This window comes from Melopsittacus undulatus, chromosome 1 (assembly GCF_012275295.1).
Source record: "Melopsittacus undulatus isolate bMelUnd1 chromosome 1, bMelUnd1.mat.Z, whole genome shotgun sequence".
NCBI lineage: Eukaryota > Metazoa > Chordata > Aves > Psittaciformes > Psittaculidae > Melopsittacus > Melopsittacus undulatus.
In genome coordinates, this window is record NC_047527.1 from 39,636,925 (window position 1) to 39,758,820 (window position 121,896).

Consider the following 121,896-nt stretch of genomic DNA (forward strand, 5'->3'; position numbering starts at 1 on the left):
AAATTGTATGTACTTTTTTTTTCTTAGAGAAAATGTGATAAGTATCAATTAGAACTTGTGTTTCCATGGCACTGTCTGCAATGGCCAAAATGACATATGACCAGTAGAAAGAGTGTCCCTCTACAGCGACAGAGTCCATATTTATTTATATCTGATGGAAAATGAGCCATGGAAATGGCTGTCCCAGGTCCTTCATGAAACTTTGACAGGAATCTCTGTCACAAGATGCACTGCATATATTTCTGTTAAGTGCACACAGCTCTATCACTAAAATGCCTTGCAACTTACATGTTAAGTATGTTTAGGTTTCTGCTGAACTGTCAAGACATAGAAGATGAAGGAAGATGAACTCTTATGAAAGGCAGAAGATACAAATAAGGGCACTACCTTCATTTAGTTTTATTTCTTTATTAATATTTGTCTTTGCACTTTCCTATCAGCATTACAATCACTTTCATTTGTGTTCATTCATGTGTTGGTTAAGTCTGCCTAAGAGCTCTTGTCATGGATAAAGGAAGCTGTAAGCTTTACAAAAATTTTGGCATCTGGTAGAGGGAGTGGAGACTGGAATTCAGTGGTTAAGGAGTTTGGGGATAAGCACAGAGGATAACTTAGGGGTTGGTCTGTGGTTTTGTGGGGTTTGGGCCTCAGTCATAAAAACTACAACAAGAGAAAAATGTCAAGTATTCACCATTTGCATGTGAATGCATGAATGCAAATGACCTAAAACAGTGTTGCCAACTTCAAATGGAAGAACCAAGTGCGTTTGAAGGAAAGGGTGCATTTACTTTCTCAACCCTATTTACATGTTTCTTAATGGAGCAGGTATCAAAATTGCACCAGGACCAGCTTATAGAATGGGAACTAGGCTCTGAGCAATTTTCTGCTCAGCTTTGCAGTTCACTATACCTCACTCACTAGCGTGGCATCAGAGAGTCATTCCAAAATACATTAAGGAGCATGACTACTTCTTGATTGTTGCATGCTGTTTGTTCTTCCATCTTCTTCCCAAGGGAACATGATAGGGCAGTGAAGTGTCATTTTTTGATAGAGTTGGTTTGATTATAAAGATTTATGTTGCCTCAGTGTTTTTGATAGAGAAGATCAAATAAATGCATCCCACACTTTGAATGAAAGGTCAAGTTTGTAACTGTCCTTATATCCCAGGAAATGAAGTTCACAGTCTCAAAGTGGTCTCCGAGAACATTCTGTCTCCTGAACAGACTTTTAAGACAGCATTTACCCCTACTGAGGTGGAGATAGAGAGCAAAGGGAATGGTCTGCAGGAACAGATGAGTACAGCTGTCAACACTAAGCTCTGAATGCTTTTTGGCCATCATGGAAAACCCTGCTGTGACAAGAAGGACCAAATCTTGCTTTTGACTTTTTTGTGGGAAGAGATTGTAGACTGCTGAGGACAGGTCTGATGATACACTCAAAATAAACAGCATGGCTGAGGGCTTTTATTCTAGGTGAATTGTTCTAAGTGCTGAAAAGCCTGGTGACCAAATACAACAGACTCTTGTAGACCAGCCAGGAAGCAAGTGAAGCATGAACAACTGAGTAACGTGTCACTGTCTGCCAGCATGGGATGGGGTCTTCTAGCCAATCAAAGCTCATAGAAAGCATTACTCATGGGTAATGCTATGTCCAAACTTAGCACAATCAAGGAATGCAAAAGGACTTCTAAATTATAGATTCAGTTGATCAATTACAGATGTGAATCAACTAGCTCCAAAGTAGACTGCATTTTGTGCTCCTCAGAAAGCCTTTCCTCACATCATGATACTTTGCATGGGTTCTGTTTCACACAGCTGTTTTTCATCCTTGGACTAACTTTGTCCAAGTACAGAGCCAACAAGATAGAAACAGCAGCACAGTTGTATGGAGTAAGACAGAACAGTGTATCATCTACCTCTTCCTAGTACTTGAGTTTATGCCACCTGATTAGTTTAGCTTGATGATAAAAAAGATCCCAGAAAGATTGTTCTTGAACTCCACATGTTAACAGTCCAGTAGTATCTAGCAAGTACTCATCACTGCAAACCTGCAAGAGAGGACTCCAAGCAACTTAGTACATTCTCCAGCATCCTTCCCTTTCAGAGGAAACAACTTGTTTTCACAGCTGACCATCTCAAGTGTTGTGGGAGGATATGGGAGAATGTGAACATACTATTAAGGAGTCATTTCTATTTATGTAAGTGACATTTAGCCACACAAGCTAAACTTCTCTGTAGGTCAATGGCCAGGCCTGAGATCAAGTAACCCTATTTCTTCTATAGAGTAAGTTCTTGTCTGTTGGAACCCAGAGGGTGCTGACATATCATCCACACCTGAGCTCTGCAATATCAGCCATTTCATTTTCTTAAGTTACTTGATCATAATGAAGACTGAAGATATAGTGACAGGAACAGTTAAATATAATAAGCCTGTCAGGATTTTTTGCCAATTCTTTTTCATTCTTTATTTTCTTATTCACAGCATGGAACAAACTACTGTTTGGTCAAAACACAGATTCTGTAGCCTTGCTTTATATTTTGCACATCTTCATTGCAATGGAATAGCAAAAAATAATTATCTGTTTAGTAGTGGGTAGTTGCCTCTGCATAACTACTCAGGATTTTTTTCATGGGAAAATACAACTTGCATCAGTAAGAAATTACATATTCTAGAAATACTTTTTCTGCACTGCTTCAGGTGTTCAGCTCCATACATGTCATTCAATATACCTAGCTAAACAGAGGCAATACCTGTTTCTTGCAGATGCCTGACACCAGCAATACAGAATAAGAACAGAATTTCATACACTTCAGAAAAGTTACTGGATTGCCTCACAGATTTATTGTTCTTCTTTGAAGAATCAAGAAGCCTACAGACAACAGAGAAAACGTCTCCAAGAAGACATCTGACAAGGTTAAAAAAATGCACTGACAAGGGCTAGCAGGAAAAGCCCTTGAGTCATTACCATTGTACAAAAAAAAAATAGGAGACACAGGAGTAAATGCCAACTGTCACAGACTACATGGAGCATCTCTAGGAACTGTGTTGAGATCCAAAGTGTTCACCATACCCAAAATGGCCACAAAAAGAGGTGTGACTGAGAAAGAGATGCAGTGTGCTGCTGATGAAGCTATAAGGCATTATAAGGGCTGAAAATGAACTACAGAAGAGCCTCAGGAGATTGAATGACTAAGTATTAAAATATTTCATAGAGGAAATTACATTTATGTAAACAAATGTAAAATAGTAAGTGAAAATACAATCCTAACTTTGCATACAAATCTAACGATGGCCCCAAATTAGCCTTTACTAGTAGGGAGTAAGATTTTAAAGATGTAATAGGGCAAACATCAAATATCTGTGTTGAATAACAATAAAAAAATAAAGGAAATGCTATGAATTATTAGGAAATAAATACCGAACATGACAAAAATGTCGTTATGCCACTGAGTAAAATCAATTGTGTTCATTATGAATACCAAGAGCATGACTGAAAGCGCATAACAGAAATTAAAAAGGTAGAGAAAAACCTGGCATGGATAATTCTGAACCAGAAAGTGGTATTCCTATGAAGAAGAGGTAGAATAAATAAGGATTAATAAACCCAGTGTGGAGAGAGATGGAAATATCAAGGGTAGTATGAAGAAAGTGAATAAAGAATCTGTTCTAAAACATCTGGGAGACATCAAGTGACACTCGCAACAAAATGCACTGTAGATGCAAATATGTATATCATTACAGCTTCTTATTCATCAGAAGGACAGCTGCAAGCTCTTAAATAATCTTAGACACCAGATGAGCAGTCCTTATGGTACCTGAACCTACTAGCAATACTTTGATGTTTACCACTGACTGAATATTTTTTATGTCTAATGAGACACCTGAGAAACCACACAGTGTTTCTTGATTCTTTGTAGACACATGCTTTGGACTCTTTTGTGTTGCAAAAATCATGTGAATGATAAATAGGATGTCATGTTGCTTAGGTCTGCAAACTTAAATTCTCTTCCCCCAAAAAATGGAGTGCCCTCAGGGAACAACCCCTGGCCTGGACTGTTCTCAAAACCATGGCCATGCATTGTCTGGGAGAGTGCTGACTAGTAAAGGACAAGCCCCACTAATAATGCCACAGTATAGATGACATTTGAAGAGTTGTCAGGCTCTGACGGTGTTTCCTTATCCAGTACAGATGCAGACACTGATAGATGAAAAAGAAAATCAAGGATATGATGCATCTTTGCACAGTCCTGGGGGAGCCAGGGAAGGCTGTGATGACTGATCACTTCCTTCTTGTGATTCATGGGCCACTTGAACTATTTCAAAAACCCACATTGCAGAGGTGTTTTCTATTCTTGTTTACGCAGCATGTATCTGCAAGTAACCTGGGACAACAACTGCAGGGGCTCTGTAGATATCTCTGCTTTAAATTAGCACCATATAGACATCTATCAACAGCCAAAGAATGATAGCAGTGATTCTTTATAACCACTGTACAGTCCAGCGCTGTATGAATGATGTCACTGTGTTTGGAGTAATTCCTAAATCACATGAAAAATACTCATGGGCTGTAGTAAGTGCAGCTGAACTTTGCCAGCTTTCATTTTAAGCAGGAGAATCATCTTTGTTTTTCACAGGACTTATCACAGAATCATAGATACATTGACTGCCAGGTTGGATGAAGACTTGGGTGATAAGGTTTAGTGTGAGGTGTCCCTGCCCATGGCAGGGGGGGTAGAAATAGATGATCTTAAGGTCCTTTCCAACCCTAACTATTCTATGATTCTATGACTGGAAGGTATCTCTGGAGGTTTCTAACCCTACTTCCCACTCAAAGCCAAGGCTTTGTCAATCTGAGCCTTGAAAATTGGAATGAGATTCTTTTATCTCCCTGGACTTACTCTCCTGTGCTGCACTATTAGTCTAATAAAGAAGTTTTTCTTCATGTCCATCTTGAACACCCCAGGATATTGGATATTGGGTATTTTCTTAATATCCGATCTAAACCTCTCCTGGCACCACTGAAGGCCATTTTGTCTTGTCCTATGACTTGCTACCTGGGAGAAGAGACCAACACCCACCTCCTTGCTCCATCCTCCTTTAAGATAGTTGTAGAGAGTGATAGAGTCCCCCCCCCCCAGGCCTCCTTTTCTCAAGGCTAAATCACCCCTGTTCCCTCAGCCACTCCCCATGAGACTTTTTCTCTGGACCTTTCAGAAGCTTCTCTGGACCCACTTCAGCACCTCTCCTTCCTTGTCCATCCAATACAGGCTTATAAACAGAAACTGAACAGCACACAAATGCACACTAATAAATTTGGAAAATAAGTTAACAGAAGATGAGAGAAACAGGACTAGCAAAGCTCTACCAAAAACTTGATGCAACCATACATTTTATATCTGATGGTCTTCCACAGTGTCATCAAAATCAGAATCGAGAAATTTTCATGGGAAGATACGATCAGTCACACACTATTTTAGGCCACATACATACATACCCAGAATGTATGGCAAGAGAAAGTAACATCATATATATTTAACAGTATTATTTCTACTCTAATATTCCAGTGAGTATTTTATGATGGCTAATCCAAAGATGCACACCTATTATAACTGAATAAGAATTTAGTTTGCATAGAATTCTTGTTTTAACAACAAAAATATTTCAATCCCAAAATTCATATTTTAAATGCATAACCTGTTTTTGAAGAAATTTCAGTGCTTTGTGTGTAAAAGTTGGCCTAATACCAGTTTATGAAATAATATTCATTATGACATGAGGAATAGTGGTGATTGTAATTAAGTAAAAGTTTATTTGAGTAAGTACATTCAGGAAAGTTCACATAAGGGAAAGGCTTTTGATTCCATCAACTTTTTACTTTTTTGTAAAACTAACTGTATAGCAGAGCCAACATATTACAGTGAGATCAAAATCTATTAGACAAAAGATTTTTTTTCCCCAAAATATTTTAGATTTGACATGCAAATACGACTTTTCAGTGCTGAAAACTACCTCTCAGCTGGAACATTAATAATTTTTATATCCATTGAATCAAATTGAAACACTGAAAGTAGAATAAAGCTGCCATGACTATAATTGTTCTTATAATAGTAAATTAAAATATTTTAGATGGTAGAGACCTTCCTGCATCAATGTCTGCATTACTTTCATTCAATACTACTTGGAGTTTCAAGGTATAGCTCCTAAGTTTCTTCAGATTTTCCATCAAATATATTCATACCATCATTCTAAACAAAGAAATGTGTGAAGTGGGGTATTCTCCAAGCATTGTACAAATTGCCAGTCTCTTGATAATGTATCTGATAGCTCTTCACTACCAGTACAATCTGTTCTTACCTGATTCAGAATGACAAAAGCCTCTCATTGAGCTTGTGAGTATATTTGGTTATACTGTATGAGGCTGTGACTACATAATCATGTTGATAGTTTCAGTACATACCAAGTAGTACATGTGTTGAAAGCTAGAATTGCTCTTGCAAACCAGTCGAAAACCAGCATATAGCTTTCAGCAGGGAAAAAAGTAAGACTTAAATCTACAATCCATTCACTAGGAACTGGAAACTTTTCTGAGGAAAAAAAAAATTGTACACAGAAAATAAGCAACATACTGAAGCCAGAAAAAAATTGAATACATCCCTATAATTCAGAAGCCAAGTTTACCGACTATAAATCAGCAATGAAATGCCTGGAAAACCACATAGCAGTCTTTCAGCCTTGACAGTGCTTTCCCCCCTTCTGATGCTTCAGCATCAGCAAGCATGGGGCACTGCACAGATGCTTTGAGTAAAAAATGGTATCATTTTATTCACACAGTATGTAGTTCACTCAGATTTCTCCCCATCATTGTAGCCATGTCTGTATCATGCCTGTGTTGTTCTTTTTTAATAGTTCTTGAGCTCTATATTCTCCACTTCTGTTTAGCTACAAAACAGCCAGAAGCAGAAATCATGACAACTGAGGCCAAAACTGTCCAAGTTTTTGCTGGATAACCCAGCAGTCTCTTGCCCTGCCCTACTGGATGGAAAGCTCTTCTAGTTAACTGAGTTTTCCAGAATCTGACTGAGCTGTGCATATAGGCTAAAACATTGTACTCCCTCCAATGACACTACCTGGGACAATTGCAGGAGTAGGCCTTGGCCACCCCTCTGACACACCAAAGCCCATCTCTCATGCATTTACAGCAAAGCACCACATTTTTCCTATACCATGATCTCCCAGGACATGCAAAGCTCTTGTCCTGCCAAGAAGCTGCACTAGAGTTCATAGGGTAGGACTGGGGCCACAGCACTGCTCTTGCCACCAGTGGGGATCATCAGCAGGACCTTGTGTGGAGCTTATCACAATATCCGTAACACATTAGTGTCTGAATTAACCTAATGCCACCTTCCACACTGAAATGAAGGAGAGTCTTCCTCTGCCAAATCCTTCATGTTTTGCTCCTGATCCTTTTAAAATCTTCTGTACTTTCTAGTTCATGACCATCGACCCCGTTATCCCAGCATCAGAGTAACCAGGTGATGATGTGCTCCCCTGGTTGACAGGTAAAATCTTTTCACATATTCCATAGCTCAGTTGAGATCCAAGGTTGAGAAGTCACCTCTTCTTCTTCTTCATCATGTGATGATGTCTCCTGATCAAATGCTGGACCAGGTGGTGAGTACATTGTTTCTTCATCTTGCTTCACCCTTCTTGCCTCTTTTTTGCTTTTTCTCTTGTGTACAGGGGCAACAGATATTGGAACAAATTGGTCTTCTGGTTTAGCTGCAGTGATTATCACTGTGGTTTGAGTAGCGACTGTACTTGTTGCTGGGGGTGATGTAGCTGCTCTGCTTGGAGCTGGGGTAGCTGCACTGTCCATTGCAGCCAAAGTCTGGGTAGCAACTGTACTTGTCGCTGGGGATGGTGTAGCTGCTGTGCTTGGAGCTGGAGTAGCTGTGCTGACTCCTGCATTGCCCTCAGATCCAGAGACATTTTTTTCCTTTTGAAAGTACTGGCTAGTGTTGAACAAGGCCCTGTAGGCATAGGCCAAGCCCCAGCACATTGCCATGGTTTGTCCCTCTCTGGTATGGGCAGAATGACAACATACCTCATTTAAGTGTTTTACTAATTTTTCCGGATTTTGCACTTATGTGGTGAAATTCCAAAGTACTGGAGGGGCCCACTGACCTAGATACTTGCCCACACTGTCCCACACACACTGCCACTAATGGCTATCCAGCATCGGGGAAAACCTCTTGGCCCTATATCATTGTTTAACCCCAGACAAGACCCAAACCTGATTCTGCTTAACTCTTGAAATCCAATTAAGTGGTTGTGGGCAAAACACACTCTGTATGCATGCCAACATGGTGATCCCCATCACAATCAGAAAACAGGTCTCAACAGTATTAAAAGGCCATTAGAAAACTTCAAAACTCTCAAATGATGCTGTAAACTGTCTGGGGGGGCTGGGCACTAGGAGGGTAAAAGAATGTCTCCTTCACAGGTTGACCACCTGCAGAGAAAAAAGATGGGTAATTGCTAAGCACTTTTATTATATACCTCCCAAAGTAGAAAGGTGGTGACCACACTGGGAACATAAGCCAGATCAGTTTAATGATCAATGCTTATATTGTATTGCAAGTCACTGTCATAAAGTACACTGAGACAAGAACCTTAGCCAAAGCCCCACACTTGAAAAACACTAACACAGAAAATACCGTCTCTAAGTAAGGTACGATATACTGAAACTGTGAGATCAAGAGAAACAACTTTGAGAGCCAATAAATCAGCATTGTGACAAGTAACTATTAATCTAAAACAATGAATGCTTATCACAAATATGATTAGACACACTCCAGTCAGATCTGTTCTTATCTCAACCCCTTGTGCCCCACGTGGGGTGCCAAAAAGAACTGTTGTGGTTTAAACCCAGCCACACTGCTCGTTCGCTCACTCCCCCCTTTCCTCCCCCAACTCCCGGAGAGTTGGGGAGAAGAATCAAAAGAATGTAGCTCCCATAGGTTGAGATAAGAACAGTTTAATAACTAGGGTATAACACAATCACTACTGCTACTACCGATAATAATAATGATAAAAGAAATAACAAGTGAAGAGAATACGACACCTCACCACCCGCTGACTGATAACTCACCCCACCCCACCTGACCAAGCAGCGACTGATATCTCGTCCAGCACCCCCCCAGAGTACTAGCCCTTCTGGGTAACTCGCAGTTACCTCCTGGGCATGATGTGCTGTGGTATGGAATACCTCTTTGGCTAGCTTGGGTCAGGTGTCCTGTCTCTACTTCCTCCCGGCCTCCCCTCCTCCCTGGCAGAGCATGAGACTCACAAAGTCCTTGATCAGAGTAAACATGACTTAGCAACAACTAAAAACATCAATGTTATCAGCTCTGTTTCCAGGCTGAAAGTCAAAACACAGTGCTGCACCAGCTACTAAGAAGGAGAAAAACTGACTGCTACTGCTGAACCCAGGACAGGAGGACTGACAGCTGCAATAAAAATTAAGCCCCATTGTAAGTTCAGTTTTTCTGAAGCTTCTTACAGGGAAAAAACAAAAATATAATCTCAGTTTCCAGAACATAAATTTTCTATCTTTTTTTTTCTAGGTTTGTGGATTTGGGTTTTTTGTTTGTTTGGGATTTTTTGGGAGGGGTAGTTTTTTCTCTTTTTATTTTTAAGAGCGAGATAATTCTCTTACTTTGCTTTGGACTCTTGCCATCTGACTCTACTCAATGTGTTCTGCTAATTCAACAATACCCAGTAGGTGGCCTCAGTGTATAATGTATTTCTTTACTCTTTTTTTAGTATTTCTGCCTGGCTTTTTTCATTGCAACAATTTTATTTTAGCTGGAATCTCCTGGGATTTATCAATTTTTTAATGTTTCAGCAAAATGTGCATTTTTTAATACCTTTTTTAAAATATTACTCTTTTTCTGTTCATGAAAAAAAAAGAAATTACATTCTAGAGTGCAGCTAACAATTTGGAAAAAGAGCATTCAAAATTCATACAGTTCTGCTCTGGTTTAGAGATACCACCCATATACTTCTGGATTCTCTCTTTACCTGCCATTTTAAACTCCTCAGGGCCTAGAGAAACAGTGTTTTAGAGAATGTGATATTATCCAGGTCCACACAAACATACTCAAATGGGCTGATAAACACAGCAGGTTGTTAATCTTCAGCTCTGAATCTTCCAAAGAGCTATTGCTGAGTCTTGTGGTCTCCCACATCTCCATCTTCAGAATTCACCTAACTTTTGAGATACGGTCAGCACCCTCTATGAACAAGAGTGTTTCCTACATTTGTCAACCTGTGGGAATGCACTTTCAGATAAAAACTCAAAGTGACAGCAAAAGTGTGAAAAGCATTCTTAACTGATTGAAGATATTAATCATCCTATTTCTTGTTGTCAGAAATGCTTTTTAGTTTCTGGGTAAGCAATACTACCTGCAGCTAGGATCATTGATACAATGGTCTGGCAGCTTTTTATACTTTCAAAGACCAGAATAAATTAAATGCAAGTATTCAAGACATTCAAAGTCAGGTATCTGCCCATTATCACAAAATAGAAAATTCTGAGCTCTGCCAGTTAGTGCAGTCACTGCTATGACATTCTGTCTTGATTAGCCTCTGTATTCACTGCACCTTGTCAAACATCATACGATAAATCCTGTAACACAAGATCAGTTGTCATTTTCACTGTGACCTTCTACACTGAAAGAAGTGCCTGTGTATTTGTGAAACGTATTTGCCAATGAAGTATATCTACCTACCATGGATCTCCTCAAACTTCCTGACCCTATTTTTTTAGATAATTGATATGTAATAGTCTTTGGCAATTGCCAGTAAGCTAGTAAGACAGACAGTCTTATAGCTTCCCTACCATAATGAGGCCTGAAACCAATTTGGCTGGGATCAAGGAAATATGAAGCCTCCAAATATTTCTGGAATTGCCTCACTCACTATAAACTTTTTCAAAAAGGCAGATTGAAACGTCCTATAATAGATGTGACTGTTTGAATCAAGAAGCAGATATTTTTAGATTTGTATTAATAAGGGCTTCCTAAGGAGAAGTTTGTGCCTAGTGCTATCATACCCTAACACCATTCTCAGCTAAACTTGGGAATCTTCACTGCCAACAATGTGGCCCCAGTCCTGTCTTCACTTACGATTTCATTTACATGGGACACTAAAAAAAATCTCTAGACAAGACAAATTAACTAGTTGATGTACATAAGTGAGGCTTTATTGCATTTTCATTCAGAAGAAAGGCAGTTTTATTTTACAATAGGCTAAGATATGGTGACCTAAATTACAATGACTGAGAGCATCAACATAGAGGTTTAGTGCAATTTAGCATATGTGCATCAGCTTATTTCAAGACTCCTGAGTGCCCCAGTGCAGGCAAGTCCTAAGAAAACAACGTTAGCCGAAATGAAAACTTGGGTTTGCATTTGTCCCCTCCATAGCCTGCTTTGCTACCATGGAGACAGACAGCTCTGTCAGAATCCAGTAATCTCATCTTCAAAGAAACAAAAACATTCTTGGTGAAAGAGCCTGCAAAGCTATATTGGCCCCTAATGTGATCTTGTGCCCTTCATTGAAAACCCACTTCATCACAAATAGAAACAGAACTATTCTGTGCCACCCTTGTTTTCCTCTCATCCCTTTCTCTAAATGGTAATCAGAGCTTCTAAATTATAAACTATTCCAGGGGCAGCACAATTAGTCGTTCCTGAACAACGCCCTGCATCTCCTCAGCAGCACCGTCATAACACTCTGTTTCCTCTCTTGCATCCCTTCTGCTCTGCAGTACAACTCTTCCAACTCTTCTCCACCAAGGCAGGACCCAGAAATACCTTCAGTTCACCCTTGCTCAGGATACTTAGTTCACACCCTTGTTGTCTCCTCTCCATAGCTCTTGCCAGTTTGGCTGGGGACTGACAGCACCCTCTCCAGATAGCACTGGAGGACTGGCCAAGCGCTGGCTGCCTCTCAGAGCAGGCAGTGACTCAATTCTTCCTGCATTCTGCATTTCCCTCAGTTCAACTCTCTTCTTTTCTACAACTCTTCACAAAAAAAAGTATGGAAATGTAACTTCTATGTCCTTCTGCCAAATATTCCTGATTGGATTACCAGCAGGGCAGCCAGAAGGCATCCTGGTTACACAGAATCACAGAATCCCAAGGGTTGGAAGGGACCTCGAAAGATCATCTAGTCCAAACCCCCTGCAAGAGCAGGCAAGTATGTCTTCTTGTGGCCAGAAATCAGGCTTCTGAGATGTGAGTGCTGGGGTCTCAACCCATGCTAAAACACAACTCTCCCTGTGCTTCCCATGAAGAGACTTCACCTCACTTGTTGTTTCTTTGCCTGTGTAACACAAACATGAAAACACTTATCAAAACTAATGTTCAGAAAGGTGTTGGAAGTTTAAGACACTGGTTGTATATTCAGAGACTGCTGTTCTTTATCACTGAAGAAAGAAGAGAGTAAATCTTCTAACTCAGGAATATACTGAAATGAAGAAATAAAAACTGTATTCAAGTACTTGGGTATATTTGTATTTTGGGGATATATACTGAATACCGAACATAATTTAGAAGGAATACCAACTATTTTTAAAGAGAGAAAAAGTGACACATGGAAGTTATTTTCTTCTTAGCTTCAGAGACATTGAAGGCAATGTAAATTTAACCCTCAGACTGGGAAGGACAAAACTGCAATACATTCCACTTTCATGAGATTCAAGTAAGTCTCCTTGTCACCACAGATGAGTATACAAAGCTCTAACAAGCAATCTCAGATCTCAGCTATGTTCCTTCCAGAAGCTGCTGCCAGAAAATCTCTTATTTCTTGCATCCCTGGAGCATTTTATACCTATATGTTTATACATGATTTGGACAGCAATCATGATCACAAGCTCTTTGTTAACATACCTGTGCTGTGCATAAATTACTGAGCAGTCACTGGTCTGGGCTCATTTTCCACCCAACGCACTGATTTATCCCCATCAATGTAATGATTTAGCTACTGCAATGCATTCTGTTTCTGTCAGATCTTGCTACAAATTCACTAGGCTGAACTCAAGAAGAGTCTCACCCTTTCATTCTCAAAGAAAAATAATCACACTAATCCCCTCACTACAAAGAGGCATCTCCACATGGAGCATATCAGGTACATCACTCAACCAAGAACTACTGAATTGCAAACTAAACTGGTGTCTATGGTGCATTCAGCAACAGAAAACATAAGAGGGAAAGCGCCAGCTTCTTATACACAACTTTGCCACTGGCAACAGTTACATAGCAATTAAAGAGGGTGAGCTGGGAAAGTTGCCCTGGGCAAGGACAAGATATCTGGGGGTAAGGTGAGCAGGGAAGTGGAAAGGAGAGGGATGTCCCCAGTATGCTGTCAGGATCTGGCAGAGTTAGACTGAATTTTTTGTTTTTCCCTCACTAGCCCTAACATATTTTAGCTATTTCAAAGTATGACCACCATCCATGTTCTACTATAGAGAAGGGATTAGACTAGAATCACACTGCATTCAGTGTCACTCAAACTTCTGCAGTCAGGCAATAGTGAGTTAAGTTACTCACCGAAGACACCTAAGCTCTGCTTTCTTTGAGCAACTGTAATTTAATTCACATAAATATATTTTGCATGCAAAAAGTATTGATATTTTTCTACAATTGAGTCTCTGACACTGAATCTATCTCACTGTGAAATCTAAGCACATGTTTGCATGAGACATATTAAACCAAAGCCTCCCACACAGTTGTGCACTCAAATTTTAGTCTGGTACCCAGAATTAACCCTGTTAAATTTTACAACCATTTCTTTTATTCTCAGCCACATAACTATTACACAAGGTTGTCCTTTCACCGATGGACACCCACAACCCCCTCTTCCCTCCTGCGTCAGCAGCCCTGACAAGACCATGGGAGTCCACCACTTAAACATGGTATAAAACTTTGGCGTTGGCCATTCTGTATCCCTTAGAGAATCTCTCATGATTTCTTTCGATTATATAATTGGGGTGGATCATCTCATCCCTCAATAACAACTCTCTCAAGCTCCTCCGGCTAATCCCCTAAACCCTTATTTCAGCATCATCTAAAGATGGGGACACAGACGGATACCAGCAGACAACTCCTTACTGCCCATTCCAGGTGGCAAAGTTAAGGCTGCATTAGCATGTACCTTGATTCTTCACTCTGGTTTTCATAGATGAGAAAGTTACAGAACCACCGATCCTGAAAGAGCATGAGAGACATTACTGAGTAATTCTGACAATGTGTTAACAGATTCTTCTACAGTAGAACTGGAAGGATTACTGAGCTTATGGCCAAGCTTTTCAAATCACAAGTTCACCCACTTCCCTCTCACTCTTCCACATGGAATCCTCTCTCCCCTTGTGTGACTACTTCATTCAAAAAAATTAGGACAGTTTATCTCTCATGAGCCTTTAATGCACTGTTGGCCCTGTTTTATTGTTTTAAGAACTTATGCATGGTGTTCTTGTTTGCTGTAAACTTAGTCATAAGCTTAACAAGCTTGGTTTTTGCCTATGCAAACTATTCCGTAGAGTACAAAATGTGTACATTTTTTTCCATATAAAGAACTATGTTTGCATTTGAAACTGATGTGGAATACAGGAAAAATTTTGCATCCTGCAAATACTGTAGCCACTTTCAGTTCTGACCTTCAGTTCGTGTTTCTGTATTGTAGAACTGACAATATAAAACCTGAAGAGACCTAGAGAAATTGGGTAAGTTTTAATGGATACCTTTAACATTCAGCTTGTGAAATTGTAATGTGCTTGTGCTCAGGACTTGTAAAAGGGTGTCTAATTTTCACATGAAACACCTAGTACTGTGCTCTTGTCTTTATAGGAGAAAGCCCTCGAAAGCTGCATTTGCACAATCAGTAAGCAAAGAACAAGACTGTACTAAAAAGACATAAGTTCAAATATTACAGTAATGTGGAGTGTAGGACATGTTTGGCTATGTGGATAACAAACAAGGAAAATAAATGTAAAAGAAAAGGAACATATTTAAATTGAAAATTAACATCTTATTACAAGCACCAACAGAAAGATAACCCCATAAGGGAAGAAAATCTTACCTTTCTAGCACAAGTAAGTCTCAGAGAAGGTGTGCAACACCAGTAGATGCAAACACAAATTTAGGACTAGAGGAAGACTGGCTTGGAAAAGAGCTCTTCTTTTCTCTTGGAACCCTTATGATTCTATGTTTCTGTGATTCCCCTTTTAACAACAGTATAAAGTTATTCTACAGGTGTATCTGGACAAGGTGATTGGATATGTTTTATTACTAAGCTACACCGATCTGCATGAAGTAGATATACATACTCATACTGCTGATACATAGTTATCTTAGCCTGTATGAGGCAACAAATACTGCTTCAAATCTAAGGTGCCGTTTTGACTTCTGCTCATAGCGACAGGGAGCCCAGAGGAAAGCTGGAAAGGAACTTTTTACAAGCAGATGTAGTGACAGAACATGGGGAAATGGCTTTAAACATAAAAAAAAGGTAGATTAGATACAGAATCATAGAATGGTTAGGGTTGGAAAGTATCTTAAGATCATCTCATTCCAACCCCCCTGCCAGGAGCAGGGACACCTCACCCTAGACCATGTTGTCAAAGGCTCTGTCCAACTTGGACAGGAAGAAGAATATAAGGAAGAAGTTCTTTACTATGAGGGTGGTGAGGCACTGGCACAGGTTGCCCAGAGAAGTTGTGGCTGCTCCATTCCTGGCAGTGTTCAAGGCCAGGTTGGATGGGGCTATGAGCAACCTGGTCTAGTGGAAGGTGTCCCTGCTCATGGCAGGGAGGCTCATGGCAGGCTCATGGCAGGGAGGCTCATGGCAGGGGGTTGGAACTGGATGATCTGTAAGGTCCCTTCCAACCCAAACCATTCTGTGTTTCTATGATACTTTACTCCCGAGCCTTCTCACCTCTGATGGTTTACATTCATACCCACTTCTGTCAGGCCTTGAGAGACGGTCTCCAGCAACTGGAACTGTAGTGAGGTTAGGGAAGACTGAAAACAACATTATGACAATCTTGCCTGATGTATTTTGCATGTGCTTAATTGCACAAATATGAAAGCACATGACTTCCTTATTACATTTGTCCCATTTTCCTTGGTAATAAATCAAATTAAGGTGTCACTAATTAGGCAGTAAATACGTTGGTGTGTACTTCTCACTGTGGTTGCTGCAAGTCCTAAACAAGTGAAGGAATGCATTATTACATCTATGCAGGAGATGGAAGAACACACAAGATGAAGTTCACAGGCTACACTGATAAAGAAGGAACAGGAGAAACCAAATGAAAGTGGAAATTCGATGTAGGGACTTTCTACAGAGGGACACCAGAGATAAAATGCTGAGAACAGACAGACAGTAATGGCTCTGCTGGAAGGACTCATTAGTCTGGGCATTACATCTGAAAACCAGACAACACTGTCTCAGCTGTTCAGGACAGACAACTGCTCGCTCAACTACTCAAGGAGACACATGTCCTTCACTTAAGATTTCACACTCGTAGGAGGTTTAGCCATAATATTAAAATTACACAGAGAGTAAATTCCTCTACTCTAGTACAAATACATCTTTAAAATTAGATTCTTTTGTGAATCGCATTAACCCATCAAATCTGAAATCTGCGTACTGCACTGACCTTCGTACATTCAGTGGTCCACCGGTGTAGATATTTTACAGGCAGTTAATGTGACCAGTATGTAAGTCCAAATATATAGAGATGAGATGAAAACTACACTTTCCAGCGTAATTTTTTGTTCTCTAACTTTCAACATTAGAGAAGAACAAAATAATAAGAATACAAAAGATACAAATAAGGGTAAGAAAATATAGGATAGGATGTGATGTATCAATTGGAGGGACCTACACTGACCATGTAGTCTAACTGCTTGACCTCTTCAGGGCTGATGAAAAGTTTAAACATGTTATTAAGGGCACTGTCAAAATGCCTGTTAAATGCTGACGGGGTTGGGCCACCTCTGTAGGAAGCCTGTTCCAGTGTTTGACCACCTTCTCAGTCACGAAACACCAAAATGTTGTTCTCTTGCATGTTTTTTGTGGTTTTCCGTGGCTCCACTCAGTGTATCCTGTTACAAGATAGGCATGTGATATTTCCAGCAACACCTAATGACTATCACCTCTTCAGTCACTATATCCAAACTACAGCACTCAGAATTAAATTTTTATTCTGTTTTATTATAGGGCCATGAGGAAATAATGTTCTAGGAAATAATTTGCTAGGGAACATGATAAATGCTTCAGAGGAAAAGTTAAAAAGACAAGCTAGTTTCAATATGTTTATAGTTCAGTTTTCCTCTTGGCAAAGCAAGTTTGCCAGACATGAAGGAGGTTTACAGGGAAGTACATGAAATAAACCCCAGTGGGTTTTCTTTCCTATCATACCTGAACAATGGAATGTAGTATAAATATTTGGCAAGTGAAGAAACATCTTCATTTCTTTGTTTCTCTAAAACAGAGAAAGAAAGAATAAACCAACAAACAAATCCAGTAAGCCCGCGGGTGAATTGTTCTTGAGCACTTTGCCTCCCACCCGAATTTCATTCATGCTTGTTACACATGATTTAAACCTTAAACATTACAGATGTGGAAAACGAGATACAAGCCCCGGCAACATGGAGCAGCAGGTCTGTTTGTAACACAGCCTGTACCTTTGAGCCCTCCTGGCACCATGGAACCTGCTCACACAGAAGTGCCCAGGTGCTTTCCCCACTCATGGAGATGTCATCACAGGGCACACCTATGCCCTATCCTCAGAGAAAACATTTTGTGACCCACATTGCTAGGTTGGATGCCTGTCACGTTATCATCTGGTGTCATTACTCAATCGTCATCCTTGGTGCATTGACGTTCACCCGCCCTCGGGTACGTGAGGGAGCTTTGCACCTGGCCCCGACAGCGGCCGTCAATGCACAACCAGCAGGTGCCATTTTGTGGCACACGGGGCCCGACCACCTCACACAGCCTCCGCCCACCCGAGGGGGCTGCGGGCGGGCGGCAGCGAAGGCCGCCATCCTCATGCCCATAACCATGCCCATGCCTGTGCCTAAACCGCCTGTCCGCAGGCTCCGGCCGCTCCTCGCCATCGCAGCACTACGTTTCCCAGCAGCCCCGGGGGGGGAACGGCGCCGTGGCGGCCGCGGGGGCTGCTGGGAGAGCCGTTAGCGAGGGCCGTCAGGGGAGTGTGGGTCGGTTCGCCTTCGCTGGGGCCGCTCGGCACCTGCGGCGGTCGGTAGTGCGCTGTGCTGCAGGATGCGGCGGTCGCTCCGTCCCGTTCCTCAGTCCCCCTGTGGTTTTCCGGAGCATAAACGGCTCGAGGCACCATGGAAGGAAGAGGGAAGGAAAGGGGAGGGGGTTGGTGTAGGTACAAATCTAAATGGGGAAAGTCCAACAGCCGAAAAAAGCAAGACCGCTTATTGAGCCCCCATTGCTGCTGGGGGCGGGGGCGGTAGTGGTAGTGCCAGTCAGGACGGAGGAGGTGTTCAGCTGGCTCCAGGTGGTTACGTGGGGGGAAGCAGTCTCTTCCTTTTGAGGGCTGCGGCATTTGAGAGCTTGGTTTTTAAAAATCATTTGTTTAATTTATGATGTCTGTAATCACTTCACAGACGTCCTGGAGGGTAACAGCTGCTAGAGGACCGCAGTGCCTATGGGCTGTGACTGCGTTTATGGACCACTGTTCCTCGTACAAAGTTGAGAGTGGGGGAGGCAGGCACCATGGCTGTGTACCGCTCCACAGCGACCCTTGCCCAGTTCTTCCGTAACCTGAGATGAGCAGATACATCATGCATCTTTTAGTTTCTCTTGGCTCTTTGGTCGCTCTAGGAAAGACCAAGAACATAAAGTTGGTAGCTGGGCCATCTCTTTGACAATAGCTTCCCAGCCACTGTTTTCTCACCCAATGCTATGCAACACATGAAAAGGCAGCCAATCAAATCACCATTAGCTAGCAAAACAGACCTGTACCCACAAGTATTTGGGAGTATAAATAAGCAGATACGGACTATATGGAAGTAAGAGCTGAATCTGCAAAGCTTAGTTTTGGTTTTGATTCTGCTAACTGAAAACCTGTGGGACAACAGTGCAGAAGCTGGCCTTTGCTCAGGAAGTTAGTACAAAGACTGTTGGTTTTTTTTCTTTTTAATCAACAGACCACTCAAACTTCTTGAAGAACTAGAGGTCTTTGTTGAACATGATGGGAAGATCTTTCCCAACTTCCTTACCGATCTTCCCTTCTTAATGTATTTTTCCAACTCCTCCTGGACATGTTTCCTTTCTTCACAAACTTCAAAAAGATGTTTTTATCATACCACTTTGAGTTGCTGTGGTATCACATGCATCAGCCCTTTGACACGTAACAACATGATGCTCAGTTTCAGGCCTCAGAAGCCTGATATAGGCATTAAAATCAGACCTGAAGGGTGACAACAGTGACTTTTAAGAATATGAATCTAATATATAATATGTGAAGATACACAGTTTATTGTAGGAGAACAGGTATTAACAAATGCAAATCAAATACATATGGGCAGATTGATGTAACAAAGTCATCAAATTGTAAATATAGTAATTAATGTACATGAAAATGTAGTACAACTTACATAAAGGTTGAGAAATATGTCTAAAAGAGCTGGACATGATTTTTTTCCTTTTATATCTGAAATGTCATTTTCCTTATACTCTAACTTTCTAACCCACAGAGCAAATAGCCTTATTAGTACTCAGGACCTCAAAGTCCTGAATACAAATCATCTCCCTGGTTTGGATCAGAATTTTACATCATTGGCTTGCACTGTGTGTAGTATTGTGTGTACCATGCCACATAAGCATGTATCGAGCCATATCTAGAACCACCTGGTAGAAATCAGGCCTGTACACACTTCTTTTGGGGAGTGGTTTAGCTTATTTCTGTATTAGAACACACTCTCCCACCCACTGCTGTCATATATACTCAATTAATTAAAATGCTGATTCTTCTTTCTGTTAGCTGACTATCAGCCTTGCTGCCTCATTTCCCAAACATCACTATGGACCTCGGATCTCTTTTGCTAGTTTTGCTCCCCTGCTGTGTCTCTAATTTTTCATGCCAGAAACCCTGCAATGCTCTTTCCTTAGGAAGAAGTTTTTCCAAGTCCTAAATGGCAGGAAGCTGCCTCACTGTTTACTATTCAGTGAGGATTATGAATTACCTTTTTTATTTTTCCCACCTTCTCCCTTTAAATCCATCCTGACAGCCTGTAGACATCTGTGTTGTGAATGATGTTTTAGCCCAAACTCCCCAAGTAACCACTCACGAATGTATTTTCTTCACAGAGAAAGGAGATAAATCTTATGGGCCACTTCCTCCTGCAGTACAGGCAGGTTCTCTTACAAGTAAAACTACTATGAGAAATATATACCATGGGCACATAGGACAGCATGCAAAAAACAGTGAGCAAAAAGACTAGCAGCAGTCTTTGCAGCTGACTGTGGTAGGGTACTCACTGTGTTCCTTGTGCATCAAAGTTAAAGCTTGTGCATTTGCACATAAAATCCCAGTGAGGGATCAGAACACCCAGTGCTGCCAGACAAGGCCCTGATTTATAACACCACTTAGATACATGATTAATACGTGAGCATATGCTTTGACACTTCTGTATCACACTAGAATTACTTGCACCTTTTCTTTCATTTGTCTCGATGTTCTGAGTAAAGTGGCTCAGCTCTGGAAACAGATGAAAGCTCAGACACTGCTGACTGCCTACCTGAGGGAGCACTCAGCTGCCCCTCCCAGCTACTTCATGCCAAAGCATATTTGGGATCAACAGACTGAACACTGAACAGACCATTCCAATTCCATTCCTACTGCAGTTCCATACTCTGTGACTTCAGAAAGGTGATGTTGCTGCTGCCATCTACTTCTGTACTGCTGCGCGAGGGTAGGTATCAGTAAGGCCAGATACCTGTGCTATACCCATGTGCCCAGCATGACTCAAAGCTCTGCAGCTCTGATAGAGAAATTATAAGCAGGCATCTGACATATCCTCCTGGGAGGTGGAAAATGGGTGTTTAGGTCCTTCACCTCGTAACCCTGCTGTAACATAAACTGGCACATGTTTTTGTTACTGAAGGGCATACACCCCTTTTACCATTAGCAAACACCAGTTAGTCACAGGAGGTGATGTACTCACATACACAAGGAACAATTGGACTTTGGCATTAGAGGACTAACATTAACAGGCGTTCCTATCTGAGGAAAGAAGATGGTTTCAGACACACCCCTGTCTATAATGCTACGTGCTGCCAAGGTTAGTGACTTCTGCCCATGCAGAAGCTCTGATTAAGTTAGCCTCACCTTGCAGGCTTTCACTCTTCTTCCCACACAGTCCTCTGTACTGTGTAGGCATACGGTAAATCTGATCACAGAGCTGGCACAGATGAAAAAACAAACCCCAATTACTTCCTTGCAGGGTTTTACTTATCAGTTCTGATGAGAGTCACCACACTGCAAGTGAAATGCTTAGGGAATGAAAGACAAAGTGTCATGACCTTACACTGACCATCACACTGTAAACACAGCTAAACAGGCTGTGAACTGTGGGGTCTGGAGAATTCAATGACTAACTCATGATGATACTTAGCGCTGCCGGGTTCCTCTTCTGTTGAGGATTTGTCCCTTAATTTGATTTGCAAGCAATAGAAGCACGCTGTTCAGTACACCACCAATTGTACTTGCTGTGTTGGTAGTAAATACCTTGGACAGATGTTAGCACAGCACATCTCACCCCCTCACCCTCACTGAACAGGACTTGACACTCTTTCCCTATGCAGTGAATAGGGCACCAGTGGGTAGTAGTTTGTTACTTGTAGAATTCCTGTTTTCAATCTGCTGACAGGGGGAACTAAAATTCAATCAACTCCTGTTAGAGGGTAAATATGAATCAAACAAAATGTGTATGATAAATGAAAGTTCAGAATGCAACTCAAGTTTTCTGTGTTCAGGATGCTGATCTGGAATCATTTGACTGGAATCTCCTTTGCCCCAGCTGTTTTTCTTCTGCTAGAATAAGGAGAAAAAGTGGATTTTGGACAATTTTGGCTAAGTGGTGTTTGCCCTACATCCTTCATAAGGCAACATGGAAGACATCTGATTTGTATTAGCAAAGCAGTAGTTTTCAAACTAAGACCCACTTCTCCCTGGGCAGTTGCAATGTGACTAAGACAAATTTGTGTAGGCTGCAACTGAAATGAGGTACCTGCAATTGCTAAAGCAGCTGACATTGCCACTGGAAACTTCTTGGAATTCTACAGGTTTCACAGTAGATGCCTAGAATAAAACAGTATATAGGCACCAGTGGTATCACCTGTGCTTCCTTTTGTACTTCTTGCCAGTTAAAAGCAAGCAGAAAGATCAGACTATTTACAAGCTTGTTACACTATTTCCCTTTGACAGCTAGGTTATGTGGGGGATAAATAATGCTTTACTATAAAAATATTTATCACATTTTGAGTGCTCCAATAATAAAGAAAAAAATTAGCTTTAAGAGAATATGGCTCCAACAGCACCAGAGTTGTGGTGTTGTTTATTATTCTAAAGTGAGGATGAGTATCCTAGTCACCATGCATTTGCATTATCCAGCTTAGAGCAACCATTGCTCTCTATTTGCTTTATCTTCATTTGTTATGACACATTCATAATCATGCCAAAATGGTACTGAAGTCAGGTCAATGTAACAAAGAATCTGTCACAGATCTGCATGAAGCATAAATAGCACTTCACTCTGCTACTGGTTGCATTGTTCTACTAGAGGTGCCAATATCTACCCAACAACAAATGTCAAAGGCCTTCTGGAAATTAAAGTAGACCAAAATACAGTACAGCCCTAGGTAAAAAAAACAGCCACAGACTAGCAGCACACTTGGGCAGCACAAGTACTGCAGTCAAGCAAAAGTGAGAGCACTTGTGCTTATGACTGAACGACCTTGGCTTCCTTTGAAAATATCCAGCTTGATTTTACTCGAAGTGCACAAACAACACCAGTCCCAATTCTGCACTCCTGGGATTTTGCCAGCACTCACAAATTGGTCCAAAATAATCTGTGGCAAAATGAAGACATCCTCAGCTCATATGAATTAGGGTAGTTCCATTTCTGGACTCAAATCAAGAGTAACGATTCCACCTGCGTCTTCTCTGACCCAGGACTGTGGAAGACACTAATGTGCCTCTTTAAAAAGGGGTTTCTTTGCCTTAAGGCTAATTTTAGCTTTTCATCATACAGAGCAGTAAACTGAAGATATTTGGCGAGTTTCATTTTGTCAAGTTTTATTCTGTGAGCTTATTACTTGCAGCAAACCTTTGTACAAACTGGAGAAAGGAGCCAGTTCTCCTACCTTCCAAGCTTCAACTCTGATCATAAAGTCTGCTTCAGTGTTAAATGTTATTAAATTCCAAGTATTACTACAAAGCACATTCTGTTTATTATACCTTTTTGCAAATTACATGAATGGCTTGTTGGTTTGTTTTGGTATTTGTTTTTCACACTTCCTTGTTTTAAGTGAGTCACTGTAAACAATACAATCCACAAAAAGAAAGCAGCAACCAACCCCATATTTCATCAGTGTCACTGGGTATCATTAGGCTCTTGAATTTACTGCTTTACTACAGTAACATACTAACTCCCACTAAATTATTCTAATCCAGCAGTTAATTTTTCTTCTCTGAAGAGCTCTTGAGGGTGCAGCAGTCTTTAGTCAAGCGCCTAGACTCTGACCCAAAACTGTGTACCTGAAAGAAAAAAACTTTTGACCTCTTTCAACAATATGCAGGGGAAGCAAGAAAAGTATTTATTTAAAGAGCACTGCACCTTTCAAGCCCCTGCTCTTCTTGACCGTAGGGAGCCATTTGTTCCAAGACAAGCAAGCAAGTAAAGCAACCTGCTCCTTTGCCAGTATGTATCTCTCAGGATGCTCTCTATCCTTTCTCCTTGGAAGTGTGTGCACACAAAAGTCCTGAAATTTCTTTGGAATTACTGGATCAAGCGTCAGATATCTGAAGGTGCCTAAGGAAGCTTACATTCTGAATTGCTGTTTCATATGCATTCATTTATTATGCAGTATACTAAATCTGGTGTTTCATAAGCGTTTGCTTAATCCATCAGATGACAGTAACACTCAAAAAGCTGTGTTCCCACACTTCTACAGAAGTATACCAGCCACACAAACATGCCAGTCTTCAAAGGAGGCATATTAATCCATGACAAGAAAACACATGCAGTCATATTTTTCTGGTGGAGTGTTTTGAGCTTGCTGAAGGTTGAAGAACATGCTCCATTCTTAGCAGTGTTCAAGGCCAGGTTGGACAGAGCCTTGGCTGACATGAAAACCATGTGAGGCATCACTGCCTATGGCAGTGAGGTTGTAACTAGATGATCTGAAGGTTTGTTCCAACCCTACCCATTCTCTGATTCTATTTGCTGATCACTATCAGAGTGGTGCAATGGCAACAATATCGCACCAACTGAGACTCCCTGATTCCCATCCATAAGCTGATCCATAGACTGGAGAGTCAAGGAGTGATCAGCAGGACCCGCTCCCCTTTAATAGCCCCATATGGTCGGCGTAAGTCTAACAAGACTTTTTACAGACCAGCCAGTCTCACCTCTGTGCCTGGCAAAATCTTGGAGCAGATTCTCCTGGAAGGCATGCTGGGGCGCATGAAAAACAACAAGGTGCTTGGTGACAGCCAGCATGGCTTCACTAAGGGGAAATCCTGCCTGATCAATTTGGTGGCCTTCTATGATGGGGCTACGGAACTGATGGACAGGGGTAGAGCAGTTGATGTCATCTACCTGGAGTTGTGCAAAGCGTTCGACACTGTCCCACACGACATCCTTGTCTCTAAATTGGAGAGACATCAATTTGATAGGTGGACCATTCGGTGGATAAAGAACTGGTTGGATGGGCACACACAAAGAGTTGTGGTCAATGGTTCAATGTCCAGCTGGAGACCAGTAACGAGTGGTGTCCCTCAGGGATCAGTGTTGGGACCAGTCTTGTTTAATGTATTTGTTGCAGACATGGACAATGGAATTGAGTGTGCCCTCAGCAAGTTTGCCGATGACACCAAGCTGTGTGGTTCTGTTGATACGTTGGAGGGAAGGAATGCCATCCAGACGGACCTTGACATGCTTGTGAGGTGGGCTGATGCCAACCTCATGAAGTTTAACCATGCCAAGTGCAAGGTCCTACACCTGGGTCGGAGCAATCCCAGGCACAGCTACAGGTTGGGCAGAGAAGAGATTCAGAGCAGCCCCGTGGAGAAGGACTTGGGGGTGTTGGTCGATGAGAAAATGAACATCAGCTGGCTTCAGTGTGCGCTTACAGCCCAGAAAGCCAACTGTATCCTGGGCTGCATCAAAAGAAGCGTGACCAGCAGGTTGAAGGAGGTGATCCTGCCCCTCTGCTCTGCTCTCATGAGACCTCACTTGGAGTATTGTGTGCAGTTCTGTTGTCCTCAACATAAAAAGGACATGGAACTGTTGGAACAAGTCCAGAGGATGGCCACAAGGATGATCAGGGGACTGGAGCACCTCCCATATGAAGACAGGCTGAGAAAGTTGGGGCTGTTGAGCCTGGAGAAGAGAAGGCTGCGTGGAGACCTCATAGCAGCCTTCCAGGATCTGAAGGGGGCCTACAAGGATGCTGGTGAGGGACTATTCATCAGGGACTGTAGTGACAGGACAAGGGGTAACGGGTTGAAACTTAAACAGCAGAGGTTTAGATTGGATATAAGGAAGAAATTCTTTACTGTTAGGGTGGTGAGGCACTGGAATGGGTTGCTCAGGGAGGTTGTGAATGCTCCATCCCTGGCGGTGTTCAAGACCAGGTTGGATGAAGCCTTGGGTGATATGGTTTAGTGTGAGGTGTCCCTGCCCATAGCAGTGGGGTTGGAACTTAGATGATCTTAAGGTCCTTTCCAACCCTAACTATTCTATGATTCTATTAAGACAGTGGAGACTAACAGTGGACTGTCATGGCCTGAATGAAGTCACACCACCATCGAGTGCTGCCGTACCAGACATGCTAGAACTTCAGTATGAACTGGAGTCAAAGGCAGCCAAGTGGTATGCCACGACTGATATCACCAATGCATTTTTTCTTCATTCCTTTGGCAGCAGAGTGCAGGCCAGAGTTTGCTTTTACTTGGAGAGGCAACCAGTACACTTGGAACCGACTGCCCCAGGGGTGAAAACACCACCCTACCATTTACCATTGACTGATCCAGACTGCACTGGAACAGTCGCAAACTCCAGAACACCTGGAATACACTGATGCTAGCATGGTTTGAGGCAGTACTGCTGCAGCTGAACTCAAGACTCTTGACTACACTTGTACTCTTTACTATAGCTAGAACACATTTCACAAGCCCAAGTCTCCTTCACACCCTGGAAAGGGTACCGCCCTCGAACACACACCCCACTGAAGCCCTTTCCATGCAGCATGGATGTACATGGCTGGGTAATCTCATCATACCTAAAGCGTACCCTCGGGTGCAGATCTTGCACAGAACAAGCACGCAAAGCATAGCAGCTTGTTTACACGGGCTTCCCTAAATCCTATACTTCCCAAAGCTTAGTGCTGCCAAACGGGTCCCTCCAGATTTCCTCCGAGGCCGCCGCGTGCCCTATCCTTACTCACTGGCACCCTTCCAGCCGCCACACACGTCTTTCTGATCCCCTCCCCGCACGGTAAGGGCCGTTCCTGCACCAGCCCCGCAATACGCATCTAGACCAGCCACACGAAACCCGCCTGCCCCCAGCGATCACCTCTCCAGCAGAGACTCTTCCTCTTCAAAACCAAAAGCACGTTATAAATGGTGCTATCTTTAAAACGAAAGTGGAGAGAGCTGCCACAGAAACCCCGCCCAACAAGCTGCTCCGTCCTTGAGCCCTTCGCCCTTCCCCCGGCCTTAGCCTCAGCTTGGAGCCAAGGGGGCCGAGCGCCCCGATCGCCATCCCAGACAGCAGTTCCCCTTCCCGATGCCGGCCAGAGCAACGGCAGCAGACCTGCAGCTCCGAGCCCGGCTTCCCGGCCCCGGGAGCACATCGCCCTTCCTCTCCGCCCCGCCCCCGGGCTTCCGGTCAGCCCCACACCGGGGCGGGCAGGCGGCATAAAGGGTGCCCCGTTCCCCCCCACCCGGAACTGTGGTGGTGTCTGTGTCGTGCTGCTGCAGCCGCTCACCCGCGGCACCGCTCAGGTGGGGTGTCCTCTCTGTCCTTCAGCTCCGCAGGCAGAGGTACCCGCGGCGGTGCTGGGGAGGTGGGGAGCGGGGGTCCTGGGCGTGAGGGAAGGTGGGGAGCGGGTTACCGCTGCCCGTGCGGTTTGGGGCTTGGTGGGGTCAGTGCGGTTAACAGAGGAGAGTAGGGCTGCCAGAGGCTTGTGGGTGGTGGGAAGGGTATCATGGCACAGGAGCAGTATGGTTCTGGGGAGACCCAACACTGCAGATGCAATGAGTAAATTCATGCTTGCCAAACTCCACTCAGATGATTGCGTGAGCGGCCTTTAATCCTTTTGGGTAGCAGAAGTGTTCTGTGGTTCAGGTACCAGCCTTAATGCTGCCCTTGTGTTTCCTGAGCACTTGAGAGTCTGCAAGAGCCTCTTGGCTGTAAGCATTTGCACACCTACCAGCAAGTCTGTGCTGGCAAAGTTATTTGTGCTTGAAAAGAAATCTGGTATTGTAAATTCCCTGGTGCTTCACTACAATATAAAAGCTCTCTGTACTTATGTCTGTTTGGGTGTAACATATTAAAAAACAATACATGGTATCAGAAGGGATCTGAGATCTTACTTGTGCTGACAGTACCCTTGGTTAATTCACCTGTAAACAGATCCCTGCTTGCTCTAGTTGAGGAGCCAAAATCAGCCTTGGCTAATGTAATTGTCTATAGATACGCTTGGTCACAGTAGCTGTGTAATTAGCAGTGCTAATGCAGTAAGAATAGAGGGCTCTTGGCCCAGTCAAAGCTGGGCTGGCAAGGGATGTGTCAGTGGGAATTAAGCATCTCATTGAAGGAAGAGGAGTTGGTGTATGCCTAAACCAACTCTATTTCTCTAAAAAAAAGTTGGTACTTCCCTAAGGTTTAATCAGCCTTTGCCCTTTGCAAGCCTAATTCATTATTATTTTGCTTAATAAATTACTAACCCAAGTTCTAAATTGGGTTTAGGTCAAATTGCGTATTACACTTTGAAAGTAATTGCTTCCCTTAGTTTTCCATAAGGATTAACTACAACATTCTTATCTATTCCAGAGATACCAGTCTCCTTTCAGAGTGTGTTGAGTCAGTGTAATCAAGTTAAATTCTGCAACTACTTATTTATTGCCTCTGTTTTAGGTCCAGCGAAGAATTCTGTTTCCAAAAACTTGCAGGTTTCTTGATGCACATGAAATTTAGTAACACTTGTCCCATACAACCCTGGTTTTGTTTATATCTGTAGCAGCTCTATGTGAGCTTCTCCAGGAAATGTCAGTGTTGGCTCTAGAAAAATATTCCTGTGCTGATTAGATATTTCTTCCATTTCTTACTGGTGTTAATGCCTCTATACACATTTTGTCCCTTTTAAAAAGGGAACAAAGAATAAAAAAGCCTTACTCTGTGGCTTCTCTTCAGAAAGAATTTATTTCCCTGCCCACTAAGGTTTTGATGAAAGCTTTTCTGTTACTGAACTATTTTTGTGATGTCCTCATGTTTCTGACAGCAAACTCTCTGAAATAACTTGCTGTGTTCCAGCAGAGGCCTGTCTCTTTTCAGGTCTTGCCTTGCTTCCCATGTATAAAGCTCATGATAATACCTGTATGTCCACATGCTGAATTTCATGACCTTTGCTCGGAGTAGCAGAGATCTAAGTAACATATCTCTTTGGTATTTCTCAAACATCATTACCTATACACATAGATAGTGTTAACTAAGAGGTGTGTTCAAACTGGGAATGCAGTGCTGAAGGTTGAAGTGTAAGTCCCAGTGTGCTCTACCTTTAGCTGAGAAGGAAGATATTAATCCATAGTTAAACTGCAGTTAGTCAACAGTTAAAACGTACTTTAACCATAGCATTCACATACTGGGAAATAAATAGCATTCTTTTGAGGACTTAAATTCCTGCTTTGTGTAAGCATTACCGTGATGAATACAGATTGCGTGTGAAGTTAATGCATACCTGAGATAGAATGATTCAAGCCCATGACATTTGCTTAATGCAGGGAGGTGAAGAGAAGAAACTCAATAGCTTTGCGGTGTGTCTCTAAACAAAACACTGTTCAGTTTTAAAAGTAAGCTCTCCTCAATAATAGTAGTTGTTGTTGTAAGCAAATAGTGACAGCCAAGTGTGGTTTGGAGATTTTTAAGCATACTGTATTCTGAAGCTTCCTATGCTGGCAGTTTGTCAGCCGGGTTGAGACTGTGACTTGGTCTGCATATGATTTCTAAATTGCAAGGAGTGCCTACAAAGCAAAAATGTCATAGTCCTCAAAGGAGGATTTTTCCTGACCTCAAGGACTAGCCTGTGAGCTCTAAAGTTATTTGATAAAGCCATAAGGTTTGATTTGTAATTGCCATGAATTTCTGGTTAAGATGTTCAGGGTGCAGCTATCACTTTTTTGAGTCCACATTCTAACGGAGCAGAGATGGAAATGCATGACATGAGGAGTAGGGAATTGCTGAAGCAGATGAGGACGGGTGTCTCCTGCCTCTGCTAAATGTTATATCAATTGTGTGCTGTGTTCCGGAGGGCAGTTGAAGCAACCTGGAGATGATACAGGAAGGATAAATGTGTCTGATGTGCAGATGTAAACCTACATAGCTTTTTGAAGCAACACTCAGAAGCAGGCTACAGAAAATATGTAGAATGGATCTGAAAATGCATTTTGAAATACAGATGTTTGCATTTTTTTCTTGTTATGGCTTAACCTGTCTGAAAAACATTTTATTTTACCAGGTATCTGAAGACATCTTCTCAAGATGAACTTCTTCCTGGAAACATTCAGAGTCATTGGACTACTTGTCTATTACTTGCTGGAGTCACTAGTGTTCTCAATTGTGCCTAAACGGAAGAAGAGTGTTAGTGGTGAAATAGTATTAATAACAGGAGCAGGAAGTGGCATTGGGAGACTCTTATCCTTAAAGTTTGCCAGCCTTGGAGCCACAGTGGTTCTCTGGGACATTAATCAAGAGGGCCTTAAGGAGACAAGTAAACTGATCAAAGAAAATGGAGTCGTGAGAGTACACTGCTATGTCTGTGATTGTAGCAACAGGCAGGATGTCTACAGGGTAGCTGATCAGGTAAAGTATCATATTTGTGGCTTTGACGCTATTGTAAGATGAGTGCAGGCACATATGTATGGTAAGTTTTAGTGTTTCAAAGCAAGAGATTAAAGTAGATTGATTCAGAATGTACTTTACGTGCTACCTTTTTCAATAATACTGTTTTTTAGAGTTGACTTGTGTATCTCTGCACCTTTAAAAATAAAAAGAGCTGGTTCTCTTTTTCAGTAGCTCATTTCAACTGAGCAGCTTCTTATTAATTCGATTACTGAGCAAGATCTTACTGGTGAAGTGCAGAAAATCAGTTTATTGAAGCTAAAGCAGTTTTTCAAGTGCTGGCAGGCTTTTACCAAAAGTAGACCCTAAAGACCATACATTGTAAGAAGGATTAACTGCTTTGGCAGTTTTCAAATAGTTCCATGGCTGTGAACAGATGTTTGCAGACTCACTTTATCAGAATTAATAAATGTTTCCCAAAGTTGTACATATTTCATACTTTCTTTTCTGAAGAGCTTTGTAAATATAGCACATGGTTAGATATTTTGGGCAGACAAGTAGAACTGCCAGAAGCTAAAACTGCTTAACTGTTTCCATTATAACAACCTGTCTTCATTTGCTGAAGATGTTGCTAAACTTAACTGCTGGACTGGGAAGCTTCCACAGTGAGTGTTTGCCTGAGGATGAATTCTTAAAAAAACAGTAAAGATACAGCTGTCTTCAGCAACATCAGTGATGTTCCTCTTTTGCTGCTGCTTAAGAAGCTTTAGCCTTCTGCATTTTTATATCTGCCGAAATGACTAGAACAAACTTCCAGATAAGAGGAGCTTGTGCATGACATAAAGCGTGTTTGAGGATGGTGCTGTTGGTTTGTAATCCTGGTAGTGCTGTTCACTCTTGGGCCCCTGTGCAGCTTTGTTATACCACCTGAGTTGCACAGCTGTTGTCCCTGTGGAGCAGTTGCACATGTCTACCACAGCCCTGCAACTCTGCTTCCTACTCAGCTGGGAGCATTGGAGGAGGAGGGAGTATTCCAGTGTGAAGGACACTGGAATGAAGAAGGTGGAAACTAACCTTCAGTTTTCAGGACTCAAGAGCTAGCCCTTCTGTCCCATGGAGAAAAGCATTAGCAGAGCCATTCTAGCCAAAGAGAAGAGGGTATAGCAAAGTATGTGACACAGATTAGGGATGATAAAACCAGAGGCAGACAGGAGCCTAGCACAAGAAGTGGTAAGAGGGTCTCTTACCACTGCATGATTCCTCACTTACAATCTTCTGTCAGCAGTTCATTAACAGCTAATCTGCTAATAATCCTCCTGCTGAGGCACGTAGAAGAAAAGACCCTATTATGATTTCAGAAATATCATGCCCTACTGACAACTGATGTAGACTCATACTGACAACTTTCCTCTTAGTTGACAAGACTCTAGTATTAGTGCTTGGTGCCACTGTTCACTTAATGCAGTGCTTTGGATCATAGTGTTCAGTGTTGGGCTTTGCAAGACGAGGCAGCATGGTTCCAGGTTTAGTCCCCCCCTGTGATTCAGCTTCATGCAATGACTTGGAGTTTTGCAAGACTATAGTGAACTAACTTCATGCACACAGGGCAGGATAAGGTTAAAAATTTGTGCCTAGTAAAACAATCTCAAAGTCAACACAAAATGTGTATGTACCTTAAATACCTGCTTCTGGTACTTCATCAGCCACACAGAGACCTGGAAAGAGCCACTCCACTAGGAAGAAAACCAAAAAAGCTCTGCACGTGGTGGTGTCCTTGTTCTTTTCCTGTACCACCAGGATGAACAACAGCTTTTGTCTGTCAAGAAACTTAATTATAATCTCTTTGTTCCAGAAGTACCCATCCCCAAAAGGAATGTGGCCTTCTCTGATCTACTCCTCCCTCCCTTGGCTTCAGCTGAACTTTTAAGAATCTAGAGCTTTGGAAGAGGGAGTAACTCTATGGGTGTTTTGATCCTGCTGCTTTTGAAGAACCAGAAGTCTTTTCCTCATTATTTTGCAAAATGACATCTGGGTTCACATTTACATCCAGGATCTCCTGCATATTATCTCTTTTGCTTATCCATTGTCTTTTATTGCTGCTTAGTCAAGAAGACAACTTGCAGCCAGTTTTTCTCTTTTCTCAGAATGCTTTCCTTTGCAGAGGATCAACAGTAGAAGCGTGCTTCCTGGTGGTATTTTGCGCTGCCTAGTGCTTTCTTCCACCTCTTGTAGGCAGTTTGGAGAGGTTTGTGGTTCTTAGAAAGCTGTTTTGGGATGGTCTTTGGGAATTGTAATTGCTCACTACTAAACTTCAATATAAAAGCATAAATATAAATGCAGAAACAGGAAATAGTGTTTGTACCTGAAAAAGATGTTTAATAAGATCAGCTGGAACATGCTTTCCTGCACTGCACAAATGGGGAGGTTTAGAGCTTTGGCAAGCTCACCTCTCCCAGCAGTTAGGGGAAGGACTCAATAAGGTATCCTAGACTTTGCCTAAAAGCAGAGTGGGGAAGCCTGGGCTGAGTGTCTTGACAGTCATCAAAAGACTCGACTGTGCAAGCTGGCTTCAGCCTTCAAGTTGTATGGCAGCACTTTTTCTGTGCTCAAGTTGCTCTGTGGAAAACAAAAGAGGATTTGAATATAATCAAGGAACCTTACAAGTGGAGGTTTAGATATTGGAGCCCTCATGTGTACTCATCCTGGTTAATTTGCATGAGGATCTATGTACTGTGCTTCACTGCGTGACATAAAAATAGCCTTATGAACAGGATTGCCCATGGGTTTTAAGATGGTTTACTGTAGCACAATACTTGTTGTGTTAAACACTTTGCAGTAGGAACTTGTTTGGAGCAGTCACAGGACGAACCAGAGCTGCTGGAAGCAGAAGCCTATATGGAGCTATTGGGCTTCATACCTCCAAACTAAGTCCAGTGGTAAGCTGAGCTCTAGAAATACATTGGGTGGGAACATCCAAGAACCTGAGGTGTGTGGATCTGTAACAAGCATAAGAAGTTCAAGTTGATACATGGTATATTTCCATTTGTTATGTTTTCATAAGTAAAACTTAGAAGGCATGTTTTGTATTTATTGCATTATTTCTTGAGGCTTTTTTTTTTTAGGTTAAAAAAGAAGTTGGCGATGTTAGCATTGTAGTCAACAATGCTGGTGTTGTAACTGGGAAGAGATTTATTGATTCTCCAGATTCACTTGTGGAAAAAACTATGGAAGTGAACATAATGGCACACTTCTGGGTAATACCTGTACTTTGCATATACATGCTAAGGCATTGGTTAAACATGTTTTCAGTGTTAATTTTGCCTTTTGGAATTGAGAGAAATATGCAAGGATATAGAGATCCTTGTAACTTCATTCAGAAATTATATGAGAAATTACTTTCTATGGAAATCTGTAAAATAAGAGTGGAAGAGCAGGTCCTTTGGGAACTTCTGGGGTAGGTAGATAGAAGCAAAATTGCTTCATATTTAGAAATGCTCTTAAGATTGAAGTTTACCATTTGTTGAATTCTGAAGCTGGTCATAATCTCAAAATTAATAGTTATAATCTCAAAAATAATTGATATGAAGGAGGCTCAGCCTTAAAGTTGCTGTTCTCTACTAACAGAACCATTCAGTTCTGCTTGTGTTCTAGTTGCTTTGTAGTTATAATAGTTTCAGTAAGAAATACCCCATATTCAGACAATGCTCTTAAGTGGGACTTTTGTCCAAAATGAGTAACTTAATGTGCTTTTTCTTCCAGGGAAGGCAGGCCATCTATATAGTGTTCCTATCCTAAATAATTGCAAAGGAAATATTAGAACGTGCTTCAGTTTCTCTATAAATAAATATAATCACAAAGATTAAATGAATTTAATAGAAGGAAAAAGTGAAATTCAGAGTTTTGCCTTTTACAAAATTCACAGTGAAGACTTAATTCTCATTTGAAGCATTGCAGTACTGAGCTTTAGGCTGAAAGAAACTTAACAACCGGCTGAAGCTGTATGTTTAGCTTTCAGCAAGTTACAATCTGTCTGTGGTGTTGAGGAGAAAGTGGTACTGGTTGGCCTGGAAAGTCACAGTTTAGTAGCTGAAGGTTAGAGTTCAAACAACAAACTCCTTCACCTGTATTTAAACTGTAGGGAGAATTTCTTTATAAACAACACCTTCAGAATATTATAGCACATATCTTACTTAGTAACGTGTTTCATTGTAACTCTGACTTCTGTTGCAGACTTACAAAGCCTTCCTCCCAGCAATGATAGCCTCTAACCATGGACACTTGGTTAGTATTGCAAGTTCAGCAGGACTGACTGGAGTCAATCTTCTTTCAGGTGCTGTATTAAAGCTATAATTCACCTAGACAATTAGTTTGATTTAAACTCTGCAATCAGTACTCACAAAAAATAAATGCTGATTTTGAGTTTCTGTGTCTTTGCGTACAGATCAAGTAAGTGGTTTCAAGCTAGCTGACCTTAAGTAGACCATTCCTTTCAAAAGAGTTTTCACAGTGCTGTGAAATAGAGTTTTCTGCCAAGGCAGCTAGAGGATCTTGGAGCCATATAGAGCTTTAAAAACCAAGAACTTCAGTGGTACTAAAATTAACCTGCAGGTATTTGGTAGGGAAGAGTCCATTTCGTGGTTTGGTTTTGGCAAGCATGTTCCCAAGCTAAGCAAAACCCTGTATGGGCTTCCCTGATTCAGAGAACTACTGAAATCCAGGTGTGGTGCAGAGGTGTGATACCTCATTTTGCATTCTCTGTCTCAGCCATTCATTCAAGACAGCCCACATAATGATGGAAAGAAAGTGTTGAGATTAGGGCAAACTCAGAAGGCATTTTGAAAAATGTATGCAAAGGGGGAGGAAAATGAAATAAGGTGACATAGCAGTAAAACAAATGTAGCTTCAAGGCATTGATAATGAAGACAAATGGAGTTTCAAGTTGAAACCACGTTAGAGTCTTGAAAGCTTGAGTTTGATGCAAGAAGCTAGTGCATGAATTCAAAGATAAGGGCTGGCATGAAAAGATCATTTAATTTGCTATTGTTCAGTAGAGAGTGGAAACGTGATTTGCTGGGATGTGATGAGTAACCCTTTGTCTGCCAGTCTAGAAACAACTGTTAACTTAGGAAGGGGAAAGTAAAGGAGTGAGTCACATCAAAGGCAAATTTCATTTGTAACTTAAACCTGAAAACAGTTGCTACTCTGTTGTGAAGTATTTTATTATTGGACAGTAATTTTCTGCAGGTACTGTGTATATACAATTTCTGTAGTAAAGTGCTGTTGTTGATACTGTTTAAAAAACAAAACCAATCTGTGGTGGTGTAGTTTACTTGCTAGAACATAGTTTTGTCCCGGTTCTCTTGTCATGTTATAGCTCCTGTGTGTGCATTCAGTGGCAGGACTCACTGAACCTTTTTAGTAAAGTTTAATTAGTAGATAAAGACGTTTAACTGCAATGTTTTGTTTATTTTACAGATTACTGCGCAAGTAAATTTGCAGCTGTTGGTTTTGCAGAGTCAGTTAATCTAGAGATGAGAAGACTGGGAAAGACTGGCGTTAAAACCACAATTGTGTGCCCTTACTTCATAAACACAGGGATGTTTGATGGCTGTAGCACTAAGTGAGTAAACTTGTGTGAGGTTTTTAATGCAACTTGCATGTTTAGTATGTTGCATATTCCTACTTCCTTATGAAATTCATGATCTAGGCTTTTCTCTGCTTGTGTTATTTTTAGGGCCTCAGGTGGGTGTTAACAGTGCTTATCCAGTGAGTGGGCAACCCAAATGGCAAAGCCCTTAGTACTTTGATATTCATGTAAGCTGAAATGTGAAACTTGGTTGGTGTCCTTTCCTCTGCAAAGCCAAATGCTCCAGCTGTCCTCTCTGTTTTCTAAACCCCCATTCACCTCCTGAAATCAGTGGCATAGCTTTGCTAGACTGTTTGTATAATGACAGAATTTGAGGAGCTGAATAAAAGCCTGTTGTGTCTTAATATGAGGATTGCTTGTGTTACGAGAGATCATACAAGGGGAAAATAACAGTGGCCACTCACTCTCTAACATAATGAAGGTTCTATTGTTCATAGGATTTGTGGTATTTATTTCTTCTTTTAGTTGACTAGCAGGAAAATCGAGACTTTTTGAGTCAAAAATTTGCTGTTTGAATCCAAAGCAATTTGTTACAGTAAGAAATGCTTTCTCTTCCAGGTGGCCACATGTGCTTCCCAATCTGGAGCCCGAGTATGTGGCTGAGAAGATAATCACTGCTGTTCGGCGGGACCAAGAAATACTGCTGCTACCACGTGTTCTTTATTTCTTTTTTGCTTTGAAAAAGTAAGTTATGCCTCTCCCTCTTTTCTGGCAAGGGATGTTTCAGCTATGTGCTCGACTAAAAGTGGCAACCAGGCTTCCACGTGGGCAGAACGTAATGAAAATTCACACCAGTGTTTCTGGAGTTCTCTTTTTTTTTTTCTCCTTATCTCTAGGGGTTCAGCCTACCCTTGGACCACAGAACAGTGACAGGAATGTCTGACTTTGACCTGCTAACTCCATTTGCTGTAGTTTTACTGTGGGCTGTAGAGACCAGGCCTTGTTCTCAGTGACTGCATATCTGGTGTCCTGCTCTAGCATTAGGGCACTTCAGACTGGTGCAAGCCAGACTGCGAAATTGATCTGCCTAATAACTCAGGCTGCCAAGGGAGTGTAAGGGGTATTTTGAGAGGACCAGCGGTAGTGTATTCTAGAGAGTATACTGTCTTTGCTAGTATTTGCCAGGTAAAACTAATTCTGTGATAAAAATGCACAACTCTACTAATGTCTGTTCTGGTTTGTTTATTTGTTAATGTTCTTTCTTCTCTGCAACCTCCCTGCCTTACAGCATCCTACCAGTGAAAGCTTCTGTTCTCCTTATGGAGTATTTTGGAACCCTCCATATCATGGATAGCTTCAAAGGTCGAGCAAAGAAGGAGTGAAAAAGCACAAAATTTGGAGACCAGCAACTCTGAAGTGGACCTTGCTAAAGGTGGTGGTGGGAAAGAACCGTTTCTCTAGCAGCTGTGCACTGAAGGAGCCTCACCTCTCATTAGTAACAGGTTTTTTTTAAGAAGTGCTTTTTAGTTAGCTCTTTATCAATAGCTTTCACTCAAACTATTTGTTTTTAATCTGGTGAGCTGTTTTCTTTACACCTTATTGTGGAAATACATTAATTGAAATTAGTCCTTTCAGTTATGTCTGTTGTAATGCCTTAAACATGATCCTGCATCACAGACTAATACCTGGCCCTTCTGCAGGAGAAGGGACTGAGAAACCACATGTATTTGGCAGGGAGCCAGGAAAGCCTCTCGTGAACCTGACTTCTCAGTCATTCACTGAACCACGAGGAGGGGCAGTACTGCTGGTGCCATTACCATTCTCTCGTAAGCTGAGGAATTTAAGAGCTTCCTGAAACAACAGATTTGAATTTATACAAATGGAAGCTTTGTGAAAAGAAAATATGTGCTGTCTTTGTGCAGAATCAGTGACATATATCAATTTTTGGAGGTGGTGATCTTGGGACTCACAGAGGGATTGCTGTGAAGTCCTAACAAGAAGATGGTACATGAAGTGGCAGAGCATCTCAGTTGTGACAGCATCATGTCTGACAGCATGAAGTACAATGCAGCTCCTACAAAGGAATTCTTGGTTTCATGACCATTGTTTGAAACTTTAAATAGTCTCTAAATGACTGGGTTCCAAATTTGACTGGAGTTACTGCATTGGTTTGACAGTTGCTGATTCAAAGACCATACAGAACATGGTATTTTGCTGCCTGTTGTGTTTCTTCTCCATGTGAGTTCCTGTTCCTGTGGTAGCAAAAAATCTTACTATCCTGTAATGCTTCAAAGCACAGAGAATGTAATTTTTCTTGTCACTAACTTGATCCTCTGAGCAAAACTGGGAAGGAAAACAACAACAACAACAAAAGTAGCAGCTGAGAATACAGGCTCTATTATTATTTACTTTATGAATTTGGAAATCGTACCCCAGAGCAATAGGCAGCTGCTTGGAAACTAGTCTTCATGGTGATCTGATCTCATCTGGGGAAGGAACCAAGCAGATTCCTCTTTTCTGTTAACTTTCCTGGGGCAGTTGATGCTCTGAAGACACCTGTGTGGACTGTGTGCCTCAGTAAGCAGCTGTCCAAAACCATAAGCCTTCTAAAATAAAGTCTTTTAACAAAATAGTTTATCTGACTTTTTCTTTCTTGTGACAATCCAGTCCGGATTCACAGCTATCAGATATTCTAGTGGAATGCAGAACTACTGTATCTCTGGTGAGACTGACGAGGATCACTGAAGCTTCAAAAGGTGGGGGAGCATTACAGGCAGTGGCTTTTGTCCACTTGCGGTATAACACCCTTTCTCTGTAGGCCTAGGTATCTCCATCTTAACAGATCTTTTTTTCTGCTTGCCAAAGCCAGGCTCACAGTCTGATGTTATGAAGATAGCATATACCTGAGGAAAATAGCTTTGTCACTTGCCCTCAGCAATATTCACACTAGGAATAAGAATGTTCTCATGCTTGGGACACAGATGTATGACAAAGGCTGTGTCCCAAGGTGCCTTGCAGTGTTGTGTCTGCTGGGTACTTATTGCTTTATCAAAACAAACCTTGGTTATTGGTACAGCTCTCTTGAGAGACATCACCCTTATTGAAGGTGGTGGATAACTACATCTACTTAAGGAAACGTGGTTCTGCAGGACTTGTAGTGGGATAGTCTCCTAACCCCCCTGCCCAGGAGGAAAGAACTGCAGAAAAGACTTGGGAGAAGCAAAGCCATAAGACAAGGTCTGGCATATTCTGGACTCTTCGTTATTTTTGTGTCTTGAGGTCCAGTGGCAGCATTCCTGGCTGTGGCACAGGAAGAAGAATTAACAGAGCCAGAACACAAGCAGCAGCTACAGCACTGTCAGCAGATGCCTTCAATAGCAAAAAGAAGTTTGGTCTGTTAGCACCATAAACTTTATGCCATGAAGGTGCCATGATTTAGGCTGTGAAACCTAGGTGATGGCACAGTCCACCTGGGACGGAATCTGCAACACCTGTATTAAGTACCTCACTGTAAAAGCAGTTGGCTTGGGGATTAATGCAGAAAGAGATGTGGTAGCAGAGGAATCTGTTAGGCATTGCAGTCCTCGATGATTATTGTCCAGAAGTGGGAATTCTTGGTGGAGAGCTAACATGGTGGGTCTTTTCTGTATTCATTCCAGAAAATACACTTAACTCACTGGTCTGTCTGCATATTTCTGCCATGATAATGGTTGACCCTGAAGCATGCTCATACAATGCACCATACACAGTTCATGAAATTCCAAAACCCATCCAAGTTATTGCAAAATAGCATACCTGAGTTTTGGGAAGCTTCTAACAACTTAGGAGAGAGCTGTCAGTTCCAAGTCATCACATCTGTAAGGGGTGTGTATCCAGAAGGGAAAAAAAAAATCTCTGCTAGAGAGAAGTGCTTGTTTGAAGTGTTTCCTTCAGGAAGTACATCATTTCCACACTCTGCTATTGAGTCAGGCAGTAACAGAGAATGGGAGTAAATTTACAAGGTATCCAGGTCAATCGTCTGTGTTACAACTCCTGACAACAAATGAACACCAGTTAGTTTCACAAAAAATTAAATACTTGCAGCAGGTAGAGCTGGCCTGTAGAAATTGCACCCACCTCAAGCAACAGGCAGAAATCTGTTTTCAACCTTGCTTCAGAGCTGAGCGCTTGAAAGACAGCTGTAAAGCTTCCTCAACTCTTTGTTCTTTCTTTGCATTGCTGATGAAATGCCTGACTGCCTTCACTCTTGCTTTTAGATACGGGTAAGTTTCTCTGCAATAATATTTGTATTAACATTTTAAAGACTATGGTTGGTCCTTAGCATTCAGATAATTAAGAAAACAAAGTGTCTTTGATTTTAGTTTGTATGGGATTATAACTCTTCCCATATAAAGTCAATCAGATTTTCAGATTCCCTTCAAAGGGGAGAGAGCACTTAAAACAGTCATTTCACAATCAAGGAATAAGTCCTGTCATCTGCTTCTTTCTAGATTTGGGGAAGGACAGCTACATTTGATGGGCGAGAGCTACAGTTTCCAAAGTGGAAAACCGCATTAGAGAAGAAGGCTGGAGGATGCATGAAAAAGTAGTGAGGAAGTTTAATTCAGCAGTTCAAATGCAAGTCCCCTAAATATGTGGAGGGATCCAAGAAAAGAGGAAAGGGTGGTATTGCTGATATTGTTCATGAGTAATTAGTTGATACATGGTCTCTGTATGGGAAGTACCAGAAGACATCCTTTTGGACCTCAGGATTCTTGAAAGCTGGACCTATTTCTACTGCTTTAGAGCACTTCCTGAGCTGAAAAAGGGACAGGTTAGTGTTGTGTCTTGGAGTCTCAAACAAGCTAGAGAGGACCAAGTTTTGTAAAGAGGACTAGCAAAGGGTTAGCACTTTAGAAAAGTGGAATGTAGGAAAGGAAAAGAGAGTGTGTCTATACAAGGACTGTGAGAATAAAGACCTTAGGCCCACTGTAGTAGAGGATCTGGTTCAAGACCATCTTAAGAACCTGAATGTGCACAAGTCCATGGGACCTGATGAAATCCATCTGTGGGTCCTGAAGGAGCTGGCGAATGAAGTTGCTAAGCAACTGTCCATCATATTTGAAAAATCATGGCAGTCAGGTGAAGTTCCCAATGACCGGAAAAAGGGAAATATAACCCCCATTTTCAAGAAGGGGAAAATGGATGACCCGAGGAATTACAGACCAGTCAGTCTCACCTCTGTGCCTGGCAAAATCTTGGAGCAGATTCTCCTGGAAGGCATGCTGAGGCGCATGAAAAACAACAAGGTGCTTGGTGACAGCCAGCATGGCTTCACTAAGGGGAAATCCTGCCTGACCAATTTGGTGGCCTTTTATGATGGGGCTGTGGAACTGATGGACAGGGGTAGAGCAGCTGATGTCAACTACCTGTACTTGTGCAAAGCATTTGACACTGTCCCACACAACATCCTTGTCTCTAAATTGGAAAGACGTCAATTTGATAGGTGGACCACTTGGTGGATAAGGAACTGGCTGGATGGTCGCACTCAAGGAGTTGTGGTCAACGGCTAAATATCCGGCTGGAGACCAGTAACGAGTGGTGTCCCTCAGGGATCAGTGTTGGGACCACTCTTGTTTAATATATTTGTTGGTGACATGGACAGTGGGATTGAGTGCACCCTCAGCAAGTTTGCCAATGACACCAAGCTGTGTGGTTCTGTTGATACGCTAGAGGGAAGGAATGCCATCCAGACGGACCTTGACACACTTGTGAGGTGGGCTGATGCCAACCTCATGAAGTTTAACCATGCCAAGTGCAAGGTCCTACACCTGGGTCGGAGCAATCCCAGGCATAGCTACAGGTTGGGCAGAGAAGAGATTCAGAGCAGCCCTGCAGAGAAGGACTTGGGGGTGTTGGTCGATGAGAAAATGAACATGAGCCAGCTTCAGTGTGCACTCACAGCCCAGAAAGCCAACCATATCCTGGGCTGCATCAAAAGGAGCGTGACCAGCAGGACAAAGGAGGTGATCCTGCCCCTCTACTCTGCTCTCATGAGACCTCACTTGGAGTATTGTGTGCAGTTCTGGTGTCCTCAACATAAAAAGGACATGGAACTGTTAGAACAAGTCCAGAGGAGGGCCACGAGGATGATCATGGGACTGGAGCACCTCCTGTATGAAGACAGGCTGAGAAAGTTGGGGGTGTTCAGGCTGGAGAAGAGAAGGCTGCATGGAGACCTCATAGCAGCCTTCCAGGATCTGAAGGGGGCCTACAAGGATGCTGGTGATGGACTCTTCATCAGGGACTGTAGTGATAGGACAAGGGGTAGTGGGTTGAAACTTAAACAGCAGAGGTTTAGATTGGAAATAAGGAAGAAATTCTTTACTGTGAGGGTGGTGAGGTACTGGAATGGGTTGCCCAGGGAAGTTGTGAATGCTCCATCCCTGGCAGTATTCAAGGCCAGGTTGGACAGAACCTTGGGTGATATGGTTTAGTGTGAGGTATCCCTGCCCATGGTAGGGGGTTGGAACTGGATGATCTTAAGGTCCTTTCCAACCCTAACTATTCTATGATTCTATATATCCAAACATACATACACATATATACTTCAATTATAGTTATGTGAAGTATAATATTTTTGTTTGGAATCTGCCTGTAACATTTACATTCCTACATGTAAACAGTTAGAGCTTCTGTGGTGATTAATGAAAGTCTCCATTTGTTAAAGCTTCATGCTGATGTATCCCATGAAATCTGTTTTAGAAGGCACACTTTGCCACAAGACTGATCTCCAGATTTCATACATTTTCACACCAAGAGATCTATGAATTTTTAAACTCTAAACCAAATGTAAGGTAAATGAAGAATGACTTGATGTGAGGAAGGGACTCAGAAGAAGCTATAGCTAAAATAGATTCTTGCAGAGACTATTTGAGGTTAGAGAATGCTAAAAGGCTGTGTTTGTTCCTAGTGGAGAACTAACAACCCTTCTTATTCTTTCCCTGTTGTGTAAGCAAGGAAGAAGCTTTGACTTTGTTGGGATGCATTGACAATATCTGTTAATCAGGGGCAGAAACTTTCATCAACCAAATATTCATGGCACTGCATCAATAATGACTTACTAGCACTTCAAGATTTCTGGAAATTCCTTGGCTCTCATCCTATTACCACTCCCAAGCTGGATTATAAGGAGACTTAGATGGAAAATATTAAAAACCTTTGTATTTTGTCTGTAGAGAAAGGACTGCTATAAACTGATGGATGTTATCTTAGAGCTTTTAAAAGACTACCAAGATGGATTGATTGAGAACTGAATAAGAAATAAGAAATATAATAAAAGGAATAAGTTCCTTCTAAACAAAAACAATGGGGAAAAATAGCACCTGTAAACTTACATACACATACATTATGCTTAAATTTATTTTACAGTTAATAGAATGGTAAATAGTTGACTTTACTAGTCCGAGAATTCCAGCACTAAAATGGCTGATAGTTTGAAAATGAATTGAGGAAGATCAATTCATTGGTCTTTGGGATTTGGTCTTTGTCTTTGCCTAAAAAAGGCAAATCACAGACAATACAATGATGACAATACTTGTTTGGCTCTAAGAAAGATTAGTGTCTGCTGTCATGCAACTAAGCACACAGCAGTGGCTTTCCATGGAGGTTGGAATGGTATTAAGAGTACACAGTATTAATGTCATTTAGAGATGTATGTGTACCCTTGCATTTGTTTTTTTGTAAATATTTGGATATCTGCATTCTGCAAGTGGAGATGTTCTGGAACCTCAAATATCATTAAGTCAAATTTCTGCTATTCCAGACAATGGGATATTGTTTAATATGAAAGATGTGGGATGTTAATGGAAAAATATGTGAAGGAATGCCTTTGAGTAAACTTTGTATCTGTTTCTCAAACAACATGCTTATCATAAGACTAATTTGAAGGCTTTTTGAGAGACAGTAAGCATGATTATATGAGCAAACCTGGTATGCTGGTTCTTCCCAATGTTCACAACAAAGACTTGGAGATGATCTTCTCACAGTGGCTGCTTGCTTATCAGTAGGAGTGGCTGGTGTTACTGTCACTGAGAACAGGCAGCTGCCTTACACACTACTTTGACTATTGAAGAAGGTACTGACATTGAAAGAAATAGCCAAAAAGACCCATTGAGCACATTAGTTAGAAATTATTGTGGTAACTAGCTTGATTTGTAACTCACAAACAGCCGCTCCTTGTAAGGACATTTAGACTCACCTGACAGTGACAGGAAGTTCTCCATGTATTTCTCCCTAGCAGCTGGTTGTACATGTGCAGTACCATATAGATGTAGAGCCTGGCAAATTTTCCATGTTGTTTTTAGTTTTAGTTCTTTCTCCACTATTATCAGTCCAGAAAACAGTCATCTGAAACAGCAAGATTTCAGAATACTCTTCTAGATCATATTTCGTTTCAGGAACAATCTGTCTGGTTGGAAATACTCTATTACTTTCCATGCCACCAACTGGAAAACAGTGAAATGTCCCTGATCAGTATTTCTTCAGTTATACTGTACATGAGCTATTCACTGATTGGTTTTCTATTGAAGAAAGCTTTACAGCCCTATCATGAACACACAGTTGCACAAGGAAGCTTTTATTAAAGAAGATCTCAACAGGGATTGTTGAAGTCACGCTAAAATCTGTGCAACCACCTCTAATTGCAGCAAATCTAGATGTGCAAGCAGGAAAATTCTCCCAGATAGACAGAAGAAGACAATTTTCTTGCTAGTCTGCCTTGACAGCTCACTGTTGCTTGAGGAAATTGAGCCAAGCTATCACTTTTAGCACTGCAGCAGGTGATTCACCAGCAGCTGAGTCATCCCTGTCCAAGGTTAGCACATCCAAAACTCAGGGAGGAGGGGCAGCTGGGAAAAGGAAGCACAACAAATCTTCCTCCACTAATTCATGCCATCTGGGAGTGACAGCCCATAGGCCTGCAGCTTTATTTGCAAAATATTGTTTACAATTTTTATTACAAAGTCCATAGGGAAAAAGACTTAATTTTATTTAACAGCTCATCATCATTACACAAACTGTTGTTCTGGATTCAGCTTCAGAAAACAGGAAGCAGTACTCATAAGATTGGTTTGTCAGGCTGGTTTTTGCAGACATTTGTTGTTAAAGGAACAATTAGATGGGAAAATTGGAACTGAACTCACTGTCATGCAACTGGAGTCTTTTGGTGTTAGAGGTCTCTCTGGTGAGCCACAGAGGATATGAGCTGTCGCAGAGTCTTGACTCACCACTTTGGTTGGTGGCAGCCCAAGCTTACACGGGAGGTCTCTTGGCCTAAATGTTCAAAACTGAACAGAAGGGCAGCAGTCACAAATGGTTATCTGTGAGCAGATGCCATGTGGTGGCTGTAGCTCACATGTCCCAGTCCTTGCACAATCACTTTGCTTAAGTGTGAAACTGCAGACCAGTCATTAACCCTATAAAAGCTGTTCCTGCTGGGTTAGCAGATTTGATCAGCTCAGTGAAAGATCCAGCAGGTGTGAGACCTGGCAGAAGGTTGAAGATGAGACTGTTCTAGGCAAAGGGATGGGGTAAAGGCAGCAGGGTCTATGCCATCTGACAGTGGTGAGCTCTTAAGATAGCTACAGTTTAACCAACCTTACAACATTCTGTTTACTGATTTCACATACTACTTAAAAAAAAGAAAAAAGCAGTAATATTTGGTTGTTTTCTGTCTCCTGCAACCAACAATTAAAGACCAAACTTTGGAAGATAAAAGTACACAGTGGATTATTCATTAACCCATAGTGAAGGAAAAGCAAATTCACAGACTGTGTAATGCTTTAGAACACTTGGCTACATTCAAAATATGTCTCAAAAATCACTTTGATCTGTAGTTTCCATGGAGAAGAATCATCCATCGTACTTCCACTCTGACCATGCAGCATGGGTTCAGAACAGTTTCTGCTATCAAGGGTGGGGGTGAATAGAGTGGACATGCTTGTCTTCTCAATGGAAAGGTAAACTTTGGCTTCACCTCAGGACAAGAAAACTGGGTTAGAATTAGGCTCCAGGTTCCCAGATTAGCTCAGTTTCTGTAAAGGAAGCAGGAGTGAAAGCAAAATATTCCGGTATCTTGCCTCTCTTTTTCCTCAAACTTCTCCAGACAGAAGGAGTCAGGAATTTAGCATGTGGTGCAAGTTCTTGAGAACTTACAGTAAAAACATTACAAATGTGATATGAACAGTTAAAGGTCAGGATTTAAGATGTAACAAGTGGCTAGGCATTTCTAGACTATTGAGTATGGCCTCAGACATACCCAGAGGGCCAACAATCACAGGGAAGAAACACTGTCTAAAATCACACCTTTCCATTCTGATAGCTTAATCTAAAACTCACAGTGCTTGAGCCGGTTATATATTTATTTATTTTTAAGGAAGATTTTACACTGGCAATAAAGTCCCTCTTCTAGAGGATTTTTTTTCTTTTAGATAAAAACACAGTTGCATTATTAAATACTAAAACCAATTTGCAAATACTCTCAAATATTCTTTTTTTCCATTCTGTTTCCCCTTGCTTGAATTATCCTCACAAATGATACCTACCTTAATAATATCCAAATAGTTTAAATAGGTCTCAAAGAAAGGGGGAGAATGTAGGCTTCTAGTTTTGAGAGCTAAAATTTTATTTCTTCTCCAGAGGGAAAACAGGCACATGACCATACACTTGCAGTGAACACTGACATGTAAATGCTTTCATAGATGTGTGCTCTTTTCCCCTCTGGTGGTGTTGTGGGGCTTTTTGTTTGATTTTTAGGGGAATGAGGCCTAGGAGTTTGAACAATGAAACCACTGGCATAAGCCTACCTGGAAAAATACCAGTCTTCATAATAGGATTAGAGATGGCCTCTCCAGAGGAGCCATTATAGTTGCTGATCCTTGCATCATTTTTTTTAGCACTGCTGGCAGAATGTGGTCTGTATGAGGAATATGACAGTTGTTTTCTGCTTTTGGTTAATAAAATTGAAGGTATCCTTGACAGCAGGGCAAAAATCAGGGCAGACATAAGAAGCAATGAGCTACTGCCAGATGTCTTTTTTTATTTTATCTCAAGACTTAGGTTTTGCAGGACCTGAGGAAGAAGGCTCTGAGGATGGGATCTGGCTTCTTGGGAACAGAAAAAAAAATACTTTGGCTTCCTACTACTGTCTTCACTGAATACCCTTTAACTCTGTGATTTGCCAGAGACTGTGGGCTCTTTATTTCAATGTCTATAACATGAAGCTAATCTTCACACATGCTGCTTGCTACACCCCCAGATAAGTTGTTAGGAGCAGATGACACACTTGCTAGTAAGCAGGATGTCACACCTGGGTCTCTTTCAAACAGCTTTGATTCTGTTCAGGGGAAAGGGAACATTTCACAAGGTTATCCTCATTTACAGCAACTTGTGACATTCTGAGGTTCATTTGAAAGAAGAATGTCTAAACTCCTTGATGCAAACAATGTGTTTTCTTACTTGCAACTAGTATTTGAGAGTTTAAGAGTTTCCCATCCATCTCACAGAAGTAATCTTATTCCTCCCAGTCACCCAGAAGGGTTCAACACTGAAGCTCAGTCTTTACAGTCTGCTAACAGCTTCTCTCACATCCATCAATGAAATTAATGAGCATCCACATGTGTGCAAATTGCCAGCTCAGATCTTCAGGAGAGGTTGTGTGGAGATGCTGCTCCATGAATCAAGGCTAGTTTATGGATGCAATGACTGAAATATCTTCATTGGGTTATATTAGTGGATAACACTGTTAGAAGAAATACAAGAGAAATTAAACTCTAGTGAGGTTATTGAAGGAAAACTACTTGGTGGTGTTTCATTTATTTTGAAGTGTCCAGATTTTTTTAAGAAATTGCTTTTAGGAGTCTTTTCCTGTTGTCAGAGTTGCCAAACTTTAAAAATAATCAAATTGAAACAAAATATGCTTCTAATTTTAAGAGAGCCAAATCAAACCTCCTTTTAAACTAAAACCATGTGATTAGGAAGGAAACAAATATTGTTTCAGCTTCAGAAACCAGGAAATGATGGCTCAGTCTAAGGAATATGTGTATTAAGAAACATAAAATTAACTTGGCAAGCAAATACCCAAATGCTACTGTTTCAAAATAAAACTATTTTCTATCTCACTTTGCTAACAAAACTCTTATTCCAGAGGCTGAAGTGGTGGTATCTAATATTGGTTTGCCTGATTATTTTGTATAACAGCAAGAAAAAGTTATTAAACCCTACCTAACAAAATAGTCAGCATATGCTGGGGAATGAAAGCAGAAGTGATGGGCTGGGATCATGGGCAGTGAAACAAGGGGCTTGTAGATGCCTTACTCTAATAAAACCCATACTAAGGACCCACCTTCATAATACGATGTGAAACTGTCATCCCGGCAGTCTAGTAAGCTGTGTTTAGCACTTAGAGAGTGCTGCCTACCCAGAAAGAGCAGGACATACTAGACAATAGCTGTAATGTAAATAAGGGGAATATAAACAAAGTCTTCTCCTATATCTCTTAAAGAAATCTGATCTTTATGCAGTTCAAGAGCTTGAGGTAAGGAGTGGAAAGCTATAACGTACTTTTGCTTTTGTTTTTTTTTTTCTTTGACTAAGTCATTTTAAGGTCATCTGGATAAATACTGCAGGAGTCAGTGTTATCTGCGAGCTGCCTGACAAGACTCCGTGTCAGACAAAATCCAAAGCACATGATCTGTAATATCTCATCCAAGACCCATTGTGACAGCATATCCCAAATCCCACGCACATCTTTCAGCAGGGAAAGTGATACAGGGAGGCAAATTCTGGCAGAAAAATTTCCATTCTTATGGTGCAATCATCTCTCTTTGGAGAAGTCACACTTAATTATAAAAAGCACCCAACTTTTGTGGTTCTCAGTCTTGATGGATAGAGAGATGACTTACTGTCCAGAAATGTTGAAATCTGTATTGAATATGGGCTTTTGAAAGAAGAACTTTGCATATGCCAAAGCATTCAGTATCCACAAAGGGGTTTATGCATGTGAATTTAACACAGTGAATGGCTCCTCTTGTTAGAAACTCCAGACATTAACTATGAGGCTAGAAACAGAGTCCCAGGATGCCTTCTGGTGCTGTGAGAATTTCCTATTCCAGCCCCTTTGAGACACCTTATCACTTATGAAATAGAAAGCAGTGAAGGGGGCATCCAAAATAGCTCACCTTTCTTTTGGCTTCAATATTTTTAGTTTCAGGGATGGTTGTGTAGCACAATATAAATCCCTTCTTCCAAAACCTGGAGAAGCAGCAGCACTGCAGTAAACAACTGCTGTGCTCCTAGGGAGCCACCCTTTTTTGCCTTGAAACTTCCCAGTGCCACTGGCTTCACTCCTTCCTCTCCAAAACACAGCATGAACCAGATAGCTTAGTAAGCACCAAACTATACTGCACTAATAGATTTATTGGGAAAGTAGTTGATTTGGCTCCATCTAGTTCGATGAAAAGCCGTTTAAGTGAATTCACTTACCTAAAATTTGCTGAATATGTTCTTGTAATACCAAAAGTAGGATGTCCTTTTTAAAGCTTGTGCAAGAACATCTGTGGACCTCCTGTGTCAGAAACATCTCATCAAAAGTATTAATCCTTCACCAAGCAGAAAATATTATTTCGCTTGGGTTAAGTGCAGATTTTAGCAATGTAAAAGTTGGACTGGAAATAAATCACGAGGGAAAACATGCACATAAAATAATTCTCTGTAAGTGAATAGCAGTTCTAGATCTGATAAAGGATGCAAAAAAACCCATAAATGAATCCATTAATAATTTAAATTAGCAAATAGCTCTGATTTTAGAAACAGTGTCAATTTCTTGCTGCTTTACAGAGGCAAACTGGCAGCAATAATCAGCAACAACTGATCTCATGAGCACATTCACATATGACCAGTGTGCATTTCCAGACATGCACAAAAATCAAGCAGATCTGTACCCATTTGGGTCAAACTGAGCATGAGGTTTCCCTGACACAAGGAGCAGCTGGCTGTTTGCAAACATCCAGCTTTACAGCAGCCTTTCCAGCAGGCTGATATCCTGCAGCTGCCAACTGGAAGAGGTCTAGAGAGATACTGATGCTCTCTGCCAACTCCTGGCTGGCAATTTTTCTACACCGCAGAAAACCAAAGCACTTCGTGAACTCTTCTTGTCCCACAGCGACTCTAAAAGAGCTGAGGTGTTAAAGTATTTATTAACATAATTGATTCTCAGGGTTTTGAACATTAAAATTTAAAGGGCAGAAACCTGATAACTGCTTTTAATGCACAGGTAGGTAAAACCTACCACTGAGCTTTTCCAGTGCTTTTCTACTCCTCATCCATATGGGCTTGCAGCACTTAATTGCAGTGTGATCATATCTGGTACTAAAAAGACTGGCACACTGTCAAGAAGACTATTTAAACTGCCCAGTTGGAGATGCTAGGAAATTGTGGCTCCTTCTAGGTTTTATCTGCCTGCTACCTCATACAATACAGCAGAGACTAAATAATCCGGGAGGTTCCTGGAACAAGCGGAAAATAACTTCCTGACACAGCTGGTGAGGGAGCCAACTAGGGCAGGCACCCCCTAAACCTGTTGTTAGTGAACAGAGAACAACTTGTGGGTGATGTGATGGTTGGAGGCTGCCTTGGGCACAGTAATCACAGAATGAGAGTTTCCAATTCTCAGAGAAGTAAGGAGGGCAGTCAGCAGAACTGCTACCTTGGATGAAGCTAGTAAAGGGTCTAGAGCACAAGCTGGATGAGGGAGCTGGGGCTGTTTAGGCTGGAGAAAAGGGGGCTCAGGGGAAACCTCATCACCTGCTACAACTACCTGAAAGGAGGTTGTAGCAAAGTGGGGTTTAGCCTTTTCTCCAAAGTAACAAACAATAGAACAAGCGGAAATAGGCTCAAATCGAACCAGAAGAGGTTTAGATTGGATAATAGAAAAAGTTTCTTCACCAAAAGGGTTCTCAAGCACTGACAGGATGCCCAGGGCAGTGGTTGAGTCCCCATCCCAGTAAGCATTTAGAAGACGTGTAGATGCAGCACTTAGGGACATGGTTTAGTGGTGGACTTGGCAGTGCTAGGTTAGTGGTTGGACTCAATCTCACGAGGTCCTTTCCAATCTAAACTATTCGATAATTCTAAGAATCACAGCCCTTGTGTACTCACAGCTTTGAATACCTAAGTCTCTTTTTCAAGCACAGAAAGACTTGCTTGACCTGTGATAGCAGCTGTGGCTTCAGCATTTGCTCCCTGTCTTTTGCTGCTTGCTCAGACACTCTACATGATCCCATCCAGCCCAGGGGTAGGAGTGTGGCTGCAGCTGCACCTTGAAGTGCCCAGGGGTCTAGCTGGGCTGAAAAGCATCATTTTTCCCTATTGCCGCTTTTCTATTTTGTAGCTGGATACATTCCCCAGGCTGAAGCCCTGCACCAACGTGGGGATCAGAAAGAGGCACCAGCTGGAGGGGCAGGAACAAGGAACTTGGAATGGCAGTTGCTGAAGGGATGCACTGAAAATATGACCGCCAAGTAACATGGCACAATGAAAATAATAAGTTTCCTTTTAGTAGACTTTACAATCATTCCCCAGGGCTAAAGGAGTGAAATGCTTATTCCATAAATCCAATAAATATGGATCCATAAATCCAAAAAAAGAGCCAAGGTGGGGACAAAGACTTGGTCCATCAGCACTGCTGGCTCCAAAGTGCAAAAAGTGCAAAGCAGAACATGAAGCACCAGGGACTTCTGATATCAAAGTGTTTGGCAACCACAGACTCTAAATGTCTAAACACAGACACCCAACAGGCCCTTAGGGATCTATATTTTAAATCTGAGAGTCCAAGTGGTCCTTCCACCCTGTATAGACAGGACCAGCCTAGGCTCTTAAACTCTCATCTTTAACTTATTTAAGGAACTACTTTTGTTTACCTGTCAAGTAGAATACTAACCCACAGCATTTCTTAGACTATAAGTAACATCTGTGCAACTCCATTCACCACTAGGAGACCTAGAGGCAAAGAACTGAAGACCGATATTGCAGGATATGGCAAATTCATAGCACACACCCTGCTTCAGGATCTCTGCTCTATCTTCAATCCATCCTGATCACTTCAACAGTTGTTCGCAACTCTAGAACCAAGGACTGCTCAGAGGTCCACATTTCACGGCAAGAAAATTTTTTTAGATGAATGTGACAAAGAAATATTACCAACAGGCTATCTCTGTGCAAACAGATTGCAGTCTTTCATCATCAATGAAAAATGTTTAGATTCTTTAAGCTTAAGTGTTTGCAAGCTTGAACTGATTTCTGCTCTTAGTCTAGCTTTGTCTTAAGAGTTGTGAATTGCTTTTAGTATATACAGGGAGTGTCTCTTTCTAGCTTGGACATTATCTTTTTTTCCTCATTATACATCACCTAATTCATATTGAGGTTCTTTTCCCATTTTGACAGACGCTAATTCAATTTTGTTGCACGCATATGCAACAAAAATCTGACCCCTGACCCATACAGTTCCCTAACTATAGTTTGCAGGTACTTAACATTATCAAGCATTCATATTCAACTGCTTTTACTGAAAAGCTGTTAAAGAAATGTTTTCTCTTCATCCCTTCCAGTAACAGTAAATCTAGAAAAAGGGGTACTTTTCAAAAAGTTTTGTTGATTTGTTACTATTTCAAATGTAGAGATCCGCAGCACATGCAAAATGGTGTTTTGCAATGACTGAGAGGATGTTATTCTTATTTTACAGGGCAATGGACAACATTAATATTCCCTGGCACAAAGGACAGGTTTTGTGCCAGGAAACTGTCACATGAAGTATTAAACAAAACATAAACATGGCATAGTGAAGGTGCTGAAGTACAGGAATTTAACAGCACCTTCCCAAAAGAAAAGGCTGAATTAGGAAACCTTTAAGAGAAAAAATACAAAGTATACTAGAGAACACGTGAATTTAAAATACTTAGTGGTGAGAGATAAACATAAAGGACAGGCTGGCAAAGCTGCATGCATCTCTGTTCCACTGAGGATGTTAGATACAAAATAAACTCTTTGCTAGAAGAGAACGAAATACACAATAGAGAAAAAGCTAAAACAGAAGACAATTATCTGTGGTAATGTCTGCTGTCAAAAGGTAAAAATGTTTTCCAGGTAAAGTAAGAGTTTGGCATTGACAGGAAATGTTAAATGGCAGCTTCTAAACATGGCACATAGCCTGTATCCACTGATGTGACCCAGAATAAGTATGAAAGGAGGCAAGATGTTTTTGAAACTGTTTGAAAATGAAAGCAATGTTAAGGAAAATAGCAGGGATTGAGCAATTTTCATTTTTGTTTCAAGTCTGTGTTCTGCCAACATCACTTAAATATGAGGAAGCATGCAGTGCATAGCTGTTTATCAAAGTAAAGTAGGTAAAGATGTAGCACAAGGGTAGCTGGACTTTTAAGAGAGCAGTAATTAATCAGCAATTAATGTCTGCGTTTAAAAAAAAGCCAACCCAAACAACAATATCAGGTTGTGGAACAGCTCCAGACAGATTTAAATTAGAGCTGGTGCTCCAGACAGAATCTATTCAAACTGAATGTTTCAAATAAACATGGAGGTTGTGAATATGACTAATCCTTTGTGGTATAAAGGACATAGATGCTAATGCAAATACCACTATTTACTTAGAAGTGGAAAAACCCTAGACATGAAAAACAATTCCCAAAATTAATTTTAAAAGAATCTTCTTAGGGAAAAATAGATGTATGCCTAGCTTCATTGACAATGTAGATTATTAGCTTGGAAAAAAAAACAACAAACAAACCAGAACCCATGACAAAAGAAATCTGTCCAGTTGACAGAAGAGCTGAGCCATGCCATCCAATTTGTCTGATTTTGTCAGCTCCCATAGACAGCACTGGGAGAAAGCATTTCATACTAAATGGCTCTCATGTCAGTCCTCGTAAGAGATTTGCTAGGGAAGGAACTTCTAACAAGAACTAGACCATCTGCCACATTACTTCAGCATCAGAAAGGCAGGAAACATTTTGTAGCTCTCAGCCCAACTTTAGTGTTATTATTACCATTCCTTCAGTGCCACAGCTGTGAACAGGCTAACAACAAATGGCAGGTTGCTGCTCAAGGAGACAACAGCCTGAATTACAGACAATGCATCACCATAAAACAAAGGAGAGTGGAAAGCTTTTTTGAGAAAGGGCTATCAGAACTTGAGATGCTTTCATTAGCTGCCTAATTAGCATTTTATGTAGATACACAGGTAGTTTTGGAGTTTGCTGCTAAAATAGCCTTTTTTATTAAATCACAGGGAATTAGCTGTGTTTTGTGAAAACAAAAAATACATTGTGTAAAATGTGTATTTTGGGTTGAAAGGAAAGATAGTGTTGCAAAAAACAGACAAAAAACATCAGCTGTACAATACATATATGAGCAGGGAAGATATTCCAGCCAGAGAGAATGGAAATTAGCTTGTGAAAGATTACTAGGCGTAAGGCAATTAGGGAGGATAAAGCCATAGAACAAAACCTCCAAGATGAACTTTGAACTTCAGGCATGGACAGTGATCAAAGTTAAAACATAGGGTGGAAAGCAGAGTAACAGATAAAGCAAAAAGATATTACTGAAATCAGGATTGTACAGTACCTGAAGAAAAGAAGTTAAAATAATAATGCAATAGCAAAATGGTGTCCAGGGCAGAACATAGCATCAGTGTGAAGACAAGAAGTTGAGCTTATTGAAAGGGATGCTGAAGACAGGCAAGCTGCAAAGGAATTTCAAGTTAGCAGCTCAACTGTCAAAAGGCAGATAATCACATGGTATTTGAGGATCATTACACTGAAGGCCTTAAGACCGAAATTCCTCAGAAAGGAATTTTAAGATAGAACTCGTCAGGACAGAAACTTAAAACATGGAGAGAAACTACTTATTCCAAATCTGATGAGTCTAAGCTATTATATACATAGTATCATAGGTATAAAACATACTAAGGGTTTATTTTAACGACCCACTGTATTTAGTCAGTATAATGCAGTACTTCCCTCTTAGAATTTTCTTCTATCAAACAGGCCGCAACAAAAATATAACAAATCTCAAGTAACGTGTTTCTTTTACTTTGCACTATTTTCACTACTTACAGAACTATTTCCTCCAGTTGCCTCAAATTATTTCAAGAGAACAGCCTGCAATAGTGTACTATTTTTCTAAGCTTTTTTCACAATAAGGTTACTTTTTTTTCAAAGCTCTTTTGAAGATTTGACTATAAAGGTGCAGATACTCTCAACATGAGTTACGGGCTGCCTCCAAAGATATTGGAACAGAACAACATCGTATACCCTACATGCATCCTGTCGGTTCTGCATAAGTTATACACATGGCATTGATAACAAGAGTGTGAAAGTTTTATTATGAGACCACTTGGAGCTGCAGGACATGCAACTCTCTGCCTTTCAAAGCTTCAGGTGTTAAACCTGAGGAAGTTTTTGGGACTCTAGAGCTAGAAGACTTCTAGCACCTTCAAGAGCACAGACTAATCCCAGTTGCGACAGCACAAAACTTCAAGCCAAACATACAAAGTACAAATATGCACTGGGAAGTAATGGGAAAGATGAGATGGCAAAAACGTACAGATGGGAGCCTGGACATTCACCTGAGCCTGACAGAGAGCCTGCAGCTGCTGCTTAGCGCTCAGCTGCTATCAAATGACCACAGTGAAAAACGCTCTTTTCAGAACCATATTCCAAAGCTTCTCAGGCTACACAGAAATCTCCTGTTTTCCAGTAGTGCTTGAAACTATCCTCCTCTTCTGTTTGTAGAGACAGCACCAATCTTCCCATTCTCCTGCACGAATTCTGTGATCTCTGTGGGAAGAGGCTAAAAAAAAAGCTCCAAAGAGCCATCAGTAGATGGAGTGAGTCTGTTTTCATGCAGTCTGTTGTGCAACAGCACCATCCAGCTGTCAAAAAAATACAACATTAATGCCACTGCGCAGATTTGGTCCTCATAGCACAAGCAAAATGAAGAATTACACCTATTAAAACCCACAGATATTTTCCCAGCTTCTGAATTAATTATATTGGTCCACTGTGTTATATTTTCTGGCCTAGTACACAAGAATGTACTTTAGCAAAACAGAACTCAGCCTAGTTTTTCTGCCCAGTAAGACTGGCAGGCTACAGTTTACCTCAGTGTTTTAGTGAAGTGGGGAATGCAAACTCTCCAGTATGAGGAAAAAACCTGTATCTTTGGCTCATAATCAAAGTCCATTAACCACACTACAAAAATTAATGGGAAAAGAATCAACAATTTCATACATAAGAGCCTATGTGTTAGCTATCATAACTTACCACTCTTGAGCCTCAATAGTGAAAGCAAGAACATCAACATTCACTGAGGGGGGAAAAATGATGAAAACATACTTAAGTAATGAATTACTCAAGAATCATTATGACCTGAGGAATAAAACTTCTCACTTTCCAAGATTTTTCATAAAGTTGTCTTATTTAACTGTTACTATAAGGCATATGCCACAGAAATAAATGAGTAAGTGGCATTCTCTGCAATGGTTAACAAATTACCCAAACTAAATCTACAAGGTCACTGCTTAAATTGCCCCCAGTTCTTCATTAAACTCAATTCTGTCATAACACCCACAGGGAGCTGACCATGTGTGACCAGGGATGATCAGGAAGTCTAATATTAGAATACTGATCTTGCATTACATGTGCCTTAGCTTGTCCTGTGATTCCACATACTTGCATTGATACTTGAAAGCAGGGAACACATCTCCTTTTCTGACTTTCCAAAGCCCAGTCCAGTCACAGTTCTTTAGAAACACTTTACAAAGTAGTATAGTGTGCCTATTATAATCTAAAGATAAGTCTGTCATCGTTTAAATAGAAAACAGTGGAAGCTTTCCAAGTAAACACTGACAGGAAAATTTTGTAAATGCAACTATTAGCCTATGAGAGAGGGCACTTCAACACTCCAAGAAAACCTGAAAGGAAAACCTAGGATAAATAAGATTAAGGAACTTGAGCTTATGCAAGGAACAATCAGCATAACCACATCAAGAGGAGATGCTGTTTTTCTTGCATAGAACTAAAATGTACAGTGTATTTTCATGTAAGTCCAGAACATAAGAGCACAGCAACAGGCAAACAGCAGCACTAGAATAGTAGCTAAAGCCATAGAAGCAAAGAACATGCCCAAAGATACAGCAGAGGTGCCAAATGACAAGCTTGTGCCAAGTAGGAGAGAAGGTGCCCTTAGGCAGCAATGCAGCAAAACCAGAAGAGTCCAGAGAGACACAACTCTAAGAAAGAGAGGACAGTCAGTTCCCCCAAAACTACAGATGAACAAGATCATCAAGTAGAGACATGGGCAATGAGGAAGTATTATGGCTAAGTTTGACTAATGAAAGCAAAGAGCTCTCTAAGACAGGTTGAACAGAGAACACAAGACCTTCAAAAGGAGCTGTATTAGAAGTCACTGCAGGACTACATCATTAGATCAGAGACAAAACAAAACTACTAGTTAAAATAAAAGCTGGAATGAGAACAGACCAAAATGCTCAAAGTGGCAAAAAAGAACTGGTGCCAAATGGACAAAAAAGGAAAAACCAGTATGCAGGAGAGTACTGGGAGAAGGTGACAAGGAGGTGGTGGGCAATAAAGAGTCTTTGAATCTATAATGAAAGTTTGCTCTCGGTTACACACACAAAAGTATCAGCAAAATTTTAATTTTAGGTGCAGAGGAAGTAACTTAATAAAAAGAATCTGATGACCTTGATTGAAAAAAAGTCTATTTCATTTGCCAGGAACTGACCAGGGAACTTGTGACATGGCTTGGAGGCTGCACAGCTATGCTCAGAGAACTCAAAAAGCATAGACTTACACACTCCTTCCCGTAACAGAAAGGGCATGATCAATCCATTTCAAAACATATGGGGAACAACAGACAGAAAGGAGAAGCAAAAGCAGATCTCCAATTGTTACTAGTCAGGTCAAATAACAAGGCGGAAAGGTGAAAACAGCATAAAAATCCCATTAGCACAGAAATAGGCCTCCAGTGGAAAGAAACAAGACAAGCCAGACATAAGGAGAAACAGGAAGCCATGAAGTCTTTCCAAAACAGTCTAAATAGAGAGACAACACTTTTACACCATCCTCCATGAGGTCAGCCAGAGTTCTGCCAACTTGACTGCAGTGAGACCTAAAGGATTTCACATGGAACTTGAGCTCATGACAGCCTTTTTTGTGTTTTACCACAGGGTACAAGCTTTTTAGCCAAGACACCAGAAGGTACTAGAGGTAACAAAACAGTGTTTCCACTAGTCAGCAACTCATTTACACATAGTAGTTGTTCAGTTTAGTTAAGAAATCAGTCTCACTTAAGATTGGAGTACCTGTTCAAACTGAGCTTTGATAGTCTTGTATGAGTAAGCATTTCCAAATCTAGGGCTTCAGCTGTCCAGAGAGTCTTAGAGAGATGTACTATAGTTAAACCTGCCATGTCACTCAGTATATGTTTACACCTCTGCAAGTCCCTCCCACGTGCCCACCCTTGCAGTATCTATTTACTATCCACAGATGATACTATTCAGTTCAGACCCAAGGAGCTCAGTTCTATTTTCATCAATCTCTCTAACCTTGTAACAAGCAAACCTGATTTATTGCAAGCTTCTGCTCTCACTGATGATGCAGTGGCAGACTTAATGACAAGCTTGTTGGATTTGGGATTTTAGTTCATGAATGGTCTTATTAAACTGGGAACACAGAATACAACTTGTGAAAACAGCAGTAAGATCACACACAGTAAATATGCACTACTAGGCAGAATAGCTGGATACCAGAAACACATTGCACATACCAGTCTCTTAACCTGCTCCATCATTAGAACTACACAGCAACACTCACCAGCTCTCTCCTTTCAAAGAGATTTTCTGTGACTCCCATTAATTTTATATTTAGCATTTCAGAGCAAGTTAGTTTCTACTTCCAAAGTACCTAGATGTAATTTGTGTCAATACTCTGTCTTCCAGTGAGGGGCCAGGTTCCCAAGAAAGGGAGTATGAATAAAGACAGTAAGTTTTATCCTAGAAAGCTCACACATTTCCAAATTTAGGAGCTTATTTTAATCCAAGATATGGCAACTGTAAAGTCCAGTTCACGAAAGGTAAACTTGCTGCTCGTAAATCTTCGTATGTATGGTGAAAACAGTCAAGAAACACAAGTTTCTAGTCAGTAGGGCTTTCCCATCGATTCCAACATTTTCTTTCTCTCTTCTGCTGAGGGCATCTCTGGTTTCACTCCATTTCTTCTCCTTTGCATCATAACGGCATGCTGAAAATAAAAAATGACCATGAGAACACCAATTTCTCAGAAGTCTCTACCCTGGGGCTCTGAATAAGATCCTTTAATAGAAGTATTCTTTATATATCAATATATAAGGAAATATAGAAGGAAATAATGACACCAAATAAGAATTAACACTTCCTAAGCTTTATCTTAGGTTTAAGTAAACATGACCCAAAACAATGGAAAAATGGAAACTTACTTCAGATTTTTTTTCCATTACATCCATTTAAAACAAAACTTATTACTAGAAACAACTGACGCAAATTCAGAGGGAAACATTATCAGGTACTGCAAGAATACTTACTCATAATGCAAGAGGGTAAATTTAAGAGAACCAAGTACTTTGATGTGCACCTGCTTAACTCTTTCAGCAATACATACTGAGACTATCTAGACCTGCAAGTCACCATAAAAACAGCAGCAGTCAGCACTTAGTCTGCAGAGTTCAAAAAGCAGTGTGTCAGAAGTAACGTACTTAAAGCAAGGCAAACAGTAAAATTCAGAAAATTTACTGTGCTTACCCAGAATCTTCTGCAGTTTCTGTACTTCAAAAAATAAGCAGTACACTTATCCTTATTATAGTTGTTGTCATCCATACATTTATTAGAGGCATCTGTTTCCTTTATTAGGGAAAACATAGTTCAGGGCTGACGGAAGTTAATGTACTCAAAGTCTAACAATTCTAACAAGTCCCAGAACAAAGATAGGAGGCAGCTTCTCAGATGAAATACTATCAAAGAGAGCAGAGGAACATCTATCATAAAGAATAATCAGTGAGTCCAAGCAATGACTTCATTTTAAGATAACACACATTAGTGCTCTTTAAATAGTAAGGATAGAGTCCATAGAATAGCTGTTTGCAAAGATGCTTGGTATAACCCGCAAAAGACTTTTAAAAATCAACCAAGCTTGTCTAACCAGGATTTCAGGCTCTGGTTTTAAGGACAGAAAATTGAAAAAATTGTTATCAGCTGTATTATTCCTATTTATGAGGAATTACTTGTTATTGCACACTTAGTATAATGCATGATTTTCTCACCTTCAGACTCTTTAAGAAACTCTTAGTGCAAAATGCCAGTGTGAGAGTGCTACCCATAAAAAAAAACTCTAGAAATTGTATTATTTAACTTTAAAACATACAAACAGAAATCCCAATTTCATCATCTTACCACTAAACATGGATTTACATCATGGTCTCTAAGTTGCGCATGCCTGGACATTCTGGACAGACACTTGTACCTTGGCTAGAAACAGAAAAGAAACAGGTTAAGTATCCACTTTCAACAGCAAATCAGGATTAAGTCTGGGCTTCAGCATGTAATAAAGGCCCTCTAATAACATACAGTTTGGTTGTCTTAAAAAAAAAAGAAAACAACAAACTACCACCACCACACTTCTTTTGCAAAATGTTACTTCAAAAGCACTAGCAGCAAGACAACTCAAACAAGTTTAGCCTGTCACCAAGACTGTTTATTCCCGAACAAATTCCTGCAGAGAATAGAGCCACGGCAGTGACTCTCACACCAGCCTGTCATATCATTGAGGAAGTGATCTTGTCTAGTAGAAACAACTCCACAGAAGCTGCTCACAGCCAACACACTGGAGACACTTCAATAAATGTGTGGGAGCAACATACAAGTAAACTTGTCCAGATTGGTGGCTACTCCTTTGCTAGATCACACCTGTATCTTCCTGATACAAGTAACAAAGTGTAACAAGATGTAACAAGTGCCCAATCACCTCCTGGGCTGCAGTGTCAGAGCTTTTTTAACAGAAAAAAAAAATGGTTTCACTGCAAGCAGGGACCAGACCCACTTACACTGACAGTTTGAATCCTATTTTTCACCAGTTTAATAGTTTAATACTGACTCTAGGAACTGTAAGCTTGAGACAGAGTTCAGTGCCAAGAACCTAAACTGATCCGAGATGATGACATCAATATGAACAGCAGACCCTCATTCCCTTTATAACTTCCTATACATTGCCTCAGGCACACATATGGCCATGCAGGTACTTGTTCCAAACAAACACAAAATCTAACAAAAAATAATGTTGACCAGATGACTGTCTTTGCAGCCAATTAAAGTACAGCTGATCAAGGAAACTGCTGAAGAACATCCTTGCTTGATCTTACTGGGGCTTTCCTAAAAACACTGCTGCTAATTCTACCTTAAACCTGTTTCTGTTCACATAAGAGACTCATAATTGCAAATCTGCAGTAAAAAGCCAGCTTTGCTTGATACTAGCAAACAAAATAAATAAACAACAAAATACCCCACAAAAAAAACAAAACCAAAAGACACACAAGAAAGGGCAAATTCTGCTCTTACTAGCTCATAGACAGAAAACAATGTTTTAGATTGATTCAAAGAAACCACTCCACAGTATACGTTGTAAAGCACAAGCCTTTATTGGTACCAGGAGCACATGGGGGTTCAAACCTCCAAATACATGTCTAAAGAACAGTAAATCTTAGGGATTCTTTTATACCTACTTTTCATCTTGATACAATTTTCCTAAAAGATACATTCATACAATTTGGTTAAGTTACATAACTTGCGGTTTTCTTAGCCTACTGTGTTAGTATTAATTAGGATTCTTACAGCTGTTTACCTTTGAGCATAGTATGATTAACTGCTAATACCTGCAAGCTACGTGCTTGGTTCTTCATTCAAGTTTTTTATCATATTTTGCCATTAGGGATGTCCCTGCTTACAAGCAACTTACAAAAGCAGAGGCAAGGCTGTCTATGTACCAGAGTTCTAACTTACTGTATTACCATTCTATACCAGGAGGACAGGTGCTTACTTGCAGATGGGCTTGTATTGAACATGCGTGGTCATACTCTTCCTAAATAGTAGTTATGTCAAATAAGGCCTAATGGCTTGGTCTCAATCCCCCCTTTTCTACAAAATTGTGCAGATTCTTTTGTGCAGTCCATAGTATGTACACTTGTTGAGCTACCGTACGAACTTTCCACCATATCTACAAATTAACAATGGTTAATAAGGCCACAGTCAGCATAAGATTGGGGTGGACCAGAAAATTAAGAAGTTGAATTGCCATGGGAGATTGCAATTTTGTCCCTCCCAAGAAAATTTTGCACCAGTGGTGTCTCCAGTTGTCTTAATGATGGTGATGATTTATTTAATTTCTTCTACATTGCACTTAACAGTCCACACTGTTCACAAGGAAGTTTCATTGACCTTATGTATCATCTTCTCGAGGTCTGGGTGATGCAACATCTTCTTTGAAAAGAATGAGATTTCTATTTCATTCCAATTTGTAGGAGAGATATATCGTGGTATACCATATAGTTATCTGTATTAGTTGATTAGTAGTTCCAGGGATGGTGTAATTAAAATCACATCCAATGATTTTGGTGAAATTGCATACAGAAAAGTTGGTAGCACTTGTTTCGTCAATACAGCTATAAATTCTTATATTCTCACATGCAGTTCTTATGCAATAACATCCATTTTCAATATAATATATTTGGGAGCTTGCATGAATGACAGGGATCATTTTGAAAATGCAAGTGCTGCCTTCAGTATAGAGACAGAGATCCTCATTTTCAGTTATAGCATTTCCACAGATGAACCCTAACTGTTCTCTCAGAGTACAAGCCTCTATGCTTATAGTTTGTCAATTTTGGGTCTTAAATTTTGCCCATATATTATGTCCCATTGGTCTGACTACAATGTCTCTAGAGACAAATACAGGAAATATGTCTAATACTTTGGCATGTTCAATTGTCAATACAGAAGTGGTAATTTCCCTCTGAAATGGGTTATATGTGAAATTCACTATTTTCCACCATGCTTGATGTTTTCTCAAAATCAATACTATTTTTAACAATACTTGTTAGTACTTCTTGTGGCAAAAGTCCTGTTTCTCCTTCCCTAATAATAGCCCTTGTAACAAAAGTTGTGACTGAATCCAGCCTAAAGCTAGAGACAGATATCCTTGCAAATTCCCTATAAAATTAATAATGTGATATAGGTCCTGGGAGGTGTGTTCTGCTAACACTGTTGTAAGATCACTTACCAACTGCTGTTTGGGCAATGGTCAGGTGAGATGATCTGAGTGGAATTTCTGCATTTCCTAGCTCTGAGGTGACTGCTTAATTTATTTACTAAGACTTCTTGATCAACAGAGTTTAAAACTCCCATTCCTGATCTGAACCATCCCATCAAGTCTATTCTGTGTCTACTACAGGGTATTCTAGACTGAATCCAGGCTCCCCATCCTACAAGGCTTTGGTTAATAAAAGATAAATCTCCAATTTTATGGTTGAGATGCCAGCCTAAGTCTTCCCCTTGATGTTGTACAATATATAGTCATACATAAAGCATTTCAAAAGGGCTTAGTTTCTCTTTTAATGCCAGTCTAACCCTTATCCGCAACAAGGCTAGAGGTAATGCTTGACTGCAGTTTAAATTAGTTAACTAACTGTAACTGCCAATCAATTCATACTATCTGACTGATTTGCTGTACAACTTGTTCACAAAACCAAGTATCTCTAAAGATACGGTTGCTGGTACTCCAAATCTGGGGGTTATTTCATTAAGGAGCACTTTGGTTAATTCTCGATCTTTGTAGCTCCAGGTTGGAAAGGCTTCCAGCCAGCCAGAGAAGGTATCTGTTAGTACTAAAAAGTACCTGTACCCCCCTTTTCTGGGTAGTTCAGAGAAATCAATATGCCACTGTTGTCCAGGGACACTGATCTTCCCAATTGTCCTTAAATTGGGTTCATTAGTAGTCTGGAGATTATTACAGAGACAGAGTTTGCATTGTTTTGTTATTTGTGTTACTGTGGTGTACAGGTTACATTCCACTATTTGTCTATTTAAACTACTATATAGGGTAGCTTCTCCCCAGTGTGTCTTATTATCTTCTTCTTGAACTATTTTCCATAATATTTGTTCTGGCACTAGTATTTGTCCTTCAGGACGAACACAAATTTTATTTGTAAGTTGTGCCTTTAAATCCTAAGCTAGTTTTAAATCTTTTGAATAAGAAATCTTAGAAGTAACACTTCCTATCTTTCCATGTAATATTACGGGCAGTAGGTTTACTACTTCTTCTGCTGCTCTTTGCCTCTAGATTCACCAGTCGGTTCTCTTTATCCTGATCTGTGTCACCCCTTGGTGTCCTCTGCGGTGCATCACTGCCACTCAATTCAGTAACTTTATAGCTTCAAGAAGCCTCAGCATTTTCACAGAGTACTTGATGAGTTTTCTGTGAGACATCAAAAGCCTATGCTCTTTCCACACAGCCCCATGGGCGTGCACTACTCCAGATGCATATTTTGAGCCTGTCCAAATATTAATGTCTCTTCTGTTGGCTAATTCTAGTGCTCTTGTTAAAGCAATCATTTTGGCTTTTTGCACTAATGCTTCTGCTGGGAGGGCTCAGGCTTCAATAGCTCTGAGTAGCGGTTACAGCATATCCTGCTTTCTGAACTCCATTTTTAAAAAAGCTGCTTCCATTAGTGAACCAGGTTTCTATTTCCGACAAGTGTTCTTTTAAATCAGGCCAGCCTGAGTAAGTGGCTTCAATGGTTTCTAGGTAGTCATGAGTTACTGGCTCCCTGATTGCTGTGGTTGGGTTGACAATATTAGTAGTGACTTTGTCTACATCACCTTGTTCTACCAATACTGTTTGGTACTTAAGGAACCCAGAGAGAGACAGCCAGTGCCACCCCTTCTGATCCAGTACTGCAGATACGTATGTGGTATCAGGACAGTCAATTTTTTTTTTTTACACAGTGAATTTTCGAGCTTCCTGGATGTTTAGAACAGCTGTCACTGCCCATGAGTATCCAGGCCATCCTTTGCTTACCTCATCTAGTTGCTTTGAGAAGTAAGCTACAGCTCTTTTATAGGGTTCTATATTTTGAGCTAGAACCTATGGCTATGCCTTGTCTCTCATTGGAAATAACCAAAATGGCTTGGTGACATCTGGAGTCTGAGGGCTAGGGCCCTCATTAATTCCTTCAATTCATTAAATGCTCATTTTGTTTCCCCAGTCCACTGTAATTCCCTTGTTTCTGTTTGTAGCAACTGGTATAGGGGTTTTACTAATATACCATAATTACAGATGCAGAGTAGACACCAACCTCTCATCTTGAGAAACATCCGAAGCTGCTTAGACGTCCTGGGATGAGGAGTTTGGCAATTTGTTTCTTGGCATTCTTGTCCTAATTTCCACTGCCCCCTGAGACCTTATAGCCCATACAGGTGACTTCTTGATTTGTTATTTGTGCCTCTTGCTGAGACACCTTATACCCTTTAAGTCTGAGAAAATTTAACAGGCTTATTGTCTCATTCCCTGCAGCTGTTTAAGGTTTTGGTGGCTGTCAACAGCTCATCTACATATTGGAGCAAAACTCCTTCCCCAGTGGGTGCCGTCTGGTCCTCAAGATCATTTGCCAGTTGGTTTCCAGATAACATTGGGCTATTTTTGAAGCCTTGGGGTAACACGTTCCAGGTGAGTTGGGATTTCTGACCTGACTCAAGATTTTCCCATTCAAAAGCAAATAATTCTTGGCTCTCTGGATCCAAGGGCAGGCAGAAGAGTGCACCTTTTAAGTCTAAAACAGTAAACCAAACGGGACTCTCTCAGTTAACAAAGTATAAGGGTTGGCCACTATGGGATGAAGGTCTACTATTTTATTGACAGCTCTTAGGTCTTGCAGTAATGGATAGCTTTTCCCATCTGGTTTCCAGATTGGCAAAATTAGGGTGTTATATTTGGATTCACGTTCTAGTAAAAGGCCAAATTTGAGAAAAAAAAAAAAATCTATCACAGGTTTAATTTCTTATCTTCTAGTTTGAGTGGGGATCGTTTGATTCTTACCAGTTGGGTCCCAGACTTCAGCCTTACTTGGATCAGTTTGGCATGCTTTGCCTTAACTGGTGTTTCATCAGCCCACACTCCTGGATGGACTTGATCCAAGATATCCAAGGGGACCTGCTTTGTTACCTGCGGCTGGATTAGAGGTAAACTTAACACTTCCATTAATTGGTCATCTTTAGCTTTCATTTGTATTTCATAATTTTTAAACTTGATCTCCACTTCTAACTTTTTTAAACAGATCCTTTCCTAATAACAATTTTGGGGTGTGCAGCATATATAAAAATATGTACATTCCTACCATTTCACCCATTTTATATCAGAGAGGTTGCATGTACGGTACCTTCTGTTGTTGGCCTTTCACCCTAATCACATTTAAAGATTCACTATCAATCAAAGCTAACTGTTGATCTAACACAGAAAACGTAGCTCTGGTGTGTACCACAAATTCTACATTTGTGTCTTCTTTCCCCAGCTTCATTACAACCAGGGGATTGTCTGGGGTTTGATGCTCCAGTTCCCCCTATTCTAATTGAGTAAGGCATGGGAGGTACCCCTCCTCCCTTCTCAATCTGGGACACTGCCTTTTCCAGTGCCTTTCCTGTTTACAAAAAGCACACTGATTAGCCCGTACCCTATTACTAGGAGCCCTTGTGTTATGACCCCAAAAGGATTCTTTCTATGCAACACAAGTTCTTCCATCTCCCTGATAATTTATTTCCCAAGACTGCAATGGTTGCACGAGTGATTGTTCAACCTGACTTCTTCCTTTCGTTATTGTCTCAGTTGCAGTGTGTCTAACCTTAAATCATTATCATCCCAATCAGGGTCTAGGGCTTTAGTGAAGATGGTAAATTTCTTTACCATGCCTGTGGGATCTTCTCTATAAGTCCTTGCTATTGGTTTCCAACTTCCTAAGTCTCCCATGGAGAAATTAACCTTTAGCCTCACAGGTCCCTCAGCTTCCCTAAGGGGGGGTTGCATCACACCTTTATCTTTCAATATGGGCAGAGCCGATCAAGCTCACAACTTGGCCAGCGTTCTCCCACTTAGCTGCAAAAAGGATGGTGACAGGGAGTTTTGCTGCTTTCTCCTCTCCTTTCACCTCCCATGCTCTGGGAAAGGGGGAGGAGTTAATACTTTTTTCTGCAGTTTCCCTGGGACTAAAAAACCTTCTAGCATTTCCCCAGGCCCCACCTCTGTCCTTCTATAGGATGCATGATGAGCAGCACCACTTCAACTTCTCCCCGCTTTTTATTCTTTTTCTAGTGTTAATACAAACAGAATTTGGTGCAATGCTTATCCCACAGTCTTTCTGCCACTCTGGATGGTCTCAGAGTGTGAAAATATATCTCCATACATGACTTTATGCCACCTTCCTTCCCTTCATAAGAGAAGCATTGACTGTAACATCATACCACAGTTTAAGGATCCATTTTCTGGCCATTTTTCTCCCCCTTCCAATTTATGCAATGGCCACCACTGGTTACAATATTTTATCAAGGTCTTTTTGCTCATGCTTCCTCCTAGGGGACGCCCCATTTCCTTCCCGTGTGTTAAGATACATCCCAGTGGACTTTTAGTATTAAATTTTTACTTTCCTGGTTTCCCATTTGCACTTGCTTGTGTTACTTGTGCACTCACTCCATGTTACTTTTGCTTTGTTCATCTTTGTTTCCCTCGTGGGAGAACTACACAGCAGATCAGAACTCCACACTCACTTTGTACCTAACTGCACGTCTCTCGCATACATTCACTCCTTCCATACAATGCAGTTATAGTACACTAGAGAGTTCAGCATTTGCTGGAACAAGAACTATTTCTAATTGGATTCCATAACCAGGTTGCCCTTCCCGCCTGTCAAATTTCCCCAAAAATGCATAGATTACAGATAACACACAAAAATGGGTGAACACTAAATGCAAACTGATAATCCTACCAATTCTACAGCAACACCCTCTATGGATTCTTTAACATACATTTAGTCACATCTTAAAGACAGACTAGGCAGAGTAACATTTACTATGAGACAGACATTATTCAATAGATACAGGGTACCAAATTCAAAGGCTTAAAACATATCCATACATAATAAATTAGGAAACTGATAACAGTAGCTAGGACTGCACAAATTCCAACCTCTATCTACATAGATGCCAAATCAGGACTATAGCCTGGAATCCAACCAGGACTTTAACTTGCAATCCACACAAACAACAACACCTGTGTACCGCTAGCAGGTCAGTGCTGCAACACCCAGCATATAACTTATGGATAGCCATAAATCACAAACTGAGAATTTCCTTCAAAGTAAGGCAGTGCTTTGAAGTTGTGTACCTGTCTCAGGGTCTTGCCCGTTCCTGTGATGATCCAACGGAAACCAGGAAGTCTCTCCAGAGAATTCTCCAGGGGCACCCTGAGGGTCCCCAGCCCAGAAGGTCTCACAGCCTGGCTTGCCAACTTGAGTCAATCACTCCACAGTACACACTGTAAAGTAAAGCACAAGCCTTTACTGACACCAGGAGCACATGTTCAAACCTCCAGAGACATGTCCAAAGAACAGTAAATCTTAGGGGTTCTTTTATACGTACTTCTTATCTTGATATAATTTTACTGAAAAGATACAATCACACAATTCAGTAAGTTACATAATTTGTGGTTTTCTTATCCTGTTGTGCACTTGGGTTAGGGTTACAACTATAGTCTATGGGCTAGTATCAATCAGGACTCTTACAGCTGTTTACCTTTGAGCTTAGTATTATTAACTGTTAATACCTGTGAGCTACATGCGTGGTTCTTCATTCAAGTTATCATATTTTGCCATTAGGGATGCCCCTGCTTATAAGCAACTTACAGAAACAGATGCAAGGCTGCCGACGTACTCGAGTTCTAACTTATTGTATAACATGCCCTATCAGGAGGGAAGGTCCTTACTTGCAGACAGGTTTCTCTTAAGTGTGTGCGGTCATACTCTTCCAAAATAGTGAAGTTATGTCAGATAAAGCCTAATGGCTTGGTCTCAAGATAAAGGTTCTTCTTTCAGTAAGAGTAAGGTATTCCAGGTGACTAACACTTAGATTTTGCACCTTGTACAAGTATTCTTTCTTGGTGCTTGAAATATTGGTTGGTTTTTTTTTTTTTCATTCTACATGCTCATTTTCTACAAATAGGCCTTTTAAAGAACTGCATCAGGAAACCCATCCACCTCCTTTTGAGAGCTACCCAGTGTTTAATCTAAATTTATAAATCAGGCAAACATTTGGGTTTTTGTGGGTGCAAGAGGATGTTTGATCTGGCACTTCCAACTCAAGTGGAAGCACACACAGGTAGAACACAGTAGCATCATCTCAAGACTTCCACGGAGGGGAGGATTAGTAGAAAACAAAGGCAGCATATCACAGTGGCTTATCTAAGTCAGTAGGGCAGACACAATGTTTGCAGAGATTGGTTTGTGCTGTGTTGTAACTCTAATACTAGAGGTGCAAGTACCACCTAAGTAGACATGCCTCAAGGTGTGCGGTACTAGACTGACTTCAGCCTTACTCTCTATAAGGCTATTTGTGAGTCATAAGTTGTATCATCATCAGTGTTCATTATACAAGCTGCAATTAACATTTTCAATTTGATTACACTACCGGTCTGCAACCATGCCCAGCTTAAGGAACAATGCACACAATAGATTAAATAGCTACTTAGTGAACAGGCAGTTCAGGTTCTCACGAAGCTGCTTAGTTCGAAGTAGGCAAAAGCTTACACATACTTAGTGCTACCAAAGAGGTCTGACCACTCCTGTGCGTGTTCCTCCCTCCTCCGCCCAGAAGTACTTCAGGGTTTGAAACATTATCAGCCAGAAGGGCAGACAGGTCACGCTGAAACGCTGCAGTGTGATTGAATGAGCAGTTGGGCAGGAAGCAAGCCTTCCCCTCCAGCCCTTGCCCATGCACAGGCTTCCCTTCCTGCTTGCAGACTGCAGGTCTGAACCCAACCACAACCAAGGGCTTGTCTATGCCACAGTTCTTAATTATGCTTTAACACATTAACAGTTGTAAACTATACCACAGAGAAATGAATTTGTTGCTAGCACTCTTTAGCCCTAGGGCTTTTTCAGTTCATAAACCATCAGGATATTTTTCTGTAGGCTCCCTCCCATTGAAAAGTGTTTGAGTTTTTCTAAACGCATATATACATACAAAATTGCTAATTACGCTGCAATACAGCCCAACTCATTAAAACTTAAACCCCGAAGCGAAGCCCGTATAAAAAACCTCACCGCTTTTATCGCTATTACAGCGGACGTGCGGGGAGCGGGAGGGGGCTGCCGGTGGCTCCGGACGCTCGGCAATGCTGAGCCGGCAGATCAGCCTCTAGACGAGAGCTAGGGGGCAAGTCAGGTGCAGGCAAGCCGCCAACGGGACGGCCACAGCCGGCGCCCACCACCCAGCCCCTGCCTCGCCGATGGGGGGGGTGTCTGGAGGAGCCAGGTAGTCCTTCCCCTCACACCCGGCCCCGGGGCCCTCCGCCCGCCTCGCGCGGGGATCGGCCGTTGCCCCAACGGCCACCGGTGCCCCAACGGCCGACGCGCGCGCGCAGCCTCCTCTCAGCACCACCTGCCGCCAGCAAGCGGTGCCCGGGCCCCGCCGCCGGGCCCAGGCGAGAAGGCGAGCGAGCCTTCCCCTGCTCCTGACGGGGAAGGTGAAGCGGCGGCCGGCCGCAGGCATGGTAGGAAGGCGGACGGGCGGGCAGCGCGGGTCGGCTGTGGCGGCACTCACCTCGGTCCCCGGCCGTGTCCACGGGAGCCCGGGACGGGAGGGGGGCAGCTCGTCTCCAATTCGAAAGACGTCAGCGGCTCGGGCAGCCCGCTTAAGTACGGGCGCAGCCTACCCCGCTCCCGGCCTCGCTGCTCCCCCCGGCCCAGCGCCGCCGCCGCCCACGCCCCGGCGGCGCTGAGTGGCAGCGCCCGTCCGCCAATAGCGGAGGCGACGGGCCCGCCCCGGCCTTGAGCGGCGCCTCCTTCCACCAACGGGGCTGGCGGCGCGGGCCGCAGGCGCCGGCTGCGGGGCGCGGCTGCGGCCCTGACTGACTGGGGGAGGTGTCCAACCCGCGGTGCGTGTGGGCGGCGGGCGGTGTGGGCGCGGCGTGTGCGGCAGGCTGGGCTGCACCGCAGCGCATACACTACAATGGCTGCTGGAAAGACGGGAAAGCAAACAATTTCCAGGCCCGCCGCGTCCAGCCCGAAATATGGGGAAAAAATTACAGAAAAATCGGAGAACACTGTAAAGGGTGGAAACGGGGCGCAGAGGGGATGCTGAGGCTCCCGCGGTGAGTCTGCTGCGGGTTTGGGGGGCAGGCGCCGGGGTTTAGCAGAGAAATATCAGGGTTATTTAAATTATGAAAGGGGAGGAGGAGAAGGAGGGGGGAGAGGAGAGAGGAGCAGCGAGCAGTGAGGAAAAGTTTGTGTTAACCATCCCTCCCTTCTATTCCTCTCTTCCCCCCCCCAACCCCCCCCCATCTCCCGCAGCCCCCCACCGCCCCGGGTCGGACTTCCCCGGAGGGGAAGAGCTGGGGTGGGGAGCTGAGGCGAGCGGTGCCCCCCCCCTTCCCCTCCCTCGGAGGGAAAAAAAGAGATGATTTTCAGGAAAAAAAAGCCCTCTCTCAGGAGTTTCCTCCACTCCTCCCCTCCCTCCCTCCCCGCGGCGCTATGTTGGTTCGCGAGCGAGCGGGCGAGGCAGCGGTCTGCCCGGGGGACGGCAGGAGGGCGCGGGGTGCCCGCCGCCGCCGACCCCCGCGGCGGGCCGGGGCTTGGGCCGGGGCCGCGGCAATGGGGCAGGAGCAGGAGCTGCGCGGCCGCCCCCTCCCCTCCTCGCCTCTCCGGAGCCTGTGCTGTGAATGCAATGACAGCGGCTAGAGCGGCGAGAGGGAGCGGAAGACATTAGAGACCGCGGTGCCGAAAAATGAGGGAAAAAATTAATATAAATTCGCCCCCCGCATCAAACCGGACGAATTTCGCACAGAAATTTTCCCCGTGGACCCGGCTACCCGTGGGGTGTCCCCCGGACCTGGCGGCTGCGTCTTTGGGGGGATCCGGAGTGACTTTGGGGCACTCGGTTCCCCTTTCCCGTCGTTTTTTGGACAAAAGTTTTTTTTTTCGTAATAAAGAAACGAATTTGCCTGCTCTCCCCCTCCGAGTGGCCCAGAAGCTTTTCCCTTCCCCATCGGTGTGTGTTTAGCGAAAAGTGTGGACCCAAGTAAGTGCTGAGGCGTGTTGCACTGGGGAGGGGGGTTTGCTAACTGAAAGCAGGAGAGATCCGGAGAGAGAGAGAGAGAGAGAGAGAGAGAGCAGGGACAGCTTGTTGTCAGTATCATAAACAACCAAAATGGAGGGAGAACTGAGGCATATAACAAAATAAAAATCAGAAAAAAATGCCAAAAAATACCTAAAAATCGGGGCTGCTCCCCCTTTTCTTCCTCAAGGTAACAGAATAAAACCCGTGTCTTCGCGAGACCGTTTTAAGGTTTCAGGGAGCAAGGAGTTAATATTTATTATTTTTTTTTGTTGATGAATTCTTTGGAAAGGCAAAAGCCTCTTATAACTCGCCACCGACAATGAGAAAACGTGAAAATCCCTTTCAGGAGAGAGAGGTAGGGGGAGATGATAGTGCAGAAAGTGCATAACTTGGGGGTAATGTGGAGTGATTCTAGATAAGATAAATGCTATATGTGCTGTTTTATAACTTCCCTTTAAAATGCTTTTTTGTATGTTTGAGGGGCTTGGGGAGGTGGGGGCCCTTTTCTTTTCCTCTGTTTTCTTTTTCCTTCTTTCTTTCTTTCTTTTATCACCCCCCTCCCCCTTTATTTTTTTCTTTTTTTTTTTTTCTTTTTTTTTTGTCCCTCCCCGGGCCGGAATGTAATGCCTTTGTAGTGTCACTTTCCTGATCTAATTAGGATGTGTGAGGCAAAGAGTAAACCTTTCCGGTTTATAAAGTGCATTTTCGTTGCCTTTGAATTTCCAGTTTTCCTGGTGGCTCCCTCCTCTCTTTAAACTGAATTCTTCAGAGTAGTGTGGGGTTGAGGTAATGCTCCATAGGGAAAGCAGAGAGGGCTCAGGCACAGGGCACCTCTTCTGCGGGTGGTTGCTGATTTCCCTGGCACGTTTAGTTCACCTGTTTGTCGCCTACAAAGAATGTGTTCTGCAGTCTCCTCGTTTTATTTATGCAAAATAATGATGCCTCATCTCGCCTCATATTGAAGTTAATGCGAAAGTGCAGCTGATGTTGGTTCCACGTGGGATCAGGGACATAGCAGGGCATTTTAAAGAGACAGGTTCTCTTTTCCTAGGGTTATCATCACCTCTGCAGAGGTGATGCCTCTAGCAGAGGGATGGTTCGTTGTTTATTTTTGTAATGGAAAGGTGTCAAATCGGCCCTGGTCTGATAAATTAAGGCAGGATAACAGGAGAAAACATGCAGACTCGTTTGGATCAAAGCAATTCTTTTGTGTGTAGCAGGTCTTAAGGGAGTTTTCTTGGTGTGTCAATTAAAATGCTGCGTTTTGGAGAGCGTTTTTCTTGGAATGGGTGTTGCAGAAATGAAATGGTCTCAGGTTGTTTAATATTAAAATCTAGTGCTGTCCTGCTGGCTATGAACGCCCAGGGAGGAGACCTGTGTGCATAGGGCAGTTTCACAGACATTTTGCAGAAGTTGTGAAGTAAGTTATTTTTACTTTGAATAAGTTCTGTTTTGTTGGGGACACCTGAGTTTGTTGAAAAGTATTGTGGAGCTTGTTCTATACTTAAACTTTCTGAACAGTCCCAAAAGGTTTGGAAAATAGTGAAAATAACTGTAGGTTTTAATTGGCCAGAGTAGGGGCTTTTTACAAGTACACCTTAGCTGTGTAATTATAACATCACTTGGAAGAGTTGCCTCTGGCTTTGTTTTAAAAAAGAAAAATCATCCTAACTGCGGTATAGTTTCATGTATATGTGTGCATGTGTGTGTGCATGCATGATTTTAGCATGGGTTCTGGCTGATACAATTTTTTTGCTTAATTTTTAACTTGTAAATGTTTGACTATAATGATGTGAACTGCTTTGATTTTCTCTATGTATTTTAATTTTTATTGAAATGTTCTATTTAAGAAACTTGCATCACCTCTTAACATGGCAATTTGATATCTTTATGCGGAGTTACGGTGTTTCTTTTACACGTGCCTTGTTTTTGTAGTCTTTGTATTCAATTCTAGATTAAAAATTGAATACAGGTATGTGGTTCTCAAGAGGAAAGATGGAGTACTGAACTTTCAGGGAGGCAATTTCAGCAAATAGTTTTTTTTGAACTTGTGAAAGTTGAGTATCAAATTGTGATAGCTCTCTGTATTGAGTAGCATGTGTTCCCAAATTGGCTGTACCTTTTCTGCAAGTGTGACCGAAGAAGCTGTTATATAGTGGTTGTTGACTGGGATAGTCTTGTGGTTAGAGATTTTGGAAGAAATTTCAAAGTTTTCCAGTGACTCACAGTTGTGAAAATTAAATCACATTAGCTACTCTTAGGCTAGAAAAAAAGGCTCATTAAGGAAGACAGATTAATCAGTTTGTATAAAGGAATGAAATTCAAAATTTTTTCAAAGCTGTTTCTTATGCTTTAGAGATCTCTTTTATAGTTTTAAAGAATTCATACTTCAAAGTTCCTCTCCAAATATTTCATGCAGTGATCTCTTCTTTTTATTGATTGAAGTAACATTATCCTGAAATGCATAGAAATTTGATAAATTAATAGCAGCACACCATGTGTTGGTGTTTTTGATGTACCAGGGTAGATAGATACTAGAAGATGTGCAGAACTAACTTTATTAACAGACTAGTTAATGGTACTGAGAACAGTATTTAAGAACTCTTCAAATACTGTGTCTGTGACCATCAGTATGAAGTATTTAATGTGCTACTACATTTTTACCTAATTAAGAGCTTCTAAATCATTAATATTGTAATGCTGAAAAAAGGCAGATGCACATGTTGTGGAGTATCTTTCTTGACTTACAGTTATGTATTACAAAGTAAATTCAGGGTATCCAACCATAGTATAAAATTCAGGACATAGGGAGGAGGAAGAGGAAAGGGTGTTCTCACAGAATTTGATACTCTCCTGAACTGGGTTTAATTTTAAGGTATAATCCAGATGGGGATAATAATAGCAGAAGGTAAATGTTGTTTAGGATTGTTTTTTACAAACTTACTCTCTTTTTTGTAGAAAACTGAATTATTCTTGCAAGAATGATGTGGTATTTAATAAAATCAGAAGTAACTCTCAAAGTTTCTTCTGAGAGTTAAGATGATAATGTGTATTATATGTTGCTTTGATTCTATACATCGTTCATTATTATTTTTTCAAGATTTTTTAAAATCTAAACATCTGGGGAAGCAAATATTATGGGCTGTTGCTGCCAAAGTTACCCTACTTTTTGTAGGTAAACTGGGGAGTTATAAATGTATTAAAATCCCTTTTAGATACTTACCAATCCTATTCAATAATGCTTTAAAGTTAATAACTATGGTATTCTACAACAGTACAGCAAACACAGAAATCTAAACTGACATGCATTCGTCTTTTCTTGAATGCTTAGTTCAAGTGTGTCTCTTGGTGTGTACTTTTCATTTAATAATTATCCTGAAAAATGAGTTTCCTAGTATAGAACTTTGAGACTTAAATTAAGAAGCTTTTTAAAAGTTTGTGTAATTCCAAAAGGCACTGCATACAAAGTGCAGGTATTTCTAATGGTTGTCCATCTCCGCAGCTAGTCAGTCAAAATGGTGCCCTTAAGTCTCCTCCTTTCAGTGAAGTGCAAGTGTTTTAAAATTAAGGGTTAAAGAGGGCATTGCCCATGTTTTAAATAAACCGCTGTTTGTAACTGTTCATGGTTATTTTGTTAAAAAAGATGTTTTACTTCAGAGTCTAAAGCATAAGTTTTTTAACTTTTGTATCTCTTAGATATTTAAAACCAGTTTTTGTCAGAAAGTACCTTTTGGGAGGGTTCTTGAACAAGTTTATCTCTTTACAAAAGGGAGATACTCTGGAAAATGTGAAATATGTTAGAGCAATTAGACCATTCTCAAATCAGTGTAGAGTTAAAAGGAGCTAGTAGCCACCACCACCAAAGTGAGAGAGCACTTGTTTTCAAAGAGATACTCTCCAAATACCTGCTACTAGTGAGGATTTAGCTTAGGTTGCTTTTGAAAGAAATGTGCAGTGTCTATCCACTGAACTGTTAACCATCTTTAACCAATTACCAAACATTTAGGTAGCCTTAAAAAACTATTTCAAAATAGTTCATATATTAGAACAAAGTAACATATTGATCAAAAGTAAAATGTTAAAATTTCTGAAGTGTAAGGGATTTTTTTTTTTCATTTTTCTGAAGATCTTCTTAGCATAGGGTTGTGGTTTTTTCCTGTTAATAAAAAATCACATATAGAATTAAAGTGAATTTATATTAATTTTTAAATTGTATGAACTTGTAATTTGAATGTGAAAAATAAATTAACTATCAACATAATCACTTATACAGCTGCCTATATTTTATTTTTTATTTTTCAAGGAATATAGGGACCCTTTATCTGAAACTCAGTAGATTGCAGTTACTAACGCATTTTAAGTGAACTCTTGTCCACCAGACATCAAATGTGAAAAGTTCTAATTGTAAGCAAGTTATAAAAGCCTGATACTGAACAGAACTGGTCACCATTACTGCAAGTTCAGTTTTACTTTTATTCAGATTGGCTTGTTAAAGTGTTTTTTGTCTACTTCAGTATCAGTGTTCACCTGTTACTGTCTCATCTTAGAAGGATGAATTAGCAGAAACGAATAGAATTAGATGGGGGTTTAAATTTTTTACAAGATGTAACATGTTTTTAAAAACAGTTATGTGATCATAGTTACACAGTATGGGGCCTTCTCATAGGATATATTAAAATTGTTAATATTTAAGTGGACCCTGCATCTCTGGTAAACAGTTACTGTAGGATCATGGCATTAAAATTAACCACTGTACATAGCAGAGTTTTGAGAACACTGCATAAGTACATACTTAACAGTAAAAAGTAGGAAAGCTTATATAGTTATTCTCATGTTGAAGGAATAAATCAGTTCCTATTATAGCCACCTTTGTAATAATTTTTGTTCCTTTCCCAATTCACTGTCTGTTCAGAGTGTAGAGATACCTTGTCAAATACATTAAAATACATGGCCAGAGGGATGGGCTATTTTATGCATGTCCAACTATGGTGGTTTAAATAAACTTACAAGAGGGCACAAAGAAAGTAGAATGTGGCCCAGTGTGCATAGTTTGATTTTATTTGTTTAAAGGAAAGATCAAAACCAAATAAACTAAAAAAAGACTAAAACACAATCCCCCCAACAAACATGTCTGAACTAGTATTAAACAAAAAAGTGAGATAGATAAAACAAATGTATGTAGACAACTGTGGCTATAATACACGGAACAGTAACTCAAAGCTCTGAAGTAAAATAGCTCAAATCAGCTTTGAGAAGTCAGATGGGAATCAGGAAAGTAAAACCTAGAACTGCCATCAGATGCAATTAAGAAATAACTATGTAAAGGAACTTGGAAAAATGCAGAAAGTGTCTGTTATAGAGAACTGAATTGCTATAATCTTCTTTTGCACTTAATGTGCTAAATTCCTCTCTTAATGGAGAATATCCCTAGAAATCAGATTAGAAAGTGTATAAAGGGAATTATTTGTCAAAGTTGTTTTTTTTTTTACCAAGGTTAGAATAACTAATAATAATCTAACATTAATCTCTTCCCTAGTATGTAAATACTTCATTTGATATCATTTCACCATGCAGATTTCATGTAGACTTACATATGGTACAGGTAATTTACCTGGAAGCCTGATGCTGTGTATCATTAACTTTCACCCTAAAAGCTTTTCTTTATGGCTGTGGGTCACATTATGCTTTGAAGACTGCCAAATCTGAAGTATTTCTCATGAAACAAGATGTAGATGGTTGATTTTGTCTTCTGCATGTTTACTGTGAATTGCCAAGTAATCAAAAACCAAGAATGTCAGAAAACTTATCTTCCCTGTTCATTTATTATGTGCTTGTATACTGCAGGATATCAGATTTTAAATGAGTTCTCTAAAAAGCCCTGCAAATCATCTGATTCTGAATTAATGAGATCTTATTACACTAAATGTTTGAGCAGCAGAAAGACCATGTGTATGCAAATCAGATTTACTGTCCCAAGTGTTTCTCACTTCTAATAGAACTGTCTACTGCATGGTACCTGTGTTTCTCGTGGACATTACATTTATACACACACCCCTTTTAAGGCAACATCTGGCTGTTTAGGGACGACATTATGTCTTTGCAATAGGATATTTTTTTTTCCTTGGTTGTCGTTTGGTTTTTTTATTGTTGTTGTTTTGGTTTGGGGTTTTTTTTTGGTTTTTTTTTTTTTTTAAGAGACCTGTTTGAAGGAAAGGCAGAAAGAGAGGTTCTGGCAGCTCACTATTAAATTTCAATCAAGCCTGTATAGTTAGCAATAAAACATTTACAAGTTTGTAAATGTTAAGTTTCTTCAAACTCTTACTGTCACATGTAGAATTTTCATTTGTACTAATTGTTCATTTACTACAGCTGCTTACATGCAAGCCTTAATACTGTATTTACCACAGGGAAGTATAGATATATGTAAAAGTAGAAATTGCCTACAGCTGTTCTTAGGTTTTCATAAGATGATACACTGCAAAGGTGTGAATTTGTGGTGCTAGCTACCAGCTATTGGCTTTCTTACCCTCACAAGTACTTCAAGAAGAGTGAGTATTAAACTAAAATAAAACAAATTTAAAATCCTGTCAGGGTTTTATGCTGTGTTTAAAAGCTAAATATGGACATTACTCAAGCTTATTTTGTTCACTGGAAGTTACTGTGGTCAATACATGCAGAATTTGTTTCATCTAAGACACTAGGAAATGGTGAACCATGAAGTTTAGAGAAGAGCTTAGACATAGCTGATCACAATAAATGCCAATTAATTAGAATCTGTAGAATTTTTTTCCTCTGTAATTTGACAGTTTTGTTTAATTCTTTTGAATACTGGGATTGTGTTTAGACTTACCACTTCTAATTATACCCCAGCACAAATATATAGCTTATGGCTATATTTTAATCAGTTTCAGAAAAAGTAATAAAAATATTATTGCATGTGTCAAAGGATGGTGTTTCTACATGCTATTTTAAATGGTGTTTAAGTACAGTTATAAGCATACCAGTACAGTGAAATCAGCTCTGTTCCTAAACAGCAAAGTTACATTATTTGTTACTAAAAAAGTTAACCGGGAATCATAATACGTTAATTATCCTAATTATTCAGGCTGGTTTTAATATGTGGTGAAATTGCTTTAAAAAGTATATGTGAAATATTTATATCAAGCTCATTTAATTTCTCATTACTTGTAAAATGTAATGTTTTCCCTGTTGTAATTTTAAAGGGTTTTTTGTCTTAGCTGGATGTGTGTATTCTTTTCTTTTGGATACACTTGTTCTTTATCCCAGCAGTTCTTTCACTTATTTGAACCTCTTTCATTTCCTCAAAATGAATTTGTATTTCATTAACTGTTGGTCATGGTAATTTTTATACTAGAAAAAACATGCTGATGGATACTGTGGAATTAGCGTGTGCTGATCATGCTACAAGTATAAAAAGTGTGTGTAGAATAACATGGGAAACTCAAACATAATGGTATTTAGATGATGAGAGTAGTCCCAAACTGGCTGAATGTTAAACTAGCCTATGAGGAAAAGATGTCAGGTTTTGCAGCCTTGTAGCGTTAATCAAATATGTGGTATCGCTATTCCTCATAAGAAATACTCAAACACACTCCTAGCATCAATTGCTGTAGAAGGCAAATAGAAATCTAGATTACACTTTCAGAAATGATAAGCTATGAAATGGGTTTTGGAGGAAGAGGATGGGAGAAGTAGGCTTAGAGGTCTCCCCTGTAATATATCATTTTACTTTTGAAAACTTGACCACTTGAGAATATTTGAGAATGTAAGTTAAGTCCATCTTGAGTAATACATTTTGGTTTCTAGTACAGTTTTTTATCCATGCATCATGTAAAACCAAACTTCTTATTCTTCAGTATATTTAAATATTTTTGCTGAAAAGGAAGTACATTTAAAGCAGTTTTTAACTACTTTGATTACCCATTCATTTGGTTGGAGTAGAAAGGTGCTTTCGTTTGGCAAAGTCAAATATGTATTGTTACTTTCTGTTTTTCTGCAGTTTGTCTAATAAAAATATTGAGCATAAAAGGAGACTGGATCTTTCTTCAAGCCCTGAGTGGAAAGGGAGCTAAGGTCAGGAAGGGGCTCTAATGCCTTAAATCACTGCCCCTCAATCTCAAAATACTTAAATAATAAGAATTTGTGATTTTGGCTGCACAGGAATGTTGCAGCCTCAAAACTGATAATACATTCAGTTGTCTTGAGATGAGCTCCACAGTTCTTCATTAAGCAGGTCAAATTCCCCAAAGTTTTATTTGAATAAGTACTAGAGTACTGGTGCTGTGTGTTCCAGTTAACAGGAATCAAGAACTAGAAAGTCAACTCTGAGCACACCCTCAAGGATTTCACAGACGACCTAAACCTCTCCCTATTCCTTTCGTAGTTTTTGTTGTTAAAATGTGGTTTAAGGTCAAATAACCCTTTCTGTTAAGCATCCAACATTTATCGTAAAGGAGGTAGTTTGATATTCGGTGGTAGTTTTAGCACTAAGGTTTTATGTAGGTAGCTTAACAAAAAGCCATAAAGGCAGGCAGAAATTTGCTGTTGGGTTGCAAGTGCTCTGTAACTGTTACCTGCAGTAGTGCTTGAATCACATTTGTTTCATTGAGATATTGAGGTAGTTTCATTGTTAATTCTTCCTTTCCCAATGTACATAAAAATTCACTACCACTTTTCCTGCCAGCAATGATCTGAGGATTATTTATCCATGTATCTCCCTCTCCAAATCTTTTGTAACTTAGGCCTTTGTAGGAAGGTTGAGAGGTCTAGTGGATGGAGATCATAATGTATTTGTATCCCTCTTATCAATGAACTATTAGTTAGCAATTTCCTTAATTCATGATGTGTTTTGGTATTTGGGAGTCTGTCTGTGAGACTATGTAGTCAAAAATATGTATACTCCCTGCCTGTGCATGGCAGAGATCGGGCCTGAAGAGCTGAGTATTCTGTCTTCTTGCTTTGGGTATTTGTAAACTTGTTATATGATGATAAAAATGTTTTTTTGTTCGTGGGTTTTCTTGTTTTGTTTTTTTTTTCCCCTGCCTTGTTGCATTCATCAGTTGTTTAGGAATTCGATTTCTTGGTATATTTTGAGTATGTTGCAGTGGCTGGCAAAGTTTTTAAATCACCTGAACTACAGAATTTGTAGATGGAAGATGCAGACTTTGTTTTCCTATCTGATCTCGACCAGATTATTTGAAAGTTTCCTTGGCCTCTTCAACAGTGCTTTGATATAAATCAGAACAATTTAAATTGAACAGTCAATAAAAATGCATGTCCTGGGTCCCTCTGACAAAGCTTGTTAAAGTCCAGTTGGATGCTGATAGTTCTTTTCACTGTGACCTTCAGGGTATATGTAGCCTCTACTTCATGCTTTCCAAATATCATCATTTCCATCTATCTAATTCTGGGTGGGTCATTAGTAAATGTACAGTAGGAACTGTGCAGTCTGCAATGCTAACATTTTAAGCCTGTCTCAGAATGAAATCTGTGTTAAAGTGGAAATGTTTCTCAGGGAGTGAGTGGTACTTCCCCATCTGTTTGTTTCTTGGTGTTTTGCTTTACTGTAAGGTGTATTTGAGATTGTGTCAGGTAGCGTTCATGAAAAGGGTTGATCTTTCAGGTTGTCAAGAATCAAGCTGGTGAGGGTTCGGATTTTTATAGGTTGAAACCAGTAATTTTTTTAACATTATTTGGAAACTGTTGTCATTGAGGGTACATCATGGAACAGTAGAGTCATGTGCCTCTCAGCAGGGGATGCTGCTTAATGATGGAACTGCAGTGTCCTAAATGTGGAAGGGCTAGACCTGCAGTGAAGGACTGGTCTTTTTCTGTTGTGCAAACAGGGAACTGCTTTACTCTGACTTTAACAAATAAATCAGTTATTTGGAATAAGATCCTTCCTTCACTCACTGACATGTTCATTTTTTCTTCCACTGTCAGAAATGGGCACTTCAGGATGATTTTTACAAGTCTGTCAACTGAAAGGGCAATCAGTGTAACCACACATGAAGTCAGAGTGTTTGAAAAGGACAAAAATCCTTTTATTAAAGATCTTGGAAAAATATATACATGTCTAGAAAGCAAAGACAAACACCTACTATGCTAATCTGATGATGCTTTATAGCTAAGTAAATAATACATGGATATCTGTCGTGGGAGATTCGTTTAGCAATGGCTTGGATCTCTGAGGGAATGTGTGTTGTATTAATATATTTATGAAAATAACGCATAACCTACCTTTAGAAGAATGTAATTTTCAGTTAAAAAAACCCATCAGAACTTGATCAAAAGAAAACAGAAAAAAAAACCCTGTTTTATCCATGTATGTCCATATTTTCTTTTGTGGTGTAAAGGTTAGGTACCTAGGCACGCATAGGTATTCAGGACCTTGCCATAATTATTCCTGTGAGCTGTACAAACACCTTATTTTTCTACTACATGCAGGTAGTGCATTCTAAAGTGCTTTCTAAGGTTAGTGAGTGTTGGTTTTGTGAGTTTGAATTTAGAATTAAAAGTGATACATAGAGAAGTGGTATGGTACTGATGTAGTAGCACAGAGTATTTTAGTTCGGTGTTGGAAGTGTAGGTTATAAAACCTGAATGTAAATATTACATGGAGTTGACTTACTGGTAATGGGGATTGTACCTAGGAAAACAAGTGTTTTGTTTTGTTGGATTTACTGTTTCCCTCTGGTGTATTTTCCTTTAATTGAATTTTGCACAGTGATTTTTTTTTCCTTGTTATTTGCATGGAATTGTGCTCATGCTTTTTCCTCCAAACAAATACAAATAGCATTGTACTCCTGCTGTGATGATTATGCATAATACCTCTGACTCAGCAGATCAAAAGTTATGTTTATTGGAAAACAGAATTAACATCTTACACTTTTTTTTGGTAAGACCACTTAAAAATAGCTTTGTCCAAAGAGATTATGCTTTTAACATGCTAATCCACTAAGCCATCACACATCATTCTGTAGACAGTATTTTTGTTCCAGGCAGCTACCTCTTACTAGAGTCCATCTGACAGATTTCAGGTTATCACAGAAAAATACTCATAAACTCAAATTCTTGAGGACAGAGGTTTCTTTAATTGAATGCACAATATGTGCATTATCAAATTGCAGCCTTTTTTCCAATAATTGTTTTACATGTCAGCACGGTTTGGCCTGCTTTAAGCATTTTGGTTATTCAAGACAAGTTGTTGATTAAAAATGGCATATGCAAAAACCTTTTCTCAGTGTGTGTGGTGTAGCAATTCCTAATTTTGATGTAGAATACTATGTTGTGATAGCCAAATACCTGAGTGGAATACTATACTGATTGTAGGAAAGATAGAGTAAAGGAGGATGAGAATTTATGCCAGCTGGATTGGAAACTCTGAAGTTCAACTGCATGAGTAGTTTCAATTGCTAATCTCGCCACTTTTGTTTTCTGAAGCTGCATTTTCCTCATTCAATGTTTATAATTGCATACTGTCACTGTATAATGTGTCACATGAACATGGGAATTGGCAATACTGATTTGGCAGGAAATTCTGTGAAATGCAAAAAATACAACAGAAAAATATAGTTCTGCCTTATCTTTTGATTTCAGAAATCTTACATGTTCCGTGTAAGAACAGTAGGTATGTATGTGTCAGCCCGAAGCTTGGCTGTAGGTTGACTGCCGCTGTGAACATCAGTGACTACTTTTTAATACCTACTTTTTAGGTGTTAAATACGAGTACAAGGAATTTGCTTGGATTTGCAAGTTGAGTTAGGGTGCAAAGTTTGTTGAAACAGCTTAGAAATAGCCATTTTCATTTATTGTTACAAATGCTGGTTCAGAATGCTACAGCATAAGTGAAAACTTTAGTTGTTACTACTTGATACTGTTCTGGCTAGTTATGGAGCTGCATTTAATGTTATCTGACAGATTAGAGTATTTAACTTGAAAAAGTGCTGCTGCTCGACTGGTGAGTTGGGACGTTGCCTACTATGATTTCCTACTGGCAAGAAGTCCGTAAAGACCATTTTAAGGCAAGCTTGGTTGTACTTGAAACTAATAGAGTTAGGTAAGGTTTGACACACTGCTTTCTTCTTTAGGGACACTAAACACCTCTTGTAATTTTTGGGCCAAGGTATTTTTGAACTGGAGAAGTGTGTTTCATATAATCTAAAAGAACCCTTGGTTTTGGTGGCATTAACCTTATACCTTGAAGTATGATTCTGTGGGCTTTTTGTTACACTGGTAGTCTAAACACCTATGGCTGTAATACAAGCATAATACATTGTGTTGTTGAACAGTTCCATATTCAACTATCTGCAAAGAACAGTGCCATAATAAACCACAGGGAAAATACGGGAAAGAGTGTGATACAGAGCAAAATGAAACATTGTAGGGCCCACACAGAGGGTGCACTGACAGTCCACAACAGATTATCCTCACAGCATTTTTGCTGTAAGGCTGCTTGCTGTTTGTATGTGATAGCACTTCCTATGTAGTGCCTGTAGATTATGTTAATAAATAAAGTTATTTTCTACAAGGAGATTTAAGTATCAGTAGACAGAAGTGCTGCATGAAAGTAACTGCGCCAGTCTTTCTGTAAATTGTTTTAAAATAGACTGTTGAAGAAGGTGCTGTTCCAAACAGTCACAGTTTAAAATCCTGATAAGGAAGGAATTGTTGTAAAGTGTTTTGTTCCGAAGCTGTATGTTGAATTGTCCTGGCAGATAGAGGTCCTCATTCTTTCAGGGCTGGATTTTCACTGAGCAATTAGATGAAGTTACCTACACTTGAACTGAATCTCAAAGTTAACCTAGCTGAAGTGAAAACAGTAATGCTGAAAACTGGTACATAAATCACTTTTTGGAGCTGGTTTTTAACTGCATTAATGAGAAATACATTCTTTGACTCACCGGTTTAAATTAAAAAAACCCCACCAAAACAAAGCAAAACCAAAAAACCACCTAGAACAGTTTTGTGTGTGATTAGGATAGGGTATTACTCAATTTATATGTATGACCAGTGCAGAAACAGAGAATGTCTCTAAATTCAGCAAGTGGTGTGTGTTGCTCTAAAGGCAGCAAGTGACTCATGTGACTGTCTTAGCAGCTGGGCAGCAAGATTAGAGAGCTACTATGTACACATTCCCTTACTGAGGGGTCCAAGCTATTGCTAAATGAAGTTGTATTCCTGCCAACAACTGAATAACGGGCATAAGAAAATACAGTAAATGAGTGTGTCATCAGGTTAGTGCAGTAGTTCAGGCAGTTATTAAAGTGAAAGAAAAAAAAACCAAACAAAACAACAGACAACCAACCAAAACCCAAAACTTCTAACTTTTCCAAGATTCATATTTAAAAGTTTTTTGTCCTTTTTTCAGACCGTAACTTCATATGAGATTACATGTTAATTGTCCCTTTCAATTTGCAGATTTGCAAAAATCATCTTGAAAGGGTTGTTTCTGACACCACAGGAAAAAAATAAGAATGTGAGTGGAGAATCTTATTCCAGAGAACTCACTCATTTATTTGTAAAAGTACTAAAAATATGCTTGTATTATGAAGTATTTTGATTTGAACTGAAATTGGCAAAGCATATACTTCTTGGTCACTTGCTAATTTGAAGACTTATTCATGATGTTATTCCTCATGTATTTCCTAATTGTAAGAATTTGTGAAGTTTGTTCCAAATTGTCTTTAAGTTTTCCTGGCATGCCAGTATGCATTAGTGGAATATGTATTCTTTTTACTTTTTTAACGTTTCCCTAATCTGATTTTTTTTTTTTTCTTACTTAGACACTTGCTTTTCTTAAGAAAGTTGCTGAACACTTGTGAGTGCTTTGTCCTTTATGTATTTACAGTTACACATTGATACTTCAACTGTTATTTATGGATTTATACTCAGAATTGTCAACCTGTCAAACATCTCCTTAGGACTAATCCTCGTAGAGAACTCAGTTGTGAGGACCAGAGAACATAACGCTTGACAGTTGCGATCAAGTAAATTGATACAGAAACCAGGAAGACATAAATATGAAGCTCCTTAGTGCTCTTTTTAGTGTCAACTTTCAGACCATAATTATATTTTAAAGATGAGAATGTATTTGCCAAAGCAGAACTTTTAAATATAAAAAACCAAGACAGATGAGAGGTCAAGCCCATGATAAATTCCTTATAGTAAAGAGGATCAAAAGAGTGTGTTCCTTCCTAGCCATCATCACTGCATCCTGCTGTCCTCAATAAGATAAACTGGTTTTGATTTTTCTGCTTCAGGTTTTCTGGATTTCTGCTTTCTCTCTTTTCCTGCCTAGTAATGACTTGTTTCCCACTCTGTTATTCATTCAAGGTCTGTGCAGTTTTCCTCAACAGCATCTTTTATTTATATCTCTAAGAAAAAAAAAGAAACATAAGGTTGTCCAGCGATATAAGTGCATGTCAAAGCTACCTTCTCAGGGTGGACCATCACTTTAATAGTACTTCAAAACACCATGTTGATCTGGCCCTTTTAGTTTTGCATGTGTTTAGGTTTCTGCATAATCAAATCTCTTATTGTTTAGTATTTTGAAATATTGGATTTATAGGAAATGTTCAGTTTGGTTTTTGTTTTGATTCATCCTCTCATGAATGCATCATTACTATTTTTTTTAATGTATCATTTCCTAGTCCCAGATTGCTTTTCTACTCTGCTTTCATAATTTTTCAGTCACATATTACTCATCAGTTACAAAAGAAAAATGTTTGTGTGCTTATTTCTGCACAGTCTGGTGTTGCTCTGTGGCACAGGAACAGTAGAAAACAGTGTATTTCTGTATTGATAAGTAGTTTACAAATAAAGCACTAGCAGGTTGTGGCCAAGGACATACCTGCAAAATATGTTGATCCTCTAACTATTTGAATGCTTCAGTGGATTCCTGTGTGCTATTCTTAACACATTCCTGGAGATGAACCGTCAGAAATGTTCATCTGCCAACAGAGTTTCAGGTCCCGAGTCTTGCTGCCCTGTGTTACGTGCTGCAGCAGCTTCCTGGGCTCAGACTTCTCCGCAGGGAAGAACTCTGCCGTAATGCAGGTTGTGTTGAGCTGCTTCCCTTTCTTCTGCAACATACTCGTGTTTGTTTAGAGCACCTTTTGCACAGCTGGAAGAATTATGTAAAATAAACAGCTGTCCTGAGGGGATATTTGCAGGAACTTGGACTTTGGCTTGTTCGTTCTTTTCAGAATTACACCCAAAATTTCTTAGCCGCAAATTTGTGCTGCTCCACTGAACCAAAGAGGGAAGTATCTTCACATGGATTCTAAGGAGGAAAGCTCTTAAGTGACCTCTATGAAAATAATACAGTCTTTTCTTCAATAAATTTGTTTTCCAAGTGGCTGAGGAGGTACATCATATTTGCGTGAGGTTGCCACTTGTAGGCAGGCACGGCTTAAGAAAGGAATAGGAAAGATTCTTGTTTGATATAGTCCTCCCCTTTTCCCTCATGCCATTCTGTTATTAGGATAGGGAACTATGGTGATGTTTGCTTCTTAGGGTTGTTAGAAAATCACAGATATTTTGAAGGAAGTTGAGGTGCTGTTTCTGATGCTGCTTCTGTCCTTTGATGAGAGTTTCAGTGTTGCTGTGGTGGTGTGTGCCACCTGCCCAATATGATTTCCTTTGGCTCTGCAGCTAAGAAGAAAAGAAATGGTTTGGGGGAAGTTGGTGGCTCTTTTTTTTTTTTTTTATAAAGCTCAGCCTGTGCTCTCAGACAGCATTTCTTAGGGCTAGAGTTGCAGTCTCACTGCACTGCTTGCACTGGGGAGGCCTGGCAAGTTGGCTGGAGGTTGTAAGCTGATCAGGAGTGACTCTTCAGCTCTTCAGTTTCAGATGTGATTTTGGTATTTGGCTCTCTTAAGGAGTGGTGAGCTTCCCAGTGATCTGAGAGAATTTCAGTAGCCTTTGGAAAGAGAAATCTTGGTTCTGGTATCCTCTGAGAAAGCAAGCCTTCTGGAGCAAGCTGAAAAGTAAAGCATGGGGAGGATCGGAGCCTAGATAACTGAAGCACTCTTTTCCAGTAACTATAGATACTGTGGTCTTTCACAGGAGAGCAGTAGAGAGGAAGAATGTTTGTTTCTAGGCACTGATGACCGGGTAAGAATAAATAGAACTAAAGGAAGCTTTTGGAGTTTTGTTGCTTTGTTCATGTCTTAAAAAAAAATAGAAGTAGCATCCATTTTTAGGATTCGGTGTACTAGAGGCTGAAAAGAAAAACAGAGCAGGCATCTGCCCTTCCCCAGACAAGCTTACAGTGTTACTTGAAGGAGGAGAACTGAGACACATGGAAAGGAAAGGGGAAAAAGCAGTTAAAGTACTTGTGGTTGCATATATGCACCCTGTTTAATTTTGTGCGTTAATATAACGACAGCAGCCGACACTACAGGTTTTAAATAAAATAGTAAATTCAGCTGCCTCTCATTTACACAGAGCCAAATTATGTTCCTCCCAGTCATCACAATGGGCACTTCTATGCTATCCTGCTTTTCAGGCCCTGGATCACTGAAGGCAAATACCCAGTGGGATGCTAGTTCCCGGAGCTGTATGTATCCTGCAGATGGGAGTTCACAAGCCAGTTTGCTGGCTGGAAACTTATACATGGATCTTGACAATGGAACATATTTATACTGAGTTCTGGTATGCTCCCTAGCACGTTTGATGTTTTGCCTCAAGCTCTGGATACTGTGAGAAATCCTGCCCTACAGCCACAGTCCATACCCTAGTGAAACAGCCAGCTGCTTGTACATTGTTTCTGACCCTTGTGATGGAGAGACACTGCTTGCACAACCTTCATCATGACACTTGCACTGTAAGCACCTTGATACCAAACCCTGCAGTGCATATACAGGATAAAATAGAGTGAGAATAAAGTAAATGGATCTTGTGGGTTTTTTTTTTTCTGAGGATTGTTTTTTTAAGAATCAGGTTTCTAAGGCCTTTTTTTTTTTGCTTTTTTTTTTTGAGAACCTGTTTTGAGATTCATAGGCTGTGTTTTTCAAAACCATTGTGTTCATAATCTGTTTAGAATGCAACTTTCGCTGCTTTCCACTGCAGCTGCAGGCACTAAGTATTTCTGCAAATCACTCCTAGACCCATGCCAAGGACCTGGAAAATTAATGGCCTCTTCTGTAGCATTCAATTTAAATGACACAGAGATCTCTAGTAGAATCTGAGTCCTCTAGGACAGTGTTCAATTATCTGACTCAAAAGATTGGTTTCTGAATGACTAAAGGACTTGCAGAATAAATAATCAAGAAATTGGCCTAATTTAGGTAGAGTTCACAGAAATGACAGCTTTACCACTATCCCCATGTCAATTTCAAGTCTCCATACCAAAGGACAGGGGTTCAAAACTCTAGGAATATGAAAAACCTGCCAGAAGCTTTTAACACAAACAAAACTTTGTTTTGCATTAACTTTTATTTTTTGAAATGGCTGTCCTGTTTTGAGTGAAGAAAAAGTGAAGAAACAAAACACTGAAGCAGACACTAACTTGTAAAATTTCAGCCCAAACAATGGCAGTTTGGCAAAGTCATGATTTTTCTTATGTAGGGGAGTTCGTCTTACAATGGCAAGTGTTTGGCAGCATGGTGAAATGTGATCCTACTCATTCTGCCAATAGTAAAATATGCTGGATTTGAGTTAGCATTTGTACCTACTGACAGCAGTGTCAGCTCTTGTGCAAGTTAACAGAGAAATTATCCTGCTTTCAGATCAAGAGCTGTTAGAGAACTGTTATCACAGGTCTTACCAGCCAAATCAAGGCCTTGACATGGCAAATATTGCTTTCTATCAACCTGATACATGCTAATCGAATTCTGTGTTTGCATTTTATACAATAAGAATAATTACACTTGTGTGGATATCAGCGCCTTGTGTTCTGTTTCTGGCAGTGGCAAAACCAAAGATGTCAAATGTGCAGAAGCAGGGCAAGCGTATCTGGCTGGCTTTCTCAGAATATTCTCCTGATCTTCGATAATTCACTTGTCAAAGGCTTCCTGAGCCAGACATAGTGGGTTTGTATTTACTAACCTTTACTGGACTTTTTCTGTAACTACTTACTGTGACCTCTAGAGCCTTTGTAAACTCTTTTAAGTGTCTAAACACCCTGTTGCAAGGAGTTCCACAGCAGAAGCATGTGAAGAACAGTACATTTCCTTCTTGAGTCTGTGTCCTTGGCATCTCATTTCACATCTCCAGCTCCCGTATTGGAAGAGGCAGTAACTACCACTCTGCTCACCTTCACCTGTCATTCTCTGACCACTTCAGGTATGCCTGCATGCCATTCAGTTGCATCTTCCTTATCTATGTGTGTATTCATTTCTTCAGAGAACTCCACTTGCTTTGCAGAGCTTGATTTGGTTTTCCAAGATTTGTTGCCTTTTCACCAATATGTTGTATTTGTTCATGTGTCCTCCTACCACCCCCACTGTTACTCAAGTTTATGCTCACTTGCCTGATGTAGATGTCGAGCTTACTCTAGTACTTTGGACATTGGGAATTAATTGTTAGGAAAGCAATAAAAAAGGCAGAAGTCTGTGGTGTGCCTCTCTCCTACGTACTCTACAAAAGATAGGTGTAGAATGGCAAAAATACAGGACAAGGTGATGAATATGAAAATAAGTAGTGATATGGCTTCCATGGAAGGAAGAGCTAAGTAGCCTGGTAAGAGACTACAAAAGGGGACTACAATAGAGGTTTGATGTAACATACGGGATCAGAAAGGAATCGTGAATGGCATAGATGGGATGAAGAGGGAGCAAAATCATTCTCTCATTAGCTGAGAGAAAAGAGAAATAGTGAGAGATGGATTCAGAACAAGCTAAAAGAAAGCAATTGTTAATAAAATGTGAAATTAAGCTGTAGAACTCCTTGCCATGGGGTGGTGTAAGTAAAAAAGCTCACATGGGCACAAGAGGGGCCTACCAAGTTAGTGTCCAGCTTGGGAAGTCTCTAAATCACAAATGGTGATACTACCCAAGATACTTACATGCTTCATATCTTCATATCTTTCCTCATAATCTGCTGTTGGCTGGTACTGGAGCAAGGATGCTGGGCTGTATGGGCTTCTGCTCTGACCTGCTAGGACCATCATTGTGTTCCGATGAGTATGCAAGCACCCAGAAGTGGAACAAATCACCCAGAACTGGAACGAATCACCTTGCCTGAGCCAAATGCCTTACTGACACAGAAGCTATGTCTGTCTCTGTAAACCTATATAGATTCATTTGCAAGCTAGTTACATTTTTTTTCCTCTAATCACATCCCTGTCTTCTGACATGTAAATTTAAAGCCTGTGTTTGGTTGCTTAGGAACCCCTTTAATTTCCAGCCTAAAGTTACTTTCAATAAGCTTACACTTATTCTTTATGCCAGCCCTGCTGATTGTCTCATTGGCATACTTAAGACTTTTCTTTTTCCTTCTGGTCTGATGTTTTGTTGTGCTATCCCACATAAATTTTTGAGAATATGTATTACCAATTTATACATGGTGTTCCAGCAAGATCTCAATAGTCTGCTATAGTGGCATCTCCTTGTCTCTTTCTGCACTGGAAATACAGCTGCTTTTCCTAATCATTATTATTTTCTTTCATCTGAAGTACTTCTTTAGTGATTTTTATTAGCAGCTTATAGGATGGTTATACACAAACGCTTTCCTTCTCTGCTACTTCCAGCTGATGATTGGTCACTTTTCAGCAGAACTCCCTACTTTCTGTTACTCTTTCTTTTGCTGTTACTTTTCATCCCACTTCTGTCACTGCTGTCCTTAAAATTTGTTGCCGCTTTTCTCATGTGTTGTTTCAGTCCACACTGTACTTCTGATACCTCCTAGTCTTGTATTTTCTACACATTTTGGTCGTGCTCGCTTAAAAGCATTAAAAAAATGAAAATGTTGAATCAAAAAAGACTGAAGACCAGGCTTGGCAGAAGTCCATAAATAACATCCTTCCACCTTTCAGAAAGAAATCGTTGTCGTCTCTTCTTGATCTTTTTCCTGCCATACTATTCTTGAACTAACCCTTCTCAGCTCAACAAACTACTGTTCAGGTGGTAATGTATCAGATTTCTTGCCAAGTGAGACTTGAACTCTTGTGCTTCCTTTGTATAAAGAATATTTTGCCATGTTGAAGAAAAGTTGGATGTTTGACATGGTTCAACTTTTAAGAATCATGTTACATTTTATTCGATTTTCTCTTTACCTTCATGTTTTCATTCTTTCTTTGAAAACATGCCTCAAGTAAGAGGGCATGGAATTGTACATCCAGATAACTTTTCTCTACCTCTCCTCAGTATTGAAATAAGGCAAAAAGTGTTTACTTGGATTTGATGCTGTTTTAAGTCTCCTCCATCTCATCACATGGCAGACTTGCTTTCTGTTAAATCAGAACATAGTATTTCAGTATGAAAGGTAAGGTTCTATACATACAGGTGATACTTTTCAGATTGACTTTTCAGGACACCCTGTGTTGGTCTCCATGGTTGGTAGCCAACTCTGATGCAGAGGACTGTAAACTTCTACCTGTTTTCACTGTGGTGGAAATAGTGAGTTGAAACAGTTGGCCAGTGATTCTCTCTGTTGTGATTGTAGATGTTTGGCTGATTTAGTTCTGACCAAGTTTATTCAAGGAAATCTGTGCACTGTCAGTAATCTGAACTTAGTACCTCTCATCACCCCTGCTGTGGTGAGAGCATCTCACTGCGTTGTGATACTCCGTTAGTCTGTTGTGCTCAATCTGTTCTGCCAGGCTGGTTCCTCTTGCTGCCCTGCTGAACCTTAGGTCTGCAAGACAGAGGTGGTGCCAAATCCCCTTGTTTAGTAGGATGCTGAAATTTCTGCTGTTCTGATTCTGAACAGCTGCTCACTCCAGTTAGTGCCAAGATGAAATCTGTGGTTGCAGTTTCGCAGTGATTGGAGGTTAGGCTAGAGCTGTGAGAATTCCAGCCTGCTCACCCCTGTACCTGAGACAGCTCTTCTCTGCCTCCTCTTGTGCTGGCACCAAGAAACTCCAAAATTAAACTGCACTGAAACAGCGTTTTTTCTGTAGAGTTAATTTGACTCGTTTATCTCTCTGGTCTGGTACTGTGTGGCCAGACAAGCACAGTGCAAGAAGGAAAGGGAGGGAGGGAAGAAGAAGCACTGTACCTAGAACTGTTTCAGTGTGGAGGCACACCTAAGATGCCTAAAGATCTGGACAGGTTGACAGAGGGCTTCACTATGTTCTTTTCAACGTGGCAGGTGGACAGATGTGTCCATCTCCAGCCCCAAAGTGTTCATCAAGCTGCTGTGCCAGAGCTGTTTACCCCTGGCCTCTGAACTGCTCATGGGCACTTGAGCCTGGGACTGCTTTCACTGCACAGCCCAGCCAGGAGGGCAGCTTGTGTCTGGCCAGCTCAGGGTGTTGGCTGGGCACTGCTGCCTCTGCCTATGGACATACCAGAGCTTGCTTGGGTGGAGTTACCTAGTTCTAGAGGTGGCTGCTTTGCTTTTGGGATTGGGTCCAGAGATGAGAAGGTAACTGCTGAAGCTGCTTGCCAAGGCAGCTATCAGATCTGATGAGGGATCAGGCCTTGAGGTTAACTGGCAGCAATTATCTGTACCAGAGCTATATCCATGCTGAGTGATTCTTCAATGTTTTCTTTTGTGTTGGTTTTGTTGGTTCTTTAAAAAAAAGTAATGTTTCAGTGCTGGTTTCTGTGGCACTGTAATTCACAGGAAGTATTAACACATGTCTTTGCACATACAGGCTTTTGGGTACAAACAGTGAAGTTTTGGTGACAACTGTGGTAATAATGAGACTGAAATGCAGATGTCTGACATGTTCCCATGTTCTGTTTTGGGTTACAGGCTCCTCTGAAAGCACGTGTCTTCTTTGGTAAATAAAATTATTTCAGAAAGGGATATGTTGAAGTTACCAGGCTCGTGTACCTGTTTTGGTAGCGTTGCGTTGTTTTTCTTAGCCATTCCTTCACATAACCCAAACTCTCTGACCATTTTATAGCTGGACATTAGCAGAGGTTTCTCCCCAGGTCTAGTCATGGCAACAGCTTATATGAAGTGGCGGGGCTAGGAGAGAACAGTGTGTTTGGGGAGAGGGATGGTAGATTGTCATTGCCACAGGTCAGGAAGGAGTGTGTTATGTGTGGTTGATAATACGTAACAAGTGTGCCTTAGTAAGATGAGCTTCCAGCTCTCTCTGCTGGAGAAGGGGATGCATACATTTCTTGACTCCAGCAGATTCTGTGATATAATAGAAGACAGGAAAGAAATGTAATTTCTACAGCCAAGTTTCAATGTGTTACTTTCTCACGTGTTCTTAATGATAGAAAGCTTGGGTGGGTGCCGTACTATCAGACTGTATTGCACATCATTGGCTGATTGTGAATCTGCACTTAGTGTTCACAAGTATTTCTTTTTTTCTTAAAGACAGCTTGTTTGTGCAGTTGGAAACACTGGTGGCATGGACCCAAATCTCCACATCTCCCTTGTCTGCCCTCTGGTACTTAGATTTGGGTAAGCAGGGCAACTGCAGTTTGAGTTTTGTGGTTGTAATATTGCCTGGTAGCAGGTTGATTATTTTTTCTCTTAATTGCTAAAACAAGTGCCATAGACCACACTAGATCTGTTTCAGGTGAGTCTGCCCATTACTGTGTGCAATTACAGCAAGTGCTTTAAAGGATTAGTAGATACTATATTTTAAGAGATTGGTTAATGGTAGGAAGGAAGACTGACAGTGAAATTTTTTTCTTCTAGAGTCCAAATGCAAATATCTTTTATTAAAATTTACCCAGTTGTTTAGCTTTTCTTAACAGAAGGTTCACAGGTCACAGAAATAAATGTAGTATGAAATTTCAAACCCAGTAGTCACCTGCTTTTAAAGCAAAATAGTAACATTCACCCATTGTAGAAGGCAGTGCAGTTATTTAACTACTGCTCCATGCTGTCAAAATGTGCCTGTTTGTTTACAGTTGCGTGTGTTCGGAATGGGTTTGATTTTTTTTTGCTAGTTTTATTTTTAGCAATAGAAGCCCATACAGGTTCCCAAGCATGCATTTCACTGGCTTTCCTTCCTAAGAAAACATGACTATACCAAGGCTGGTAATAATCCTCTCTGTATTCAAAGCTGTTGGACAGTGAGTGCCTTGCAGTGTAACGCCGCTGCTTTGCCTCTCCTTTGCTCTGTTTCGCTTTTTAGGCCTCCTTTTTATGGGGTTCCCCATTTTTTCAATTTTTTTTTTTTTTTTTAACCAGCTCGTCACCTGCCAGATTGCTTTCTTGGTCCTAATCCACCTAGAATTTGTCTCTGTTTCCCCTTCCTAAATCTTCCTTTGCCTCTGTCTCCAAACCTCACCTTCATCCTCGTCGCTCCTCCCTCCCCCATCTTTGGTTTTGGAAGAAGCCAGGAGGCGTGGTTAGATACCAGAAGAACTCAGTTATTACTTACACAGGGACACTTCATCCTGTCCGACGAGTATGCTGTTTGTAGCCTTGAGGGATATAGCTAAAGGGCACAGAGTTTCCACTCAAAAATTAAGTAGATTAGATTATGTATACATATTTGTTGTGACTTGGCAGGTATCCCAGTGCCCGAGGTCTTAAAACGTACTTTGCTATACTCGGGGCAAGCTTAACTGAGTGTTTCAGAAGATGCTCTGGAGAGAGCGGAGGCTGCTATTTGGGGTTCATAAAAGTGTTATCCTCTCTAGATCTGATACAGCACAGGAATTCTGGAATTCTAACTGCTGTTCTGTCTAGTCCTGTATTTTGTCCTTATATTAGCTGCTATTAGGTGCTTTAAGGGTGGCATAACAAGATTCAGAGGAGAAGATCCTCTCTTATTTAATTCTCTGGTGGTTTGGGTTTTGTCTGGGGAAAAAAGAGAGTTGGTATTACTCTTTTCTGAAGCCTTCTTGAAATCTTATTATAATTATGGATGATCCAGTTATGTGTAGAAGTCTTGTCTCTCTAACTTTATGCTACCTCCTGGCAATAAATCTCACAGGCTAATACTTTGCTGGTAAAAAGTAAAGTATTGGTATTTATTAGTTTAAAATCTGCTGTGGTGTGATTTTATCGAATGTCTTTGTTGCAAGAACTGATGAAACCATCTGAGCACATTATTTTAATAGTTTTATCTTGTCCTCTTGTTTAAAAAACAAATGTGAAAGTGCAGCCCCAAAATTCAGGTGCTGCAAAGATGCTGGAGGGAACTGTGAAGTTAAAACAGCTGTATTTTATGGAATTCTGTTTGGTACAGCACTTTTCCTTATAAGGTCCAATGACCAATTGTTTTGATTATTTAGAAGGAAAAAATTCCATGAGAACTGTTACTGAAAATGACTAACTTGGCATTAGTGATTTGTCGCTCTCTTACAGCACTTGATGCAATACTGAAGTTAATTAAGATAGCTGAAATACCCAGTTAGCCACTTAGTGCTTCAGACATTCATATGTGACCTGTTTTTATTACATTTTCTTGTAAATTCCTAATGATATCTGTAAATAAGTACTCCTTCTGTTTGTAGTGGTGTTTTAATGTCCAGGCCTTTGTAAATAAAGATCAGCCTGTGTATTTAATAGAAAGCTTCAACACTTGGTTCACAGTGACCTACAGGCTTTTGCAGCAAGGAGCTGAAGTGGTTCCTTAACTTTTGCCATTAGAGCAGTGAAACCTTTGAAGGAGGAGTGTGGTGCTGCAATTGCTAATAGATGGTGGAGGAGCTGTGAGAGCAGAGGGACTGGGGCTGTGTGTTGGGAACTAGGGCTGGTCTGGTCAGGTTGCAGGAGAAGGAGATACTTGAGAGAGAGGTAGCCTGGATTTAGTTAAGTGGGTTTGCTTCTTTATTTGAGCAAGGATTGCAGGTTGATAACAATGTACTAGCTGATACGCAGTAGGTATGAGCTGCTTTTATTCAAAATTGCAGAGGGGTATATGTGAGAGAGAGAGGACCAAGACTATGCAGATATGAAATGTACATCTACCCAAATTGTTCTTTTGGCATCTCAGTAGCTTAGAGAAGATGTGCTTGAAAACCGATACAAACTTGTTCAAACCCACTTGTGTTGTCTTTTAGAGTAGTCTTTAAAGGCAGAGGATGAGAAATAATCCTTTGAATGCTTGGGTTTTTTTGTTGATTTTTTTTGCCTTCTGCATGATATTCTTCCCGCATGTTGAAAAAAAAAGAGTTGCTGTAACAAACAGAAACTGCATGCAAACTTTACTGTATTTTCAGGTTCTTGCTTTTATTTTGCTTTTCTAAGTATGAAAACATAGGATTCACTCAAGCAGATAATAGGTAGGATTGTTCCTTTGTAAACCTTAAAATGGAGGTAGTGTGAGAGAATGTCTAGGCTGTTGATCACTGGGAAATAACTAACAAAAATCATGTACTGAGGCGTAGTCTGCAGTAGGATGTTACCTTGAACACACTTCAGTTCCTCTTACAGCATCATGTGTCCATTCTGAACTTAATTCTTAAGGTTATATCAAAAAGGACTACTTATTCTAGCAAGTGCAGTAAATGCTTGTTGTGATGGGTTAGTTTCCACCCTAAGGTTTCTTTGGGTTGTTTATAATGTGCTGGAGTTTGCATTTATTCCCTTTTGATTTGCCCATGTACTTTTATCCAGGGTCATCCTGACTGGAGGTAAATGCTTCATACCTGTTGTAGATAGTCAAGAGTTGCCTTTTTATGGTGGGGATTGTAAGCAAGTTTGTTGAAATGTCTGATTAGTTTTGAAGAGTCTGCCAAGGCTCTGGTGGTCTCTTGATTCATCTGTGTCTGACCCTACTTAGATACAAATCATTACAGGATGAATAGGTACAGGTCACTGCCCACATAAATGAAAGCACACCTGGACCTGGCCTTGGGAATGAATCAAAAGGTGTAGCAGAAGACAAACATGACGGAATTCTTGATCAGTGCCCTTGTAAGTGTGCTGGGCTGTGGTGTTGCAAGTGATACTGCTGCTGAATCCAGGAGTGATTTGTATTCCCCCCACCGCCCACTCCTGCCGTGGGATGCTGCACAGTGCCATAGTAGAGGCCCAAGGTAACAGGATAAAAACCCAGGAAATAGAGGTCAGTAGCATCACCTATGGCATAGTGTCCAGCTGGGCCTGGGCCTGCTGCACACACTGTGACTCATCAGACATGAACAATACCCAAGAAACTACTACAAGATCCTGCAGAGACTGGAGGAGGAAGCTGATCTGGTGAGTATTGCATGCCCAATTGCACAATAACTTCACAGGAGGTGAAACTTCACAGTTTTAAAACTACTTTTTCTGGAGCAGAGCTCTCTTGCTCAGGTAGCAGCTTTCCCTTTGCCACTCTCAAACTTAAATCAGACTCCTGTTTTTATTTGCTCCTCATCCCCACAAATGCACTGTCAGTCACTCACTGGCCACCTCTGCACTTCAGCTGCTGTCCCTGCGTCCCTACATTTCTCTTACCGTCTCACCCAGATTAACAGCCTTTACTGTTGGTATCCTCTATCCCAAAATTTTGCATGTCAAATCCAGCAAATTCTTTTCAGCTACCCTTGTCTAGTTATGAGTCCTGCTGTACTGAATGATTTCTGAGAAACTTTACTACATCATTTCTCTTGTACCTCTATGTCTTTCCCCTTATTCTCTCTACCCTCTGTGTAAAAGATCCATCCCATGGGGTGTGTCATGAAGTTATCTTCACTGCCCAAGTCTTTGCAATTCTGCCCTATAGACACCTTGCCCTGTTTAGGAGGCCTGGAGATCTCTAGGGGAGAGGTGACCCTGCTCTTGGTGCTGATGAAAACGGGGAGCACACTGCCACATCCCTGCCTTGGGGAGCCCTGAGGCTGTGGGGAAGGCAGGAAACAGCCCAGCCTGGCTGGACACAGCACGGAGCATTCCTGTTCCAGCTGACCTGGAGCCATGGCACTGTTCACCTCTATGCTCCCTGGAGCTCAGCTCCTTGTGTGGGTACTAGGGGAAACAGTCTGGAGGCTGGACAGTACCGTGTTTTGGGGGATGCACAGATGTAAAGGACAGATGGCATTACATGGGTCTGTGCTTCCTTTTGCTGCTGCCTACACCCCTGCCCATGCAGCATGTCTTTCAGTTTAACAAGTGTTGGTATGCCTTCTAACCAGTGTCATCTGTCACATCTGTGCTGCTGACTCAAGGCTTCATAGTTTCTCCAGTACCTGACACTACAAATATCAGAGCTCTTGATCACACTTTCTGATACTTTTATGGTTTTCACTTTTTTTTTTCTTTTTTAATTCTTGCTCCTCTCCCTGAAATGGCATCTTCTCATTGGTCTCATTTTAAAGCTTTACTGATATATTTCTTTGCTATGCCAAATCTCAAACTTGTACTTTTCTGCCTCCTCTCTCAGCTGATTGAGTCTCCTCTCATTTCCTCGTGGCTAATCACAGCCTTCTCCAGCTTTGGTTATGCTGCCCCCCTGCTCCAGACCTTAGTCATGCTCAGTGTGTTTATAAATCTTAATGCAGCCTCAAATATAATGCAGTGCTGTCGCGGAGTTTCACTGGCATGCTCAGTTTTTGCTCAGGATGAAAACACAAGGAATTTGGAGCTGTGTTGCTGTTCTAAAACTCATATTTAGTAGAGTGAGCTTGTGTGTATCTAACAGCTGCTCCAGAATTGTCTTAACTTTGCAATGTATTTTACAACAATTTGTAGGAGCCCTAAAAAGAGTGAAAAGAGCGTGTGGGAGGGAGGTTTGACACAAACATTGCAGGTAAAGGAGGTGTTGGGGTTTTTCCTCATTTTTCTTTTTTGTTCCTGTCATCCCCCCACCCCCCACACTCTTTCCCCCCCTTTTTTTTTCTTTTTTTTTCCTTTTTTTTTTACTCTGAGGAAATGCTCCTCTAGCACTCCTGGATAAGGCTTGCTGATAGATAGCCTTGCAGTGTATTATCACAGTTTGCCTGTTGTTTTCATAAATGAGGCCCTTAAGTCTCCTAGGAATTTTCCTAGGGAGTAATATCCTTCAGCATAAGGACAGCCAGTTGCACATGTGTGCCATTACAAATGTAATGCCTACTGTTTTTTTATTTTTTCCTTTTTTAAAAAAGAAAAACAGATCCCAAAGCAGAACCTTTTATACTCAAATGCCTATCTGACAGTGTATGACCATGTCGAGTTTTGAAACAATAGCAGCCAACTTACCCCATTACGTATGTCCTAGAAAAAAAACCCTACAACAGCATATGTAATATGTGGAAGCAATTTGGAAGGCATCTTGCAGTTTTGAAGGGAACACGGTGAAGAGTTGGGGGAAAGGAATTTGAATGTGGTCACGAAGAAACTCATTAGCAATATTAAAATAGAGATTGTAATGAGTGGGGTGACCAGTAACATCTTTATTTTTTCTGATTTCTCTTAGCACATAAAAAAGCTGCAGCCCATGTGAAGAGGGGAATTATTAGCTAAAAGATAGCCATCAGATATCAGAAGATAAACAAAAGGTGGATCTGAACCTTGAAATGGTCAGCTCAGCTCAGCAAGAGCTTGCAAAGGCAGAATGGTGAAAGGAAGGTTTCCTGGAGAACTCCCAGAAGATTGAAATGGATTATACAATTCTGGAAGGGGACAAGAAACAGGCAATGCAAAGGTGCTAAACGTAAACAGTTGTAACAAAACACTGGTCAAGGAGCACTCTACCTCCAACACCCTGCAAAACATGAAAGATGTTCTGTATTGAGACCACTGTGTCAGTTGAGCTAATCAGAAGTGTTTCCTGGACAGTATTCAGGGTCATCTGGAGGAGCACTCCTTGTATGACCCACTTTGTTTTTAACGTCATTATGTTTCATTGAAAAAATTTCACCATCAGTTAAGTCAGTAAATAAATCCATATTTCTAAACACCTGTCTGAAAAATTAATTGAACACAACTATTGTAAGACTCTTCACAACTTTTTAAAAGTAAAATAAAACTAAACCATACCTTTTTGATTGCAAATGTTTTGCTAGCCTACAGCTACTTTCCTACAGCATGAAAGGAGCTCGAGCATCTTGTTGGAGAGCACTTTGGAGGAATACATTCTCTGGGACTCTTCAAAAGCATCTCCATTTTGTGTTTCCATCTGCCCTCCAGGACTTTTTTTCCCATTATGTGCATGAAACATTGATGCATGCCATACAGTCATAAGACTGTTTTTAATTCCACCTTTTTTGTCACCATCTTCCTTCCACCTTTCTGGAAGCCTGCTCCACTGGCAGTCTGCAGCTGTTTAAGGCAGAGTCTTTCATGTGTTTTTTCTCTCATCGCCTACTGTAGGTTTTGAAATCAGGGAAGCAGAGCCTACTAAGTTGTTTTGGTGTCTTGTGGAGGGCAAAAATTACCTTGCAGGACACAGGCCTTTTATTATCAAGCGCCCATTATTGACACTGGTGAATGCTTACTGTCATAAACTGTGTCCAGCAAGACTGTGAAGGAATATGCCATTGTGTTGGTAAAGTCTTAAGCCTGTGTGTTTGGGAGGTAAAGCTGGGGTAGAGTAGGGCAACAGATATGTATCTCTCAACCTGTTTCTGTGCCAGCAGGGAACCCTATCCTTTCAAACAAACCTTGTGCTCCGTCTGCCTTCCTGACTTGGTTGCCCTGCCAATAATAAGCTGTTTACCTTGTGATTTAGTGGTAAAGTTGTTTGGTGACTACATTGTTACGACTTTTCATCAGGCTGACAGTGTTCCCAGACTGGTTTTCTGTTCCTGCAGCTTCCAGGGTAGAATCTGTGTGGACTTCTGGCATGTTCTGTCTTTGCTGCCTGAAACTGAATCCAGTAGTTGTTGCTAGTCACCTAAATCCAAAAATTATACTCCAAGTGGTTGTTCTGGATACTAACTGCCTGGCTTCATCTCCCTCTGCTATGTTCAGTCATGCATAACTGCTTTTAATTGTTCCTCAGTCTGGCATAAAGTCTCAGAATGCTTACAGATTCAGATGTACATCCCAAAATGTGTTGCATGACTGAAACTGAAGCAGAGGACTGTAAATGAACTGCACAATGCACCAAATGAGAGATGGGAACAAATGCAGAGCTGTTTACTTACCTTGTTAACAAGAATGCCCTCATAGCAAAATGGCATGCCAGCACTCTGTGAAGTCACCCTAATCAGAGTAAGCTGTTAAGGTGTATGCTAACATCGTTGCATAGACAAAGTTGTTACATGAACAGTCAGAAATACGTTCAATATTTGTGCTGTGCAGGATCTAAAAGGCTCATTGATTACCGCTTTGAAAAGGGATTTGCTTTGGTATTACCCTAAGTATTCTGTACCTTTAGTTATCCTTTCCTAAGGCCTCTGTGTTTTAGCTCATAAGGTCATTGATATGATCACCCAACATCACTGCTGTAGCAGTAGTAGTAGTAAAGGACATCATGACTAAACATGACACTTTTTATTTAAGGTAAAATTACAGTAATCTAGTAAGTATTTTCTTTTCAGACAGAACAGCAGTTAATCAATTGTAGGGTATATTAGAAGATTAGCAGCAGCTTGGGAATTGCACACTCTTTTTTACGTGTCGCATTTCTTTGGAGGCTGGGATAAGAGGCAGAGGAGACTGGCAACCAGGATCAGCATTTTAGTTGGAATACCTCCAATAAATCATATGAAGATCCAGAGTTACAGAAAAAGCAATGCTAAACCCTGTCACGGATTTTGCCCCCCAGGCAGTGTTGTTCAGGCAGTGTGATATTCAGGGCAGGACTGGACTTCTGCTGCTTTCTTTGGACTACCGCATATTTACCACCTACATCCATGATGTGGTGTATGTGCTGGAGACAGTACCCTTTCTCACAGTCACTTTATTTCTCTCCTTCATGAGTTGTCTTTTGGGACTCTTAGGGAGTTGGAGTTCTTTGGAGGCATCAGCAAGATGTTCTGGTTCAAAAATCAAAGTGAACTTTATCAAAAAGGCTTTTTAAGGAAACTAAGGAGCCATTATTGTAAGAGTGAAGTCTTTGTACAAGTAAATGACAGATTAAAAGGCAGGATCCAAAGGCAGAAGTAGATAGTCAATTCTCAGTTAACGAGGGTCCTAGTTACGTTCTGCAGAGGTCTGTGCAGTTCAACTCATTTGTAAATGGTATAAGGGGATGAGCAAGGGGGTGAACAAGTTCACTGCGGAGAGCCAGCTGTGAAGATGAGCAGAAAGGCATTGAAGTGCTGAGAACGGTGCAACAAAATGGATGATGAAAATCAGTTTAGATAAATCAAGCTAACTGAGGAGCACTGGGCAGAACAATCCTGATATGAAGATAATATGATGGTAATGAGTTTGAGCTGAGTGTTACCGTTGAGAAGTAAGATTTGGGGATTTGGTTGTGAGATCATGAGCTCATTGATCACCAAAACACAGCCCAGATGTTAGAGGAAATAAATACAGAATAAAATTGATAATGTGATTTACAAGAGTGCATGGTCCAGTTTCCCCCTGAGTGCTGTGTATGCTTCTGGAGCCTTCATCTCAGAAAGGATTTATTAGAACTGGAAGAGGCTTAGAGAAGGTCAGCAAAGAAGATGAGTTACATGGGGTGGCTTCCATATGAAGAACACTTCTGTGAACTGGGGTTTTGGTCTGGGAAAGGAATGAATTGAGGGCAACGTCATGAAGATCTGCAGAGGAAGGAAGAGGCAGACTAACCACTGCCTTTCAAAACAAGAGCATACACAGTCAGTAAAAAACATCACGTTTGTGACCTCTTCTGTACTTTTGGCTGTTACTGGAGATAGAATACTGGCCTGGATGTACCATTTATCTACCCTAAGCATATAATCTCATTTTAGGATGTCTTCAGACAAAGGAAAATAATACTCCTTCTGAACATCAGTTAACTTCTGATCATATTAGTATATAGTCTCATATGTACCTTTATGATGTGTGTTTGTGTTTACTTGTACATATTCAGGATTTGCTTATGATTAAGTTTTATCATAGAACCATAGAATAGTTTGGGTTGGAAGGAACCTTCAAACCTCATCTAGTCCAACCCCCTGCAATGAGCAGGGACATCTTCAACTGGATCAGGTTGCCCAGAACCACATCCAGCCTGGCCTTGAATGTCTCCAGGGATGGTGCATCCACCACCTCCTTGGGCAGCCTGTTTCAGTGTTTTACCACCTTCATTGTAAAAGCTTCTTCCTCACATCAGTCTTGAATGTCCCTCTTTTAAATTAAAACTATTCCCCCTCATCCTATTGCAACAGGTCCTGCTAAAAAGTTTATCTACATCTTTCTTATAAGTACCTTCTTAAGTACCTTTTAAGTATTGAAAGGCTGCCATAAGGTCTCCCCAGAGTCTTCTCCAGGCTGAACAACCCCAACTCTCTCAGCCTTGACATGGTCCTGTATGCAGATTAAACAGTAACCAAACTTCATTTTCATAGAAGCATCATCTTTAAAAATAGATGCAGGTTATTCCTGGGTGATGGAGTGGGGTGGTGTGATTCTGAAGAATGTTTTACACATTCTAACAGTAGTGATAACATTTGTATGATAGCCTCTCCAAAGTTTTTAGGAAAACATCTATGCAGTGCCATATTGATTCTTAAAAAGCCCATAAACCCACAATTATCAGATGGGTTAACTCTAGGCTGCTCTTGTTTCCTTAAATTTAGTATATAATCAGGAATCCTTTAGAACATTAAGTAACCAAAACTGAGCTCTCAGACTTAAACTGGACCTAAGCAGTTTGAAACATGGAAAGCCCACAGAGAGATGCTGAATAGTATTGTGATTTTATTTTTTTTTTCCTTTAAATTACAGACTGTTAGGTCATGATAAAATAAACGTTGGTAAATTCATGTTCTGCATTTCCAGAAACTTCAGGAGAAAAAGGCAGGCATGGTAGAATTTTTCCTCTGTATTCTGAAAAAGGTTGTGTAATGCTTTTTCTAGTGTAGCATATTAAAAGAATGAGTTATTTTCCAAAATTAAAAATCTGGTTGTCCAAATTTCATCACTGTAGTATAGCTTTTAAGAATTGTGAGTGGTCTTACTCAATATCATGAAAAAACCCATGTCATACTTCCTAGTCAAATCTGTATAAATACCTATTTTCATGGAGGTTACTGTCCCACAGGAACCTAGTGTTTTTTTCCTTCAAACGCTTGCTTTGTTAATCAATAAAAGGTATGTATGTTTAATACAAGTTTGCTAGTGTAATCTGTGTATTTACTGCCTGAAAGAAAAGAAGTGGATTTAATCATTTTAGTGCATTTGTTCCCCTTGCTACCCGTATTTCACACTAGTTTGAAAGGTCAGGGTTTTTTCCTGCTTTATGCATATTCAGTAGGTTTCTGTGTTTGTATTCCAAAAAAAACCCCAAAACACCAACAAAGACTTTCTTAAAATTTTGAATTGATTAAATACCTTAATTCTTGTCTCTTTCTACCTTCTACGTAATACCCTTTGCAGCATAATCATTGTTCTGCGCATACAGTAGATATTAGTAAAGTGCTGTCACTAATAGTAGACTCCAACAGTTGCCTGGGTTTAGTTTCAGTGCTGATGTTAATTCATCATGTTAGATGCTGGGCTGTTTCCCTGAGGGTTAAGCATTTTTCATGTTTATACCTAAGATCCCTGGATAGATATTTTCATTGTTTTGCCCACATCGTTCTGTTTCCCTGCAGCAGTTTTCATGGGCAGTTCTCCTGCTGCGTCCTTGGAGTTGGTTGTGTCTTCCTGAAGCCTGTGCATGCTCTTGCTGCCGTCCTGCCATGCTCTCTTGGCCACCCTTCTGTAATATAGGCTAGAGCTTGAATTCATGAAGGATGTCGCTGAGCTTAGCTGTTTGCTATAAGGAGAAGCCTGAAGTTCAAGATAAGATAAATACAGCCTTGTATGTATTTAAAAAAAACAACCAAACTATCTGTTCTTTTGTTGTTAGTGTGTGTCTGTGCTCCCCTGTGCTGTATGGTAGGTCCAGCGCTTACATCTTTGCATGGCTGTTTACAGTAACTGTTGCCCAAAAATGCAAAAGGCCAAATGGCTTCACTCACCTCTCAGTGCCATCTTGTCTGCCTCAGGCCTCAACATGGACCCTTGTGTCTTTTAGAAGCTGTTCCCTCACAAGCTGTAGAACCCTGTCTTAACTCCTGGCTGCTGTCCAGCAGTGTACCTGTGGGCTCTGACCCTCTTACTGCCACCCCTATGACAGGCCATGGTGGCTGCAGACAGGGCTCTGGGGGTTGAGATCAGTCCCTCCTGCCATCTGGCAGTGCTGTGTTTGTAGACAGTTGTGCCAGGTGCTTTTACTGCTTGGGGCAGAAACATGTGCATACATGTTGCTTCCTGTTCAAATCACTTCCAAATTATGCAATAAAACAGGCAGGAAATTAAATGAAGTATCACTTTGTGAAAATGCAGGCGTGAGCTCCTCTTAGCATAGGCAGGCTCCCTGGTCAAACCCACCTTCTGGTTAAGTCTCACCCCAGCAATAGGTGTTCTTCCTCCTTGTCCTCCACCATCAAAGCCTCAGCTTGAGCTTCCAGATGTAGGAAACCTTGGGCCATAGAGTTCTCACCTTGTTTCCCCTTTCCCGCTCTAAGATGAGGCTTTCTGCCGCAAAAAGCCTAGCATTTTTCCACAAAGCCTGTGAGATCTACCACTCTGAGGTCAGAGCTAGTGTGCAGTGGGCACGTTGATCCTTGATGGGCCAGGAAGAATGGCTGAACTTTGCAGAGCTGCAGGTCTCAGCGTGCTGTCCTGGAGCCTTCACCACTTACACCCTCAGCCCCTTCCAACAGCTGCCATAGCAAAGGTGTTTGAAGGAAGGAGGGCTAAATCTGCACCTCCACAAACTGAGCTGCCCAGTGAGAGACTTGTGTGTAAGCCCATAGTACAGGTAAAGCGGACAGCTAAATGGTGCTCCTTCAGTTGATGGAGCATTGGTGACATTTGCACAGTTTTAGCAGCCTCAGCTGTGAGGAGCAGACATGATGAAATCTGTAGTTCAGTTCTGCTGCTCTTTGGCGGAGCCACGGTACCTGGCTATGTTGACTGGTGTTTGCTGATGCCTCCTTCAGCTCAATTCCCCCAGCTATCCTTGACTGCTTGGACAGAGCAGGTTTCCTCTGTCACAACATTTTTAGTCAGATGACTAATAGTCTCCTGATATGGAAAAGAATAAAAATGGTTACTTATGCTACAATAATTGTGGTTCTTCCAGGCACACTCTCCATAGAGGCACCACAACCAATTTCTTGTCCTTCTCTCTGAATGAGCCTTTACTGTTGGCAAACCTGAGAGAGGTTAGACTCAGGCATCCTGAGCTTAGTTTGCTCCCTTACCACCCTGAGCAGCAGCAGCAGCTCTTGGCTTCCTTGGGCTGCCCATATCCATCCTCCTTCTTCCCCACCCAGGATGCCAGTCTATGTTTCAGCTTTCCACTCCTCACACTGTGCTCCCAGCTAGGACATCACCTCTTGCCCACATATTCTTCTCCCATGGACCTGCTCCCTTTCTTCAGCCACAGAAAACTTTGTCAGTTCCTTCACGTCAGCATCAGGTTTGGGAGCAGCAGGACTGTGTCAGCTACTGAAGAGGGAGGTCATTACCTCCCAGACCAGTATGGTGATGGCAGTGCCATGTGTAACAGCTCTTTTCCCACGGTGTGAGTGAAGAGTGGAACTGGGAGCTGCTGTTGCTGCAGTGTGTTAGGTGGTATGATCACATGTGTGGCACTGGTCTGGAACCCTTTGCCTCATTCCACTGCCAGTAGCGGTTGGGAGGGTTGACAGGCACAGCCTGGATGGACATTACTATGTTCAGAGAACTTGATCTTGTTCATGTGAGTACATGCTTACCTGGGATCTGTGTGGACAGCACTTGTTAAAGAATCACAGTTTCGATAGGGTAAGTAACTGCTTTTCATCTTGTTTCCTTAAAAGAAATACTTAAAACCCAGGATGACTCTGTAATACTATTAAATTCTTAAGCAATTCCACCATTATTATGACTAATGTTTCTAGGAATCTTCTTCTGGTTTAAAATGGATTAATATCAGGATTTGAAGCTAGATTCACTATCCTGTATACAAGGCAGAACGACAGATACGGTGTGTTCAATGCTGTGTTCTCATTATTGCTCTCTTATTTTGCAAGAAAATAGCTGCGAAACTGGTGTTGTCCTTTACTGTGCATGGACATTTAAGAAAAGTAAGAAATGCAAGTTAGGAGGAGGATTATTGGTTGTATTCATGTACTGTTTTCATTATCCTTTTAATTTAGATATCAAATAATGTTTTTAAACATTTTCAAGTGTAGCTGTTTTTTTCAGATTTTTAAACATAAACTGTGATTTTTGAAAAAAGTATGTTAGGCTTTTTTAATATTAAAACCAGGAGTAAAAGATTTAGCTTAGGGTTTGGGTTTTGTTTTCTTTTCTTTGGCTCCTTAGTTGGTAGAAATTCAAATATTGTCTAATCTGGAATTAGCAGAGTGCCTGGAGAGTTAACAAAATTAGTGCCTCACAGATACTTGCAGAGATGATCAATTCTAGGAATTGTAATCTGACAAATCACAGTAGTTGTATTTTGCTACTAGTTCGCAAAAGTGTTTGGGGCATGTGCTGTGACAGTGCTTTCTGCAGTGTGATGCTTCTCTGCTTCACATGGAGAATAAGTTGAGCTTTGTTATTCGGTAAAAGATTGTTCCTAACTCATCTTGTTCAGAAGAAAATGTAATAACACTCTTACCTATAAGCAGTTATGAGAAGAATGGTTCATCTTTATTCAGTATTCTGCCTCAGACATTTGCTAGCTCCAAAAGCTTCTGAGAAAGGTGCTCTAAACTTCAGCATTATCAGAGACAACTTTTATATTCTGTGGAGAAGAAAATGTCTTTTATCAAATAGCTGATTTATTGTCACAAAGCATAGGAATTATAGTACGTTTTGTGTTAATCCTGTCAAATGTAGCAAATGTTTTCATTATTCATACAAACTTACCCCTTTTTGTGTGTATGTTGTTGAGCTATGCTTAATTACGGTCTAAAAGCTGAGATCCCAGCTAATTGTAGGTATAGCATTGCCCTCATCTAGATCCACTGCACTGTGATTTTGCTATATTCATAAGGTAATGAATAAAGAGTACCTTCAGCATTTTAACTCCATCCGGTTGCTTGCTTACTTGTTCCAGTTGCTTCAGTATCCTTTGATACAAGTCTTTCCATGCCTCTAATGGCCTGTCTTCTGAGGGCATCTGCTTTTTGCTAGAGAGACTTTAGATGTATGGTGAGAACTGAGTACCATAAGCATGTAAGAGAAAACAATGAACAGTGTTGAGAGGTCATTACAATATTTTAGACAGAATTTGGGAGCACAAGGCATGTGTAGTTTTGAATAGGGAATAGTCTGTAAATAGCAGTACTGGAGGGACTAAGTCCATAAGGACTTAGTTCATTACATTTGTGTGGCTGTCTTAAATATTGTCTACATAGTGTGAGCTACATTAGCAGAAAAATCTGAATAATGAAGCTCTTCCTTTATGCTGTGACAGTGGAAGATGCTGAGATATGCATTGCAGGGTAACTAATTTATAAGGGTCTTGCTGGGAGAGTGAATGAGGAGTTATTGGCATTTTTGCCCTGAAAGAAGATGACTTGGGAACCTCCAAAAGAGGTGAGGGTTATGTCCCCTTTCTTGCTCCTTAGTGGAAAACAAATCTGTCACTTTTTATTTGGGTACTGAAGCCCCAAATAAATGCTCCTCAACTGTCAGAAAGCTTCAGTCGGTTGCTGTGAAGCACTTTTGCCTTTAATAGATGTTCAAGGACGCTGTTTTGCTCACATTCATGCTTACCATCAGAGGAGGCTGGGGCTGGGCAAAGCTGAACTTGGTACCAAAAGGAAGAATACTTTGATGGAGAGAATGGGAAGTGAGAAGGGAAAATGGTTTGTGTGAGGGAAATGTTACATTACTCCCGAGTTCCTGCCAAATACCTTCAGCCTACTATGCCATGTGGGATATGTGTACACTGCACAGGGCTTTGCCCTTAACTCTCTGGAAGAGTTGGAGGGGATAAACCTTCCCATTACAGTCAGGCACTAAACATTTTCCACTTATGCCTGTGTCTCTAGGAGGCCTTCTAGCAAGAAAAGGAAGACATGCTGCAAATTACAAAAGGATGGTGGCAAGGAAAAGGGAGATATAAGGGAAATTCCAGAAAGGCCCTCTGGATTTGCTCAAGCACACCTAGACTTGCCTCCACTGGGATTTACTATAGCATATACATCATTAAGAGGCTTTATTATTTTTTAAATTAATTTTATTTTCCTTTGCAGGTCACCTTTTAAGCTGCTATTTCCTGTATAATTAAGCAGAATGAAGGCATTAGGTTCTAGTAAAGTTGGGCCTAATCCAGAAATCTTCTCTTATTCAGTCCTTCCTGAGTAAGAAACTCAAGTCTGGGCCCAACATTTTACATGTTTTACTGTTATTTCTAAATTATTTGTGATCTGTGGAAATTGCTGTTTTGTTTTTAACTTTTTTGAAAACTCCTTTGCTTTTGTCTAATTTTATCTCTTTATGTATTACTGTCCAGCATAGCATTAGTTGAAATGATGTAAGTATACTGCAAATTGAAGTGCGTAATTGCTACTGATAATGCAAGAACGATTGATTCCTATGGTTTATAATTAACAGTACATAATGTTCTGTGCATGGGTTGGATCTGTCCCTTTTAACTTTTCCTTTCTGATTTTTTCCATCCCTCAGTCTTGCTGCATCCCAGCCTTTCTGAATTTACTGGTTTCGCTGGAGTCTAGTCCGTTCTTCCTTTTGTTTTTCAGACCAGTAAAAATGGGAAGTACTGGATTCTGGTTTCCTCCAAGAAGAGTCAGCGGAACTGGTTAAGACCAAAATCTGAGGACTTTAGTGGGCAAACATCAGGTGTGCATTGAACAGAGGCTGCTTTAATTCTGCTTTAAGTATATGCTTGTTTAAAGATAGTATTACATATGAGGTTTTGTGTAATGTGTTTATTATATTTGATACTGCATATAATCATTCATCCTTCAGTTGTGAAAGCACCAGTAAGAATGAGGATTTTAAGTGATAATATGTTGAGACACAAGCAGGCAATATTACTCATAAAATTCTTTCAGCTGGTCTTTGGAAAGTGTAGTATTTGAGGATCAGTGGTTTTTTAAGTTTTATCTCCATTGCTCAGTCCACAAGAAAAAAAAAGTGGTTATTTGCTATTCAGAGATCAATACTGAAGTTCTTCATCTGTTGAGAAATGGTACTGAGATAATAGCGCATACATGTCTTTTAACAAAACACTGTCATTGTCAACGATTGGATCCACACTATATTTGTTCCAGTGATGCATATTTAAGGACATTTAAGCACAGTTCAAAGTCAGCTTAATTTATTTTTATCATAGAGGAAAAAATCCTGAATTCGTCTGCATGAATGTTCTGAATTAATTCTGGTGCAGCAACTAGGTTACCTGACGTTTTGGAGAAGATTGGCCTGAATATAGAATCATAGAATCAGCTGGGTTGAAAAAGACTTTTAAGATCAAGTCCAACCATTACCCCAGGACTGCCAAGTCCACCACTAAACCATGTCGCTGAAGTCCTCATCTACATGGTTTTTGAACATTTCCAGGGCTGGTGATTCCACCACATCCCTGGGAAGCCTATTCCAATGCCTGAGCACCCTTTTGGTGAAGAAATTTTAGCTAATGTCCAGTCTAAACATCCATCCTCAGATGTGATCTTTGCATTGAGAAAAGGAGGGGGAAGTTGTCAGAGTTGTTAATTTAAGCTTGTATGCTGTTCCACAGCAAGGACTGCTTTTGGCCTCACATCAGACCCTGCATATCACCCTTCTGCATGCCCTGACATCCTGCATCTCCCAGACTTGATGCATGTTCAGTTCTTCCCCACCTGTCCCCATCAACACACTCCTATCCTCATGTTCTTAGATATTCCCAACCCCTGTGCAGTGCTCCCTGCACCTCCCTGGCCCTATAGCCCCATCTAGGTTCTGTCTGTTATGCCCTCTGCAACAGTTCACTTTCTCTGCTGTATCCTCCCAGCTGTGCCTGCTTCCCTTGTTACCAGCTAGGCAGAGAAGCCACTTGCTGCTGGACTCTGGACCCCGCGTGGTCAAATAAAGCATGCTCCCCTGCCACAGACTGTGAAGATGGTTCTCTTGTCCTTTGCTGCTAATGCTGCCTGCCTTGTCCCAGCCTATAGATTTGGTAGGGAGGTGAAGGAGATCACAGCCTTTTCTTACCCCACTGAGAACAGGTGTCCTAGCCACACAGTGAGGGTCATGGCTGCTGCACTGTCAGCTCTGTGTAGCGGGTCTTCTATAGGTGCCTGTGTGGTATAGATATACTCTCTGTTAGGTAGATCAGGTTGGATTTTTTTTCTCCCCTTGCCCCCAGACTTCATTTGTCAGAAGACATTAGACTAAAACAAGATTTCATTCTATTTTCAGGCCAATATGTGTAGAAGACCAGTCTGTTTGTTTGCAGGAAAGCAAAATTAATTTTATTACCAGATTCTGATTAAAGGGTATATTGGAAAAAATCTTTCAATCCACAAATATATCACAACTTTGATGTGAATGAGCCCCTCTTGATTCCATTGGCGGCCTCATTGACATTGGAGCTGTCTTCATTTACTTTAATTGCAGAAAATTGTTGCTCCTAGATCTCCAAACAGCTGTTTCATTTTTTCACTTATGAACTAGATAGTTGGTTATGAGACAGAACATAAAATTAAGCTGATCCTTTGAAGACCTGTGCATGTTCCCATTCATGGAACGGATGTCTGCAGGCTTTGTCCCATGAGTGGGAATGAGTCCGAGACAAATTGGAAATCATAAGAGTCCTTAAAGAAAGATCTTTCAGTGACTGGGTATCTTTAAAAAGGTTAGTGGTTCCATATATAACTGGGGGGAGTAAAGGTGGTCTTACAAACTATCTCACTTAAAGATGGTAGTAGAGTTTAACCTGATATTCAAGGACATTAGATTGGAAGGCAGCAGTTTTCCATCTTGGTGTGCCAGTACTTCTCTTGCAAAGACAAAGGAAAAGTCATGGGAAGGAGGGAGGAAGAGGCATAGACAACAGCATACTCTGTGTATGCATTTCAGGCGGAGGTGTCAGTCTGAATATTTTGTAAAATGCAGACATTAAGGAGGTGCATCCCCTTCTCCCCCTCCATGACCCTCCAGTCCTCCCATCCTGCCATGCATTGAGGAACACACAGGCTCTCCTTCATCCTCGCTTTCCTCCAGGACCACACTGGGGCTCTTGCAGGGACCATTTAGTTCTGCCCCCATTGCACCTGGGCACTGCTCAGGCAGGTCTCAGCTGAGCCTCAGCTGGGAAAGATGACAGCTGAGGCCCGGCCCAGGCCACCCTGAGCCCTCCATCCTCCCTCACTGCCAGCAGCGAGGAGCACGCTCTGTTCATTGAGGAGGTGGTGCGAGGCTGAGCAGCTGCCGCCTGGAGCTCCCTGCCTGGCTCCAGGCTCACAGCTCCACCTGTCCCAGCAGCTGCTGGCGGGTGGCCGGCCGCTGAGCCCCCGTCCTGGCCACAGCCTCCGGCCTCTGTGCTGCCCAGCACAGCCGCCTCTGCTGCAGCAGCTGCCCTGGCTAAGGCTGGAGCGGACAGCAGCTGTGAGCCATGACACAGGGCTGGGGGGACAGCATGCTTTTGAGGGAGAAAAACCACTCTTCAGGGCTCTCCAGCCCTGCTAAACGCTTGCATTGAGTGCTGTCCTCCTGTTGTCCTCCTCATTCCTGCTGCTGCAGACTGTGCACTCCACCTTTCCTGCACTGGGTTTTGGTATCTGTAGTAGCAGTTGTGCTCTGATGATGAAAAAACACTGTCAGCTACCCCTGACAAAGGAGGGCTGTTGAGTGCCATGTAATAGCAGGTGCCCAGTTGCTACTATATGTTACCAGATGATAAATTTCAAGCTGTTCACCCGCAACTTAGACATGAGCATCACGCACTTCCTTTAGCTGAAAGTGTCTGGCTTAGTTTATGGTTTGCAATGCCCCAGCAGGACTCAGAGCCTCCATCCTGAGCTAGCCTAAATCTGAACATTTATAGCCCCTACATCTTCCAGGATAGTGGAGATCTCCATTACTGTGCTGATAAAATCCTAATCTGTATAATCTATCTCTAATCTGTAGGATTTCTGTTGTTAATACGTCAGGTCTCTGTTAGCGAAGGGCAAGTTTACAGGAGAATTTCACCTGGCATTAGCAATCAGTGTCAGTGCTTATGTTTCACTAGAGTAGATGCATAGATGTGCAGTAACCTCAGCAAGGAAGCACACCTGAGAAATGAGCTTTGCCCCCCACACACTGTCAGCACTGGGCTTTCAAACACTTCGAGCCTTACAGTTTCTCACTGTGATAAGTGTGTGCATGTGTGCATGTGCGTGTGTGTGTGTTTGTGCAAATACCACAGGCGTGCCTTTAATTCCTTTGAAATCCGAAGCTGCCAAAAGCCAACTAGGTAGGTAGATAGGTAGGCTCTTTGCCTGGTGCCTCCCGTAATCGGACAGGAACTTTGCTGTTCTCCATCAGTGCTTGAAGGGAAGGTTGTGAGGTGTGATTTCAGGGCATATGTGGATCTGTTCATCCTGAGCAATGCATTATAAGAGTTGCAGCAAATAGTGTTAAAAAACAAAAAACAAACCTGCGGGTATTACATTAGACCAGCTGAACCTAATTTTATTTTTAAGTTTTATTCAGAAGCATCACATAGCAAGTAAACTTCAAAATCTAAGTTTAGTTACAAACTAGTTGTTTCTTATTTTTTTTTTCCAGTCCCCTTTTGCTTTCTTTTACGACCACATGAAACTTGAGAAGCCATCTAAAGCTAAATCATTTAGTGGAGTTGGGCAATTCCCAAGTGTCCAACAAGAAGGCCTGGTTTAGGCTGCGATGGCCACTGTCATTCCTGGTGATTTGTCAGAAGTAAGAGATACCCAGAAAGTCCCTTCAGGGAAACGTAAGCGTGGTGAAACCAAACCAAGAAAAAACTTTCCTTGCCAACTGTGTGACAAGGCCTTTAACAGTGTTGAGAAATTAAAGGTTCACTCATACTCTCACACAGGAGAGAGGCCCTACAAGTGCACACAACAAGACTGCACCAAGGCCTTTGTTTCTAAGTACAAATTACTAAGGTATTAAACTCTATTTATCTTTCAGATTATATTATCTATTTTATGTTGGCCGTGTTAAGCCGTGTAAAAGTATATATTTGTACGCCTTCAGCTGATTGCAGAGAGGATGTGTTAATTAAAGTAGCCATTGGATTGTTTCTAGAATTCTAAATTACTTAAGTTTGCAAGCTAATGTCTTTGATTTTGTTTCTTAATTTGTTTTCTGCTTTTGTTTTCTGTTTGTTTGTTTTTATTTTTGTTTTGTTTTGTTTTTAAATGAGCATAGAATTTTCATTTGTATAAGGAATTGTCACGAGAAAAAGAGTATGGACTGAAAATTTTTTGGCTATGGACTTTTACATGAGTACTTTCATACTTGCCTATATGTCCCTGTTACAGTAGCTAAAACCCACCAAAACCTAAAAGTGTCAATTTAAGAGAAATGGCTCGCGTTTTGCTATATTTAAATTTGTTGAACTGTATATGTAGTGTCATGCTTTCAGTTAAAAGGTTCTGTTACAAAGCAGCCTTTAGTGTAGTATTTAGCTGCCATTAAAAAATGAGCACATGTGTTTTTTGATCAAAATAATTACTTACAGAATATATCTGTGTTTAAAGGCATATGGCTACTCATTCTCCTGAGAAAACCCACAAGTGTAATTATTGTGAGAAAATGTTTCACCGAAAAGATCACCTAAAGAATCACCTACATACACACAATCCCAACAAAGAGGCCTTTAAGTGTGAAGAATGTGGAAAGAACTACAATACCAAGCTTGGGTTCAAACGTCACCTGGCTTTGCATGCTGCAACAAGCGGTGACCTCACCTGTAAGGTATGTTTGCAGACTTTTGAAAGCACAGGAGTGCTGTTGGAGCACCTAAAAACTCACGCAGGCAAGTCATCGGGTGGAGTGAAGGAGAAAAAACACCAGTGTGAACACTGTGATCGTCGGTTCTACACCCGAAAGGATGTCCGTAGACACATGGTAGTGCACACTGGAAGAAAGGACTTCCTCTGTCAGTACTGTGCACAGAGATTTGGGCGGAAGGATCACCTCACGCGTCACATGAAGAAAAGTCACAACCAAGAACTTTTGAAGGTCAAAACAGAGCCAATGGACCTTCTAGATCCCTTTACCTGCAATGTTTCTGTGCCTATTAAAGATGAGCTGCTTCCAGTGATGTCTTTACCTTCCAGTGAACTGACATCAAAGCCATTTACAAACACTTTGCAATTAAATCTCTACAACACTCAGATTCAGTCCATGCAGAGTTCTGCATCTGCACACCAAATGGTTGCCACATCATTACCATTGGGAATGCCTTGTCCAATAGATATGGAGTCTGTCCACCCTCCTCACCAGCTATCGTTGAAATATCCACTCGGTACTACCTCATACGCAGTTTCTATGCCTGAAAAAGAACAGCCATTGAAAGGGGAAATCGAAAGTTACTTAATGGAGTTGCAAAGTGGTATGCCTTCTTCATCCCAGGATTCTCAAGCGTCTTCATCAAAACTAGGGCTGGATCCACAAGTAGGGCCACTAGATGATGGGTCTGGGGAGGTTTCCCTTTCCAAGGGCTCTGTTCCTATTAGTGAACCTCTGAACACCCCATCATTGGACTTTTCTCAGCTGTTCAACTTCATACCTGTAAATGGCCCTCCCTATAATCCTTCCGTTTCAGTGGGGAACCTTGGAATGAGTTATACGCAAGAGGAGGCACATTCTTCTATGACTCAACTTCCACCACAAACCCAGGATCCACAAGATCCTAGCAATAGTATAGGTCTTGGGTCTCTGCACTCGTTGTCAGCAGCTTTCACAAGCAGTCTAAGCACAACCACCACCCTACCACGATTTCATCAAGCTTTCCAATAGGATGTACAAAGCTGGCTTGTTACTGTCTATTTGTAGAAATGCCTTAGGTGACCATTTTTAACTTAGTGCCTACTATAAGACATTATAAATTCTCTGCTTTTGTACAGTATCGATCTCATGAAGCCAGTAAGAAATTTAAATTAACTTTTTAAAAATGTTTTGAAAGTGTTTATTCTCAGCTGTGTTTACTTTGTTGTTTTTTTAAGCAGTCTCATTGTATTGTTTTCATTTTCACTGCCAATTGACACGTTGAAAATGCTCAGTAGAAAGTCATCCCAAGCAAACTCTCAGCGCTCATCCCTTTGTCATAACTTTTTCAACCATACCAGCTATTCTGTTTTATTGATGTCAGTGGTAGAGCTACCACCACTTTTAATATATATTTTACTATTTGCAAAGAATGCAGCTGATGTATGTATCACAAAGATTCCTGAAGATTTGGGAAAAAAATATGCATTTCCATCCCATTTCCAAACAAATCCTCTTCCCATATGGTGTCATGTCTGATCTGTTCTATAATGACAAATCTAAATTTTTTAAATAAATAGAGAATTCAGATTTTTCTGAAAACTTGTGTGTGTATATATAGAACTCAATATATACACATATACATATATATAGCATTTGACTTGTATTGAAGTCACTATAAAAGGTGTTTAGCATTTTGCCATTTTCTGGCTTAATTTTTTTTTTTGCCTGTTAACAGATAACAGATGAAAAACAAAATTAGTTTAATTCTCTAAAATCACGGCTGAACAGAATTTCAACAGAGAATCTCTTCTTGCCTGAATGACAAATGTTTCGAGTTGAATTTGGAACTGTGTTGTTGTGCTTTCATGACTCTGGTATAGGGAAGCAGGCAAAATTAATGGCTGATCTTGAAATATAAAAGTGTTGTAATGTAGTAATGCAGAATATTTTGTCTCATTTTTTGTTTTAATTCTCGCTGTTTTTTTTCTCTTCAGTAGTATAGGAAGAGTACTGCATAGGAATCTTCCAGTAGTGTATTCACATTTGTAGGCATCAGTCTTCTCCCAGCTGCCACCACCAAAGGGTGGTTCAAGTCCAGCCAGAAAGTGTGTATCTATTTTCAGTTCAAAACTAGTGTGCAGTCAGAGAGTGAATGTAAATTTGCAAATACCGGGTTTTGGGTTTGTTTTGCCTTTTTTTTTTCTATTGGAATGATCTTATCAGTTGTGTTACATGGTGTGTTATGTCCTCCTAAGCAACAAGTTAGATGTTAATCACACTTTCTACACCTGGGTACTTGGTTAGGGACTTTTTGCCCATTGCCAAGATTTAAAGACAGGACTCTTAGGAGTGAAGTAAAAGCATATTGCTTACACCACTTTTACCTAATGCAATATATTCTATTCCCCAACCCCTAATAACCAAAAGATAAAAAAAAAATAACAAACAACCCTGTGATGCATGAAAGCAAACTAGATTTGCTGTACTTCAACAGTAACATTCTTTTCCTTGTCATTTTTGTACAAGGAATTAAAAAATAGAGATCAAGTACATTAGTATCTCTCAAACAATGATGAGAATTCGTACAAGGTTTTAAGTGGTTAAACTAAATATACTTCACAGAAACAAAAGTTGCTCCCATTTAAGGAGCTCATGCTCCGGATGTTTTATCAGTAGCTCCTACTTTTTTTTTGTAATTCTAGGAGCAATATGCAGGTGTAGTTTTACTATTTTATACATATGTGTATTTAAATTTTATTACTGAAAGATAACATTTTTATAAATGTGTTTGTGTTCCAAAGGCATTAAAATAAGGATGTATTAATAAGGAAAATACCTTTTGAAATTCTGCAAACTACTCCTAGATTTTGGGTTTAGGAGCATGTTATCTCAAAGTGGGCTTTTAGCTCTGCTTCATGACTGCTTCCTCTGGTTTCTGTGAAACAGATTGCTTGCTTACATCTTTAGTTGAATGATTTGTTCAATATTGCTTCTTTTCTCTTTCACCTTTCTAAAGGAAAGAAAAACACAGATGAACAGAGCACAAGGTGAATGCAACCGAATGTAACTCTAGTTTAAATCGGCAACCACAACGCAGCTAGGAAGAACTTGAGGTTTTTCTCAATCCTTTAAATCAGTCTGAGATGAAGAGAAATGAACTTAATTCGTCCAGTGTTTTGGAAAGTTGGGAGTATTCAGCATCCTGCAGCCAGCCCAGCGGCGTGGCTCTGCAGCCTCAGGCACACAAATTCCCAATCCATAGCGGCTCTTTATCAGGCTCAGTTGCCGATTAAACTTCATTTACAAAAAGAAACCCCAAACAGACATGTTGCCAACACCTGTTTCTCAGCACGTAGCCAGAATCCTTACTACTTTGTTTCGTGCCTTAGCTTCCTGAAAAGGGATTGACATTTCACTTTGGAGTTAGATGTACATTTCACTTAAGAAATAGGGACCTCAGACAAGATATTGAACCTCATTCAGTCAGGGTTTCAGTGGGTGGCTGCACCAGGCGTGTTTGCCACTGGACTAGGATGTACGGTAACGTGGAAGCAGACTGACACTGTAAGCAATACTACCACCACCGGAGTGCTTTTGAGTATCACTTAGGCGGAGTCACTATTGGCCACTACTAAACCATCAGTTTTCAAACCCTGTCTTCTTGATTTCAGATGGATTCTTGGGGGGAGGGGGGAGGGCTGGCTGATCATGCACCACTCTTTGTGCAACTTCTAGACTTCTAGTAAGGTTTTTTGTTTTCTTGTTTTGGGTTTTGTTTCCCTTTTTTTTTAATATATATATTTTTGTGTACTTGTTGCTTGTGCTTTATTTAGTAGTAAATTGTGGAATAGAGTGATTTATTGTTAATTTGGCAGTAGCGGTTTTTAAAAACCATATACTGACTGAAACATGAGCCAGAGCTGATTGCTTTATTAAGCTAATAATGAATGTTAAGAGTACATATTTTCAGGATCATTTGCCTAGTGAGCTAAACTTGTATTATAGGCCAATATTTTTTAAAATAAAGCTTGGTCAACCTCTATGTTACACATATTACAAGATATAGCACTTTCAAAAAAAAACCTAAACCTTTTAAGAAAATTTCTTACAGGTTATGCTTTTTATTATAAAACCTTTTATTATAATTTGTTTCAAGTGCCATTAGATTACATATATGTAGGCCTTTGGTATAATGCTTTGTGTACAAAATGGTAGACATTGTAATTTTAAACAGGTACATTTTTACAGTGTTTTCTTATCAATTTGCTATATTGCACAGAACCAGTGTGTCTTTCTTAAGGGTTTTACAATGGTTTTTACTAGGTTTACATGTTTCAAACTACACTGTCTTCTACTGCCATTTTGAATACCAGTCAAACAAAAGGAGTTTGTCCTCACCAAATGCAGACCGTGTCCTCTGGAGTTCTGGATGGTAAACTAAGGCAAAAATGTTTTAACACACAGTATTTGATGCAGATCTTTTTACCATATCCTGTCATCGCTATGCTGCTGTCTGAAGTTGACTTAGGGCCTTATCCTGCATCCGTAAAGGTCAGGGGGGAGCAGGATTGCATCCTTCGTTATGTCTGTCTCATACACTGGTTTAGCAGCTCATCCTGTATTCTTCTCAGTCTATAGATAAGCCTCTGAAATAAATGTACTTATCTAGCATGTAGTAAACTGCATAGGCTTAGCTGCCCATCCTGCATCCTCCCAGTGTACAGTTAAAGCCACAGCCTATTTAGCATTATGCTCAACGTACAGATAATGCCACAGTAGTTCAAAATGTGTTTGGATAGTCCCAAAGCTTTTATGCAATAAGGGTGTCTTACTTTTGTTGGAAGGCAGTGTCTTTTGATAACAGTTATCTAGCCCTGGAAGTGACACAGAACTATTGCTAATCATATGTAAACACTTTTCAGTATAAGCTTCAGTGGTACAGTTGAACCAGAGTGAATGTTTATCTCCTCAGAAACACTCCTGCAATATTGTTATATTGGATCATGCTGCTAATGTAACTTGGGATACAACTCCTCTCATGGTGCTACAAACCTCCCTGTCTCATTCAGATGTATTTTTACCCATAGAAAAAAGGACTATACTAGACCTATAGTTGTATGATATATTTTTATACTGTGACTTAATTTGTCATTAATGAACTTTGTGCAACACCACAATGTATTCATATGCACTTGCAAAAGTAAAATTTTGGACATGCAAATTTAAACGCTGACAAGCCCAGCTCTTGTTCACAAACACAGGTGACTGCTAGTTAAACTCAAATGTGGGCTTTTTATATGGTGTGGAGTGAAGAACATACTATATATTACTAAAAG

General features: G+C 40.7%; 3 protein-coding genes across 7 annotated transcripts; 2 read left to right on the forward strand and 1 right to left on the reverse strand.

Annotated features, from left to right (window-relative positions):
* The first annotated feature begins 27,236 nt into the window (after window positions 1-27,236).
* Window positions 27,237-38,609, forward strand: LOC101877633 (epidermal retinol dehydrogenase 2-like). Of its 3 annotated transcripts, none has more exons than XM_031052329.2 (7): window positions 27,237-27,389; window positions 30,068-30,413; window positions 33,515-33,646; window positions 34,623-34,722; window positions 35,868-36,012; window positions 36,598-36,723; window positions 37,268-38,609. In XM_031052329.2, exons 2-7 carry the CDS (start codon window positions 30,093-30,095, stop codon window positions 37,359-37,361), a joined length of 918 nt encoding a protein of 305 aa, XP_030908189.1. In that variant the 5' UTR covers window positions 27,237-27,389; window positions 30,068-30,092; the 3' UTR covers window positions 37,362-38,609. The 3 variants fall into 3 exon arrangements, with proteins under 3 accessions (XP_030908189.1, XP_005152589.1, XP_030908190.1); XM_005152532.3 differs by having other exon boundaries at window positions 27,237-27,376; window positions 30,070-30,413; XM_031052330.2 differs by having other exon boundaries at window positions 27,237-27,337; window positions 30,070-30,413.
* A 20,135-nt stretch (window positions 38,610-58,744) lies between these two features.
* Window positions 58,745-71,148, reverse strand: CHCHD7 (coiled-coil-helix-coiled-coil-helix domain containing 7). Of its 2 annotated transcripts, none has more exons than XM_034061778.1 (5): window positions 70,991-71,148; window positions 68,559-68,708; window positions 60,533-60,607; window positions 59,885-59,983; window positions 58,745-59,348 (listed from the first exon to the last, which is right to left on the reverse strand). In XM_034061778.1, exons 3-5 carry the CDS (start codon window positions 60,581-60,583, stop codon window positions 59,247-59,249), a joined length of 252 nt encoding a protein of 83 aa, XP_033917669.1. In that variant the 5' UTR covers window positions 60,584-60,607; window positions 68,559-68,708; window positions 70,991-71,148; the 3' UTR covers window positions 58,745-59,246. The 2 variants fall into 2 exon arrangements, with proteins under 2 accessions (XP_033917669.1, XP_030908032.1); XM_031052172.2 differs by lacking the exon at window positions 70,991-71,148 and adding an exon at window positions 66,225-66,356 and having other exon boundaries at window positions 68,559-68,687.
* Window positions 71,149-71,332: 184 nt separating this feature from the next.
* On the forward strand, window positions 71,333-118,089 carry PLAG1 (PLAG1 zinc finger). 2 transcript variants are annotated; one of them, XM_031052240.1, is made up of 5 exons: window positions 71,333-71,540; window positions 93,643-93,646; window positions 111,360-111,454; window positions 115,370-115,728; window positions 116,326-118,089. In XM_031052240.1, exons 4-5 carry the CDS (start codon window positions 115,487-115,489, stop codon window positions 117,587-117,589), a joined length of 1,506 nt encoding a protein of 501 aa, XP_030908100.1. In that variant the 5' UTR covers window positions 71,333-71,540; window positions 93,643-93,646; window positions 111,360-111,454; window positions 115,370-115,486; the 3' UTR covers window positions 117,590-118,089. The 2 variants fall into 2 exon arrangements, with proteins under 2 accessions (XP_030908100.1, XP_030908101.1); XM_031052241.1 differs by lacking the exons at window positions 93,643-93,646; window positions 115,370-115,728 and having other exon boundaries at window positions 71,400-71,540; window positions 111,355-111,454.
* The last annotated feature ends 3,807 nt before the right edge of the window (window positions 118,090-121,896 follow it).

Coding starts and splice junctions, on each gene's coding strand:
- LOC101877633 (XM_031052329.2), top strand. CDS start 30,093: ATGAACTTCTTCCTGGAAACATTCAGAGTCATTGGACTACTTGTCTAT. Junction 33,647..34,622: donor ACATAATGGCACACTTCTGG/GTAATACCTGTA, acceptor CTTCTGTTGCAG/ACTTACAAAGCCTTCCTCCC. Junction 36,724..37,267: donor TTCTTTTTTGCTTTGAAAAA/GTAAGTTATGCC, acceptor CCTGCCTTACAG/CATCCTACCAGTGAAAGCTT.
- CHCHD7 (XM_034061778.1), bottom strand. CDS start 60,583: ATGTCCAGGCATGCGCAACTTAGAGACCATGATGTAAATCCATGTTTA. Junction 59,984..60,532: donor ATGTAAATCCATGTTTAGTG/GTAAGATGATGA, acceptor TCCCTAATAAAG/GAAACAGATGCCTCTAATAA. Junction 59,349..59,884: donor GAAACTGCAGAAGATTCTGG/GTAAGCACAGTA, acceptor TTTTATTTTCAG/CATGCCGTTATGATGCAAAG.
- PLAG1 (XM_031052240.1), top strand. CDS start 115,487: ATGGCCACTGTCATTCCTGGTGATTTGTCAGAAGTAAGAGATACCCAG. Junction 115,729..116,325: donor TCTAAGTACAAATTACTAAG/GTATTAAACTCT, acceptor CTGTGTTTAAAG/GCATATGGCTACTCATTCTC.